This window comes from Buteo buteo, chromosome 9, assembly GCF_964188355.1.
Source record: "Buteo buteo chromosome 9, bButBut1.hap1.1, whole genome shotgun sequence".
NCBI lineage: Eukaryota > Metazoa > Chordata > Aves > Accipitriformes > Accipitridae > Buteo > Buteo buteo.
Window position 1 is genome coordinate 34,543,802 of NC_134179.1, and position 129,355 is coordinate 34,673,156.

General features: G+C 36.4%; 1 protein-coding gene across 1 annotated transcript; it reads right to left on the minus strand.

Moving 5' to 3' along the window:
- Positions 1-3,383: 3,383 nt before the first annotated feature.
- On the minus strand, positions 3,384-108,065 carry ADGB (androglobin). The gene is made up of 34 exons (XM_075036817.1): positions 107,922-108,065; positions 104,897-104,989; positions 102,559-102,630; positions 101,094-101,282; positions 94,647-94,786; positions 93,269-93,355; positions 91,385-91,587; positions 89,645-89,773; positions 83,607-83,701; positions 80,946-81,120; positions 80,075-80,165; positions 77,183-77,327; positions 67,619-67,664; positions 61,207-61,375; positions 59,227-59,290; positions 57,472-57,574; positions 56,310-56,451; positions 54,053-54,167; positions 52,404-52,571; positions 50,202-50,340; positions 43,287-43,421; positions 40,923-41,016; positions 38,159-38,293; positions 37,806-37,959; positions 31,672-31,859; positions 29,872-30,056; positions 22,740-22,936; positions 21,407-21,518; positions 14,230-14,417; positions 12,369-12,524; positions 9,862-9,970; positions 7,483-7,585; positions 5,939-6,107; positions 3,384-3,764 (listed from the first exon to the last, which is right to left on the minus strand). Exons 1-34 carry the CDS (start codon positions 108,063-108,065, stop codon positions 3,573-3,575), a joined length of 4,626 nt encoding a protein of 1,541 aa, XP_074892918.1. The 3' UTR covers positions 3,384-3,572.
- Positions 108,066-129,355: the final 21,290 nt, after the last annotated feature.

The window sequence follows — 129,355 nt, forward strand, 5'->3', positions numbered from 1 at the left end:
CCTTGTGCAAGTCCTCAGCGATGATTAGATACTAAGAGACTGATAGCATTTTAAACACAGAGATTGGAATTAGCTTTGTATTTGGTTCATGAGTTGGAGGTACTCAAGGTGTGGGGGAATCACACAAAGACAAGAAGAAAATCTTACCAGAATATTGGAGACTGGTTCTGTAAGCAGCACACAATCTTCTGCCAGAGACAGATCAGGATTTCTGAACTGTTGGAGTACCCCATCCTCTTCATCTATGCACAGAGATGGCTATTGCCATACTCTTCTTCAGGAGTAAGACTTGGCATTTCAGGGGAGAAGTATGCAACTCTCCAAGTCACAAGACAACTAAACTGCAACGTTGAGAGATCGACATAGTTATCCGTGCTGCTCTTCATATACAGAGTCGTTCCATGAACAAAAATTAAAGGCTGTGTAAGTGGCAAACTGTGCAAACTTTCTCAGGGCTGATTTTCTATATGAAATGTTAGAAGGCAACTGTTTAATCCCTGCTCCCACTCCCCCAATTCCAAACCCTCTGTTCTGTGACTTGAAGCCACCAGATACCGGGTAAAGTGTGCTTTGATGCAGCCATTCCTCTATTGCACCTCCAAAACTACTGTCATCTTAAAAGATCTAGGAGTCATGTCTTGATTCAGAAAAGCTTTCCCTACCCAGTCTGTTCTGTAAAGGGCTTGACCCCATGTTTCAGTCCTTTGCTGAAGTTCTTTACTGAATAAGAAAGCATATAATTTAAAGCTTGTCCTTACACCCCTACTGAATCTGGCCCTGAATGGCCAAGCTGAGTATAAGCAGGAATGATGACTATCCAAATTCCAGAGCTTTTATTACAGGAAACCTTAAGAAAATATGCTTGATGCAATATGGCATATTTCTGAAACACAATCTGTAAAAACAGAATTTGAGCAATTTCTTGCACTGAATACAGGCAGCAAATTCCTTTGATATCAAGGCTGCTTAAATTTAAAAAATTATGGTGCTTAAAAGCTGTCTTACTCCTAAAGGACAAAAGAATAAAAGTGCTTTATCCATGTGAACACAGAATTTGACTATTGGGCAACAATCCTATCAATTAAATGACAATGAATGGTTTTGTTTGCTTTTCTTACAGTTGAGTGCTAAACATGATGGCTCCTTAAATTACTGCAAATGACTGTTTTGAAATACAGTTACATTTTGGTTTAGTTTTTGTACATCTTTCCCCACTAACTTAGCCTGCAATATAGTGCACCATGTAAAAAGCTGTTGTGTTGATGTAAAACTGATGCATATGAAATTTCATCAGTCATCGGTTTCTGGGTCCAATGTAAGTTCATTCTTTGGCACAATCCAGACAAGGCCTTTTCTCTCTCAGGCTCCATTATGAGGTAAGTGGATATTTTGTTCTTCTGGAATATGCACATGGATTTAATAAAACTGCTACTCTGCTTCTCTTAAAACATTGCATACTCCAAAGTACGTGCAATTAAACAGTGTGACAGTAATTCACTCCCTCATCATACCTGCGCTGTTGAAATGATAAACGAGCCAATAGAGACATTCACAAACCACACAGCAGATTTTGACGATGTCACATTACTCTTTGAAATGAGGAAATTATGAAACTTAGCATTGCATATAACATCAGAATCAGATTTGATAATGTAGATCTGAGTACACTGTGTCTGAGTTTAAGTCAGTTTGTAGCTGATTACATGCGGGGACAGGTTGTGATCATGCAGGTTATTAGCTGAATTTTTGACATTTAGATGTCGATTATGCTGGCTTTTGGAATTGCATTGATTTTTACAACAGAATGTCATTATAGCGCTTGCAGTGACATCAAGAACAGAACGTCAGCTTGATCTTCCTCTACAGAAGCTCATTAGAGATTCACATAAGAAGACAACCAACACGTGCTATTGCCATGGAAACAAGATGGAATATTATGAAGCAGTATACTCCATATTCCAAAATCGAGAGGACAAAGTCAGAGCAATTATAGCACAAGACTGACAGGCTTTTCATTTGCAGCCTGTATGGGCCAAAGCAAAACTTAGCTCCTGCTCTTTGAAATAAAAATCGCCAGTGCAGTTTTAGGACTCTGGTTTCAATTCCACCTTTTCAAACAGGAAAACTCAAGCCAGATAGTTTAGTTTATGTTGTATGGGAGGAAGGAGGCCGAATGGAGGCAGAGGCATCACAGCAGGTGTGTAGGTGTGACGATGTATAAAGAACAGACATCACAGAACTGATAGAGGAGTGAGTCAAGTTCAAGCCAGGCAGCGAGGTGCTGACAAAACAGGTGAGCAAAAGGCCGAACATCTGGTATGTCATTAGGAGGCAGAAAAAAGGCTAGTTTCAAATGCAATGGCTAGCCAGTACCAGTGGCCAGAATGCAAAGGATAAAATTTCTTGTGGTTTGCATTAAATAGGTGAGTCTCATGGTTTCTTACGTTGCCTAGATAATGAAATGCTTTTGGACATCCTGGACATATTGTATGTATACAATATGTAGGCAGTCTAGCTTCCCAACCTTCTGCTTGTGACTACATACACAGAAAATTCTTTAAGCCATTTAAAACAGCCCTGTCTGGTCTAGAGAGAGTTTTCACCACTGTAAGAGTTTTGACCATCATCTGTGAGTACAGAATGCTAGCTAGTGAGTATGAATGCATGTATTTATTTGTGTTTGATCACAGTACCAAAAAATTCAGGAATTCTATGCTAATGGAGGCAAGAGCTTAGAGGAAATATTTTACCCTTGATGTAGAAAGCCTGTGATTGCCACTTCATTCACACACTGGTTCTACCTTTAAAAAACATTTTTAAATTCCAGCTGAAGGTCTAGGAACCAAGGGTCTATTGTAATCACTTTGAGCAAAGCCACCATGGGCAAAACATAGCTTAGGAAAGATAAACAAAGAGAGCAATAGGGTTTTAAGGAGTATTCAGCAAGCCTTGGAAGGTTGTGCCATGAGTTTGCCACTACAGAGAATTGCTGTGAGACTCAAAAACACTTAAGAGAATGATGAAAGGGAAAAATACTACAGTGCACAGAAAGCTTGTGAGTGCCTACTGAACCAGGTTTTAGGAAGCTTTCCAATGCCTGCATATGAAAAATGCGGTACGCCACTATTTAATTATTATAAACGCCACAAATTGTCATCCACATAAGGAGCTCATGTTCCTGCCAAGTTAAATGACTTCAAAACTGATTGGTTACACTCACTGTTTCAACTCTGATTCATTCTTGACTGGTTCTGCTTTGATCGGAAAAAAGAGGAAGAAAGACACTGTAATTTTGGGAGAAGAATCCAAATGGAATATGAATTTTTATTGCAAAATTTCATTCCAGTAAAACATACAAGCTTTAATAGTAGTGAGTACCTTTGTGAGAAGCAAAATACCACACACTTTGTTAAACTGAAGAATACTAGATCAATTTTTTCACTAGCACCAGGCAAAGAGATAAAATGGGATATAGTTGACAAAATTACTGGATAATAACAAACATTCTTTCTCATCTTTGTGTATAAACTTTCTTTCCCAAACCTCTAAATACCATTCAGTAGTGCTAGCAACTACTTTTTTTTCCCTAAACCTTTCTTGTGCTTTTTTTTCTGTGCATCTGGACTTTTTTTCTCTTTCTCTGCTTGCAGGACTGCTTCATGAGCTGCCAGCTCTTCTTGTTTTCTGTGCTCAGCCTCTAGCAGCTCAGTTCTGTATGCTTCCCGAATGCTGTGAATTCTGCCTCGTGTTTCATCTAAGGATGCCTAGCCAAAAACAAACAGCAATACCCCCCCAACACATGAATCTTGGTTTCATCTTGTGTCCCTCCTGTTATGTTTCACTTTGTGACTCTGTAAGTACAGGGAGAGCATCTCTCCTTTTCTTTTTGTGTGTATTTTATTGATTTGTCACAGTGACACAGCTATATGTCAATATTTTCACCATGAAAAAGAAGAGAAAGTTCATGAAAATCCTTTCTAAATTGCTGGCATAAGCAGCTAATTGTGTGAAAGGAGGACAGGGCAACAGACTAGTTATCCATCCAGGTCTAGTCCCTCTTCAGTTACTGGCTTGCTTTATTGTCTTAAACAAGTCCCTTAAAACCTCATTTTCAGAAATGCCGAAATGGCTTAGGAGTTCTAGTCTTTTAAGAGACTAAAGGAGCCTGAATCACATTGATCTTCCATGAGTCTTAAGCGCAAGTGGGACTTGGACACTTCTGAAAACTTTTTCCTTTACAGTTCTGTCCTGGTTTCAGCTGGGATAGAGTTAACTGTCTTCCTAGTAGCTGGTGCAGTGCTATGTTTTGAGTTCAGTATGTGAAGAATGTTGATAACACTGATGTTTGCAGTTGTTGCTCAGTAGTGTTTAGACTATAGTCAAGGATTTTTCAGCTTCTCATGCCCAGCCAGGGCACCTGACCCAAACTGGCCAACAGTGTATTCCATACCATGGGACGTCCCATCTAGTTTAGGAACTGGGAAGGGGGGGGCAGGGAATCGCCGCTCGGGGACTGGCTGGGTGTCGGTCGGCGGGTGGTGAGCAATTGCCCTGCGCATCATTTGTACATTTCAATCCTTTTATTACTACTGTTGTCATTTTATTAGTGTTATCATTATTAGTTTCTTCTTTTCTGTTCTATTAAACCGTTCTTATCTCAACCCACGAGTTTTACTTCTTTTCCCGATTTTCTCCCCCATCCCACTGGGTGGGGGGGGAGTGAGTAAGCGGCTGCATGGTGCTTAGTTGCTGGCTGGGGTTAAACCACGACAAGTTCTATCCTGGAAAATGGGGATACCTGGGTACCTTTGTATAGTTCTCCATGGTCTACAGATGACAGAACTGTAAAAGTGCTAATCAGCACAGTATGCATATTCACAAGTAATTCTCATTTTAAATTCATAGCGTGAAACATCTTTAATGGACATACTTTCTCGAAAGAGCCAAGGAACTACTCTTAAAAAAAATTTTCCCTTTTAATATATGATATGTTAGGCATCCAAAATCCTAGCAACATCTGAAAACCTGGACATACATTCTTTTTAGGATCAATCAGTCACTGGTAGAGAACTATGGCTCCCTGCAGACTTGTAGTTAAGTAATATAAATCAGGCTGTCTGGGAACTTGTTAAGGAGATGTTTTGAAGTGATTTCTGTAAATAGGTTGGTTTGATGTAAAATTATTTTTACTGTCTCTTATCCAGTTTTAAGAACTCTGAGTAGTCACCATCTGATTGCTAGTGGTTATTGTATCACCACTGTGTAACAAAACTTTTTGTTCCTGTTGACACTCAAGGGTCAAGCCAATTTTGTTAACATATTTATACCTATTTCATATGCAATGCATTGGCTGAGTTAATGCTAGCAATGGATCCTACACTAATGCTACCAAATTTATTATTTATAGACATGTTTTTTTAAGAATTAATAATTCCAGTTTTTTGTTTGCTGGTATTATGCATATTCCAGGAAAACCGCGTTCTCTAACTTTGCTGTAAGACACATTAGGAGCAACTTGCCCTCCTATGTAAATTATCTTGTTCTTTATTAGTTTCCAAAAAACCCTATACAATCCTATAACCAAAAAAAAATAGCCAAACCAGAGCTGCTTTATCTAATATGCATCTAGTCATGTGTGTCAAATGCTCAATTTATTCTCACTTATAAATACCCTTTTACAGTGATATTCTTAAAATAGTGTTTTTGCAAAGAGCTGTATCAAGAAGCTAAGAATATCATATAAAGGGTGTTCTGTAGTACTATTTTTTTTCTCTAGAACCTTTAGTTTTAACCTTTGCCCAAGTGAAATTTCAAGCTTGTTCACTGTTTCTAGTTATTGCTACTGAATACAAAAGTCTTGAGAATGGTTGATCAAGATATTCATACCAGTGGTGGATATCACAGTAATAGTTACTAGAAAGTAATCTTGAAAACCTACCTGCAGATTCTCATACATGTCAAGTATATTTTGCTTCAGTAAAGCTCTGGCATTTCGTTCTTTTTCTCTTTGTTCCAAAGCCAGCTTTCGAAGTTCCTTAAAATGGTTGATTTTTTCCGCTTTACTTATCTCTTGCTCTTTTCTTAGTGCAGACTCAGACATTGTTTTTCTGAAAGAAATACAGGGATATTTGTCTCATTTCAAATACGGTTTTGGGTGGTGTATATTTTGCTTAGCACCCATATGCATATATTTGGCTTATATACCGCAATGTCACTATTGTATGGTTAGATAGGGTTAAGGAGTCACTTTTTTTCTGCTTATATATAACAACGATGAGAAAGTACATTCATTCCTGAGGCCAGGTCTTCTTATACTTGAGTAACTACTTGTAAAATCATGCTCAACTTCAAGCATATGAAAAACTCTTACATGTGACACTTTTTAATTTGCAAGAAATATCATCTTTCCAGAAGTTATTGATATTATAATTCAGCACTGAGACAAATGTAGGGTTTGGGGTTTTTTTTGCCATTGGCATAATGTCAGCTAAGTGGATAATATATTTTTGTAATTTAACTTAAATGACTAGTGTAAAAATCAATGAGTTGATGACAAATGAAATGCTTACAAGACTTAAGCTTCTGGAAGATATTTTGCCATATTTTCTACTGTTCTAATGGTACTCACTTCAATATAACGCCAGTTTCCCTTTCAATTTAAAATTAAATTTTGGGATTTTTTGAGCATAAGGTCTTTTGAAAATCAATGAGCTGAATAAATGCCACTTTGCGTACAAATGGACTTAAGCATGAACTGGGTTCTACCTGCAGCAAAGCAAACATGCAGGTGCATGTATATTAGCTAGAGAGGTTCATATCAACACATGTAATAAAGAATATAGTTCTTTTGAATAAAGAATATAATTAATGTAATTATTTCAGCTATTATCTATTATTATTAACTGAACTGAATTTGGTAAATATATTATTTGAATCTAGCATCACATCCTGACAAACTTCATATTCTTTCAAGATGACCACTGAAATAAACATATTTGCTTGCACATCCATTTTCTTCAGATTTTTATGTCACATTCTCATTACATACAGTGCAGTGATTCAGCTCCTTTGACATGTATTATGCTAAGGAAAGGACATAAATTATAAATGGATATAGGAAAGCAGAGATTTTAAAACACATCCACGCCAGGAAAATCAAAGTTGAAAACTGTATCTTGATGCCATCTACACTTATGCATTCATTCCTGAGTGTTTTTTTGTACACAACATAAAGGACACAACATAAACATGGGCCAGAATTTTCACAGCAAATTTAAAAAGTGAGTGACGGAATTGTAGCTTAGTTCAATGACAAGTGAAGGATAAAGTCTAAATTCACATCTATTATACTGCATCCGGTTACAGAGAGGATACAAGTGCGTAAAAATATATTGCATTTACTAATTTCTATATATGAAAATCCTTAGCCAGTCTTTCATTTTGGAGTTTCACTGGGACTTAATTGTTCTTGCTGCAGTTTACCTCATGTAAGGACTAAGGTCTATAGGCTCCCATTTTTTTTGCTGCATTTGTAAGCTTGAGTCAATAGCTGCTTGTGATGCTTTCTTTCCTGTGGTAAGAGAATCTACAACAGAACAGGTTAAACTGGTTATTCAGTTATGCTAGGAGGCTCTATATAATTTCTTACATAGTCTTTTCTTCTTTGGGCTCAGCAAAATACATTAGTAAATGAGAATATGGGTTGGAGAGGATATAATATTTCTGCCTTTTTATTTCCAACACTCATGATAGAATCAAAAATGCTGCAAAACCCCCACATGTGCTAGAGTGAAATTAATATATGTATTTTAGCTAAATCCACAGTACTCAAGAAGGTCTGTAAATCTAAGCAAGAACATTCAATTTAAAGTGCCTAAAGAATGTTAAGAATAAATTCTAATCATCAAGGAATCACATTCTTTTATTTAAAAAAAATAAATCGATAAAAATCTGATTGTTCAGTCCTGGCTGTAGTTTAAAAAAATTATATTCCCTTTTGGGCAAAGATTTAGTTTGGGAAACACCAGTCTAAAGAAAAAAGGTCCCATGGCAACTTAAGATTGTCATTCTGAAGTGTTAGAATTTTTTTAACCACATGGATAGTAACCATGTTATGCTTTAATGTAGCCTTGTCACAATACAATCACATGTCTGATATTAAGCATGCTACTGTGCTGAGCTGTGTTGTGATTACTCCAATGCTTCCTTCTTTCAGTTCGTCTGGATGTGCTGAAAATGCCTGTGAAATTTGATGAGATTTGATGATGACTGCAGTAGTTTGTTTCCATAAAAACTGTAGGGGTCGGCGTTCGGAAGATCTCGCGTTGTCACGGAAAGTTAGAGGGTTAGTCGCAGCCTTGTGATGTACCTGTAACCCCACCTCCCCTTGTTAGTATAAAAGGAATTAACTGCGCAATAAAAGGCGGAAGTTGGCGCTCACACTGCGTGTGTTATCTGTCTCTTTCCCTGGTCCGGGCCGACCAGTGATCTAAGCGTGGCACCTTGATATGTAGCGAATGCTACAAAAAACTCTCTTATTACCCTACTTATAGTAATAATCAATTGAAATATTTAAAAAATATTACTGGCATTTTCTCACCAAAAATAGGAAAGAGGTTTCTGAGCATTAAAAAAATTTACTGTCTATACATAGACAAATATACCAGCCTTCTCTGTTGGTCTAGAAGGGTGACATGGACTTTGGAAGTACCTTAGCCACTGCCCACCAGAAAAGTATTCGCCAGAACATAAAAATTCTTATTAAGATATTGAACATTACAGAAATGTTCAAGCCTATTGCTGCATTCTATGGAACCAAACAACTTAAAGTCATTGTGTGTCATGTCTTTACTTCATGAGACTTTGTATTAGACTCCAAACGCCTAGTTTAGAACAAAGCTCTTGGTAGACAACCATTAATTTTGAAGTCCTTATCCAATAACTTGGAGAAAATAATATTCTTTCAAGTTGTAATGCAAAAAGTAACTAATGATGTGCTTGTCTAAGGCATAAATTGAGGACTACTTCTGCTTTAAGTTCTGAAACATTCCCAGGATGGTTACTTACCTGACCGGAAAAATACTAATCTTAACAAGTTATGTACTAGTTACAGGTTCTAGTTCCACGCACATGAGCCATGACCAGGTGTTGTCACAATCAGACTGGTTTGTGATGGCCTGATCTCAGCATTATTCTCAGAAGAAAGAAACAATAAACAGCCTTGTAGCCTTGCACCCAGTTAAAATTTTCATCAGAGCCTCGTAATTGCCAGGGAATACAAACGAAGAATCCATAGAAGTGGTAACCACTAAATAAAGTTAGACAACACTTATGGAAGCTGCCAGGAAGCTGATGCTACTCAGTATGCACTTTTTGACACCTCACTTCCAGAGCACTGTCCATGAACAGTTTCCATTAACATTAACGTAAAAAAAAGGCACATTAGAAGCCTCAGGGTCTTACTGACATGCTATTTCAGCTGCTAAACAATTTTTTAATCTTTCTACACTAATGACCTCTGGTACCAACTTGGAATTGAGGAAGTAGGTATTTTCCACTGAACTTCCAAAATTTCAGGTTAATTTAGGGTTAGAATTTTAGTAAAGGAGGACTGTTTAAAGTCTGCTTAAGGGTAACTTGGCAGCCTCCAAGAGGCTGTATCTGTGTCTGAAAATAGAGCAATGCAACAATTAAAACAAAAAGGGGATAGAGAAGATAGAGACTAAACATGCCATTGTGCCTTTGGACACCTTTATTGGGACTGTTCTATCCATTTTCTACCAGTATTTAATGCAGAAGTCTTTTCTAAGGAGCTGAACATGATAAACAGATGACATGCCTGACAGAAAGTTATACCCTTACCTCTTTCTCCTGAACTAGGTGTTAAACTGGCAGTCTCAGTCCCAGCTATGGGCTCCTCTGAATCTCTCACAGCATACTTATTAATAAACCGCATGCGTTCCTGAAAAGCCTAGAAATCAAAGTTTTAATCCAGATGAGAAAACTTCTACTGCATACTTTAAATCCCAAACAATTTTCAAAACTAGGTATCTGTAAGTGGTCAAGAAGACACTAAATCTTCAAATCCAGTGCATGTGAGATACAATCTTACTTCATATTACTGGTGAGTGTATTTCACTGGTTTGATCTATGAAAACGTCACCTCTAACAACAGGAGTACCATTAGTGAGTCACTGGGGAGAGAAGAAGATAAGCATAAAGGGACCACATTTCATGTCAGTCATATTCAAGCCATCTCTCCAATAGATTATTTTTTTTCTGAAATAATAACCTGTCAACATTAAACATCCAATTTTTCTAGTAATATTTTGGAACCTTAATTTGTTTAGTTTTAATGTATTGTGTAGAGGAGAAATAAATTAGCAGTAGTACTTAAAGTTCATCTTTAATTTATATCAAGTGTGTCTTGAGTATATGAATAAGAATCCCTAAGTAAACCTTTGCGAGATGGTAGTTCAGTAAAATGGAAAGTAGGCAGTACACTTTGAATGGTTTCACTCAGTACATGCCAGCTATATTTAGTTTATATCCCAAATGAGAAAATGATGCTGTCAGTAACAAACCTAAATCTAGGGTGCAGTAAGCAACTTTGCCTGGGGCTGGAATCAGAAAAGGTGCTAGGGTTCCCATTGAATCAGTCCCGAGACATGGGATACTTAAAGATCATCATGCAATGAAATAGTGGAAAATCACTGAACTCTGGGCAGTTTAAAATAATCTCTAGATTTAAAAAAAACAACAAACAAACCTGAAAAGCAAGATCTGTTCCCTTCTAGCTGAATGTATGGCCAGAATACATTCAGCTACTACACCTCATTAGGGAAATACTTCTTCCTCCTAGGAGCTCCTATAGCCTGCTGATTTAGACTTCCTCCTGTGAAATGGGAGTTATGGGTGCAAACCCTTTCAGACTCAACTACCTTTGATGCCAAAACCAGGCATCACCACTTCTGCCTGTCATTTTGGAAGGTGACTTGGCCTCACTGGACTTTCTCTTAAAGGCTCAGATTGCCAGAATGACTGGAGAAACCAAAAATCAGCCTGGAGTCAGGCACCCAATTCCCAGGGTCATAGGGCATGTGATGTTGGGGCAGGAAGAAGGGAGGAGGGAAGCTACTCATTCTGGGTAGCAGACCGCTGAGTTAGACCTTTTTCTAGTGTATTACATGTAGTTGCTGCAAATTTCTTAATGATGGCTGTTTTAGAAAAATGTCACAGACCTACGGGGCTTTTAAAATGGAACCCTTTAGCCGTAATTCAGTTGATTTTCTGATCAAAAAAAGGCAACGGTGATAGAACCAGCATTCTGAAAAGACTCTACACATCAAAGGGGATTCATTTCCAGCTAATCTTTAGGACACTGTACTTGCATTTTCAGTCTCAGCACAGCCAATCAAAGCTGCAGAGTAATGCATCTCTCCTTAGATCAGAATTTAATAAAGTAGTGTCAGAAAAATTTTTGAGCTTTGGATACATTGAACAGAACTGAGAAAATCTGAAAGTGTAACTGGGAAGACCTATGTCTGAGGTTCATTTCTGAAAAGTAATAGAAAAAAGGCAAAATGATTCTGAGCTGGGGTTTCTGGCCAAATACCCCTCAAAGGTCATTGGTGGTGGTGGTTGTGATAGGGGATGACTGTTAGTTAAGTTTTAAGACTGCATTTTGTTCTTTTATTTTCCTTTTTTTTTGGTAATGGTGCTTCCAATTCTGAATCAGCAGTTTAATTTTTTGCTTTGCTAGAAAGAACTTGTATTATTTTTCCATCTTAAGCATACGTCATGTCAAAAGAGCCCAGCTGCAGCTGATAGATATCTGAGTTAGTATTGCTCCTCCAAAACAGTGAATTCATACAAAGCAGCGTGTACAGGCTCATGGGTAACCTGCAACCCAGAATGAAGACGGGAATCCTGGCTGCAGGGGACAAATTCAGTGATGATATGGCCAGGCGCCAGTTCGTCAAGAAAAATCTTTTTGGCATGTTTATAACAGTGTATTTCTCACTAGAATCTGTTCATGCTAAACATTAAACTTGTCACAAGAAGCAGCTTTGAAATTGTGCAGACGTGGTGGGCTTTCTAAGGAGAAACTTGTCTCTGTTTTGTAAAGTCAAATCTAAAGTCTCGGTGATCTACAGCAGTCTAAAGGAGATGATCTGGATTCCTGCCCAGAATTCATGCACGTAATCATTTTTGATTCTTTAACCTGTGTAAAAGTTCCTGTCTCCCACAGAGTGGTGAAGAGGACAGCCATATGAACTCAGGTCTCCGTTGTGGCAACCGCTCTACCATCACAGCAGCTCCTGGAACTTGTGAAAAAATATTACTGCAAAGATTGCACTCTGATATACCTTGATAGCTCTTCCTGGCTCTGCAGACTCCCATGCTTGTTTCATGGCTTTGATCTCATCTGCTCGCTGGGTGTCTTTCTTCACCTCCAGAATGTCTGCCTCTCTCTGCTCACTAACTAGACGTAAAGTCCAGTACGGTTTGTTTGAAGCAGCTTGCTGAAAGTAAAAGTATCATAAACGTGATGTATTCACTGGTATACATCTAACACCACTATATAGGATAAAGTTATGTTTCTGTATCATGGTTTCAGTTTCCTGACTGATACACATTATACATTGATAGACTTTGACATGCATTACTACACAGCGGCTGCCAAAGGAAAGGAATATGACTTGGCAGTGTCTAGAAGCTTTTGGAGGTATTCTGTTTATATGCTTCTCTCCACTCCCATATAGCATGCTCCACACTCCCGGTTCTTTTCAACAGTCTGTCTGAACAAGAGTATTTTGTAGCTATTATTCCCTTCCCTTCCCTCTTTCACTTTCTCCTCTCCTCTCCTCTCCTCTCCTCTCCTCTCCTCTCCTCTCCTCTCCCTTTTTACTAGAAGTCTTACTATATTAAACTAGGCTTTTTGTGTAGAAATCCATCTTGCTCTGTCTTATGAGGCATCTGGTTCTTTCCAAACACTTCCCAAATTTTCTAAACTGCCTTAACGCATGGCTTCTCCAGAACTGTAGGGTACAAGTAGTGCCTCAAGTGCAGGAGACTATTCTGCTGTCTGACTGATGAATGAGATATTGAGCTGCATATATTTCTGGAAACTGTACAACTTGTAGAACTTTTAAGCCCAAGATTCAGAAGTAGAGATAGAAGTTCAGCTTTTATTTGAGACTGAAGGTGGGCATCTTCTTTACCTGCAAGCAGTTCTATCTTGAAACTTGCATCTGTTTTAGTGGCAGACTGAAGGACTCCCAAGAGCTATCATCCTAGCACCCCCAGTGTACCCCATCATTGGAGCTGAAGGCAGAAATCTGACACAGCCTGAAGCTGCATTGCATTTCTGTGGCCAACAATCTCAGCTGCAGCCACTTGGACTGCTCTGAAAGAAGGGTTAAGGCACTATTCCGGAACTCTATATAATAAGGTGTGGAAGTGAATCAGAAAAGTTTGCTGTGCAGCAGGTTTAGTCAAGAAAACAATTCAGTAGAGATTTCTTCACGAAAAACTCTATGGAGGTGCCTTGCCCTTGAACTACCTGCCATGAGGCAGCAAAATTCCCAGCAAAAGCAATACCATTAAAAGAGGAGCTGTCGGTTCCTTCCTTGATTTCCATTAATCTGTTTGCAATCCATAAAGTCAGTTACTCCTTTTAAGGCACACAGGTTGGCGGTAGCCTTTTGGTCTACCACAGAACACTCAGATTATCCCACCACAGATGAGAATAATTTCCAAGTAGGCAAGTAGGTACCAATTTTTCTGCCACTGTATGTCCACATGCTAATGACAATTGTGACATATGAGACAGGAACTATAGCGGAAAGACCTATTTCATCTCCCCGGGAACCTATGAAAACCACGACTATGAGGCCTAATGGGACATGAATGTGGCAAATTCACACAATTTAATAAACCTTCAGCAGAGACAGAAACTAGACCAACAAAAGGAACAATCAGTGGTTGCTTTATACATAAACAAAGAAATGAGCACATTTCATCTCTAAATGCAAGATGAATGTCTTTTACATGTGTAACTCGATCTCTCTCAGGAGTAAAACTAAAAAGGTGGCAAAGCAGGGCACAGAGAAATGCAAGGGATACACTAGAAGTGCTAGTAATACTGATCTGCAGACCTGAAAATATCTTTACACTCAGTACAATGACGGCATATTCAACAAAACCAGTTTTTGGCTTTGTTCTCACCTGAGATTCAGGTTGAGACACAAGAGATAGAAGTGATCCTCTTTCTTTACTGGACTTCTCTTTTTCTGTCTTCTCAGATGCTTTATCTTTTGTTTTTCTACTTGGTTTAGGAATACTTGCAGACTTTTGTCCTTCAGAATAATTGAGCACTGGGGGAAAACTGTGCTCCTCATGCTTTTCCCCATGTACTATTCAGATGTAGTTATGATGCATGATGAATTAGAGGATACCATTGCCATCCAGAAATGTATTTCCCCATGTAATATCCAGGGTTGAATAACAGCACAAAACAGCCATACAGAAAGACAAAGAAAAGTCAGTTAATTAGTTGACATTTTCAAGTACTACACTAACATTTATTGTTGGACCAAGAAAAGGATGTGGGGACAAAGCAACTTTTAAAAACAGACTTACAAGGTGGACATATTGTGACAGCCTTATCTGTCCTAAATACCACTTTACCCAGAGCTTAACTGTGAAGATGCCATGGTCCCTGCACAACAGTCCCTGCATTATTGTCTTGTGTATGGGTCAATCCAAAGACTGCAATGTACAGAATCACAGTCTGACTCTTACTTCTCTTACATACATATATATTCTCTTCTCATACAATCTCTGTCAGTGTTATGCACTAGGCAGGGGAGAAGCTCAAAGTAAGTAAAGTCAATGTTCTCACTGTTGCATATCCTTGTAAGCCTGAAAGTGTGAAGAGCAGAGGGGAAGGTACATGCCACCAAAAATGCAAGGGAGTTAAGGGAAAGAAATATATTTGAGATTTGATGCATATTTAAGAAATTCAAAACTGTCATTCTCAGAACTATCTGAGAACATTTTGGATTAATTATTTTGTCAGTGCATGCGTATGCTATATGTTTGAATTAAAGATACTGAGAACTGACTTTTGTAACACTTATTCTGCACTGTCTTGGTTGGTGGGAACTTTTTGCATGTCATAGTCTTGTTAAGATAAATAAATAAATAAAGCCTGTAATAGCATATAGCTTTAATAGCATAAGGAACCTGTCAGTTGAAACAACCTGGAATGGACGCACAACACTATGAGAAAGATTAAAGATCTGAGACTGAAATCTCCATTTCCCTCCCCCTTCATACTGCTTGAAACATTGAAACAAATGCTGAAAACCTAGATTTAGTCAATGCAATAAAACAGGGCATTTCTCTTAGAAAAAAGAGGAAAGGAGTGACTGTTTTACCATCTGACCATAACAACAAGGTACCTTTCACTTAATGCTATACTTTTCTGATTTCCTTCCACTGAGGCCAAATCACTGTGCTGCATGATTAATGAGGTTTGGGTCAGATCTGCAATGTCATGGCTGAGGTTATATTCATATATAAAATTGTAAATATTAAATATATAGAAACATATTTGTAATACACATATAAATACACATACAAATATATTTTATATATATGTATTACATCATACATTATACATGTGTTTATGTATAAATTGATTATTCTTACCTCCTCATGCTACTTAAATAAGGTACGATGGCACCAAAGTGCTAAGCTTAAATTGATTCAGTACTACCAAAGCATACATTAAAGAATGAAAGCAAAAATTAAAGTGGTGTCCACAAATACTGAAGATACTAAACAACTCCAGAGGAAATGCAAATATAAAATAAATAGTGATGACATTATTTGAAGTTATACTATCATTACATAAATGGCTTTCCATTTAATTTCACATTATCATAACATATTAGCACCACAAATCAGGCTGGTGTACATGCATTATTCAGTGAATTATTAATTTTTAAAGATAAATTATTTATTGTTTATAAAAACACTCAAGAGACATTCAACGTTACTAGCTAAATGATATCAGACAAAGACTTTTCTATGTCATGGGATACCACAAGTTTTGTTTGGCTTCTATAACTATTTTCTGACACTGAATTTTAACATTTTGATGCTCTGGACTTATGTTATACACTCAGAATTTAGTAGATAGATAACAAACAAGCATATGAAATGACAGGGCTACAATGAGGTATCCTGTTTTAACTCCAGATATGAATGCTTAGGGCAGGATTCAGTTGAGCTCTCTTCACTAACAGTATGCTGCACTGTCCAGGCCCCCCCAGCCCTCCTCCCTCCCCCAGCAGAGCAGGCAGTCTCCCGGCTTTTGGGATCACCCTCCAGATATTCCTGGAGGGGACACTGGCTGCAGTTTGGCACTATAGCATGCAGCCTACTCTGACTCTACGGGAGACAGGAGTAGTTCCTCAGGGCTTTTCTAAGGACGAAGCCAGGCAAACGCTTTGTATGGGATGTGATGAGAAGAAAGGCAGGGAGATGATACAGACAGTAAAAAGCCATTCCAGCTCATAGCTTATGCAACGATCATCACAAACTCTCTGTGGCAGTTACCTTGTATGTATGGCACCAAGAAAAGTTTGGCCATCACACCAATTGACAGTGACGACAAGCAGCTGATAGCAACTCTTAAAATTAGCTTCTCTACCACTTTTCCGTTATTTACTCAGAGATTCATTTAGTCTAGTGCCAGAAGGGACCACAGTGATCATCCAGTCTCATGTCTTGCCTACAAAGCTAAATAATTACACCAAATTCTTATCTGAAACTTAGAACTTCAGCTTGAGATACAACAGTCCTCTTTTTTAGGCAAGAGAGACAGCTACTCTTGATTTATTGAGATTCAAATTACAGAGAATGTATCTTAGTCATAAGGAGTCTTTTGAAATTTTCTTTGAGAAGATATCATGCTCCCACTGTCTGAAATAAGCCTTGAGCATTTAGTGGAATTACCCAGTAGTTGGCAGAAATGACTATTACTTGCCCCATGAGAAACTTTCAGATTTGGTTAGGAAATGACTGAGAAGCTCAGATGTTGCTTTTCCTGTCTCTGACTGGATCCTCAGACGGATTCTCGACAGATAGCAATGTCAAAAATCTTTCCAAAGTTGGGCTCATCCAGGCACTAAAGTTGCAGTAAAAATACACCAGGATAGAAGCAAACCACCAATATGGTTGCAGTAGTAGGGTGGGCTGAGAGCATGGCTTAGAGGTCTACAGGTCTTTAAACTCTACCACCATCATGCATCCTCAGTGACCTGTTTTTTTCACTGAACCAGTGATTAATCACTATGGACAGGCAAGGTGGGAAAGAGATAAAGAGGGAGAACTGGACATCCTGTAAAACATCTCATGAAATCCTGCCCTTGGCATGAGCCAGCAAGTTCTCCCGTGGGAACAGAAAACCTGGGGGAGAAACTTTCCCAGCTCTGGAGAAAAAAGGAATATTCCAAAGGATATTGCCTCTCCTGCCTTTTCAAAGCTACCTCTATTACCTGGCTTGGGCGCCCTATCTCCCCCTGCTCTCCCAGCTGGATACACAGCCTTCTCTCATCAACAGCTCATACTTTTCAGTTAACTTAAGGCAATATATAAAATACATGCTGCAGTAAGCATTCAGCACATGCTGATGATTCAACTCTGGGTTGTGACAGCTGCACAGTAAAACTTCTGATCTTACTATGAGAAAAGTAAAACCAAAGAACCTAAAAAGGCAATAGCTGGAAATCATATATACAAAACAAATCTTAAAATAATTTTTTGTGCACAGTCAAGCAACTTAAAATGGTATTAGCAGTTGCAAGATTGCCTGCTAATTTTTCCCCTTTTACACAAGAATTATGATCCAGACCTTACTTTTTTTACCAGTTTTCCACTGAAGTCTTGCCCCATTAACAGTTCCCAAAGGAAGGTAAAAAAGAAAAAAAAAGAGAGAAAAGAATGAAGACTGTATAAATAATAAATTATCTCGCACTTTCTAATTTCTGTGTACTTGGGTTTTCCTGGTTAATGCTTTTTTAATGTTTTGTTTGTGCAATGAACTCTTCAATAAAACATTTAAAGAGATTTCATATATAATAAATATGACTAAATATTAGTCATGAAATAACTTCTGCTAATACAGTTCTTTTTACAAGTACCGCCAAACTGCAGTGTTAAGGATTCTGAAGAAAGAAAAGAGTAATAAGCATCAACAAATACAAAATATAAAATTATCATAGCATCTGTATGCCAGAGAACATGTTTTCTTCAAAAATTTTCTTAATAAATATTTATAATATCGGTCAATATCGATAGTAGAATAGTATGGGTCTTCATTTAAAGGGAGACGCTTAAAAGACTCTAGTAAATGCTAATACGAAGCTGAAACGCTTTTACCATGATAAATTAACTTTAATACAAAACTAACTCCAGGTGGCACTGTTGTCTTACGTGAAAAAGTGATACCTGAAATGGTGAAAATTTGTTGCAGGAATTTTCCACCTGGCTCACTGCAGCTTTCTTAAAAATCACATGGTGAGAGGACGCCTTTTTGGTTACATGCCAACACTGTGATTATATGAATTGTGTGTTTGATAACTGGGGCTGGCAGCTCTAAATGGTAAAGCTCAGTTTTCATATTACTTTAAGGCTAGTTCACAATCAGAAAAAGATCCAAAGATTAAATGTTTTTTTCCAAAATACCTATAGTAAGCACTTCAGATAAATGTTGCTGTTAATAGGTGTACATAAAATAAATGCTAAGTAGTAAATACAGTATGTGTTGGTGCTGAAACTTTATGTTATATGTTGTTTTTAAACTCTGATGGTGGCCTGGGCAATCTGTTGATGTCCTTGTATGAAAAGAAACACCCAGTTAAAATGAACTGTGAAATGGATTTGGGTTTCTTTGAAAGGCAGCAATTAAGAGAGGACACAGAAATCACAACATTTAAAAAGAATCATAAGAGAAACGTGCTCGTTATCACTGACTGTGGCTTGAATATGGTTGATTCCAAATGAGCCAAAGCATCAGTTAACATGGAGAAGGGAACCTATGAACTGGAATACTGCTACCTTGAACTAAACATGAGAATATTCATGAGATTGACAAGCTTCAGTTATAACAACTGAAAAGTAGTGAAGAAACTTAGAGATTAAGTGACCTCCTTTGACCTGCAGCTTTACAGACCATGGTGATATCTGTATGAAAGGATATACACCAGTACCATAAGTGGTGTGGTAAGTGCAAGCTGTTACTACGTAGCTGGCTCAGAAAGATAAGACAATGTTATAGGATGTCTATTGTAAGAAGCAGCCTAGCACTAAGGGGTAAACAAGGAGAATAAATGGAGTCATCTAGGAAGAAGTGATGATTTTGTGAAGAGTGCAACAAACAAAAAGCAGGTGAAATCACCACTAAAAAGCTGTGTACACCAGTTCTGTAAGGCTACGTGGCACAGCTCCTCAAATATTACTAAAACTGACTAGGGACTATAGTAAATCAACAAGATACATCTTTGTAAAGTTCTGTAATGCTAGCTGAAATAGGACTGCAAAAATCTCAAATGTTGCACTCAAAAAGAGGAAATAAAATGATATATGTCAGCAATTACTACTGATGAATCTAACTTCAGCCCAGGGTAATTAAAATTAAAAAAAAAAAAAAAAAATCAGACATTCAAACAGAAATATGTAACCAGAGTAAGAAATACCACTAATAAATAAAGATCAAATCTTCCTAAGAAAATTTAAGGGTATTAGCAAGTGTATATATATGAGGAAGGATAACACAAATAATTTCTCCTTATCTTATATTTTAAAAATTGAGTTATAGTGTAGGGTTCGGCGTTCGGAAGATCTCGCGATGTCACGGAAAGTTAGAGGGTTAGTCGCAGCCTTGTGATGTACCTGTAATCCTGCCTCCCCTTGTTAGTATAAAAGGAATTAACTGCGCAATAAAAGGCGGAAGTTGGCGCTCACACTGTGTGTGTTATCTGTCTCTTTCCCTGGTCCGGGCCGACCAGTGATCTAAGCGTGGCACCTTGATATGTAGCGAACGCTACATTATAGAACTTTAATATTAATGATATGGGAAATTTACCGAATGGTGGAAAGTAATATTTTAGGTTCTGCAGGAATCTAAAGGTGAGAGCGCAGGGGAGTCAGCTGCGTGTGTGTGTGTGTGTGTGTGTGATGGTCTACACCAGCAGCTGGAGTAGGGCTGCAGCCTCAGGAGCTCATATGGGATCCAGGGGCCAGCTATGGAGCAGGGTAGGTGTTTAAGACACTGGAAGGATCCACCTTTTTATATATATATATATATATATATATATAGTCTCTCCAGTGAACTTCCACCCTGTCCAGCCAGAGAGGGAAGCAGGATGAGGCCATTGGTGCTGTCTGAGTTTGTGCAAGTGCTCTGAGTGTCTGTAATCTGTGTGGCTGGCAACGTATATATGCATATACATAGTGTGTATGTGTGTTCTGTGTGTGTGTGCCTGCTGGGACTACATCTTCAGCCTCACTAATGGTTGGACCGGGGGATGTGGAGTGGTAACAGCCTTGCCTCTCTTGGGCTGTTGGGTCCAGCATGATAAATTTTCTTCTAACATAATTAGGATCTAAATCATTCTGTGTCAGCCCCAGTGGTAAAAGGAGAAGCAAATATGAGACATTTATCTAATTTCTAGGATACTGACTAGTATTCTAACTGCTTTTAATACATGTTGGGGTTTTTTTCTGTCCCTTAACAAGAAATGCTAAGAGAATCTGGAAAAAAAGAAAAGGTTCTGTAATTCCTCTGTCCCCTTCCTGGCTTGAATATACAGCCTGTCCTTGGGACCTTTGCTAGTCTTGCCTCCTGCCTAAATTCTTCTCCTAGCACTACAGAAGTAATACATATCCCAAACCAGGCCTTTTTTTCGCTCTTGTCAGTGCATTTTCTTGAATTATCCGCAGGTATGTTTCTTTAGTTTCAGTAGAAACTTCTATGTTTGGATGCACTTTGTCAGGGCACTGTGCCTTTATATTACACTTCATAGGTCTCTGAGTTTAGGAGCAGTCACACTTCTACAACTATTCCAGGTCCCTACCTAAAGTTGAGCTCTAAGAAGCTCAGGTGGGTTTTGCAGAGTATTCACTGATTTATTTATAATTTGTGAACTGAAGGTATCATGTAATCAAACTTCATTTCTATGAAGCACAGAAAAAAGAGCTTTGTTTCTTAATTATTTCACTCAAGAAGTGAATAAAAGAAAAAATATCAAATGGTCTTGGCTTGTGGTAATATAACATTTTTTAAAATCAGTAACATGATGCATGCAACTAAATACATATTAGATTGACCTACCTTTGATTTCATTTTTCTCAATTTCTTTTAGTTCCTGAACAAACAGAGACTGACTGTCTGTAAGTGGCCAACTATTATACAACACCAATGCTTGTATGATATACTTGTAAGACTGTGAAAGAAAATGCAGTACATTAACATGCTGAAGACATAACAATTATAGTAAGCATTCAAAAGTCCTGTAGGTTAGTGAACTGCCAGCCATCGAACTCAGCAAATAAAACACATAACTTAAAAGCTTGCACATTACAGTATTCACAAGAAGCTTAAAAAATTAGTGTTAATTGGACAGATTTTATTTTAATTCCTGTGAAATTAAACAATTACTCATGCATCTATCAAGTGAAACTAAACTGGGCTACACAATAAGGAGCTACATTCCTTTAAGATTTCCATGTAACTTTCCTATGTACGCCATGTGCTAAAACAAAGACTTTTGTCTTTGATTTTAAGACCTACTACAGGGTTTTGAGCCCTAATACTAGCACTCAATGATGTCTTAATTTGAGGTAGAGGTGACAGGTTCCATGGGTTATTTTAAAACATTGGCTACACTGAACAGGAAATGGTTCTCTTTAAAAATTGCTTTCCAAATTCTAAAGCCAGTTCTGAGTCAAAGGAACAACCCTGGAATTTATTTCTCAATAGTTTTTTGTTTTTTTCCTTGGAATATTTTGTTGCAATTGAACTCAATTATCAGGAAAAATCACAGTAGGGAAACACTTGGAGATAGAGAAACAAGAACTCTTTGAGAAGATGAATGTTGTTTTTTTAAGATAGACAAATAATCCTAGGTGAAGTCAAGAAAAATCCCTGGTTTTGACATCCCTTGCTGAGAAACTCGGCTCAAGTAGCAGCTATTGTGTGTGTGTTACTAAAGCTTTCAGCTAACTGGCAATAGGTGTTTCTCTTAAAACTATTAAAGATGACCTTCTCTTACTTCATATTTCAAAGAAAACTCACACTGATGCATCAGAAGTTTAACTTCATTACTTCCAGTTTAACTTCATTACTGGTAGTTTTGGCCCTTCGCTGAAAGTTACTCTATACTTGAACTGGATTTGGCAAATGAACATTTAAAGATTGAATATATCACCTTGATTTGGAAACAAAAATGACCCCTTGTTATTTGGTTATTCATATTTGCACATTATCCTTTCTCCATAGCCTCATTCAGAAGTTACCAACAATCTTAATTTCGGATTCCTTGTTCTTGGCTCAGGATATCAGATCTCCACAGGTACCAAAAGAATTATCAATACCCTTTCATTGGTTTGTTTTTTTGTTTGTTTGTTTGTTTGTTTCCAAATCCCAGTGATTTGGAATCTCTTACTCGTTGTGGATTTCCATCATTATTTTGAAAGTTTTCCAAGAGGAAAGATTCTTTTAATACAGGTAGACCTTCTCGTACAAGTCTTGGCTTGATAGAAGTTTTGGTGTCCTTTGAAGATGAAATATGACCTTTTTTTTTTGATCCTCCAGTTTCTGATTCCTTCTTTGTACTACTTTGAATAATCTGGGTTTTGCTTGCTGCAAGATGATAAAAAATGTCAGTGTAAATTTCCAGAAATTCTATAAATTATTGATATGAGGTAAACAGATGCTCCCAGAAACTATAAGAAAGAAGAATTACCGTAGTCAATTTTCTAATGCTGTAATATGCTCACAAGGTTCCAAATACAATTGTGCTTATTCCAAATACTACCCTTATTTCATTCTGCATGCAAATCACAAATCTCTTCAAAGTAAATAATGAGAAACTTGAAAGACTGTACATATAACTGTTGTTACTATTTATAAAGCATATAATTCCCCCCGCCCCCAAAACGCGCACTTCTTTCCTGCACTAACCACCACAGCATCATGCTATGTATTACATACTACAGATAGCCCTATACTCTGTATGATGGGATCTCTGTATAGCTCACTTAGTTTAATGAAATGTGTATACCGGTGGAAGGAAGGGAGAGGTGCATTGGCCACAGTTCTGGCAATTCCTACCCTTACAGAAGTCTCTTATGTCAACCTGACACAAAGATCATAGCTGACTGAAGTTTAGAAAAAGCGAATCTTGAAAGGACCTATAGAACTATTTGTGGTCTATCATTTATAAAGGTATATCATTGTCTCCTAAGGAAGGTATTAATGTGAGAAAACTGTGAAACCAGGAATGTGCTAAAGAAGGGCTGTTACAGAAGTATTAATCCAGAAAACGTAAACTTGTGTTCATTTCTAATGCCACTGAAATCTATGACATTATATTGGCTGAATGTCTACAGAGAAAGGAAAGAGAAGTCTAAAAGGGAACATCTCACAGAAAATTGAATAAGGGCAAACCCCCCACATCTGGGGAAGCAGCTTCACCTGTGTTACACTAATAATAGCTGGACCATCAAATGGGAAAGAGATATATTTTGACTTTACTGAGGACAGAAGGCTTCACTCTTCCCAAGGCTTATTGTAGAAGCAAAGGATGATACTGTATCATTGCAACACTTCAAAAGAAAAATGCAGAGTTTCACCTGGTTGACAAAACATCCAGGAAAGTTTACAGGACTCGACAGGACTATTAGACCAGATTCAGCAAAATTTACTGGTGGTGTGTCAGTGTATAAATGCCAAATAAGAGGTTAAGTGTGCTACTAGAAACTCAAAGGGAGTCAGAAAATACTTTCTTATGGAAGTCAGATGCCACGGATCACTTGCTATCACATCATCCTCTGCAGTAAGGCAGTGCTTCCTTTTTCCTAAGAAAATCAGTAGAAGTTGGGAAATGAAAACAAGACCTTGCAGAGATGCTTTCTTCAAGATGTCTCAACCTCCTAATCACAAGCTATGAGTTGTTCTTCTGTGTGACATTCAGAATCTTTAGCACCTGAACTATCCCTGTTGCTGTCCCCATGGTAAGGCAGCCTGTAAGAGAAACTTGAAGGATAATATTTAGTTTGTTCTAACCCATTTTTTAGAGCAATGCAACTCCATGGCTGCTGTTTTGTAGAAGATATGCCTAAGCAAGCCTGTGTCTGTGGAATAGTTTCTCACTCAAATAGAGCCTGCTGAGCCTTCCAGATATCAGTTAGCTTCCCATGCTGTGAAGATGAGAGGAGACATAACTCATAGTGGTTAGATTATCAAGTCTTTCATCAGAGGGAACCAAAATCACGAGGCTTTTACTCAACAGAAGTGCATTTGGATGAAGAAGAAACATTATCCAGAGACCGGAATCTTGCATGTTCTTTTACATCTGTGTGAAAGCCTGCTGCAGAGAAACGATTTGGATTCCACATGGAAGAATGACTCTACATACAGACGTTTTCCAGTTGGGTAACTTGCCTTTAGGGTACCATTTGCAATATTTCCATGAAAGTTTCTAGTCAGGAAAGATCTTCAATGCCTGCCTGAGCACTGTTATCAAGGGACAGTGCAAATAATTTACAAAAAGGTAGCTTTAAAGCAGTGAGGCCAACTAAATATACTCCCTCTTGTAGGCAACAGAGAGGTGAGCTCCTCTCCAGGAGGTCTGGTGTCTGGGCTTTAGAGCTGTGCACTGCCCTCTGAAGGGGCCTACCTCTACATATCAAGGTAGGTGGGTTTCAAGGGAGGTTGTACTCCTTCGGCTATAATTAGCTTTCATGAATGCCTCACTATCCTCCTTTTCTCTCTCTCCTAAACCTGAAGAGCTTAAGTATTGAAAAACTTTATAATGGTTTGCCCAGAGGATGAGCCTGCCATGAAGATAACTCAGCTCAGAATGGTGGAATCCTCTATAAGACTCATTCTGCTTTCCTTGCTGGAAAGATGGCTTGGGAAAGTTCCCAAAAATGCATACACATCCAAAATAATATTTCTAGCAATTGTCACCAGGTGGTGCTGTGACACCAAATTACTTTCCTTACTACATATGTAAATATTCAGTCTTGGTTTTCCTAAGCAAAGTTCTGACTAGAAGGAAGTCCTACCTACCTTAGTTCCAGATTCAAATAAATTTCTGAATGAGATTTTGATACTTTGAGACTGGATTGTATCAGGCTGCTACTATGGAAAATAAAAGGATTATGAACATTCACTTGCCTATCTGTGCTTATAGGACTACTATGCTTGTATCAACAAAATGAGTTGTGCTTGCAATGTGTCAATATGTAACTCCTTTATTGGCAAGCGAATGTTCAAGGTCCAAGTCATCTGCTGCATCTCAAGAGAGGTTAATATATTCAAAATCAATTGGTTTAATGTAGGTTTTGAGCTATAAAAGACATTTATAAAACAGCTATGACTGGAGATGAATTAACAGGTTGTGGGTGGGAAACGGGGATAATGTTTTATTGGTGATGCTTGCACAATAATGTCACTTAAGAGTACTTCTCTCAATACAGCGATCAATTCTATGAGAGGCAGAACACGTGTGATACTGAATAGGTCTCAAATGTGAGGATTGTGTCTTGCTTAACTAACAAGTTCAGTGCTGATGGCATAGCAGTGGTTTCTGATTATTCCTATTCTGTGAAAACACACTTTTTTAGAGAACAACTAGATACTGATGGTATGAATCTTGTCGTAATGAGTACCAATTGTAAAAATCCCCACCTGAACTTGGCATCAGTATTTAAGGAGGTTCCTATATTGATTGTTATTGTACAGTCCATAATATCCTAACACTTTTGATAATAGCAAAGAAATATGCTTTTACAATGCCTAAAATTGCACCTACAGACACTCAGCAGGCTCGGTAATATGACACTGTCATATTGGTTATACTGAGTACATTTCATAATCTTTTCATTTAGTTTGGATGCTGTGAAAGATTTGGAACAGTAACACAAAATGTCTTCTTTGTGATATACAGGATGCATAAATAGGAAAAGATCTTAAGGCCACTTGGTCTAAAATTGTAAAAATAATAGTTAAAAAAAAAATAAATCGAACAGTGGCTGCTTCACAGTCATTCCTTCCAAATGACAGCTCTCTATACACACACATGCACACTTAAATGGCATCAGAATATTCATTTCACCTTCAAATACAGTCTAAAATCATAATGCTTTTTTATAGGCTCCACTGCTGAATACGAACGTGATATGACAACCTTCCTATTTTCAATCAGGTTAATATAACAGATATTTCACTGAATGATTCACGATGGATTAAAATAATTTTAAATTAGCAGAAATTATTTGTATCACAGCACATAAGAATAAGAGATAGAAGCCTAATGTGAGTGTCTGATTTCTGAGGATACTTTGTAAAGTGCTTCTCACCTATGCCGCCTGCTAGTCTGGAAAAGACAAAATCTGCTTCTTAGTTATTCTGCCCCAACCTCTCCCTTCCAGCACCTGTTGGAACCCATTTCTCTTCTCTTTTATCTGATTGTGCCTTTTAACTTATTTCAGTCTACAGACAATGATCTTTGCCAACAAGACAGTTTCCTGAAAGAAAGTTTCTCCTTCACTTTAGTGAGGGTAACTCAGCTATTTATTTCAAGTATTGTGATGCTGACCCTAATCTGAGCTATCTTATGGCTTTCCTGCTTCTATTTCCATGAGTCTACTAAAGAATCCATTCCCACATTCCAAAATCAGTAACCAAAAAATAACTGTCGATTATCTTGGTAACCGAGACAGAATCATGACAGGTTCTCCATGACTTCCTTTAAAACCACAACACTGTCATCTGATGAATTGTACTTTAAGAGCATGGTCTCCATGGTATTTAATTTTACATTTCTGGTAATAACAAGGTGCAGTTGAGGCAGAAACCAAGATGTTTCATAAACATGATTAAATTAGTTATTTTTCTCACACAGCATTAGAAATTTAGATAAAACATTTTTCTAAAGGATCATGTTAGGAAATTACACAGTTCAAAATAGCGGAGGTGAGCACATGAAATATGATGCTATTTTGGGCTTTAGCAAAGCAATAATCCAGTATTTGAACAATTTGTCTTTGCCTTAGGTTCTGAATATGCTCAAACAGGCAGAAACTGATTGATTTACAGAAGATTTATTATTTAAAAGTCTTCATAAAAGGACTGAAGACTTTAATATCTTACAACATTGATCTATAATGGTGTCCATGGAGAGTACAGTAGCTGACTTGTTTGCTTATGAACAACTGCTTTATTTAAGCAAACTTTTAATGCTTATGAAGAATATAATTTTCAACATGAAACCCATAGAGATAATGAAAAATTCAAAATAGTACATGATCTTACAAATAAAATGGAAATAGCTTGATTAAGAAGTGAAGTGTATAGAAAACAGGGAAATGAAGATTATGAAAGAAGGTAAGATGGCATAGCAGTAGCATCTAAAATCTATTACATATAAGAAGTGTAGCGGAAGCAGGTAGATAGTACTTCATTTTTGTTAAAAATTACCTGAGCACTACAGGGACAATTATTGAAAATCTGCCTAAGAATTATGTACCTCATTCAGCTGCATCTATTGTTTCTGAACAGTAAGATTAAGCACCACTTCAAAATCAAATGTCAATTAACTGGCCGAGCGTGCTTTCAGATGACAAAATTTTCATTCCAGTTTTGTTTTAGCTTCTACAGTAGCCCAGTCCCAATTTTATCAAACAATAAAAATGCCAGTAGCAAACAGCTACTGGAGTTCTTGAGTACTGAGTTTGGCAGAACTCTTAACTTCTGAAAGCCTACAAGTGAAGCATGAAAGAGGATGTCCAGATAACCTAACTCTGCCCTCTGGAGCATGCAGGGAGTTATCTCGCTACATCAGAGGGGGCTGATGGCAAAGCATTGCTACAATCTCAAGCTGAAGGCTCTCTCTATTAAGTCTGGTTGTAAATGAATACCTCCTTAGTTGGACAGCACATCCAAGGCAACTAGATTATTTGTGTATCATTAAGAAAAAAAACCAAACAAACAAAAACATAAGCCTTAACTACTAACTGACTTCATGGGATCACAGGATGCTGAGGGGTCCTGGCAGAGGCTGGAAGACACCACTGGAGATCATTTAGTTCAATCCCATTGCTAAAAGCAGGGTCAGGTAGGGCAGGTTGCTCATGGACACGTCCAGTTGGGTTTTGATTATCTCCAAGGATGAAAACTCCAAAACCTCTCTGGGCAACCTGTTCCACTGTTTTGACACTCTGAGTGTAAAAATGAAACAAAAAAGAAAATCCCAAACCAAACAACTCCTCCCCCCTCCAAATCACCTTTTTAATGCTTAAATTGTATTTTCTGTATTTCAGTTTGTGCCTGTTGCCTCTTGTCTTGTCACTCAGCACCACTGAAAAGAGTTTGGCTTAATTTTCCTTACCTCCTTGCCCCTTCTCCCAGTATTTATATGCTGCCAGTCTTGGGCATACAGTAGACTCAGAATGTTAGTTTGCTGGACTACAGAGAGTCAGTTTTAACTGATGCCAGCTGGATTATTGTTAGGTACAATCACTAGTTTCAAAGTACTTTGAGAAAATACATTAATTTTAGCATACTCATGAAAGGTGACCTTTGAACACACACTAGTTCTCACCTTTAACGAGAGGTGAGCTGACAAGACTGCAATGTAATGAATGGCAATAAAAACAAAACAAAAACTTTGAGCAAATGAACTTGATTCAACTGTTCAGCCAAAAATGAGTGAGGTGTTTGTTGTAACTTTCAAATGAATTTGTCTCAAAGGAAATTTTGTTTAAATTCAAGTATTCCCATAAGGTACAAATTTTCTCAGTATTTCAGTTGCTATCATAAAGAATTGACAATAGTATAGCAAGTATAATAAATATGCCAACTTTGCAAGTCTGGGGCAAGTAGCTCTTCCTTCAGTGTCTTCTATTTCCATGAATATCATTGTAAAGCTGTAGCAGAGGTAGAGTCAAAAATTGAGAGATTTTTCTTAAGGATAAATAATACATCATTTATTCAAGAGTCTTTGCCTTGTACTCTGGGGCTCATATGATGGATGAGAAGCCAATAAAACATGTGCTTCTGCTAAAAGGAGTGATGCTCAGGATGGTGCATTTAAACCCCAAGGCTCAGTGTAATCTGCGAATTATCTACCATGTCCCATGGTCTGGGCATCAGTTTCCTAACAGCCAAAATTTTTTGAACTTTAAGATCAAACAAATAAAGGCAAGATCTTGAAAAGAAAACATATTTCAGTTCTCAAGGACAAGGCAAGCATATGCATAAAAATTTTCAGAACTGAGAAGCTACTTCAATTACTTCAATACAAAACTCTTTACTCGGATATAAAACAAGACCAAAAGGCAGAGGAAGAAAATAAGGCACCTTATTTCAATCAATCCTTTCGGTACCCTTCCTCCTTGCTGAGGACCAAGGACTCCTGTTCATTGCTCAGAAATGTAGCTGATTTCACTCAATCACAAAGCGATTAGGGATTCATGGAAAAAGTAGGAAGAAATAATATTTTCTCTGATTATCTAATGTTACTGTAAGAATGTATATCCCTCATATCAAATACAGAATATAATACTTACAATGGGAACTCAAAAGTGTTTCATTACTCAAGAAATTAAAAGCAGGGATGACTGCATGGCCCTTTCCAGTGACACTCACAATTTCTTCCTCATTATCTAGGACTTGTAGTTTAATGAAGACATCTGATTTAGAGGTTTGTACCTGCACTGTAGCAATATGTGGCGCTGAGACTTTTACTGAATACCTAAAAAGGAAGACAAAAATGATAGCAACATAACCAAATATACCAGGTCATTCTTTTTTAGGAAAGTACCTAAACCTTGTGCTGACCTGGAAGCGAACACTTAAAATTGAGTTTGTAGTCAACTGTTTTCCTGCAATCTGGTAGGCTAAGCTTCCTGTAGTGAAGTTTAGTGCAGTGAATCCATGGTCAAAGTAAGTGCTGCTGCAAAAAAAGGGGTGGTCTTGCCATTTCTTTTTTTAACTGCCTTATCGAATGTCCAGATATACATTTTCCCTCCTGCTGTACTAGTATTTGTTGAAAAACATGGTTAGCCAGATTAAGGAACTGTTTCAATTAAAAACTAACTGAGCAAAAGAAAAAAAAAAGAAAGCTTTGCTTTCAAAAGGGTAGAGCTATCTCATTTGACAGCAGCTGCTAATCTGGTCAACTTAAAAGACTGTGGAATTAAAAGATTGTAGAATTAGAGTCTTAGGACAAAATTTAAATAATAGTTTTGTTGTGACTCATAACTCATTACTTGCTTTTTGTCCATAAATTCAAATTGTTAGACTAATCTCACCAAGCAAGCAAACAAACAACACGTAAAAACTCTATCACCCCGACTGCAGCACATTTGGAGACAAAAATATATAAATATTCTAAAATAAACTTTTTAAAAGATTGCCAACACCAGAGGGGAGAAAAAGAAAAAAACTCATCAAGAAAGAGAGAGTTTACAGAATTTGAGTGCATTTGTTATATTTCCATTACATGCTTTCTTCGTTTATATTGAAAGTGATTCCTCCTGTTGAATAGACCTCTATCCCAAGAATAATCCATTGATTTGAAATATTAATACAAATTGTCAGGAATCAAGGCAAAATGTTTTAGAATTAACCTTCAAAATACATACATGTAATCAGCTCTAGGCACGGGGCCTGTTTTAGTGCAGAGTGTAGTCGTTTGTGTAAAAACTTAAGTATAGTGATTTAGTCAGGGTCAGTTCTGAACTCAAATGCAGCTAGAATAAACTGATTTTAATAAACTTTAATCAATTAAGGAAGGATTAATAAAAATTAAATCATCATGGTTTTATTAAATAAGTTGTCCTAAAAGAATCAGTATGCTAAAATAAAATGCATATAAATTTTTCTGCCAACACTGCAAGATAGAAATTGGTCTGATATATCAGAAAAGAAAGTATTGTATTTCTGTATTATTTAAAGCTTTATCTGAATAGCTGAAAAAATACATCAAACTTTATGTCTCCTCCCCACCTGCAAAATCTTGATTTTAACATATATTTAATCCCCCAAAGGACTGTGGAATTTCAGTAACTGACATACGGATAAGATTTCAAGATCAAGCTTAGAGAAATGCAAAATACTGCTATTATGATTTTAAAGTTATAGTCTGTGTACTTCATACCTGTTCTTCATTAAGCAGTGGCAATATTCCAGAAAATAACACTTCCACAAATGAAATGTTAAATTTGGTATTGCACATTGATGTCCCATAAAATTCAGATATTTGCCTTAATACCCTCCCCTTCTACGAAAGAGTAAAGAACATACTTTTCTGTCAGGGATGGTCCACATAAAAAGCAGAATTTAATCATTCTTCTCTCAATATTTACCTGAACATTACATGCTTGTCATTGGGTATGTAATACTCTTTAATTTCTTTAGTAGAATAGACATTATTTACAGCCTCACGAGAGAGGCATGGGAGCGGAGTATGAGAACTGATGAGCCGGAGCCTCCATCTTCCAGCTGCCACAGGCAGGTCACCAGTACGTGCTTCAGCCATAAATGTGTACCCTTTCTGAAAGGAGAAAACAAGTCATTTTTACTTGGAACTAACACTACTCAAAATGCACTCTATGACTCCATGCAACACAGTTCTTGTCCATGTAACACTTATTAATATAATAAGAGATGCTTCATAAGTTAGACTGTAATAGAGCTGTAAGATTCTTGCTTTCAAGCTTGAAAGCAAGAATCTTACAGCTCTATTACAGTCTAACTTATGAAGCATCTCTTATTACAGGAATTTATATTGCAAAAAGTTACATAGCAAGTCAAATCCAGTCTCATCTAACTTCAAAGCTGGCAGGTATTTTTAGGGCCAGGTACAGTAAAACTCCTTAGGTCACTTTCTAACCAAATTAGTTGATGATTCTAAGTTGTTTAATAAAGTCTAATTTAACAAATATTAATGAGTTCTTACTTTTTTATTTAATCATGTACAGTACTCTAGTCTGAAAAGTCTTATAACATGATTGAAGTTCAGTAAAGCATATTTTTTCAATGTATTTTCTTGCTTTCTACATCATATGACTATGCAAATAGCTCCCAGATAAAACACATCTATACATCCCTGGGTTCTGTAATATTACTGTTCTTTTTCTTGTAAAACCATTAGCAATAGTATCAATCAAATTCTTTTCATTTGGTACAAAAGACTTTTTCCCACTTAGTATCTGACCAAAACTATATGTGGTGGTGGTGGTGATGATAGCAGCAGCAGTAGTAGTAGCAAGAGATATAATGAAGAAAATGACTGCATAGGGCAAGAACTTTCACTCCAAGCTCTGAGACAACCACATCAAACCCATACTCCACTATTGCTGGGAAACATCTGACCTGTATGCCAGAGGTAAGAAAGATGTGTATTGTAAAATGTTGATGTACTTGAAAACTGCGCAACAATTTTGAGATTATAGATACTTTTATCTCCAACGGTGACCACAGCTGAAGATAAGGAAACTAATATTTTGGCAATTCATGCACAAGACATTCAGCAAAAGCTAGCAGTCCTCACACATATGAAAGCAAAATTACATAAAATGTGAACATGAAAATTACTGCATTCACTGGTAAACCAGAGATTTTAAAATGCCCCTTCATGGGGCTGCATGGAAATTTAGATATCAGATTCCTTCTGTCTTCAAATCTGAGGTTAAATTAATATTGCCCCTGTTTTTAATAATGTCATTGCAAGTATAGCATTAAACGTCAGGATATTAATCTTATTTTTATGAAGATGTTGATTTAAGAAAAAATATTTCTAGTATTAGAAAAATCAAATTAAAAAATTAATAAAAAATGCTACACACAAGTAATAAGCCTGATGCAGGTTTATCTGCTTTTTATGAATCCTGAGAAGAGGAATATGGGAAACCAGAATATAATTTAAAAGGTTTCAAAATTTGATTTTATTTTGTATTTGAAAAAAAAAAAGGCAATATGAATGTATTACTTGAAAGGCAGGGTCAAGAAAAAGGGACATAATGAGTGCAATGGCCAGTTGCAATGTAATAGGGGAACTCAGGATTAAGTCCCTTCTTCAGATTCTCTAAGCTAGCCCTACAATCTTGCTCTTTCAAACATTAAAATTTCATGTTCCACTCAAGAAATAGTCCAGATGAAAATTCTTTGACAGATTTTCTCTTTTGGCAGTCTTCTGCTAAATTTCAGTTAAAAGAAACCAGTATTCACCAGTAAAAAAGCTTTGTTGAAAAATTCTTACAATAAATAGAGTTGTGATTTCAGGACTATCCAATAATGCAGGGTTGTGACTTCAGGACTACTGGATATTTAGAATGAAAGTAAAAGAAATGATTCATGGTTCCAATTTGTGCAATTGTAACTGTAAGGCACATTATACCCTTTAATCACTACAAGGTAATAGCAATGATTCAAAGCTATGGTTCAAGAGAACTCACTTATTTAAATATCTAGTTAAGCACATAGTTAAAGTTCCCCCAGCTCTTAACAAGTACACTTGGAAACTGAGAAGGATTTAGCCAGATACTCAAGTGCTTTCTGACAGCATGGTGTACATGAGATAAACACTTTCCGTTGTATACCTGTTTATAATAATAAGATTATACATTCTTAATGTTCGGTATAAATACGCAGAAAATTTAGATTTAAGATTAAAAAATTGTTAGAGTGAGCACTTTCTGAATATTATAAGCAAGTAGAAAGCAAAATAACTGCATTTTGCAGCTGGTAGGAACAACAAGTAATCATCAGTCACTACTGAGAAATAAGCAAATACATCCAGATAACCCCATCAGATTTATGTCTCTTTCTTAAAAACCTTTGAGAAGTTTCATTACCTACTTAGATATCTTGTTACAATTCACTGTCTCTAGAATCAGAAATGGTTGTTTTCCAATATACCACCTAAACTAACTTTTTTGTGAAGTAAGATGATTTCCTTATGTCCTTCTATGACTAGTCAAGACAAATGACTGATCAGTGTCCTTGTTCAAATAGACTTCTGTCTTCTAGATTAAATGTGTTAGAGATGATTTCTTAAACTCTTATCTTTGTTGGTCAGCTGAAGCTTGAGGTATGCTTATCTCTATCATTTTCTACAATCTGTTCAAAAGACTTGTGAATAATAAAGAGAGCAGAAATAAAAAAAAAAACAAACCCCCCCCCAAAACCCCAAACCCAACTGTATTGAGCAGTAGAAAACACTACCACAGAAGAAGAAAATTTAATGCAAAAAAAACAATATCCAAACAATGCAAAGCAAGTACTTAGTTTCTATCTAGATTGTAAAGTCTGCAGAAAGAAGACAGACATTATTGCTAGTGTGCAGATTTTACCCTGTCAATCATTTTGAAATGAACTTTAGTGTGTTCCAGGTGTGTTACTGCAGCAGAATAACAATATCTGTTGATAGGAACTCTTTTTAGTTCTGTTGTAAATTGCCGATTTATAGTTTTGAAGAGAACAACTAACCAGCAGGTTTATTTAAAAAAAAAAAAAAAAAAAAGGAAGGACTTTAATAATATTGACATTTAGGAATTCAGGCATACTGCATAATTTCTTGCTTGATATTGTTGACTTTTTTACAAAATACTGTCAAAAAGAAAGGTAACATTAAAATAATGCTACTGTATTCTCTGTTTCATAATAATGCATAATGTCTTGTCAAAACATCAATAGAGCTTTCAATAGCTTTTGCAGGTCCACTGAAACATTAATGAACCATTTACAAATAGGAAGAAAAGCTAAATTGTACAGTATAAGGTTATAGTCTTACTGAGAAACTCAGTAGCATTGATTAAGAAATGTAATAAGATCAAGTAGAAAAATACAACATACCTGCACAATTCTGTTTTAATACTCTTAAACCAAAATCACTCCTTACTGATATTAACCACATTTAATATTAAAAAATGTAAGTCCTGAGTTTAGAGAATAATAACAAAAATGTCTGCTTTAAGAGGGCACTTCAATAAGGAAGGACAGGAATAAAATAAAAAGGGCCATTTTCATTATTTAATGACAGAATCACTGAGGCTATTGTGCTGTACAATGGAAAAAAAACCCAGTATGGAATGTACCAGGTGGGGTAGTGCATAGCTAAACAAGCATTTCCAATTTTAAAACCACTGTACTGCACAAAGTGTTGGTAAAATCATACTTGGAATATTGTGTACAATTTTGGATATCTTTATTCAAGAAAGATATGTTAAATGGGAGGAGGTCTGAGAAAGAGTTAGTAAAATCAGGGAAATGGAAAACCTGCCTTACAAAGCAGAACTAGACAGTTGTATTCTGCTAAGCAAGACAAATGCTGAGATGAGATCTGAAATAAATCTGAAGTTGTGATTGTTCTTTACACAACCTGTCACTTTCCTGAAAAGCACTAAGTAGTGTTTACCATTGAGATTTCTTTTTGCATCCTGCCACTTGCCACTGTTGGATTCCAAACCAAATTCTCCTGTCTGGTGGAATCCACACCCCATCTCTGATCCCAAATTAGTTTTGAGAGCTTGAAGAATTTGTTTGCAACCCTTCTTTTTTAAGCATATTCCTCCAGCAGCAGTAGTCTTTATCTGTCACATTCAGCTAATATTCACTATAAACACTAGATAAGGCAAGTTCATTCTAGTGCAAAAAAAAGTCTGATGAAACTGGAGGTTACAAAAGAAAGACAAGAAAAATGCTCCTGCAGTGTTAGACTGCAACTGGCATCAATTCCTTGTTATTGACAGAGGAGACTGAGAAGGCTAAAATGTGAACCTGTCTTCACTAAAAGGTCAACTGTGAACACGCGGCTAGAATACTTAATATTAGGGGGAATATCAAAGAGGTAAGAGACAGACCAGAATAGGAAAAGAAGTAGTAAATGATCATATAGATAAATTAAGAATTTGGATTAGTTAGGTCTGATGAACTTCTGAACTGTCTGAAGGATAACAACAGATTAAAAAAATCAGGAAACTTTTAAATTATGTTTGATAACTGATGGAGGACAGGTAAATTACTGGAAGACTATAGAACTGCAATGTTTGGGGTTTTTTTTAGATGGACAAAGGTGTCTAGAAAATAGTTACTCAGCATAACTCCAATGGCTGAAAACCTCATGAAATAACTAATAAAATGAACTCCTTGCAACCCCCTCAACATAGCAAAAAGACTACAAAACCCAAGTCCTATCAAACCAATCAAGCCTCCTTCTATAGGAAAGCACACTATGGGGAAGGAGACACCTGACACCGTCTCTTTGATCATTCTTCTAAGCCTAGGGAAATGCGGTCGTAATGAAGAAACTAAGGTGGCTGTTGGACAATCACATCCAGAAAGCACATACTCATGGCTCCTTTTGGAAGAGCGGGATGCAATCAGTGAGATTTCAAAGAGCTAACCTGAACCTGATTCCATTCAATATTTTTATTAATAATGTGGGTGGTGGAATGGAGAACATATATATTTAATTAGCTGTTACCACAAACTCAGGATTGTAACTTTAGATGAAGAGAAAATAAGAATTCAAGATTATTTTAAACTAGGGAAATGGTCTGAAAAAATAGCATTAAAATCAGTAGTGAAATACACTGTATTTAGCCAAGAATAATAAACTGCAGGATTCAGTTCTTCAGAAAAGCACCTAGGGTTACAGAAGTACATGAGTCAACAATGGTGTTGCAAAATAGGGCAAGCATCACAGTTGGATATATAAGCAGAGTAAACCCCACAAGACGTGTAAACTAATCGTTCCTTACTCATCATTTGTATGGCCACAAGTTAACCCCTGGTGCAAAGTTTACTGTGCTCAGTGTTGTGCATGATAAACAAGAAAAAGACAGCAGCAATTGGAAAGACTCCAGAGGAGAGAGCAATCAAGAGTGTAGAACATGTCACTTGAAAGGGAAGACTGAGCAAACTGTCTTCTTTAGTCTAAAGGTAAAAAGGCAGAAGGAGGGGAAGCTGTGATAATTATTTAACAATACAGTTATTTTTTTAGACGCAATTTACACCAATGCTTCTGAGGTAACACACAGGCTTTGAGGGAGAGTATATCTAAAGCTGTCTTTGGCATTTACACTGCAATTATCACTAGCACCTGAAAATGCATGTTAATTTAATTACTGTAAGCATGACTTACAGAAGGCTATTCAAACCTCATTCTTAGTTTAGCCCCTGACTCTTGAAGGTTGTTTTCTCAGATGGACAGCATCAGCAGCAACCATGTTGCCATTGAGTAGCAGAGCACAGGGAAGTTGGATGATATTCCTCCGTTTAGCAATGGTAAAAAACATCAAAGAAAATTAAAGCTATTCCTGCACTGCAAAAGGTTTAGCACAGAAGCAGATCGGTGAAAGTCTCTGTTCAAACTTGCTAATAAATAAGGGCATGCTTCAAAGTAGAACATTATGACATAGCTAAAAATGTCCACAGAATTTGGGCAATTTTTAATATTTTAAAAATTACACTTTTCACAACAACTCTCTGCATTTACCTTATTTTTGGGATAAACACGAGGTGCCACTTTGAAAAAGACATATGGCATTTCCTCCAGTGTGTCATTATCAACAACATGAAGTCTACAGGACGGGATAGTGGTATACACCTTTGGCACTATAAGCATGTCTTCTGGAACATGAAATATTTCCCTAAAAAAAAAAAAGTAAAATTATATTAAAATTGTTTTCACAAATAAAATTATTTGTGTAACATGAAGTAGAAGTATACATTAAAATTTAAAGAAAGTAGACTTATGTAAAACTATGGTTTTAAAGCAGATTACTGAAAACCCACAGTGCATCAGTACCACTTCCCCACAAGCGTTACACAGGGCTGTAGGAAACTCACCTAAAAACCACAAACCACACATTTGGTGGCTGATCAGCATACGTTACAGTATAGTCAGTGAAAGACATCTTACACCATTCATCTTCATAACAAGGAAACTTTTCAATTGACTTACAGTTTCTTTTAAACATTTCTCTGGAAAGCAGAAAACAAATATTTAAATCTAATCAGGAGGGCACATATGTCTTGACTTCAACTTATGCTAATCATGAAGAACACTGCTTTGTGCATGAATGTAAAACAATGATATAAAATGCATTGCTAATGTTTCTCCAGTAGCTGTCCACTCTCAAAAAAATAAAAAATCAGGTAGGGATCAGCTCTTTCAGAACTAATGGCTGGTAATGGCCAATACTTACATACAAATATTTCTATCAGTTAGTCTATCCACGAGTACAACTGCTTCTAATGGCCCAAAATGTTATGGCTTCTACAAAACTTTACTACTACTTTTTTTTTTTTTAATAAATATCAGTTAGCATAACTTCCATTTCTTTATATTAAGCTGTCATCTTAAAGCTATGGCATCATTAGGAGATTAAAAAACCCTTTACATACTTTTAAAACTTTTTGGAAAAAAGAAGGAATAAAAGCAAAACCAAATAAATTTAAAATGGGATGAAAGACATTCCTTTCACACAGGAAGGAACCTAAGACTGTAAACTCAGAAGTTATTTGTAAGGCAAATAAGCTTGCAGGTGTTATGAAGTTCTGTGAAATTAAAACTAACCTCACTGGCACCTGACACTAGGAATTTTTGTTTATCATATGCAGTATCAAAAATTAATGTTCCTCTGGACAAAGCAATGTGAAGACCCGCATACAAAATTCACTGTTATGTGAACAGGTTGTCTGGTGAAGGGCAGAAGAAAGATAACTGGTCTCACTCCATGTTTTGGCTCCTTCCAGTGATTTCCTCTGGAGAGTATGAGTGAAAATACACCTACGCAGAGGTGAAGGAAAGGATATCCTTCTCCTCGCCACTCCCTCTGTCTTGCATTATTCTTCAACTACCCACTTTCTGCAGTAAGTAAACAATATATCTTTTTTGCTATCTTTTAATTGGTCTAATTCAAAGTTTGGTTTATATGGTTTATGTAAAATGGATAGTCTAAAGAAACGTCACAACATCCATTTTTGGTGACAGCTGTCTTCTTTTCTGTGTCAAATATGAATGTGTTCAAGTTGTTCAACTGCAAAAGTTTTATCCACAAAATTTGGACAATGCTACTCTGATGTTCTACTATTCCTATATATAGTAATTGGAATTACAGAAACAGTCTTCACATTCATGTTTTTAGCAATGATAATGGCTGACCTTGACATTTACTTAAGGTGAGTCACAGAGTCAATGCAAATATTGCCAGAAGTAATTTAAAGCACAACAGTTTGAAATCTTAGTCCATGAAGCTTTGCAAAGGTTTCTTCCACCACTGATATACAGCATACACAGAGACAGAAAACGCCCCTAAGAAACCTCAAATTTTTAATTAATTGAAAATTATAGTAGGGACAAACATAGATGAGCCTACATGGGATGTATAATGAGAAATAGGTGGTAACCCTAGAACAAACTGAGATGGTTTAGGGCATGGTGTTTCTGTTGTAAAATGGTACTGCTTCTGGCCACCGGTAAGTCTGGAGTTAGAGAATGGGAAAACTTTTACCCTAATACTGAACTTCCAAAATTCCTGCATGTTACTTTATTGGCTAAGGTGCTAGCTTGTTACATTAAATGCAAGTCTGTCAGCTGTTAAAAAAAAAAAAAATCAAACAAAATCACAGTAGCATGATTTTAACACTTAGATGTATCCCCTGGGACAATGCCTAAAAATCAGTCCCATAAGTTTTAAAAGTCTGAAGGAAGACTAAAACCGGCATCTGATCTTTGCTGATTTAGAGATGCTGCAAATGTAAAACTGAGGTCTAATATTTGGAATAAGGCTGTGGTTGCTAAGTCCTGATCCCATCAACATACAAAGGTTTCACAGGATTAGAAACACTAAAAAGTGAAACAAAATTATACCCCATATGAGTGTTGCTCAAATTGGTGGTTACAAGGAGTGAGGATTTATACACGTAGCCAGTAATTATTGCCAGCTCTCACTCCTCACTCCTGGCAGAACGGACCTACTGCTAGATCAGTTGTGCGAACACTTGCAGGGAGATTTTTGAAGGACTTAATGAAAATATGTGATCCCCAAACGCTGTCATGCTTGCAAATGACTTACTGAACACTGTTGAAGTTAGAGTAGCTATCTTTGCAAAAGCTGCAATTAAATATCAGTGAAAGCATCTACCTAGAAATAGATCTACTTTCCTTCAAGCAAGTGTTACAAACAAACCCTCTGATGATATAAACTATGGTACAATTAAATAGTATAGCTATCTCCTTTCTAATGTCAACCAGGATTCCTTAACAGATAGCATGAATCAAAATGCTTCTTTAAATCAGCTGGTTAACTGTTTAACTAAGGAATCAGTATCAGATTTATACTTAGGAGAAAGGCAATATTCTAGCTCAAGCTGTAGGAAAAAACCTGTAACACACATACCTAAAAATTAGATTTGCTGTAGTTTTACTCATGTAGGGTACATAGAATAAAGCATTGCATATCTTCACTAAAAACAACTCATCTCTTCCAACAGAGTTTTGTAATTTTAAAACTAGTAATACTCTTACCATATTTATTTTGTCAACCAGCAATTTATGGCAATTCTATGGTACCGCCTGCAATAAAAGTTTAATTTATTACATGATTACCTTAACAGCGCTACAGCACACTGTTCAAAATTTAATTCAATCATAGTCCACAATTTTTGCAAGGTTTCTTTGACATTAGCATTTTCTTTAGTACCTGGAAATAATAAAATAAGTTAGAAAATATAACTTCTAACTTTTGTATTGTTCTAAATATACTCTTGCCAAATACTTGTGAAAAATGCCACTCAGACAAGTAAATTGTCTTATGAATCACTAGTTTTTATTTGGAATTTTATAGAAGTTTCACTGGGCTGAAAACTAATTTTTCCTTTGACAGAGCAAATTCCATTCATCATCACCTTTGTACTTTTCAGCACTCCTACAACTGCAAAAATGACGTGATCAATATTTCCCCTGATTTACATTTTTTTCACTGTAACATATTGCAGTGATATGAGGTGATCTCTGTCCTCAGAGAATATGCTATTTAGCTCCCAGCAGCTTATATTTGCAGATACCATGAATGGGTAGGTATGTGCCTAGGCAACCTGTGTAGCTAAAAAGAAAAGAATTGGGCAGTTCCAGCAGGTAATTCATCCCACCCATGTTTGATACCCCTCAGATGACAGGATGTGCTGTCATTTCAGTGTCTACTCCTATCCACAGAATACAGATGAAGACTAGGCAACTGCTTTAGACCTGTTGTCTAACTTTTCAAGACTAAAGTTAGGTGAAATCCTTCTTTATTGCATAAGCAATTAGTGACAGAAATGGAGGGGGGGAACTTAAAAAAACTGGGGGGGAGTAATAACACTTTACTGTAATGACAAGTAAGAGAGAAAAAATTATAGATAATGGGAGGAAAGGAGGATAAGAATAGTATGATTAAAAAAAACAGTAAAGCACTGTAAACATAATATCAGAATTAAACATAACAGTATTGATAAATCAGAAGTTAAGAAAGACATAGACAGTGGAAGAAAAGAGTTGGGATACTCACATATTGTTCAAATGACAAAAATCTAAAATCTAAACTTCAAAAGAACAGCTTCTGGCATTTGAAGGCATTAATAATACTAGTGAAAGTTTACAGAAATTCCTAATTTACATGGCACTTCATAAACAAAAATAGAAGGGCACTGGACTACTTAGTAGGAAAGCTTAAGCAAGACTGGGCTACAGGTGATAGCTTGGGAGAAAGGCAGCACTAGATTTACTTATGAGGAGATGAAGGTACAATAGATAGCTTGACGAGATCATCTGCTGCAGGTAAATATATAGGTGAAAGAACCCCAGCAATGATGGTAATTCAAGAAGGAGCTTCCAGCAGAAAGAGGATGACTTATTAAAGGGAATGTATATCTCACAACAGAGCAGTTTTCTTTGTCATGATCCTCAGGCATTCATATAGTGTGAGGCTAGAAGGCACCACTGTGATCTAACTTTCGGTGTAACAGTCCTGTTAACATATTAATTGCTATTTCATCATATATAAATGACTAATCCTTTTTGAATTTGATGAGTGTCTGATTTTAAAGTTTTCAGTAGTACGACACAAATCTTGGTTTATTCCAATAAATACCTTACCCTTTGAAAAATCAGTGCTACTTTTTCTAGTTTGAATGTGTCTGGATTCAACTCACAATCTTTGAATCTCAGACTAAAGACCTTCTTGTTAACCCTTCAGATCTCAGACTGAAGACCTTGTTGCTATCAAATTCCTTTTGTCATATGGGTACTTAGAGATTATAGTGAAGTCATTCTTAATCTTCTCTTTCTTAAATGACAAACTAATGCAAGGGCCTGCAAGTACAAAGCCCTTCTTTAATCTTGATCCAACAACAATTTCACAGTTGTTACCTGTCTTCTTGGACTGTGGACACTGCTCTTGGACACAATACTCCAGCTGAGATAATAGAATTGCTGAATAAGAAATGTAACACAAATCTTCAACTGCTATGTAAGATTCCTCTATTTATATACATAAGAATGAGGGATAGTACCAGCACAGTATCTTTTGAGCACAGTATCAGCCTTTGACGCTGTGTTCTGCTGATTATCCATTATGATGCTTAGGGTCTCATATGCAATCCCATTACATATCCAGGAAAAAACAAACAAACAAACAAACCAACCTTTAGCCCACCTCTGAGCTAAATCTACATTAATGTAGATTCTGGTTTAATATCTATGAAAATCTAGGGTGTGTGTTTTTCCTCTCCTTTAGTACCATATGTCCTAATTCAGAGGTTAGGTTGAGCACTATTCTTAGTTTCATAAGAGATCAGAGATTCAACTATCATGTTCTGTCACATTTCAGTTCATTTTAACCAGATATTAATTAGTAACAAAATCTTTACACTATGTATTTGAATAAGGTGAAGTATGAAACATTTTTTTAAAAGGCGTTTTTAAAGGACACACCTGGTTTTCTGCTGTTCAGTACTTTCCTAACATAGGTCCCTCTCCAGATAGCTTGAAGTTTAAGAGCTGCTGCTGCTTCTTCAGAAGTGGAAGTCTGGTTCTGCCAACTACTAAGGGTATTCTTTTCACAAATCTCTGAAAGAAGGGGAGGAGAATGAGCAACACCAATAAAGCTGGAAGTCCTGTAGCTGCTTGCAATGAAGTTAAAAAGAAAAAAACAAATACAAAATGATGAGAGAGCTATGTTTCAGAAACAGAGTGGTATCTGCATAAAACTTCCATTTATGAAAAAAATATCACTCTTAAAATTTTGCTCTTATCACGATAAAATTAGACAAAATATACTGTGTAATTACGCAAAGTCAGAATGCAACTACTATGCTAATTCCAAATACCAAATCATTGAATTCTTACTTCTCATTACAGACAGCTATTGCAGTACATTTTTTAAAATCAAGTCTCCTAATGTAATTTCAAAATATCCTCCCAAACATGAACCAACAGGATTTGATACATTAAAGCCTGACTCTGAATACAGCTTAAAAGAGCTTCACAAGATTTTAAGTGCTTCCAACTCTCAATCTGATCATTTTATTAAGTAATAATTTTAACACCGTTGTTATTCAAAACATTGTATTCAACATTCACTAAGGAGCCATAGAATAAGGATAAGATCTATGATAAAGCAGGAGTTCATTTATCTGACCGTGACTTTGTGTTACCAAGGAGTTTTGGAGTGGAACAGAAATTAGTAGGTTCTGACAGGTTAGTAATGAGCTCTTTGAAGGCATCCTTGCCTAGAATTAGCATCCTGGGAGCCATCAGCACCCGGGTTTAGGGGGAGGGTGTGGGGAGCAGCACTACAAGGAGCCAGTGCCAGGGGGCCAGTTTGGAACTGCACAGATACAGAACAAGGACAGTGAGACAGTGTTAGAGGAAGGAAACAGAGCTCCAAAACAAAGTACCAACAAACAAAAAGGAGGAGAAACGAGAGAAATCTGCTTAAAAAACACAGACAACACTGCAGATGAACAAACTAGCTTAAGAAAAGATATTGCTGTCATCATCCAGGAGATCACACATTTCAATCTAATCTCTTTTATTGAATATTGTTAAATGTGGCTGTGTTCCCAACCATCATTCTTCATTATTGTCTCATTTCCAAATTCCAGAAAGCCTCTTTAATACTCAGTGACCCTGAAAGGTTACACACAAGCCCACTTCAACAGACAACAGATTAGAACTCAACAAAATGCATGGCACAACCACTTTTATAAAACAGAAGCATATAATCACAGAATAATATAGGCTGGAGGAGACCACTGAAAGTCATCTGGTCCAATCCCACATCCAAACCAGGATCAACTTAGAGCAGGTTGCTCATGCTCTTAAGAAAATGTCCAGTCCACTTTTTAACATCTCCAGGGATGGAGACTCTACAACCTCACTGGGCAATCTCTTCCAATTTTTTGCTAGCCTCATGGTGAAAAATGTTTTCCTAATATCCAACTGGAATTTGACATGTTCTAAGACGCATCCTGTCACTGTGCATCTCTGAAAAGGGTCTGTCTCTTATCTTCTTCCATTTATTCATCAAAGTAACACATATTTCAAAATGATTTTGTCCCATCTACAAGCTTGTCTATTTTATAATTAAGTAACCCAGTGGCACAATGCTTTTTGACCCCACTATCACTGTTTTCAAGGAAAGGAAACAGACTTCTATTTTCAGCAGGTGTTCTAGCTCAGAAGAATGGCCTCTGCTGCAGAGCCTACATTCCCCATATAAGGCAAAATAATATATTATAAAGTAAGTAAAAGTTGTATACTTTTTATATGAACATACAGTTACACAGACTGACCTAACAAGTAAGGAGACCTTAACACTGAACCTGAATATATAAAAGTGTGACTACATCTAATGTTACTCCTGGTTCATCTAAGCATCTCTTGTTCTTGTTGCTTCTTAATCAACAATCAAGTAATGGACAAGTTCCCCAAGAAAGTATCCAACTGGTGCAAGATGGTACCACCTGCATTTGGTTTTGGACAGGTAAGCAAGCAGTTTAGTAGTGTCAGGTTGTACATCACTGCCAATAGGCTCTCCTCTTAAGTCATATAAGAACCTTGTAATAGGTGCAGCAAAATGAATACTGTATAAAGAGATTACATAGTGTCATGGTGAGGCAGATTAGCTTGCTGAATGAACAATTTTTATCTTTTTTTTTTCCCTTGGCTTAGCTTCCTGCAAAATCAGCAAGCTGATCTGATTCCCAGCATCTGTGCAACTGCTCATGGTGGGAGTATGTGTTCTTGGATGGGAAGGGGAGAAGGACAGGACTTTAGTAATAGCATTTAGTGAAGCTGCACCTTAAGGTCTAAAAAGATCAGAACGTGATCTGCATTTAATCAATGGCTTATATTGTATTTCAGTATTTGCATTGCCAGCAACAACATTCATAATATCCAGAGAACTGTGAATTGCCTATAAGCAGATTCTTAGGTTCCAGAAGTGAGTAAAATTGACTTAGATACCATGATTCTAATTTTTTCTTATTGGGTTATGTTTCTGCCAACTCAGCAGGCTAAATCAGCCCAGCACAAGCTTTGATCAGTGCTGGAGCTGCAGGACGGTGTGGGGATAGTACTGCAACAGCCTACAGTTACACTGGTTTAAGCTGCTGTGGAACCTCAGCTTCAGCTTCGTATGGGAGGGAGAGTAAGTATTTATAGCTGTGGTCAGTATTTACAGCTTAATCTTAGTCTTCTACTGTAGAGGAGTTTATTCAAAGACAAAGGAACTGAAAGGGCTTGCATTTTCAAAAAGCTGAACATCAGTGCCATAAGCACTTACAAGCATTTATGGTTTTGTATCCTGCTATTGATTACAGAATTGTTCACCTGTACCTGTTCAGATCTAGCCCAATAGATGTTTCCCATCTGCATGGCCTTTATATGAGACCAGGCTGGTGAGTTCAAATTCCAGCTCACCTGTCACTGAACGAAGACCTCATTACCCCCATTACTCCCTCAGAACAGGGCTGTGAAATGTTGATAGGGGAATACACATAGAGTGTTGGCTTGGTGTTGCCCTATGAACAAACTGAATAAACGTTTGTTTATCCACTAGGGATGTCAAGTGGACTCTGTAACTAGAAATAAATACCTATGTCACTAGATATAATACATTTCATTTGTAAGGCTAAAGAATGTATGCATATACAGTCTCTTAGTTAAATGTTAAATTGTTTCTGAATATACAAATACAATAATTCAGATGCAGTGTCATACACAAAAATGAATTCTATTCATAGAAACTGCCAAAAGTTACCCCAGATCAGGCTGAAAACTGGAAATGCTGAATGTTTTGTGAAATTATATATTCCTAAAGATTTGGGGGTTTTGATCTAAATTTTTTAATATATCATAAGAACAAAAATATTTTTCTTTGTAACATACAAGTCAAAATAATGAAGTAAAAATTAAATATTCTGATATTTAAAGGTTTTTTTGACTTAATGCTTCTCAATATTTTGTCTTATAATCAGAGAAGTATGTTACTGTGAAATGCTTTAGATCAACCAGCATTAACTAGCGAATGCTTCAACTTTGACATTACAATTGAAAATTGATTTGTCAAAAATTTCTGACGTGCCTTACTTGTTAATTAGAAGATACCCTACTAATAACAAAACTGAAGTTCTCAAAGCAGCCTAGCAAGAGTCTGTTCACCATAAAACCAGCTGCAGTTTTCTCATAACAGTGTGGATGCTTCTACTGTAGGCAATGTAATATAATGCTTTTTTGGAAAAAGGTCTATTTTGCATATACTGGAAAGGCACTTTTACATATTCAACCAAATAATGGCAAACTTTCCCTCACCCCTTACTGGAACTCAAGCTCAAATCCAAAGTGCAAGAAGAAACAAACGTCCAGAATTCTCTCTCCAGTAACAGCACAAGTGTATGATCACTGCTCTTAACTTACATTTCTGGAGGAAAGAGAAGCTTGCTCTGGAAAAGAACAGGGCAGGAACAGGACTTCTCAAATATAGTTTACAAAGATAAGCTAAGCTTATAGCTAACAGCTTGACTTCTAGATAAGACAATATTTCAGACCAGAAGGTTTTAACAGAACTGCACACAAATGTCACTCTACTTCCTACTTCAAATTTGGAATTTATCCATGAGAAAGAATTTTTGAATTGTGCCTAAATGACTGTCAAGTGTCTGAAATGCTTGAAAATCAGTGCCACAGACCTCCAGTGAGTTCATGAACTGAGTTGGCTCACCATGGGCCAAATGAAACCAGGACAAGGTAAACAGAGCAAACGTGCAACAGAGAGCAGGCAAGCAGTATTGAGCTGTCAAGACCGCCTCGCCTCATCTTGTGTAACATCATCCTGATATGCTTCCTTTCCCAGGAAGCATCACATACCTCTGTAAATTCAGCATCTCATAACTGCCCAAAATTCTGCAGGGTCCCTTTATCTACTCTCTTCCCAGAAGACCATAGAAAAGCCATGCCATGGAGAAGCACTCAGCTTCAGAAACTTCCATATTTTTGTCATATGTTCACATGGCATGGTCTTCCACTTGTTTCTTGTGGCTCCTGTGCTAATTGCTCCATGGGGATGGATGGTATTTGGCAGATACATAAATGTCATTAGATCATTTTCAGGAAGGCTTCTCAGAAACCTTACCAGGCTTGACTGCTAACTGCAGTACATCATAATATCCTTGCCCTCAGTAAATCTTGAGATGAATTCAGCACACAGTGCAAAATGAATATGCTAATATAAAATGGAGGTGGCAGTTAAAAAAAAAGCTCAGATTTGAACTGATCTACTCTCAGACACAGGCAACAAAAAGATTTCATTCATCTGTTATTGTAGTTCACCCTGATGACTGTTAGGTTCTAAAGGGTTATAACTCAAGTCTTGACAAGATCTGAGCAACTAACCTGACAATGCAGCAGTGCTAATGTGGGCCAGGCAAATCAGGTGATGCCAGTCCTTCTAGGCCTTCCTACAGTGCATTTCTCACGTGTTTTTTCCTGCTATCTACCTATTTTTTTCTTGACACTTCACTTGACTTATGCTTTTTAGAATGCAGCTGTCTCCATTTCTTTAGAGTTCTGGGATGGAACCTGAGCAAAAGCATGTATTTATTCCACTGCAACCTTTATTAAGCAGGGCAAAATGTATATCCAAGGTCAATAAAGCCAAAGGGAAACAATTCACTTTCCAGTCCAATAGGAATCTTTTGTAATTTAAATCTGGAAAAGCAACTAAATCAAAAAGATATATTGGACACTGGAGGAAATCAAACTGAAACAGAACTTTCATCCTCCATAGATTTATTCCACTTTTTTGATTCACCCCCAAATCCTAAAAAATATTCTGCCACAGTGGATCTCATTATACAGTAATATATATGAGGTCTTTGCTACAACCTGTCAACTGTGCTGATTATTCAAATCTAATTAAAAAATGTCTTCTATTGCTGACAAATATTTAAATTTCTTTTTTGAATACAGAAATCAGTAGCATAGTCATCTTGAAAAATGTGACAGGTGTTGACTAATGTCAATATGCTGACCCTTATAACTTATACTCTTGCCATAGGATATAATTCTGTGAAAAATACAATGAGTTATTCAGTCATTCTGGCTGATCCTTTATCTTTGATGTCTCACAGAAGAATAACCTTCAGACAAGAGGAGATTTGGAGGAAAGTCCCCATAAAAGCGTGACAGACAAGTATATGTGCTTTCTTAAAGAACAAGGGTATTACATAATTTTGTCAGTAAATATATTTGTATAAATTTTAATGAAGTTTTTTATACTGATTTTCCAAAATAAACTGACTCCTGAAAGGAAGTTAATACCATTTTGACTGACCAAGGAGAAAGACTTTATACTCTAAGTTCATAATAGCAGAAGGAAAAACTAAGTCACCCTGAATGGCCTTCAAATGGTGATGATGTATCTTTCCGCAAATCTTTCAGATAAATTCTTTTTCTGTCATAATATGAAACCATATACATAAACCTTCCATTAATAAATTAAATATTAATATTAATAGATTAAAAAGTTACACAGACTGCAAAACAAGTCTCTTAAAATAGAAGAGAGCTATGTATTTGGTTGCTAGGCAAAATTAATTCTAACTGCTTATGCTCCCAGCCTGCACACAAAATGAGGCAAAGAACCTGTGGGAAGAGAATCATCCCTGCTTGTAATAAATCCATTTCCCTTCCAATGGCTCCTCCCACAGTACCTTCGGGTATACAGCATACCCTAATCACAGGCTGGAGAAGAGGTGGATGGTGCTGTAGCTAGTTCCCCACTACATGTGGGTGACTAGCCAGTTGACTAGCCAGCCGACACAGTAATTTGCCAAATAATGCGCTTAAAAAACAAGCAAGCAAACAAGCACCCAAAACACCATCCCCAACCAATCAACCAAAAAACTCTCAACCTATCACCAAGAAATAGTTGAACTTTCAATGAAGGTACTAACGTGAGTCTGCCTTCACTCTCATTTCACGAACAATATAGGTATTTAAGGTCTTTTCTGCTAGTAATTTGAACAGCCATGATCTGCAGTACATCAGGTAAAAAAAGTATCTGTAGATGCTTGTTAATGCTTGTCAATAGTGACAAATGCAAGTCAAGAAAGGCAAAGAGCAATTTTATAATTTAACAAAACATGAACAGACTTTCTGAAACAAAGAAAAGGATTATTTCTACTCTGAGATGAGTCTCAGACGTGCTGTCAACAGTAGAGGGCTTCTCATAAGAAATGAACCATGCTTACTTAGGCAAGAAAACAAGATTAGCGAAGAGTTGGCTTCTTTGAAAATAAGAATGGACAGATATATCTGAAGTGATTAGCAATACCAATACAGTACCTGAAGACACAGTGTCATCCTCAGAAACCTCAGTGTCTTTAAAATCCAAAGTGAAGGACCTGAAGGCAAATTTATAGCTGTAAGGAGCCTTCTTCCCTAATACATATTTGATCAAATACCAAAATGCACTATTGAAAACCTAAAATAAAAAAAGAGGAAAAGCATTCAAATAATTATTCATTTTTAAAAGCTGATTTATATTGCTTCTCATTATTGTTTCAAAACCTGTTTAGCTCTTTTCTTTTTTCATGTAAAAATGAAGTCTTCCTCTAACAAATATAGTATCTGAAAATTAGTCCCAGCTGTAGGACTACCATGCTTCAAGCCAACAATCAAGAGAAAACCTGTCTCATGCCTGGCTTATTAAATATAAGACTGCTTCTACAGCACAAATTTTTATCACCCCTAAATATCTTAGTAGTTTACGGGAAGTGAGTTTATGGTCTCATACCAGAGGACGGAAGAACACATTATAATCACCATCATGACAACCAGCATTCTAATTAAAGGTTTCAGAACAGAGACCAACAACCAAATGGACATGCTTACTAAATTAGGAGGTGGTACCACAAGGAAAAGTATGAGTATATTGATGGGCAAGAGGGGAAGATTTGGTGTCCTACTTACATGACTAAACTGATGACTCTATTTTTATTCTTGACATATTGATGCTCCTTAAAGAGCAGAAATCCAGTCTCTTTTTCCTTCTTCCAATGGATGGAAATTTTAGAGTGTGTTTTTCAGAGCATGCTTCATAATTTGAATTGAAGAACATAGTAATTACTTATTGGAAAAGACAAAATTTTTCTCTTTCATTGTTCTTATTTCCAGACTTTTCTGCTTTCTGGAAACATTTTATCCTAATTTATATATTTTAATATTAATTAACATTTCTTTTATCTTGAAAGATTTAAGACTGGTGAAGAAAGAATCTACTTTACTACATTCTTATGTTCAGAATAATTTTTTACTGTTTGTATTAAAGACAGATAATTTCCATATTTCATTCTTGAATTACTGTTGGCTCAGTGCCTCTCATTTATCTCATTTCTGGTTTTTCATTCCTTTACGACTATACATTGGTTATCTTAGAGTGGGAGAAAGGAAGAGATATGTTTGTTCATGCCTACTGAATTTGTCTTAAGGTCCGTGAGTTTTACACATATTTCATATGAGCATATATATTTAAAATCTGTATTTTCCATTCCAGAGAGGTCAAACTGATTTTTTTTCTGTTGGACTTGGCATAAAAATTAGCTCTTTCATGAGTGGTGCACCTGGAATCTTTCTTTCTTAATTCTGTTGTTTTGCTGAATTTGAGCCTGGTGTCAAGCCCATGTATAAAAGCACTGGCTTAGGTGTTCTATTTTTTAATATCAGTGATTATAACAATATTAATCCCTTTCTTCTATTCAGTCTTCTAAAATACACAATCTAAACTGCATGAGCTTTCTAGTACTTTGATGAAAGTAAGTGAATCTGGAATATATAAAGCACTGACTGTAGAAAAATAAAGTTATAGCAGTATTATCAACATTTACATATACATAAAAATCAGCATATCTTTTACACAGCTTTTTTTGTTGCAATCCTTTTATAATATTGAAAAGCTACAGTATAGAGATTTACAGAAAAGTGTAACATTTTCATCATGTATCTAAAAACCCTTTAATTTATCACACACAGAGCAGAAAAGTTGAATAAGAATGTTGCAGTTTCAAAAAAACAAAGAAAAACAACTCAGAAATACCGTGAGTGTAAAAAATTCATCACTGTCTTCAGTAATATAAGCTGTAATAATGTTTTCCTGCGCCATGAACATTAGGCACAGAAAGGAACTATTCTGGCTTCTCTGCATTTCAGGTAGTGTCTTTTAAATTCAAAATTATGCCATAAAATAAAAAAAAGCTGATGCCTTCTGCTCTAAAGTATGCTAAACTAAACTGACAAAATTAGAGACTCAAATTTAGGATGTGCTACTCTGTGCATATTAAAATTGGTTCATATTAAAAGAAGACAATTGTACACAGTTGCAAGTTATGTCATTTGGGCTTACACTTAATAACAAATCCCGCATTTGGAGCACTCAGGAGGTCCTTTGTAAAAACACAGCCATTGGTTTGAAGAGGATGACAACAATGTTAAGCTGTTAGGCAGCTTTTGTAGCCTTTAGATACATGTTTATTAAAATTGTTTGCTCACCTTGAAGTGTTCTTCAGCCATTCCAGTACCGTGGAGGCCAGGAGGACAGTGAGTTAGTTCCAACTGCTTCAAGGCTTTAGAAAGTTCAGTCTTACTGTTGAAATTATTTATCACATTTCCAACAGCTTTCAGGATAGCTGTAGCCTGTTCTATAAACCGGTAGCTCTCCTGGAGAGATAGAATAAAAACAATCATTGTCAGAAAGATTTCTTTAAGATTTTTTTTTGTTTTCTTTTTAGGCTGCAACAGCATACAAGCATTTTTTTCTGTGATGAAGTACAAAACTTTTCTTAAGTCAAGCAATTGTTATTAATCTCATAAACTGTAAAATCAATTTGGTCTCTGGTATTCAAAAGCACACCAAATTTTCACTGATTTTAGCTATTGAAAAAAAAATGTTACAACACTATAACAGGCACCATAACATATATCTGTTAAGGATTTTATTTTTCCTGTATCACTAGTCCTAGGACATTTAGCCAAATATAAGATGCACACAGAGACGTTCTACTGCAGTGATAATAAGACTCTTGTTAGCTGAAATGCTCAGCATCTCTTCTATTATAAAAGGACAGATGAGTATTTGCATCCTGCTGAAAACAACCTCCAAATACATGCTGCCTAAAGCATCATTAATCTTCATCATTAATCACAGGATTTCTGTGCAAGAATGTGGACATTTTCCTACAAATGACACTCTGCAGAGAAATTGCTGTCTTCAAAAATAAGTGCAGAGAAAACACCAGGATAAAATTCCACTTTATTTTCTTGATGAGGAATAGCTTTTCATCCACAACCTGAAGACAAGGGGATAGTACAGCCACAAGACATTTTTAATGGCCCAACTGGTATATTTAAACTTTGCTACAATAAATGTAATAGATTTGCACAAGCTGCTTTAATGACCTATTATGAGGACTCTGAATCTACACTGCTATGTAAATTTGCTATTACACTCACCTTTCAAATTATTTTTGCACAACTGCACTCCAGAAGCTATACTCCCTCCTCTCAGTGCCCATGACAAATATTTGGGCCTACTGATTGTCAAAGAAATCTTGAAAATATGGATGACAGTGATATCTGTCTGGATTGCAGGCAATGAAGAACAAAAGCTGTAGTAATTACTCCCCTGGGCCTCTTATCTCAGCTATGAAAAGTTGTTTGAATCAATTGTTCATTTTAGATATAAAAGCTGCTCTGGGACCCAGTGAATAATATGTGATCTCATGGGACAAAACAAACCTTAGTGGTGTGACAGTTTATTTTACTATGTGAGTATTTTTTTAATATTAATTAATATCTGTACATGTATTTTATCACATGACTCAAAAAGAGCGCTTATGTGCTACCTCTGACATGCATTTCACAAAACTATTTTTAACATTCCGTTTTATGCTGCTGTTCTATGTAAACTACAATACTACCCAATGCTTACTTACATATTTATATAAGACAATTGTAGCAATATCCAAGTGCCTGCTGTGCTGTAAAACACATTTCTTTTACACACTTATCCATTTCATATTGAAATTAATATTATACCATTAAATATAATAGCTCTAAATCAAGACCTAACAGTACTTCACTTTAAATAATAGTCAGAAACACTGTTATCACAATGTTTTACTGGTTCTGGTTATGCATACCTTTTCAAGATCTGGCATCACAGTATCCTCTTCTCCAAAGACACATGGCACCATGCTACACAGATGAATGTGGTGCCCTATGGGAGCACTTACTGTGAAGAGCAATATATGTCGTCTACATTCAAGAAAGAAAAAAAAATCCAAAAAGCATCTCTTTTTAAAAAAAAATAAATCACAGCAATTCTTAACTTTTTCTTTTCATACTTCTGGTAAAAGTGAAATCCTTTCCTAGATGTCCTAGCTCTTCAAATCCTGCATTTCTAACTCCTTGCTTCTCAAGAACTGCCAAACATAGGCAGTAGGTAAAATCAGAGAAGTCAATATTATTTTATTTTTATTTTAATTGTTTAGGTTTTATTTTGATTTTCTTTAGCAAAATAGGTAGTTTCACTATTTCAGATGGATACAAACCCAAAGTTTTTTAGTCAGGATTATAGTTAGCTACCCTTAAAAACTTATCTGCTCTAGAAAGCTTAGAGAAGTCAAGTGTTTTGGTCATGCCTTACTTAGATCATAATGTCCATGTTTGCATTGTCAAAACCAGGAAAAATTAATACATAATCATGTCAGGGTAGATGAACACTACAGAGTGACCATTATGGGGAGCAACTGTGGGCCAGACCACTCAACCATAACCTCCTAAGGTGGCAAACAACAGAAATTCAGCATGTCTTATTGGGATACACTCAACTTATTCTTGTTTGCCTGATCATACCCTATAATGGATTCTGATCATAAAAGAAACTATTCGTAACTATAGTTATACAACACAGGGGATTCATGCTCTTCTCTCCAGTCAACAATGTCCTGCAGTCCCACTGAAATACTTGAGGAGCTTGCTGATACCAAATGGTGAAGCTGACATGGTCTTATATCAGTGTCAGAATAGCATTTAGCTGGAGAAGTTCATCCAGGTCACAGCTTCAAAGTGTTAACCAGAGATCCAGCAGTGAGAGTAAGAAAGGAGAGTTACCCCCCACATACACTTGCCCTTTTTTAATTGCATCTTCTTGCAAGTGAAATCTGAAGTGCCCCCTGGCCACCAACAGACAGAGGGAATAAAGTGCCTTCCTGGCTTAGCAAGTCATTTCTCATTTGGAATGAAATGGGGATGCAGTCAATAAGCCCATTTGTCTCCCACACCTGCTGTAAATTAAATCTTCCTGAAAGCCTGCTGGCTCTGCCTGGAGTAAAGAGAATCAAAGGTGAGAAGCTTATCAATTTGAGCTGCCTGTATCTCTGGTAGCTTTGAAATTTGCAGGTGCAAAAAGACAGACATTTTTGGCTTCCCTACAGGCCAGAGATATGCAGCTTTTGGAAACTACACTAAGAAAATACATGTGGTGGCAGAACTAACCTATAGATACAATAATAACTTTTCCATTTTTAGTCTGAATCAAAACAAATAGAAAGCACTATTAAAGTGCTTTGATTTAATATCAGTGTGCTAGTATTGTGGTATTTTCTTTCTACACCTATTTATTTGAAATCTCATTTGATTTTTTAAAAATACATTTTGTCTCATCTCTGAGATTAACTGCCTAGTCTCTATTTTTGGAAAAGCAGGTGGCCTCAATGAATTAGCAACTTTATGCTTATGGCAAGGTATGAAGATGTCATCTTACTTGTATAACTGGAAGCATTTTCAGAAACTAACAAATATCAAAGGCTGTTGCCTTTATCTATTTCTTTATTTAAACAATCAGTCAATGCTCTACACTGAATATCTAGAGTTACATGCAAAGACAAATAAATCATACTAGCACTATGTGAGTGTGAAGTAAGATACACAAGGCTTCATGTATAACCTCAGAATTTCTCCTGTCATGTTTCATAAATCCTGTTTCAAGAAAAGCTATGAAACCTCCTATAGTATAATCATGCTTTTACAGTTCCACTAAAAATCCTAATTCTTTAGTTTTTATTGGTACTGCAAGGAACATCTCAAAATCATTCTAGTTAGAAACACTTTTAAGTAAGAATTTGTATTCTAGTTTATTTTTCAGCAAGTCAGTGTGATTTTTCTTGGTAAATGCTCTTAAATAAGAGTAAAGAATTCAAAATCTTTATAAAGGTTTTGGTAATTATTTTAAATTCATAGCAATTTTGCAGTCTTACCAAATCCTAGCTATTAACCAGCTTGATATTCCAAAAAGTTATGTTTTAGGAAATAAACTCTTAGTTATTGTGTAAAGGAAAAGATCATCTCAAACCTTAAGACTAAAGTATTAGGACAGAAGTGAAGACTCATACATACCCAACAGGAAGATTCAACACAGTAGCTTTGGTTGCGGATGTATGCATCTTTAACAGAAGTTCTCCAGGAGTCACACATTTCCAAGAGAAATGTTCAACCATCAGCACACCCTTTGAAATACTAGAACATTCTTGTTTAGTACCTAGATTAAGAAAGAAAAAAAAAAACCCAAACAAAACCCACACACAATTGGGGGGGGGTGTGGAATAACAGTAGAAGTCAAATACATTTATGCAGAATCTGTAGCTACTTCACAATCATTGAAGTCTTCATTTAGACTTTGATAATTCATAGAAAAGAGCCAGTCATTTAAAATGCATAGGTGGTACAGATCATGGTTTATTTGTACTATTTACTAGAAAATAATGGTTAAAAGAATGTGTTAGGAGGATGTGTAAATCAGATATCTTCGAAGTCACTTAAGGTGCTCTAAAACTCCATAAAAATCCATTCTGTCCACATGCAATGGAAGCAAACAGCCATACAAAGCTTATATTTATATTGTAGTTTTTTAACAGGATGGTCAGTTTGGGTTTTTTTTAAGCTTTCGTTTGGTTCTACCTACTCTACTCTAGATGCACTAAAATTATGTGCATACCCAATGTTTAAAAGTCTGATTAATTTAAGCCAACTGTCATAACATGCATTAGCTTTTCTGAATGCCATTCAATGATTTTCATAAAATACAAGTGATTTTTATTTAAATCATCCAAGCTGTTGGATCTCAAAATAAGCCAGCTGTAAATATACTTAAGAGCTTACTGTGCACCAGCATAAAAATCACTTAAAAAATAAACTTTGGTCATATTGCTGATTTTATTGCATTTTGATCAGCTATGGCATAAAGTAGCTTGCAAGAATGGAATTTGTAGAAAAAGAAACCCTAAGAACCACAAGGAAATCCATACCAGCAATATATTGATGAAAAGCTTGCAGCAAATCATAATAAAGAGTAAAGGGAGGGATCCTTTCCAGAAAATATTAATCATCAATATGAAATAGCAAGTATTGCTTGAATTTTAGTGTATTTCCTAGAATCAGTTTGACTAATGCTAAACTCTCAAACTGTGCCAAAATACACCACAGACAAACACAACAGCACAGACATATTCAAGAATGGGAAAACACAACATGAAGATGCACTTTTCTGTGTTGGCCTTACCTCCAGTATCATCCCAGCGTACTAATGCAGAAAAGCTAACCAGGATTTCAATGGGCATCAGACTGTCCACAAGTAAATAATAGAAGACTCGGTCATCAGTAGACTGCATAGAAAAATGGACATTTGTTGGACATTATACATAGTATGACTAAAATTTAGGATATTGGGACCCTAGATGTGGTATGGGAAGTAAGTAATTAACTGTGACTACTTCTTCCAAATTTCAGACCTCTCATTTAAACCCAGAGCCTCATGCTACATGTATAAACCATAATTTTCAGTTAAGAGATAAAAAGAAACACAAAAGTTTCTTGAATGAGAATATACCTACTTTTATACGATATTCTTCATATATACCTCAGTTTAGTAGTTCTACTTGCCAAATAACATTCAATGGAAGAGCAAAAATTTTTTTTTGTGCTGCAACTTTCTGATTCTAATTAATTACAGTAAGCTTGAAAGAAATAAGCACTCTTTTAATTTGTAACACAACTGATTCTGCCTCATTCTGTTTTTCTTCTACAAAAATATATGGAGGCAGCATTTTTCACTCTCAACTTCAACACTAATTGCTATGCCAATATTAGAAACTATAGAATGATTCTACTGTTCCTAGAAATTCTTCAAAATCTCAATGTGAATGAGCTTCTTTATTTCAGAGCTGTTTTAACACATATCTTCCTATATTCTCCAGAGTCATATCAATACATTTTTGTTGTATTTGATCCTGAAATACCACTACTATTATCTTCATGGCATAAAATAAAAGTGTTCTTTTATAAGTCTGATACAGAATTTACCTAATAGTGTAAACACTTCATCTGTATTGGTATGAAAAAATAGAATGGTTTTACAGCAAAGGGTTAGTTTTTCAGCACAATAGCACACAGGCTTACATACTGTTGATGCTAATTATGGCTTGTGAAAGTATATCCTGCAGTGATAGGGAAAATTTCTTGTGATGTGATTACAAATACAGAGAGGTGTGAAATTCCAGGTATACTACAATTATGAAGCATAATCCATGTAGTTAACCTTCTCAGTACAGGTTTTCTACAAAGTTCACGCCTGGAGTTTACATTTCAGTACTCTACAATTACAGTTCAGTTACAGTATAAAACTAGAGCTGGAACAGGATATTCAAGCATGTTGAATAACCTTCTGATAATGTGAACTAATGGCAGGTTTAAAGAAATACTGTAATTTCAGTGTCACTAAGGGGTATTTCTAATCCCTGCAACAAAATCTTGTAAATTGATAAAGGACTTAGCACGTAAAGAGAAAATGGAGGGCTATGCTACACAGACTCCTGATCTGGGTTTAGGTGACTGGTGAAGATGAAGGAGAATTGAAGGGCAGATTCTGCAACTGAATCATCATTAAATGGAATTTAGTCTCTAATTTGTTATAAGGTAGATTTAAATCAAGATAAAGACAGGATGGAGATCTGATTCACTGTAATATATGTTCTCACTACAAACTTTCAGAATTTACATACTCAAATTTTTTTATTATTGTGCAATAGTATTCCATAACATTTTTTTCTTGTCTTAAACACACTGAAATACTTCTGGATATTTGCTAGCAAACATTATCTTTGTATTGACTATAGTAATCTTAATGAATTATTATTTTTTCAGTACTAGCAGTTCTATGTTATCTACCGATATAATTTAGGATATATTTATTATCTAATTATGTAAGACTTTGACAAAGATAAAAAAAAGCACATAAAAACTCAATACAGTCATATACCTTAAAATCCGCCTTCTGATAGTTATAAGCATATGTATGTGGCTTGTGGAAAACATACAGGTTCCTAGGGAGAAAATAAAATAAAAATACATGTAGGAAAATAATCTTAGTATAAATGATATATTTCAGGTAAATGTCTATTTCATAGCATAAGATGCTATTTTTACTTTCATAAATCAGACTCCCAGCTATTTCTCAAAAATGGTTCAACATTTTTAGTTTCATAAAAGGTGAATACAATTAACCTCCAGAGAAAGCAGCTGACATTAATTTCTATCTTAGCTGCACTTCTACAGTTTTCCATTGGAGGTCAGGCCACTAATTTGTCCAATTTGAATCTATAAATGGTAATAAGCTAATATTACTCTAAAACTTCCATGCCTACCTGAAAATTACTGTAATAAAGTTATCTGTAAAGTACCACTGTAAGGAAGAACTATTTTGTATAGCTTATTAATGTGCTTTTTCAATTCTGTGGTGTTTGCACACCTTCAGAAAGCTACTTAGCGCCTGACAACAATTTTTTCTGACCTTGATTTAACCAAGGGCAACATAAATGACTTCAGCTTTAATTGAGGATGGAATCAGATGTGAAGTCCAATGTTTCATATAAAATAAATATTTTGATTACCAGAAACTACACAGCGATCCTGATCCATTGCTGACATATCAATTCCTACAATGACTAAAATTTTCCTCATTTCTCAAAGTTGATATGCACTCTGAACATTCATCTTATTTTTACTGCATCCAAGATGTAGGCATGTCAGTCAAGGAAATGCTTTCAACAGAACTGACTGGTAAACTGAAAATCTTAAGTGCCTAATTTCTTCTAAGTGATAAATTCTTCAAAGGTCAATCAGGATGCTTTGTTAACAGCTACTTTATCAGTTCACTGTAAAAATAAGTAAATTCTCACCTGTTTAGGGACAGGAATAAGAAACTGACAAATGCACTATACCTTAATTAATATTACAGTGGTCTACAAAAGGTCAACAGTACTTTAACGGCTGGCTAACAAGTTAAAAAGTTCATATTTTACATTCTCTCTGTATAACACTGTAAGCAAGACTTTGAAAGGAAAGGAAATTACTTCGCTTGTGATGCTTTTTTCTGAAGGCCTTATCTTCCTGGACCTGGGGCTCCCTAAAAGTAGTCAGGCACACCTTAATGAGGTCTAAAGTGATCTATGACCTTTTATTCCTAAAGTTCCTGTAGTGCTGCTGGCATGAAAGTTATACATTCCCCCTCAGAGAGGGAGCAGAGTTTAATATCTGCTCAAGAAAACACTCATTTATGAAAATAAAAGCTTCACAAAGAAATCTCAGTTACAAATTCAAATGAAAAAAACCTGGGAGAATTTTCTCAGATAAAATTACTCCCCTCAGCAATGTCAGATTCTCTAAAGGATCTGTGTTGTAACAGGCTACATAAAACTGAAAGACAGAAACTAAAGATACTATGCTACAATTACACTAGCTTTTTTATGTTTGCAGAAGTACAAAAGCCTTGGAATTATATTGAAAAGGGAGCAAAAGAAAGCATCCAGTTGACCAAGCTGAGCTATCCTGATGTCAACAGAAGATTTCAACAACTTTTTTTGCCTTAGAATTGTGTTGTTCAGATGCAGACTGTGTCTGCCTAGTGGCTGATGTGTCGGGTGTGTGAGCACACTCCATGACCTACCATCTTCCACCCACATTACAGGCTGACAGATGCTTTATGAAGCTGGTGGTTGTGTTCTCCACTGGACTCTGGAAGACATACGCAAGACACAGCGTGGGGCTGCACCTACAGACTTACTGTCAACAGGGACAATAAGTCTGGTCTGAAGAGTAGCCTTGGGACTAGCCTGAATGGCAGGATGGTTATACAAAGATCTGTTGAGAAGATACAGTTTTTTATATAGTCACGTTTCACATTTTACCATTGTTATACTGTATATTTTATGGAATAAAACCCAAAACCTCTGTTCCTTACTGGAAACAAACACAGAAGTCTTCAAAGTTAATCCAGGTTTCCGTGGAAACAGAAGTCCTTTCTGACTCCATTTCTTCCTTTGATTTATCCCCTGTCTGGCTGTTCGTACCAGTATCAGCTGTTTCTGACATTCGTTTTGCATCAAAACTGATATTTTCATTTAATTCTTCTGCAAAGATAAGAAGACACACAGAGCCAGTACAGTGACAATATGCACATTAAAGTAATATCATTCTTCTATTGAAAAAATATCCTAAAATTACCAGGATATTTTCCATACATCTCAGAGTTTAAAAATAAAAACTAACCCACTAGCCTAAAAAGCTCAAAAGGTGACTGAAACAACTCAGTATAGATATTTGTTGTTTACATCTGCAACTGCTTAAGTATTCTGCCTCAATATGCTATCACATATTGAACTGTGCCCTAGAATCTTTAGTTTAAGCATGTTAGGTAAACATACATATGAATTCTGCAAACCTGAAGTCATCTATATAAAGAAAGATACAACCCCTTGTCCAAAGCTCCTATTCAGTGAAAAGCTGATGGGGCAGTATCATAAAATTTTCATAACACACAGAAAATAAAAAATACACAGAATTGTGGAGGACACAAAGACCTATCCTTGCCTCTGGTATTTAGATAGTACCCCCTGTGACGCTACTCACAAAAATCAGTCTAACGACTTGTAAACAGAAATATATCTAGAGAAATATAACTACATCATTACATGAATTTTCTTGTAGGAAAATCAGAACTACTGTCAGATTCATACTAAAATATAAACACAGAAACATCATATAGACACATTTTACAATCATTTAATAACTTTATGTTGTGTTGTAATGTCACTTGCTCTGCCTCTACTCTGAGATTCATACGTATAGTTATTGAAGATGTTTAATCTGGCCCAAAAAGAAGTTTTGAGAATAGCTCAGAACAGCTGAGAATAGAACAGAACAGCTCAAACATGAACAGCTAGCAATTCAGAGTGTTTGCTGAGGAAAAAAATGAGGTAATATCCAAACAGGTAAGGTATAACAAATGAGAAAGCTAATTAGAAAAATACATAATTTATATTTAAATGTGCTTTGTAATATTTCACGATCGGCAAGACACATAGTGATGCGCTGGATAACTAATGTGTTTATAATATGTAGGTGGCTTTAAATTAGTTTGCAACTATTTTTCAAGAATTCCTTACACCACGGAAAAACTACCTGTAAGATATAAAATCTAGGCTTTTTCTTAGATTTAAGTTAACATGAGGTTTAGGTCTCCAGTGAAATAACCGCAGTGCTTGGCTTACAAACATGCCTATCACAGAAAGGATTATGAAGGTGTCAGTAGAGCACAACTATGCCCAATGGCATCTTCCTGTGGCTCAATGTTGCTCCTCTTGGTTGATTCTCAACATGAGTACTAGACTACTATCAATAGACCTTCTTCAGGATCAATAGGGTCAGTAGATCTCTGCAGCCTTCAACTAGAAGATATGCTCCACCATATTTAAAAGTAAAGACATAAACCTTTCTGTTGATTATGTACACAGAGTGGGGTCAGAGGGAAGATAGCTCTTCCAGTGCAGCTAATGGAAGGCAAAAATGGTGTCAACAAAATGGCTGAAGTTTCCCCGCTCCTCTTCGAACAAGTAATGAAAATCTTGTGAGAATGTAATCAAAAAGCATATTTTATTCTTTTTGATCTCTGCAGTCCAAAGACAATGCTGTTCAGAGCTTCCTGATACAATTGTAAGAAAAAAGTAAATCAAACTGCTGTCATTTACCTTGTATGCAAGAAGTGCCATTTCCAGCTATGAGAAACTGCAAACGCTGGGTGATATAATGAAGATATAATTTATGGAATAAAATGATAAATGCATTTGAAACAAATCTTAAGAGACGCTCAGTATAAAATAGTATTTTAAAACTGACATATGGAAGATAATTGCAGCAAATAATTCTCCATAATTAACATATAATTAATTCCTTGAACAAATGCAAATATTAATCAAATACACAGGGATATAATATGAGCTTATCATAAAGTTAAACACTGCAGAGAGCTTCAGAAAAGGGAATGGCATATCTGAATTCAAGAATTTCATGCTGTTTAGAACTCAGGCAACAAAGATTAATGTTACAATCAAACACAAGAGAAAAAAAAGTAACTTGATGAATAAGGGAAACCATTCCAGTACAGAAGCAATAACATACATTCATTGTAACAAAAAGTAGAAGACAAATAAAAACAGATCAATAACTAAGAGCACAGCAGCGTACAAACTAGGACAATTAATCCAAAAATGGAAAAAAGAAAGAGTAGCAAATGAACAGAGATTAGCAGTGTTTATCACAAAAATCCCTATTTATGTGGTAAGAAAATACTGTACTGCACGAAACCCCCAAAATTATTAGAAAGAGTAATGTTCTTAAGAAAGCGAGAAGACACATTTTATGACAGTTTAGCATCAAATGCTGTCATTGCTTTTGGTAAGTGCTCATCATTTTTCAAGCACTGGCTTTTTACTGAGACGCTTAATAGAAAACAAGATCCTCATCAAACTGACTACAGTTTTGGGTGCTAACATTCATTCACTATCTGGATGCTTTATATCTGGCTCTTTGTAGTCATGAGCTAGCTCTTTAGGAGAACACAATAATAAGCAAATTAAAATGTTTGCTACCCAAGTAAACGAAAGAGCACAAGAAAATACTACCTTGTAAAAAAAAATGTTCAAAATGGTTCAAAATTGAAGTGAGTCCCGTGCCTCAGTTTTCAGTAAGAAGGGACAGACAGGCTGACTTATGGGCATAGAGGTACAAAACCAGAAATTTCCCATTTACCGCAGAAATTGCAAGAACATAACACACCAAATATGAAGGGTGTAGCTAATTTCCATAACAGAGCACAGAGATAATGGCACAGGAAATCTCCAATCCACAAAACGGTACTTAAAATATCTTTCAAAATGGTATTTAAGATATCTTTAAATGTAGGTTTTCTACTATGAGTTTGAAGATTAGCAAATGTTTTAAAGAAAATACGAAAAGTGATCAACTACAGATTATTTAGTTGAATGCCAGTAAACCGAATTTCAAATGCTGGCAAATGGGTAGATGGATTGAAAGGCAAAATAACTTAATCCAGGTAGAACATGTCAGACTACTTTGGGGGGGGGAGGGATTAGGAAGGAGATTTTTTGATGAAAAATATCACATAAAGAAACAGAAGTGTCATACATGCTCTGCCTTAAACCGAATTGCATTTTCATGATGAAAAAAGTGCTACATAATGCTGCAAAACTGAAGGCAACCAATCTATCAACTTCAAGTTCACTTTAACAGAATGTCAAATTCTACCTACTTTTATGGAAAATATAAAGATTGTCCACATGATCAAAGAAATTTTCCACCTTACTGTATACTACTTCAAATATATTCCATATACACCATACAGTAATGTCATACTTAATTCCAGCATGCTTATTTGAAATTTCACTTTCTGGTTTTGTCATTTTCAGCCTGTATTTTAGTTTCATTATGTCTCTGGACAAATAGTGGAACAGCAAGATTTCTGTGAGGTAATGGATAATCATGGGAATAATGTGGTACTACAAACAACTTCCATTAGATCCAGTATCTGTACCAAAAGCGAGTGGAAATCATAGAAAAGCACTTCATCTAGAGAATATAACTGCTTTATTGTAACAATAACACAGACAGAGTGTAAATGTACAAATTTTCATTTTACAATAAAGCACAATTAAGTGTAATTATATGTTTTGGGACAAATTTCTTGTTCTGGTAGATTTGCAGAGCTATGATTTCCTACTCTGAGGACATTCTAGAGAAACACAGTGATGCACTATACTTTTACAAAAACATTTCTTTGCATTTGGTAAACCTCAATAGCACAAAATGTAAATGGACTTTAGCAGCCTAAGTAGTTTAATGAGAACATTTTAAACTTTTTTTTTTTTAAACAAACATAAAAGGACAGAGATTCCTAAACTAAAATGTTGAAATATTGAAAAGCAGTTATTTATCCAGGAAAGGATTTGTTTGTATGTGTGAGTTTACCTGTAAAATATCCCTTTTCTCAATAGGAATGTGTTTCAAATCTGCTTCAAGTGAACAGAAAGAACCTTCCTGACATTAGACTATTTATTTATTTAACTAACAACCTGTAACCAAACTCTGAAGAGATGAAGTTATTGAATTCTCATTGACAGACTTTGCAAAATTTGAGCAATTTTTAGCCATGTTAAAAAGTGCATTAAAACCCCCATACTCATAAATAAAACATTTTTTAAAAGATTTCTCTGTTTCTCTCAGTTTTGGTTCATGATTCATGCTCTCAGATATTCTGTGGAGTTGAAAGACTCATAATGAATCGTTTTGAAGTAATACAAAGTAACCCTCATAACCTACAGTGCATGGCACACTGCAAAGCATTAAACCAAGATAGATTACTAAGCCTCCTTTCCCAATGATTTATTTTTTTTTAAAACCAATTTTTTGAATATGGGTTTAATTCATAATTAATTAAGACATTAAAATGAATCCTGTAATTATTAGTAATATTTTCTATGTAAATTTGGAATAAATGGATTTTGCATAGAGAAATTATAACATATAGGTTGAGATGGCCTGGAGACCGTGAAGAGAACCTGAGTACAAAGGATTTTGCTACAGTAGTAATGTGAATTATTGGTAATATAGGCCAGAGTATGGAAACATGTCCACTTTGTCCTTTTCTTTGGTTGTGCTCTGGGAGCTTTTCTTCAATGGGAATTTCTTGAGTAGACTTTTGAGTAAGCAGAAAAAATGGCAATCTGGCTATTGAGATACAGTAACTTCAGAATCAATTAACAGTGACAGTTACAAAAATACTCCAATATCCCAATATATTCATGGCAGGCTTAAAGAGTCACCTACTGCAAATTACTGTATTTCCATTAGGTTTTGGCACTGAGCTGTGAGAGAATAACTGAAGGATATATTTCCAGCCCATTTAACTTGTAGCATTTTGATACAGTGAGATTCTTCTGGTTTGGTTCTTTCTTTACTGGGATGATATTAGTAAAAGTAAGAATTCATAAGAAAAGACATTCAAGCACTATAGTACTTGAAATCATGATCAGTTCTTAAAAGTATAACCTCAAAATTATACCCTTTGCCTCTACTGAGCATATGTTTACCAAATTTGTTTAAAAACTGTTTATTAGTACAGATTTTGGAGAAGTACAATTTACATTTGCTTCAAGATATTTAAAAATCATAAATGTATTCTCACTCTTCATTATACTTTTAGTATGACCCAGGTCTGGTTGGGCTCCCCCCTCCCCTTCTCTTTTATAAACTTATCTTGTATTACCCTCTTTGGGGGTTACTAGAGATGGTTGATAGGTTGCACATTTTTCCAGAATGAAGATAAAGTTAAAAACTATGAAAATATCTAAACATCTTGGGTAAAATTACTGGGTTTAATTACTGTAGAAGTTAGGAAGTTGTGCACATGCTCTAACTGAGAGGATATTTATTGTATTTTTCAATTATTGGAAGAGGGGATCATAGATATTTTACAGAGAACAAAATAAAAATGAAAAAAAGTTTTAAAAAATGGTACTCTATGCCTTTTCCCCCCGTGAGAATCAACCTTCAGAAATGCTTAAAAAGCAAAGGTGCATTGCACAGGCTTCTACATGGACTGAAGAGTTGAAAACCAAAACCAAGACAAGTGTCACATGTATGAATCACAGTGTAAATAAAGCATGAATCCTATTCACGTTTCACATGTTCTTCTGCTCTGAGAGTCACTTTCACAACTATGGCAAAAGGAAAGGTGTTTCCTAGCAGTCAGTTTTATGAGAGATTCATTGTACACCAAGAAAATCTGGTCACTTCTTTTAATAAGAAGGCTCTTACTAAGTTCACCTGACCAAACTCTTAGAATGTTCACTTAAACAAAGAAGTACTCATTTTGAAAAAATGACTCAGTTTGAATACTCTTCAAAACTAATCTCAAACACATTAAAAAAGTAACATTTATTAAAATGGATGCTGTCCTCTTTTCTTGCCTTTTATTTCAGAAAAAAAAAAAAAGTATAATTCACAGTGATTACAAAAAGAGCTCTGTGTACAAAATCCAGTGCAATTTACTGGAGAGTAACTTGTGAGAAGTGTTATTTTTTCAATATATTCTTGTAAATTAGGGATTTTCTAATACCAGTCTGAAGATTCTACTCTATGTAATTATACATGCTATTATCAGTTCTTCAAAATCTTTTTCCATAAAACCAACACCCATAAATAAGAAAGACTGCTGATATTTGTATATGAGGATTAACACTGAGGCCAAACAACATGGGAATGGCAGAAGTCTGAATATAAAATTTAAACACACTTACCTTTACTGGGTCTCTCTGCATTCTGCTGCCAAAATAGGGTGGTCTCCTATATAGTGAAAAAAAAACCCAAAAACCAACAGTGGTGATTATAATCCTGCATTATTTTATTAAAGAACATTCTTAGTTTGGGGGCAGTCCTTCCTGAGATGGAGAAACAAACTAGTAAGTTATCATTGTGGTATAGATTTTTTTAAAGAATTGTAGAAATAAAATTCACCACAATACCTACATATACATCACCAATAGACAGACTGATGTTTTTCTAAAGAAGTACATGTGATCTGGAGTCTGAGAAAAAAGCTGTTCCATATGCCTACTCCTCTGCTGTTAAAAAAATGTTCTTTGGTATTACTGTTCTTTGACAATAAAATAAGTTCTATTCTGAGAACTAATTAGTCCTATTCTAGAACCAATTCTTTTCTTTTCTCTTCTGTTTCCATTCTAGGAAAGTATATGGAAGGCTTCTTTTCCAAAAAGCATTTCTTGCTGTGCAACTGTAGACAACTGTCATTGGCAAGAGCAAGCCTGATTGCTAGATTGCTACAGCATCTTTTGTTTTCTATCAGCTGCATAAATAAAAAGTAGCCTGCTCTTTTTTATATGTTTTTGGCAAAAAACTTTGTCCTGCTCAATCCCATTTCCAAGCTAAAGCTGCTTAACTAATATGAATGCAATCATAGAATCATAGAATCATAGAATCATTTAGGTTGGAAAAGACCTTCAAGATCATCGAGTCCAGCCATTAACCATGCCCACTAAACCATGTCCTGAAGTACCCTGTCCAGTCGCTTTTTTAATACCTCCAGGGATGGTGACTCAACCACTTCCCTGGGCAGCCCATTCCAATGTTTGACAACCCTCTCAGTAAAAAATTTTTTCCTAGTATCTAACCTAAATCTCCCTTGCCTCAACTTGAGGCCATTTCCTCTTGTCCTATCTCCAGCCACCTGACAGAAGAGACCAACACCCACCTTACTACAACCTCCTTTCAGGTAGTTGTAGAGAGCGATAAGGTCTCCCCTCAGCCTCCTCTTCTCCAGACTAAACAACCCCAGCTCCCTCAGTCGGTCCTCATAAGACTTGTGCTCCAGGCCCCTCACCAGCTCAGTTGCCCTTCTCTGGACACGCTCCAGCACCTCAATGTCTTTCCTGTAGTGAGGGGCCCAAAACTGAACACAGCACTCGAGGTGCGGCCTCACCAGTGCCCAGTACAGGGGAACAATCACCTCCCTGCTCCTGCTGGCCACACTATTTCTGATACAGGCCAGGATGCCGTTGGTCTTCTTGGCCACCTGGGCACACTGCTGGCTCATATTCAGCCGTCTGTCAACCAGCACCCCCAGGTCTTTCTCTGCTGGGCAGCTTTCCAGCCACTCTTCCCCAAGCCTGTAGCGCTGCGTGGGGTTACCATGACCAAAGTGCAGCACCCAGCACTTGGCCTTCTTGAACTTCATACGATTGGCCTCAGCCCATTGATCCAGCCTGTCCAGATCCCTCTGTAGAGCCTCCCTACCCTCAAGCAGACCAACCCTCCCTCCCAACTTGGTGTCGTCTGCAAACTTGCTGAGGGTGCACTCAATCCCCTCATCCAAATCATCGATAAAGATACTAAACAGAACAGGGCCCAACACCGAGCCCTGGGGAACACCACTTGTGACCCGCCGCCAACTGGATTTAACCCCTTTCACCACAACCCTCTGGGCTCGTCCATCCAGCCAGTTTTTCACCCAGTGAAGAGTGCACTTATCCAGGCCACGAGACGCCAGTTTCTCAAGGAGTATGCCATGAGAGACAGTGTCAAAGGCCTTGCTGAAGTCAAGGTATCGACTTACATTTAAAGTCGAAATCAAGTCAGCCAGCCTTTCAGAAAAGTCCACTCATTACATTTGAAAAGACAGGGTCCTTTTCTTTGAGAGATTAAAATCTTGGAAGTTGTTAAAAATGCATGCCTCATCATCCTTCTTTCTGACTGCCCTCTTACCTGCAACATGACATACTGTGCACGAGACTCACTTTCACTTTTTCGGGTTTTGTGGTTTGTTTTTTTTTTTTATGAGGAAGGAAGAGCGGGAGAGAGATTCCAGTTTCCAGCTTACTTCCTATTTGAACGTGGCACTATTAATGGGTTAACTGGACTAGCTTTGCCTTTGCAAAGATAAATATTAAAGCCTAAAAAGGCTATTGCAAACAAATTTGCAAGCTTCTTTTCATCCCAAGTCTCCCTTTAACAATGTTTGTCATCCTTCCCTCCACCTAAACTCCCCATATATACCCAACTTTACCTGTGTCAAAGGTGCTAATGCTGAAACTGACAGCATTGAGCTGGCCAACATCTGGACACACAGAGTGATTTTCTGTTCTGTGTTTCAGAGGAGTTGTGGGAGCTATACTGACTTGGAGCTGCTTTTATGCTCTCTCAATACAATCTAGAAATATTTTTTGAGGGGAAGACTGACAAAATTTAGAGTCTGAGTAAGTTAGACTGGATGGCAGGTCACAACAGCATCTAAAGTTTGCACAAGGTCATTGTGCTAGAACTCCAGGTCTGCCTCAACCCTCCTGTTACAGACTACCCTGCATACACAGTATGAAGTGACCTGTGAATGCTTCCTTAAAGGAAAGCCTTATGGCTTTCTACTTTAATTCCTAGCTGCAGTAGAAGTCTTACTGCAGCATTTTACAGCACCTCCACAGGCCCAGAATAGGCTCAGGAGTCTCACCCCTGTCAAAATTCTAGGTTTTTGATCTTCTCTGAACTAACTAAAGGAAAGAGTTGAGAGAATAAACTACAGATTTAAGAGTCTCTGTCCCAAAATAGGAAGTACCTAATAGTTTAATACTTATAATTTAACTGTAGTATTGTTTATTGAGAGAATTTGAAAGTCCCATTTTTGCACAGCATAAATCCTAACTTGTATTCCAAATCTGTTGTGGGTTTTTTAAAGAATGTTCATGAGTCAAAGCTGGGGATAGATGTAAGATAAGGAGCAATTAACAGAAAAATACAGACATTGTTGAAATTGTTAACAGTTGGTTGAACAATTTTGTAGTTGAAATATATTATGTCTTAGATGTCCCTTTTTAGATTAATTTCTTGCTCTTCTAGAGCAAGTGAGCTGAAAAGGACACAATAGGATTTTGCAATTGTCCATGTACTTCAGCTCCTGTTCCAGACTTCTATCCATACAACTGTGCAAAACAAAAGGCAAGCTGTGATCACTTGTCAAGTGACATTGACAGTCATGCCTCAACATTTGGGTCTGAAAAATCTCTAATATGGACTATGTCTCCCCTTTAAACTCAGAAGTACTCATGCATAGGGCTGTCATACTTCTGCATGGCAGTGTACAACTTGCAAGATTCCAATATTGCCAAATTTTTTGTAGGAGCCACAGGATTTACCAAACAGGTATCTGTCAACTGTACAATTTATCAAGTTTCTTCTCAGAAATCCAAGGCATCTCCAAAGTATAAAAAGTATCATACTGTACAAGCCTTGGAGACTGTAATGTTTGTACCACGAGTCTAGCACTTTCTGCCAGATTTACTGTTCATGGACGGTACACATGATCCATGCTTCTAGTACGGACATGTGGCAGCTTACTATAAAGCTACTTTGTTGGTATTACCAGCTGGCAGCAGGAAGGCCTGGAAAGATACAGAAAATTCTCAAAAACTGCTTCAACAGAATTTCCAGGAAAGGAGAATGTACCCTGGAAAATCTGGATGCTTAGTAGTGTTACTTTAGTTGGTTTGAGCTCTGAAAGCAACCTAACCACAGCTGTGTAGAGACTCCTGTAGGCTCATTTACCTAGTTTTTGAAGTGCAAACATAACGTAGTCAAAAGCTGTCTGCTTCTTTAATGGTACAGGATGGGTCCGTCTATCTAAACCTCACTGATTTGTAGACAACTGGGAGCGTCAAGGAAGTTCTCATTCTGTTACACTATTGCCTCAGCTACAGCGACTAAGACATTGGCATAGAAAGAGAAACTAAAGGCATTTTTCCTCCTTAATGAACACACATTGTCTTAAAGGTCAGCTCTGCTGCCACAGTATCTGATAAAGAAAGAAATAAAAAAAAAAGACTTGGATCCAGCTGTGAAACGTGAAAGGGTGCACACAGTTAGATACAGGGAGAATTTAGTTACTTGCTGTCCTTCCTGCAATCAATGGAAATCTGAATGCAAAATGTGAGGAAAATTCACTGGTTAACTTAAAAATTTAATTTATCATCTATTATGTTTTACAATCATCAACCCATAATTGTAGAAATAATGGTAATTCATAGATTTATGGCTATCTTGTTACTTTCAAGGATTCATTTGTATTTTTCAGCCTTCTAACATTAGCTATGTCATTATTTTATTCAAATCCACCAAATAATATGTTTTAAAATCTATCTGATATTTTTATAAAACCAGTATCCTTTTCTATTGTAGAAATGATGCATGGCAAAACTTTTCACACCAGTTTTTCTGTAAAAAACCACCAGTCTTCTTCCAAAAATAAGCTCTCTGGATAAAATTGCAGGTGAAGGAGTAAAGCTTCAAATACATAATTTTTAAGATTAAAAATTCATTTTAAATCTACTTCCAAAATGACAAAGATCCAACCCTGTATTAAATTTCTAGGTTTGATGTTGACCTGAGAGTTATATCATCAAAGGGTTTGCATCTGTAGTCACTTGGACACAATCTTTTTTGCCTATTCCTGAGTTACTGTTTTCACTAAATGGAATATCAGTTCTTGTTTTAGCTGTGATGTGGGAGAATGTCACAGAGGTGGCTTTTGAAAAAAGGCAGTGGTACAAAAGAGCAAACAGCTGCAAAGTTGTGCACAGACTGACATACAGGAATAGCTTAAAAATCCTGGATTACCAACTCAGCTTCTCTTTTATTCAGTCTCTAATGTTGGAGCTGTCCCAATCTGTATAAGCAAGTAGATATTTGTGGGCCCATCGGAAAGATTCTCTATACCACAAATGTCTAAATTTGTGTCCCTCTTCTTAAGTCCCTCTTCTAATTCATGTGCCTCATATTTCATGTATATTTTTTCCTGAAAAAATAAGCAGGGAATTTTCATTTTGTGCAGATTTAAGTAATTTTCAAAACTATAATATTTGTAAAGAAAACAGAATTTTATATTTTCTACCTAGACCTCCTGTTGACTCAATACCAATTCACTGTGTTTATGAAATATATCATAAAAAGGATTAGAATGAGGAGAAGAAAAAGCTTGTTATGACACAGCAATCCCATAAAGGGAACATGAAAAAAGCACACAACAGAGCATGCAAATAAAATAGACTGGTATCAGTTGTAAAGCAGAAGGTAAGACTGAGCTTGCGTCTATAAAATAATGGCATTGAATTAAGAAAAATGAAGTAAACATGAACATTAAAGAACAAGTGTATTGTGTTTATGTCACTGGAAGAGAGTGGTGATTTTAACCCTTCTGCTCTAGAAAGTAGAATTGGCCAGGGAGCTTGATGCTGAAGAAATCACAAAGATAAGTCAGAGTGTTCTGCTTAAGATTTCTGAATATAGGAATCAGGTCAGCCTATTAAAGTATCTAGTAGCCGTCACAAATTATGATGGTAAACATATTTGGATCAGGTTTTTCATGCTTTGTTACTGTTCAACATTTCCTCAAACAGAACGCAAAGAGCTTTCTTCTCAATGGAGTTGTAGAGAACTTGTATTAAAGAATTCATTATGATGAAGAATATTCGAATAGGCTTTCGAATAGCAGAGCTACAAGGAAACACTATTCTAGGATAATCTTTTTTCTCAAAAGAGTTTACCAAAATAACTGTTCCAGAAAACTGCAAGATGCTGTGCAATCTACAATGATGACCTTTTTGGTTTTTTTCCTGACCACAAAAGTGGATAAGGAATAAAAATGAAAGGAAAAATCAAATTCTGAAAACCTTCTAGCTCAGGAAGCCTTTATTCCACAAATAATTTTTTCCAACCAAAGGGAACGAGCCAGAAATCTACTTTCACATGCATTTCAATGCATCTTACACATATAAACTACTTACCTTCCTATTTAAGAAGAATAAAAGCGAGCTGCTTCATTAAAGAACTGGTCCCTATTTTATGGAGTTTTTAAACAAAAAATTCACAAAATGTGTTTTCTTAATAACAGTGTGATTCAAAACCAATTTAACTACCAAGACCTGATATTTTTAAAGATTTTTTTCCTAATGCAAATTCACAAAGCTTTCAGAACTGTACAATCAGAGGGAATGGGAAATTCAAGTAAAAAAAAGTTTGGAAAAAATCAATAATAAAGCATTTCTGTTCTTTGGCATGAGTACTTTGGGGACACGAGGGATCATGCCATGTCTTTCAACTTGATATTCTTCAAAGAAGGTACATCCAGCTCCTAACATTTTATCTTTCATTTATCACTAGTCTCTGGGTTTTGTGACAACAGATCTTAGGAACAGTGAATCAGATATTCAGTGATGTAACTTCATACAGTTTACATTGGAGTGAATTGAAATATGCTAATTTAAACTTGCTGAGGATCTGGCACAGCAGCTGACTGAATTTCAGTCAGCTTAAAGCATAAAACTGCTGCATCCCAAAGATTTGCCAAATCTATATCAAAGGTTATTAAAGCAGATGTCTTCTGAATAGCAATCGCACAGTTTAAAATGGAGACAAAATTATTCACACTCAGTATACTGCAATAAAAAATTCTACAAATTAGCAGTTACCTAGTGAGTTAGGGATATCAAAGTTTCTCTTTCAGTGTTTCCTTTTTTAATCACTAATTGACTAAAAAAACACATATAGCTGTATATTGTTATTTTAAGTTTTAAAGCTCTGGAAATAAAGCTCTCACATAATGAATCTCCCAGAGATATACAGGTAATTTTGTTGATTAAAAGATTTAATATGTGAAATAAAAAAGATTGTTCTGCAAGTTAAAAACATTATTTTCTTCTGCAATCTGTACAAATGCAGTCCTACTTACATACTGCAGCTTTTAATAGGGATAGCATTTTTCAGCCGAGATTTAAAGTGAGGCAAAAGTAAAGTTCAAGTATAAGTCAATTAGCTGCTCATAACTTCTTACATTTCATGTCTGAATCAGATTGCCCTCAGATTAAGTCACATTCATGTCTTCTTCCAACCATACCAGTTTTATCAATGTCTGTCTCTCTCTTGTATTTTCTTACTTGCCCTTGCCTCTCCCTGACTGCATGTCCTACTGTGACAGACCAGCTTTCTACAGTCACATGGCTCTTTCTTACACTCTTGGACTATGGGAGAAAATCAAAGTGATTTTCCAAACTACTTTTATGCTTCCAGCACATAAACGTCTATTAATTTGTAACTAACTAAATCTATATTTGTACAGCTAGAGAGACTAAAGTCATGCAACCACTATTTATTATATATTGTAAGATGCTACCTACAGCTCCTTTTTACCCTGCTGCTTTTGTAATGGTTTTCATAAGTTACAATTCTTAAAAAGGCTTTTAAAGGTGAAGTACTAATGAAGTACTAATTAAAGTATTGTTTATAAAATGTATACAAAAATACAGAATAGCTAAATATATGTTCTACTGCAAAGAATTCTCCTTCATTACAGAATTGCCTTATTTTAAAATCATAAATACCCAGTAACTATCTCCACACATGTACACTTTCTATACACACAATAGATATAGAACAGTTTAAAACAACCGAGTTTCAAATCTGAAATATAAAAATGGTGTAAGAGTATACTCTGAAGAGGAAATATATAAACAGGCACTCCAAAAATTACATAGAAAATTATTTCCCTTTTACTTCAAAATTTACCAAACTAGATTTTGTTTTCTTTGTTCCTGAAGATACCTCATGAATACTATCCTTAGCAGTGTCTCTTTGGTCTTCAAACACATTTTATAACCCCACAGGCAGTCACTATACCTCAACCAAATACCACAAATGTTACCCCCAAGTATATTTATCAGTTTGTCCCAGAAAAGGACAGTAGAAATTTTAATATAATTAGGTCACCTTTACTACAGGATTGTGCAGAGGTGGACTTTGTTGCTGGTTTTCCTTTATGCAGCACTATGGATGAATACATTTTTATAGGTTCTTTTAAATTATTTTCTATATTGTAATCATTGAATGTAACAGATATGGAAGAAGCACACATTCTTTACTTGGGATATAAAATAAATGTAGAGGGGAGAACTGTAGTAAACACTTACAAGTTGAAAATGCATCTTCCCCAAAATATAATTGGTTTATTGAGTTGGATCCAGACTTTGAGTATAACTTCATTGAAAGCATCTGTATGTTGCCTAGACTGCTTTTCCCCTCCATTTTCTTAAAGTCAAAAAGAGAAATGCTATCAATCAGAAGCTCTTATGAGCAGTGTTTACTGCAATAAGTACGAAATTGAAGAGATACTGGTGCTGCCACATTGGGTTCTCTTTAGATTGTTGAGCAAATAAAATAACTTCAGTGGAGCTCTGTTTGTTTGTTTGAATTTTTAAGTCTCTATTTCTCTATGTTGTGAATTATTTCCCTATACAAATTATCTTGCATGAAATAGTGTAGTGTCCAGAAACTCTTTGAAAATATACTTTTTCCTCTGTTCAAACACACAAGATCTAAATATTCGAAGAAGCATTTTGTTAACGGTTTATCTAAAAGCAGACTTTGGTAGCACATGCACATACCAATTTAAAAACAAAAACTGAAACAAGAAAAAAAAAAAGCAAAACCCCATAGTAGTTACAACTGGCCAAAGTCATCCTAGTAATATGTTTTACTGAACTTGGGTAAGATTCATCTTACCTATCTTGGAAAATTACAGTGGAGACTTCTACCTAGTAACTAGCATTTCCCTGGCTAGCTTGGGCAACCTGTAGTCAGCGTCCTGCATCTAGTGAACCTGTGTGGAGGAATGTCACTCTCACAGAGTCGCTTGGGAAGCCTGAGGGTCTAATACATGGCTGAGGATTCCCTTAGAAGGCAAAACTTCTGAAATTTAAGAGCAGGCAAACTCAGCATTGAAGCCTTAACTCTTTCTAGATCTAGCCTGAAGTCTTTCAATTAAGAACGAAATAAGAATGCCATTTTAAGGCATGTGTTTATAAAGTTTACATTTTTCAAGCAGCTGCGTGCCTAGGTACATCCTTCACTGTAGCTGAAATACACTAATTGTAACATTAATGCATGAAGTAACATTTATTTATAAAGACCCCTGACTATCTTCTTAAGATTCTCCCATCAAATCGATTATAAAGAGAAAACCCAAAATATTTTATAGTGTTAGCAATAGGACTTTTAGAATCTGAGGAATAAATCATAAAAAAATAAGGTTAAACCAAAAAGTATTAGGAAAGATTTCCCACGCAGTACACATCAATATAACTATAAAGTGGAAAGGGTAGGGAAGCTACTTAAATAGTGGGGAAAAAAAAGCTTACTGAAAAGTCTTTAAAAAACTATATTTAAGGATTGAGTATTTTCTATTTTGTCTTTCACTGTCCTTTGGAATACAAAACTAGGTCAAGCTAAAAAAAAATTAGGAAAATTATTACCTGAGAATAATCTTCTGCATTTGAGTGTCTCCCACTTCGATTCATATCCACATTACTGTCACTTACATTTTCATCATTTTCAGTAACAGAAGCGAGACAGGATACGGAATGAAATCCTTTTTTGATAGTAGACTGTGGAATGTGGCTAAATAATAAAAGAAAACTCAAACACTTTAATCCATACATTTACTTTCAAATGACATTCTTCATAACTAACATTCTTAACAGAATTTTGTCAAAATAATTTGTGCCTCCTTTATTTTGACAGCTTAATAGGGCAGCACAAAATCTATATATGCATATATTCCTTACCACTACTGGCCTGGCACTGCATACATATCTATGCTCAAAAGACCCGAACTGTTGCCGTCCTAACTAACCGTCAAAAAACAAAACCCAAGTCAGCTGAGGAAAACCAGATGATAATGACAGAAGTGAATAAATTTCTATGGCCCCCAGACAAGAAAAAATATTTATAATGTGCATTACTTAAATGGAGGTAGGGCAAAAAAAAATGTTTCGTGTCAAATAGTTTTTGTCTTTTCCCTCAAAATGGGTCTCCATAGATACCAGACAGCTAAAACACACGATAACCAAGGAAACCTGTGCAAGACCTATTCTGGTTGTAGTAAAAGAGAGCTCTGCTGCTGACTTCAGTGGAGGCAGAAGAAAAAACTGATGGACATATAAACAACTCTTTGGTTGTTACCTGAACTAGGAGAACAAGATCAAAACAATGTTGCACATGTGCCAATTAGACATAAATCTGTAATTGTGTTATTGCAGTGATAAAGAACAGAGAAATATGCAAGCATGTGTTATCTAGCCTGCTTCTTAAGGACCGAGATAATGAAATATCAAGATCTTTAGCAGTAACACGGTCACAATCTTGCCTTTGAGTGTTTCAAAATATTTTATAAGAATAAAAGCAAGAGATTAAAAACAGTTTCAGTCCCAATTGTGTATCTAAGTCCCTTATCTTATTTAGGCAGCTATATTACTTTAATGAAATGCTAATACTTGCTATATATTTTTGGTTACTACCTGTAAATTAAATCACAAGAGATTAAATTAGCTGATTGTCATGGAAACTTAGCACATTAAATAAACTGTCCTTGACAAAATGGGGTAAGTTGACCATGAAGCAATCTATTAAATATGAAAAAAACAATATAAACTATGCAAATACTGCAACTTCTAAGTATTATTCTCTCATTCTTTTAATAACCTATTAATAGATATTGCTTAAAGCATTTTTATGTATTTCTACTCCTACTATTTGAAAACAAACAATAAGTAATTTAATGTATTTTTAAGCAATAAAATGCAACTGTATCAGCAAAACAATGATATTCCCAGAATCTTCCAAGATTACTTCTTCCATGGACAAATGCTGGTGTTCAGAAAAAAAAAGAAACCAAAAAACAAACCAAACATCTAACTGGATTATTATCAAACGATCCAATCATTATGATCAAAATGCAGAACCTGCCAAATATGTAATTTATTCCGTTTATTTAGAGATGTACCTAACAAAAGGTGTACACACCTTAAAAAAAATACACACACCTCCAACAATTTACAAATTGTTGTTGGACTCAGTCTCAAGAAAAGATATATCCTCCAAATAACATAAACCTTTTGGTGCTCACTTGGTATGTGATACATTCCACGCTTCCTCTGTCAGGAGTTCGGTCAGAATAAAAGAGAGGAGATTAATAATTCTAGCAGTTGTCTACTGAATGTTCACATGATAAGCTGAAGCTTGACAGAAATGTGTTATGCAGTGGGTCATAGGAAAAAAACCCAAGGCCCTGATACACTTAATGGTAATCCTTCTTTTCTTGTCAGTGAGCAAGTATTATGCTGAATATTGAATATTGACTAGAAGTCATGTATACATCAATTTCTGAAAATTCTCCTCTAAGATACCCTGTATAAAGACCCTGGTTTTCAAGGGTTTATAGGACTTCCAAACAGTCTTTAACACAAGGTGTTTATACAAAGTTGTGTTTTGAGCATGAGCTTCTTCACCTGCACGCTTGGGCTCCTTGTTGTAACAACTATAATGAACAGAGAACAGCCTGTTTTATTCATAAACAGTAACATTAATTGTTCCATGCCAAACACGTGATGCCCATGAAAGTACTGACCGGTCAGTCAATGACTTTTCCTTGTTACGCACAAGAATTGAAAAAGACCAGCAGTTTGAGGAAAAATTTGAAAGACATCAAAGAATACTCCTGTTTCTGGTGGAAGTGATCTATTAAATATTCTTCATCTTTGGGCCCACTGAGTAGAGAAACTGGCAAAGTAGTTTTGCCTGTCAGAGCTCCCTGCCGTTCAACAAGTAGGGACCCAGCCCTCAGCTGTGTGCCTGTCCACCTCCTCCTGGCAGGTTTTCCCACCAGCGTGTAGATTAGCAGATTGTAGGGAGCAGCATATAAAGTTTAGAGCACCCCAGCTTGCATCTCCAACAGGTGTGTGCCGGTAAAAGAACCTGCACTCCCAAAAGAGGTGTGCTTGTAACCCTCAATGCCAGGAGGGTGCATGTAATTGCATGTGTATGCCTCTGTGTGCGTGATGAGAAATTCTTGGGCTCAGTTAACAGAAAGGTACTCAGAAGTTTGTAGGTGTTCACTAACATTTTATAAGCATCTAGTATAGTGGTTTGTCTGTGGTATTGCTGATATTGATCCTAAACATACAGTTCACTGCCAATTAATTATGTGACATCAATAAATCAATAGAGTGCTCTGATCCTGGTGTGCTTTAAATTACATGAATGGAGCAGTTTTTCCCTGTGACACAAGTAAACATAAGCCACTGCAGTTTCACAGTGAAATGGACTAACAATACAATGCTAATGCTGAAACTACATTGAATACTTACATGTCTGTGGGTATTGTGATAAGATTCAATTTGTAATTCAAAAATAGGCTAGCAATCTCAACATGTTCTTCAGGTTTCTTTACCACTGGCTCTGGAAAAAAAGCAACTTCTTTAATACATATTCACAATAAATATTTAATACTATAATTTTCACAAATAATCTCCATAGGGAATTCATCACCCCTAAACAATTCTCCAAGTATCATCGCATACACTGGAATGGAAGAAAACAACCAGGAGTGGTTTTAGGTGACATATCACGAAAAAAATAAGAGCTTAACACTCTGATCCTCAGCCTGCAAGGTACTAAAAGTGTGCTTAACCTATATGTAAAGTTATCCAAGGTAGTTCAGAACAACAGCGCATTCTGCCTTTGCTAATTTCCTCTGTTTCTTATCCCAGTATATTTTGCTAGCATGCCTGTAATGCCTTCATATTCAATCTGTCTCGTATCATGCATTTAACTCCATTATGCAGTATAGACAAACCCTAGAACAAGTTTACCTCTAAAACTGTGAGTTGTTGCAGCAGGACTAGTCACATACTCTAAAAGTTTAAATGGTGTTCAGAAGCTTTCGTCGCTCTGCATCAGAGAGCTTCTGCATTGCATTGATAACACTCCCTCTCCATTTTCTCCAGTAGAGTACAGTGCTTTTTTAGAGATAAATTATGACACTTCTCAAAGCATTTAAGAAATAATAGAGCTAAGGGGAAGTAATACAAAATTGGCAAAAAAAAAAAAAAGAGAAAAAGTAATCCCTAGGGAAGTTCCCTTGAAATCAAGATAACAGATGATAAGTGTGGCCCTGAAAATGTTTATAATAATTAAAATACAATTACAAATTTATTTTTGAGGTTTGAGTAGACAAACCTTGGGGTTCAGATGTCACAACAGTTTCTTTTTTCTGACGGAAAAGCTTCCAGTGAGGAACTGGTGGTGGTTGTGGCGGTGCTACCAGAGGACAGGACCTGGTTCTAGTGATCAGGACAGGATGGCTATACATGTGGGAAAGCCCATATTGCCTCAGCTTCTCTGAAGAATCAGCCTATGAAACATGGAAAAATAATCTGACTGGGGTCAGATCTCCTTTCTCATCACATCTCTCTCACAAAAAAGAACAGCATGCACACAAAAGCATCTGACAGCTTGGATAACAAATGAAACAAAAATAGTTCAACTGACAAGACTATCCAAGAACATTCTAATTAGAATTTGATATTCAGCAGAAAACGTATAATTGAATACTTAGAAGTGTTTACATATATTTTTTCTTTTCATAATAGATTCATCACTTCTTTCAACTTATTTATGCAACCATATTCTTTTAGGTGCTACAGAAAACATATAAGTGAAGCAGAATGGAGATGTAAGAAAACAACAGTAACAACTTTTTTTTTAAATAAACATTTTTAAAAATACTTCTTCTGAGGGAAAAAGTCCTTACTTCATGCTGAATTTATAAAGTGGCAGCATTCTAAGAGCAACTTGTGAAATCTCCATAACGTAATATCCCTCTGAACCAATACATCATTAAAGTTAAGCTTTTTATCTGCTGGCTAATTTAGAAAACACATTAAAGGCACTGTAGTTGACCCATATACCAAAGCCCTTAGCAATAGACTTAAGAGCAATTTTAGATGTGGACATTGAGTGGTGCTCTTCCCATTAAAATAATAATGGTCCAGTACTTAACATTTTTCACTACTGAAAGTTCTGTTACAAAATTTCAACATACTTTTTATTTTAAAAATACACCTTCTTTTACTTGCTAAGTAAATCACCCATCACTTATTTCTTTAACACGCTCATCAGCAAGTCTCTGATTACTCCTGCTTATTGTCAAATGTTCCTGAGGTTCTGTAATTATAAACTTTGCAGAGAAGAATGTAGTTTTGGTTGTCAGTTATTTGAAGGGAGAGGATCAAGTTAAAAACAGTAAGGTACACAAGGAATATATCAACCTCATTTGATCTCTGAATTTATAAAGATATATTACAGGAGTGCTGACTGGGTACACACATATTCAAGCAACTTAAAAATGCAAGTTAAAACATCCAAGATTAGAATAAAGATTTTGAAGACGACCAGTCAGGTGCCATAAAGGAGAACTTGTCAGCTGCTGAGTAGGAGACACACTTGAATGACTCAATTATTGATTTTTTTTCATTTTATTTGAGTGAACTTAAGACAATTAAATTCAAACCACATCAACCCAAGGACATACACACTAGAAAGCAAAGCTAAAAGGGATACTGCAAAAATTCTGGAGGGAAATTCTGGCACAACTGCAGTCAATGACAAAATTTCCTCCAAATTTAGGGAGCAACTCCTATCCCAATGAATCCACTCTTCCAAACTTGAATTATTTCTATCAGTGTAGTACATCTCAGCCCTCAAAGAAAGCTTGAAAATGGGCTTTTTTAACCCACAAGAAACCCACTACACTTCTATAATTAATTTCTGTCAACTTCCATTTTTCTATCAGTCTTTACTAAAATACTGGTTTAGACATATAGATTCATCTGCCTCATCCTATTTGGTCTGCCATGCCTCTTTTTCAGTAATCTCTATACCCTAACAGACTGAAGGCAAGTTTGAGACTCAAGGCATTAGGTGGCAGGAAAGATATAACCCTATGTCACCATTTCCAGTTTGCTTTTTGATGACTAGTATTACTTATTACTAGCAAAGCGACAATATTGTCTGAGACCTTAAATTAAAATAAAGTCACAGAGAACAAGCTAGTCTTCAAAACAGCATAAAATACACAGCACAATTTTAAAAAAGAAAATAGTGCAAGAATTAAGAGCAGTAAAGCATAACACCTGCAAACCATTTCTGGAAATGTCTTTATTCTGTGAAGCCTATCAGTTTCCTGAGAAGGCAGCTTAAATTTTAATGTTCTAATCATGATAAATATGATTTAAATGTACAAAAAATTAAATCTAATTAATAATCAACTCAAGAAAGCCTGCTCTGGCATTATAAATAGCTTTCTGTAGAGTGTGAGTGACTAAGCGGAAATTTAAGCATTGTTTTTACCCCAGCTGCATGAAGTGCTTCACTCTCTCCAGCTGCTTTCATCAGTTACAACACTAATGATAGAAATGGATATAAACATGCTATTTCTTATAGAACAACATATCAGAAAACGTATATCAGAGAATTCATTAATTGTAGTCTGAAAAAACAGTAAAATTCATGTTTTTCAAGTAGCCCATCAACAATTAGTCTTTCCATTCAGAAGTATCTCATCATGATGCATTTTCTAGTCCACATCTAGTCTCTCCCAGGAGACTTCAGCTCCTGGGATCCAGAGGAAAGTGGAGTAAAACTGAAAAAATGAGCAGGCTGTGACAGGAAAATGCATGTTCAGAATACAGAAGTACCAAAATATAAATTTCACTGATAGTCATTACCTGGTGACTGTTTCACTATTCTAATGTTTGTTACAAGATAGTTGCTACAAAATGAAACTCCCTGATAATAAAATATGTAATGCTTTCCTGTCCTGAGAGCATAGAATCTTACCATCTGCCCTAATGAAAAAATATCCTCTTCAAACAAGTGTAGCGGTATACAGCCAGCATACACGGCCATTTCTGGCTGGGTTGGCACAGAAGATTCTACAGAGAAAACATCAACATGCTTTAGAACAGGGTAAACAGTAAATAAATGTTGTTATACCTCACCCTAAATTATTCCGCTTTCTCTGCCTTATTTTTATTATTCTTTACTTTCTTTGACTCTGTTACTTCATTCAAAACAAGAGTTCATTGTAAAGTACTGAGAAGAGAATCCATGAACTGAAAAAACACATTGTTTTAATCCTTACCTATTTAGACCATCAACAACTTTTGCATATTTTACACAAATGAATAACAGAAACTACAACTTAGAAATGCAACAGATCAGAGGTAGCTCTCACCATTGTTTTGTTTTTCTTCAAATTTTAAAAATACTAGATACTAGCATGAAGAACACAATACGCATCATCTGGGTAGATGAAGTAAAAACACTGATAGGTCAGTACTAGCTAAAGGCTTCTCACCAGTGAAAGCCAAATTTGATCTTGCCAGAAAAAGGATCAAAAGCCAGAGCTCTGGCCACTCCTCCCAATGGATATGAAAATTGAAATAAGTAGTTTGAGAAACAGAGTGCTTGTAAACCAGGGTTACTGCTCTTACTTCTGTCCAGAAGATGGAAAAATGGGGGTAATGATGGCTGCTTCAGAAAGTGTGAGGGGGTGACCCCATAGCTGTTATCCTACATGCCTTACGGAAGTTTGTTTTCCTGCAATTCTGCCATAGGCAAGGCATAAAAGCAAGGGCACATTCATTTTGTTACCCCTAGAAATCTGTTGCACTAGGCAACCACACAATCGTCTCATACCTGTATCTGTGAAAGAAGCCATTGTTAATTCCTGAATGATGAAGAGAAACCAAGGCCGTCTGGCTGACAGCCAGTTTTTCACTCAGGCTGAAGGGAAATTAAAAGTCTAAAAAAATATAATACTAGAAGCATAGGTCTGTGGTTTGACCTAAAAGTCAGCTCAAAAAGAAGGATATCTATTTATCTCTATTTTTCCTTAGTCATCTAAGAAAGCATGTGAAGACAGGATTTCAGTACACAGGTTGTGACAACTGTTTTTCATCAGAAGGTTTTGCCCTTCAGCTCCACCTCAAATACAGGATAACTGCTTCCTATCTTTAGTAAGTATTCAACTGAAAGTTGCTCTAAGAATAAACCAATTGGAATAAACCAATGCTGTCTGAATACAAAGAAAAAAAGGAAAGAAAAAGGAAAGGGAAAAGAAAGGAAAAGGAAAGATAGGCAAGTGGCTGAAAAATACAATTTGTCAGACTTAAAGTCCATTTATTTAGAAGGTAAGCAATGTTTTTTTCTTAAAGCAGTAAGATTTCTCTGCATCTTAAATATTCTTTCAGAAATTCAATTACTCAAATACAAGCTGATGGTAAGTCAGTTACTTTCCAGTGGATTCTTAATATTTCTCACTGCATGCTTATTATTCCTGTGTTAACCACAGCTCTTGTGTTAGCTGTGTGTTTCAACTTATTCAAAAGTAAGGCTATAATCTAGGTTTGATCTCAGTCCCAACTGACATATCTGATCTGTTACAAATACAGCAGTAGTAGCTACGATGTCCTACACATTATGGAACAGTATGTGCCACATGGCACACCAAACTCATTGTTTGTGAGAAGTATTTCTCAAATAAAAGTATTTAATCAAATACCAGGTGGAATGTAAAGCTGTCATACTCAGTCCAGGTGGGTTGTGAAATAAAATGTCTGCAGGGCAGACAATAAAGAGCAATAAACAAATTATGAGAGCATGCAGATGATTGACCAGGCATACCATATTCACTTTAATAATACTATTACAGTACTAGAAAGATTTTGTACATTATGCCAGTACCTTTTAAAAATAATATATAATTTGATCCTTTATCACTGTACAAAAAATGAGGAGGATGTATGCAAACTATTTGCCACCAAGTGTATTGTTGATTAGTGTGAATTCAGCATCTGGGTAAACCTGATAGCCTTGATAAAATTGTATTATTAGATGAAAAATGTTGTAACATATGGTAAAACAAACCAGTTTGATCCAGCAGAGCCTATTATTTATAACCATCAGTGTGGATTTAAGAATTCTGCCACGCTTTGTTAAAAATTTCTGAATCCTTGTAGCTGCTTATGTTTCACATTTGTGGCTTTGCAACTTCATTTATAGAGAGTGAGTACTACACAACTTGAACAAATGTTAAGTCCCTGGGAGAAGGGAAAGTATCGTTTGAATTGATCCATGTAATATATATATTTCCAGCCACTTAAAAGGAGCGGCCAGGAATGAAAATTGTTGCTTTTAATAGTTCTTAACTTTTTTTTTTAAAAAAAATCATAGGTTTTGAAGACTCACAAAGAATTTTCCCCCTGTATCTTAATGTTTCTTTTAAATATTTATTTGTCAAACAAGAGCTGATGCTGAGTTTTAACTTTCCAAAACACTTCAGTTGGCTTTCAATATCCTTCTTATCAGGTGTGCAGCTCCTATGTTAACCTCTGCTGTTGTGTTAGGCATGGATTAGCTTTGCCTATTGGAGGGTATATTTTTAGTCTTCAGAAAAACAACCTACGTGCTTTTCAGAATTGACATAAATATTGTAGAACGATAATATGCATTTGAAAATACAGAACAAAATATTAAGCTCTGGTCTGTACTTAAAAGTCAAAACTCTTTTGAATAGGCAAAAGGAAAATGAAAAAACTTCACAGTTACGTGTTATGTAGCTCATTGACTCTGATGGTTAACATTACAGATCTACTTGTATGGTTTCAGAAATTTTTAAACATAGTAATAGTCTCTCAACACTGCTGTGACATAGAAAATATTATCTTTAATTACAAAACTGGTATCAAGGCACAATGAGACTTAACAAAAATAAAAGTCTGGTATGTACAACAAACTCCCAAATTCCTGGCTAGTGCCCCCTCCAGTGGAATAATATTCCCTTTCCAGCAGTTGAGAAATTATTAGGAAAATCATTAGTCTAGAAACATAAATGGAAAATGCAGCCATAGCTCTTTATAGGAACAAGGGGCCTAAGTAGCTCATATCATATCATCATAAAAACTCTTTATGGAATGAATGGAGTCCCTAGGTAAGAAAGGAGAAATGGTTAGTAGAAGAAAAGGCTGCTGAGTGGAAAAGTGCAGATTGTGTGCTAACACGGGCCAGTAGGAACACACGAATTGTCTACAAAAGCCTCCTGAGGACTGGCTGGCTGATAAGCCACAGGAGCAGAGAGCTGGTTGCTCTCAGGAAGAGCCCTGACTGATCAGGTGAAGGGCTCGTTATTCTGCTGGATCCACAGAATAGGATGAATAGAGAAACAGGTTCAATGCTGCAAGGATCCTGAAACTCATATTGTATTTGGGGGATGCAGCAGGCATTGGTCTGAGTGCGCAAGTGATTCAGAAGTGTATTTGTACATTTGTATTGGGTCTGGCTGGGATGGAGCTAACTTCTTTCAGAGGAGCCTGTTTGGTGCTGTGTTTTAGGTATGTGACCAAAACAGTGTTGATAACGTGCCGATGTGTCAGCTATTGCTGAGCAGAGCTCACATAGCATTAAATCCTTCTGTTTCTCACTATGCTGCCCCAGTGAGTATGCTGGGGGTGGGCAAGAGGCTCAGTCCTTCTCATTCTCTCCCCCATCCCACTGGTGGGGATTGAGCGACTGACTGCGCAGGGGATTAGCTGCCAGACAGTGTCAACCTACCACAACATTATAATCCACACAAAATCAAAAAGCCTGTAAGAGAAGTTTCCAAATACATAGAAGTAACCGGTATGTCAATGTGTAACAAACTAAACAAAGTAATGAATATACAATGTAATGAATACTAAAGGTTTTGCCGTTTTAGAAATAAAATAGAAATGCTTCAAGACTAGTTAAATATCTCTTTAGAAATAATTCATATTTATCAGAGAAAGAAGAACAATACCCTTAAAGTCCTCACACTCAATAGGCAGAGTGAAAATTTACAGTAGGGAAATAAGCACTTTTGTGGTGCTGGAAATTAAATACTTTTCAAGCCACTTACATTAAAAAAAAAGAAGAAAAAAGAAAAAAAAAAAAGCTATTGCATTAAGTAAAGCCACTGTTACAAAGCTCCTAAGAACAATTCAGAAACTTCTTACAACTACTGCCTCTGAAGTCTGACTTTGCACCTGGCCTTAGTTTCAGATGTTACTTCATGCACAACAATGGTTCTACTGTCCTGGGCCACTCTCTGCAGACCATAGGTCTCATAAAGCCTGCAAGCTTTTTCTCTTGTGGCTACAATCTCACAACAAAATGCATTTTAATTCAGTATTATTTCAAATTGCAGTTCTCTCTTTTTTTTTTTCCCTTGCAGTCTAATACTCTTAAATTTGCTCCATATCTTACAGCCCCTGACTTTACAATCTTCACATTTACTTCTATTCAAATTCTTATCAAGTTTATTAGTGAGATATCTACCTCTTACTCTTTTTCAAAACTCTTTTCTGGTTCAGACTTAGGATAAAATAGTTCTCTAACCATCATATTTGAGCCCTGAGCTAATACTCTTTCTAAATAACCTCTTCACACGCCACTAACTGTCTTTCAGAAAACAGCATAAACTGTGCCTTAAATGGCAGAACAAAGATCAAAATGTCATGTTGATTTTCATATGGAAACACTGCCTGATGATTTCTAATACTCTTTCACTCATTTTGCACAATTTCTAGAATTCATCACTTGGATTCTTCTGCTTCACCTTTGCTTTCTTTTCCCCACAACATGCTTGAGTACTGGTCACGTTCCTTATATTCACGTGAAATGCCTCATTTCCTATTCCACAACTATTGCCACTGAAGCAAACTATGTTCCTGCAACACATTTTAAAATTTACTGCTGTTTAACTCCTTTAGTAGTAAACAAGGTAGGAATTCAAATTACTATATTTGCTGATGACAAACAGCAGTATTGGTTTGATATAAATTAAAATTATTTAAACCACCAATTTTAATCAGGATTTAAATCAAGAAGCAGGATTTACATAGTTCCGAAGAATCCGATTTACATCATTCTTGTTATACATTTTTACTCTGTAGTTATTTCCCCAAAGAAAGATGCTCTATTCTTACCTAATGATTTGCAGCTAGATAGTATTCCACCTAATAAATACGTTTCCTTCTGCTAGCCATATGGAAATGTTACATGTATGCAAATATAAGCAACAACAAAAGCAAATCAGCTTAATGTATATTTATGAAGATTTTCTATATTTTATGCTAGTAAGCATGACATTTCTTATTGACTGATTAGTTGACCTATTAGTATTTACTTGTGGTTTGTTTAAACTGTATTTTGTTTTGCTTTGGTTTGTTTCTTTTTCTTAACTATTAAATTTAAATGCACAAAGCAAGAATTTACTTAATATTTATGCTAACATGGAGGTATCAATACAAAAAATAAATTAATCAAGATATATTTCCAGGACAAAGGAAATGAATTTATTAAACAATTAAATAATGGAGTGAATTCTAGTGAATATTTCTGCCCACCCTGCCCCTCTCCCTACCCTTCAATTAAGAAGCATTCCTGCTCTTTCCAATTGCAATTTACTGAATAAAGTAGATATTGAACAAATAAGTTATTAGAGAGGAAGCTTTTTTTAAAAAAAAATTATTTTTAATACAGAAAGACAGTTTACACTAGAACAAATCTTGGTCCTACATGACTGGCCAACAACTTCTAAATATTCTGCATAGATTTACTTTACCTTTTGATATCAAACACAAATTATTGCACTACTATCCTTAATATAAGTTATAGGATTCTAATAGGCTGGAATTACTTCAGTCTGTAATACAGCCTGTAAAGAACTGCAATTTTTTAAAAATTAGTATATTTAACCTCCCGCCCAATTAAGTTCAAAAACAAATAAAAGCAAACCCCTTTGCTTTACATATATCTCCTCTTCGTATTTTTAGCTTCAAAAGAATAGGACTTACTTTCAGTTAAGGCCTGAAGAGAACGTTGGGCATCTGCCAACATCTGTGAAGACTGATGTCCTAACTTGTTTTTTTCTTTCTCTCCTTCTCTGCTTTTCTTCTTTCCATTTTCTCTCTGCTCTGCTTTTTCTATTAAGCAAAATAAAGATTAAATATTTTTCTTTTTCAGATACAAAATTTCAGTCATAAAGTCTTATACTGTGTAAATGCTTTAATAACATTTTAGATAAATTTAAAAAAAAAAATCAACCACAAACCATTCTAAGTCAGAAGAGTTGAGATACAATAAAGAGCTATTGTCATTCAGTTTGAAAAAAATTAAAAATAATTCTGAAGATGTAAATGCAGATTTACTGAGAAGGGGCCAGGAAGGCTTCAGTCCCACCTTCCAGTTAGTCCACAACTCTCATGTCTCTATTATAGTGTTTGGAATTCCTGAATTCCTGGCACTGTGTCAAATAATTTCTTCATATCCTTGCTCCTGTGCATCAGTAATTTCAAAAAAAATCTAACATAGATGAGGCATAGGTTCTCAATGGACATGGAAGAATAAAGTCTCCCACAGTCAGAACCTTCTTTCAAGCCTTACAACTTAGACTGTAGGAAAATACATTTCTAATGAAAAAAAATCCCAAACATTAATAAAGCATCTGAACAGAGCTTGTAGCCTCAGAGTTGGAGATTACAGAGCTGCATCGTAACATAATGCTTCCCTGATTTTTAGCTGTTTCAGTTACTAATAGAAATTCTAAGTCTTAGGCAGGATTAAATATACAAAGTTTTCTGGGAATAAATTACAACACACTGTTGGAGGAATGACAGTGCTGTTCTCAGTGGCTGCATCCCTGTGCATGTCCATTCCAAACTCTGAAACATCTACTATGCTGGTGGGTGGGTCACAAAATGATAGCAAGAATTCCTAAGAAGAGAGAATACCCCCTCAGCCAGGTCTTTTCTAACATTTTTATAACACTTTTGACATTAGGACATAGTATTTGAGATTCAAAGTGGGGAAGGCACAGGTTTTTCTGAAAATCTAGGAAGAAATAGAAATTTTAGTATGTGATTTATACCTTCCAAAGACATTAGAAGTGTTGTGAAATTGCATCCACGCCTTCAAGTTAGAAACAGCAACTAAGAAAACTCAGTCTCAAATATAAACACTGAAGAACAAATATATTTCTAAACCTAACTTTTTTCATTTAAATGCAAATAGGATTAGCAGCTCTTGAAGAAAATTAATACCTGTACCTAGTAGCATAAACAGAAAAGTTGCTATCAATAAAAACGCAGGTAATCATTAGAATATACTTGTCAGAACCCCTTGCAGGTAATCACAGTTTGTAACACCCATTATGAAATGTATAATTTATTGATGGTCAGAGCAGTGTTGCCTTTGAGGAAACTGTAACCTCTCTGTTATCCCTTTGCAAGGAACCAGTCTTTAGAGAAATGGCTGTGACACAGAGCTGAACAAGTCTCTGCCATAAAATGAAGCTTTTTTTTCATAAAATAAGAGACTAGTACTGCTTCTAATAAGATCTACAGTTAAAAAAAAAACAAAAACAAAACAAACAAAAAACAAACTGTCTTGAATTTACACCATTGCAACATGTTCAGTGTAACAACAACAAACCCACAGCATGTGGCTTAATAAAGACATACAAATTTGAAGCCAGGGGTTATGCTAACTTTATTTATGCTTGGCTGACAAAGATAACACTACCTAAAATTACAGACCTTTGCCAATTTTATCAGCTTTCTCAGGTTTATCAGACTGCTTATTCAGAGATGAAACTTCATTTTTTAACTCTGAGACTTTGGCCTCTTTAGGTTTTGTATCTGACTGAGGAATATCAAGTTCTGAAGTCTTCTGATTTGGCAACTGGAATTCTGGCACAATCTCTTTCAAAAAGCCCCAGACTTTGTCAAAGTATCCAGGCCTTTAAAAAAACAAAACAAAACAAAACACACATAAAAGTCAACGATAATGATATTTGCAATAAGAAAAGAAAGTGTGATTTTCATTTGGACAACACTATACTACAACTGACAGTCCAGCTCTCAGAAAAGTTACTGGGTTGTTTCAGTAAATAAAACACACTTGCCTGATTTTGTGTATCAGCCAATTTGTTAAGAGATAAGATTATGGACAGATGCAAAAAGAAAGAGATAGTGGCTAGAGAAGCATGTAAATAAAGCATCCTTGCTAAAGCTTTTTAGTAGATAAAATTTGCAGCAGGACAATCTGCAGACCACTTTGCAACTACACCATATAATAACTTGATTCTGGGTCTCTACATTAAAAACCTTCTCAAAGGTACCAAAGGCTCCAATCTAGGTTTTCCTAACTGTTTCAGCACACATATTTCCATGCCTCTTCCACTGATTCCACCAGCTACAACAGTTTTCTGATATGACATGATAGTTGCAGCCATACTAGTTCTCCACAGAAAATCAGTGATTCCAGAAATAATCTAAAACTGAATGAATTGTTCAGGGCCATGAATAAGCTTCATGCAAGCTAACTGCACGCAACCTTTTTTTTAAAAAAAACCAACCAAACAAACATTAATTGTACAATGAGCTAAAGCCATCTTATACTACTATTGCAAAGACTATGGTATTCACATTTTCTTATTCCAGAATAAAATATATTTCCAGTAAGTGCCAGAGCTGTGAATACTGTTTTTTGTTGTTGCAGTTGTAAACCTAACTACATAAAGAAACAAAATTTAGGTTACTTAGGAATCTAAGTCCATGGGCTACATATGCACTACTGTAAGACACAAATATATCAAAAACCTAAATTGCAAGCAGAGCTTGGGACATAAAAAATGCTGAAATAATGGCTAAAATAGCCTTTGACTGAACTTATTTAATACTGAAATACTGTTATAAATAAACAATTATACCTAAATAAATTATATATAAACCAAAACTATTTATTATCTCTGTATTCATTAGAATGTATACATGAAAAGGCAAAACAGTATAAGGTAAAAAAGAAAGTCTAAATATTTAGTGCCTGTATCCCAGTCATTTATTCAGTAAAAAGAATGTCAAGCTGGAAAATTAGGATGTCTATTCTTTAAAACCACAAAATGGACTTAAAATGCACAGGAAACAAGAAAAATGTTATTATAGGTTGGAAATACTATTTTGGGTTGGAAATAAAAGTATATCAACTATTCCAATTTAAAAGGTGAAAACACCATACTAGCTGAAGTCGATTACTTCCAAATTCATGATGTATACTTTGTATAGCACATTCAGATACAAAGTATGTGGCAGACCTTTTGAATCTGTATATTAGATGAAACAGATTTCTCTAACCCTGTTTTCACCACAGTGTTTCATATTAGTTAAAAATAAATTAATTTTCTAAAGAAAAGGCATCAGCTTAACATGATAAAAAGCTTTACAAGCAATTATATGACCTACAAAGAAAAACACAATAAAATTGCATTCCCTGGAGGCACATTTCTCAAGTGCCAGAACTAAAAATTGTACACTTCCCAAAATTGATGCTGAAGGACTTTTAGGGCTCAGCTTTATTTTTCATAATGCCTTATAAGTTGTTTAATATTTAATTCTGTATGTAAATTGTTTAACAGAACTTACTGGAGAGGAATAACTTCTGGTATCCATCCAGTCAGTGTATGCAGAACTGTAAATTCGTCCAGCTCTCTTTTTCCAGTTTCATGTATACTATAAGACAAAAGTAAACATTATACAGAAATGTAATATAACCAACACACAGTAAACTCTGTAGTCTACATTGCTTTCTGTAGGAGTAAGACCATATGCAAACAGAATAACTTGCTGAAAAACAAGTCATCACATGCAATTGTAGGAGTTTTCCAAAGCACTGCTGAATACTAGCCTACAAAGTCAAATTTGCTTTTATGCCTTTGCACCAGGCCTATTCTTTTAGTGTTCCCTCCGATACACCGGCATAGTTTCAAAATTGTTAGCAAGCATACTGTGTATACTTGCATACAGTAAAGCCTCTTTTTGCAGGGTTGGAGAAGTGGGGTTTAAATCCGTCACGCTAGAAAGCGGATACGAATCTAGAACTTCCATTTCCTGAGCAGCTGCTCTAACTCCCAGGTTATTATGCGCAACTTGGCTGTATTTCCAGTGTACCACACTCCACTCTTTCAAATCGATACAGTCTCCTACTCTCTGGAGAGATTTCCATCCATAGATCCTGAGAGGACCAAGGCTAAAGACGCCAGCAGTTGGCCATGACTAACCCTCGTGCTTTGGAGAAACGCAGTATTTCAAACACGTTCCCGCAAACAGAGTTTCCTAACAGGCACCTGCAAGCAACACCCTAAACTGTGTAGAAGTACTTTAGATTGCTCTTCCAACAAACATAACTTGATATGACCAGAGTAGGGAAGCTTGACTACCCAGATCGGTGTTTGGAATTCTTTTCTGAAGTTTAGTCATTTAAACACCTGGTGTTCATTGCGTATCTCAAAGGAACCTGGGGCCATAATTGTCAATCACTGCACCATGGGCCACATTCTACTTTCCAGGTCAGTTTTAGGGAAGTGGATCACCCCACAGCGCACAGCAGCAGAACTGTAGCAAAAGCATCAAAAGTAGCTTACAATACTCTATTTTCAGTACTGGTTAAGCCAATATTAAGGCCGTCAATTAAAACTTCATTAAAACTTCTTGGACATTTCCATTGGGCAGAAAAACACATGTGAAGCTTTTTAGGAATAATGTCAAACAGGGACCATACTCCAGTTTCTTTGCAAAGTTTTCTGTGCATAAATTTACAAACACATCTAAAAAGGAAACACCGCACCTTCTGTAGCTACAGGGGATTTTGCTTTACTGATTTACGGTGTCAGCTTTCAGAAAATTATATGTTCGTCACTACAAAATTCTTAGCAAAATATATTTCCCAAGTATACTAAACCAACTTTCTGAAAATTCTGTGTGACTTCACAAAACAAACTGAAAGTGAGATGACTAAACATACCTAGTATTTGCCAGTTTAATGATAGCTTTGGACAGCAACATTGGCCAAAGTTCAATTTGACAGGTTGTAGCTGGTAGTAACAAATTATCCTCTTCATTGAAAGGCATAGTGTCATCCACAGTGATCTTTCTCCAGCACCCCTGTGACAGAGGGAAGGAGAGGAAAGAAGAATGAAAACACTGAGTTTGTGGGCTGGAAACAGAACATGTGTGTAAGGGAACTTTTAAGCCTTTCCCAAGAACCCAATTCTACTGTAATTTGATTTACATTACAGATGGTTTTAAAAGAAGTTCTCATATTATATCTGAGAAGTATGGAAACAGTATTCATAGCATTTTATTACTGCTCTGACTTATTTCAGAGATTAATCTAATTGCAGCTATTTCCAAATAAATTTCCTCTCATATGTTTACTCCATCATGTGCATGCGTTCATTGCTGTTTATTCAGCAGCCATGACAGATGCCTGGGAAACAGTAATATTTAAAAAAGGCTTAACTAAAATATCAGTTTTGCAAATGCCTCCCTAAGGTCTTAGTCTGGAAAATGCTTGTGATATAAGCAGTCCCCCTTGCTTCCCAAGAAATACCTGGGAATGTTGGCTCCAGTGGTTAGTGTCCTGGAAAGCATTAAGACTGTATCTTATAAAACACTATAGGAAACACCACCAAATGACTGAATGTAACAAATATCCATATTTCCAGAAGAAACAAACAGGTAAGACAAGATACTGATGTCTTCAATACCAGATATTTCATTAGTAAATTGAGCTAGTATCCCACATAATAATCTTGCCTACCCTTCTCCAAAAAAGTTTCTCTCCTAGTCATTAAGACATAATGAGAGGCAAAGGAATTAGTGGAGCAATAGCAAGTACTTCTGTTAGCTCACCCACAAAATGACAAAGAATGACCAAATCACTAAAATGTTCACCATATGTTATCAGAGAGGGCAAAATTACTGTGCTCTGCTTGTAACTAAACTGTGGCTTCAAGCTGAAATGCCCGTCAATTAACTCTATATGACTTCTATAGGTTTCAGAAGAAAACAAATTTAGGCCATATGGCAAAGATACCCCAAAAGCATAAAAGAGGCTAATATTTTTTAAGATAAAAACTATTTCCTGACAGCCAAAACTAAATTTTTAAAATTTCCCAAGTTTGAAAAGGACCTAGTAAGTGAACTAATCACATATTCATCTCCTTTTTCAGTAATTGCTGAAGTTTAATAGAGAGCAGTACAAGTGGAAAAGTAAAGGAAAAGATTGAGGAGTTATTTGGTTTTCTGTAGCTCTGGACATTTTTTAATTCACAGTAGTAATTCTGTGTATATAATTCTTAAAAGGCAATAGCATTTTTTTTGCATATATAGCACCATCTAAAAAAATTTTCTCCTCCTCACCAACTGCTCACCTTTTATACTTAATAAATAACAGAATCCATACCGCAATTATTTTGCATCAGTGATAACCTTTTTACAACATTTCACTACTAACTCTAAAAACAATTATGCTGGTTTAAGGAGATAAGACACCAAGAGAAAGAAAGAAAAATACATGGGGCAGAAGGTTTATGGACAGCAAAAGAAATCTGTAGGTGAGATGAAATAAAGAAACAAATTCAATAAACCTCAGAAATGCAAAGTGGAAGTAGGATGTTGGGTAAAACTGAAAGAGTATTGTTCCAGTTATGTGAAAAATTATTATCCATAGGTTTGATCTGGTGGACGGCAATCCCCTCAGAACTCAATATAGCATTTTACTGAAACCAGTTCATTATCTTCCACTGTGCTTTCTCTCTCTTTTCATTTAATTTTCCACTTTCTCCTGTGAAATCTGTTTCTCCTCTATCTCTACTGATACTTGTCTTTTCTCATTTGCACATTTTCTTTAATATTCCACCATTTGACCCTCTTTTTCCTCCCTGTTTTTTCTTCCTGAGAAACACAGCTGTATTTCCAGAGGAAAAGAAATGAAATAAACCCAAAGGCCCAAAAGAAAACCAAACCAAAACTGACAAAGAAACTAAAACACCCTGGTAACTCCTATAGATGCTTTAAAATGAGGTCTTTTATCACATGAATACACAACCTCTGCAGCATTAAATCCACACAGAGAATAATGTCCTCTGCTGAGGAACCTGGGCAACATCATTTCTGCCTTCTCAAATGCAGGCAACTCTTATTGTCTCTATGACTATAAGTTATTCTGTACATGGAGGCAGTAGTAAGGGATAGGAAAAGCACAAGCATGTAAATCAGCTAAGTGCTCCCCCTTACAGGAAAGTTAAGAGATTCTTCCAGTTTTAACTGTTTTTCCTATTTCTTCCTCAGTGATGGCTAGCTGACATGTATCAATAGCAACTGCATGAAACTTCCTTTTAAAATATTATAATTGATCTACACTGTATTAGAACTGTATGTTTTTCTTAATACAAATACATGGTGCAGGATTATTTAGAAATGAAATTAATACGCTCAGGGTTTTATTCCCTCTCAAGAGACATGTATCAAACAGCAACGTGCGTAAGTGCAGCCATTCAATGCTCTCCCTCGCTTTGTTTGCATTTATGTTGATTCCAAAAGATGGACAGACTCATAAACAATTTAACAGAGTGATGAAAAAGTAAAAGAAATCCCTCCTTACTTTTATTCAGAGTAAGTTTTTATACTACAACCACTAGTGTAATGGTTTCCAGCATAGAAATAGAATATGAGCAATTTTCCAAGGGTCATGGAAGTGTTTGAGTAACTATTTTTTTATTTGTAACTGTAGAGATTTCTGAAAGAACTCTGCACTGAGGTGTTTCTGAGTGACATGCTGCATGCAACTGCGAGGCTCTCTCCGCAACTCCAACATGAAACTTGGCCAGCTTATCCATCTGAGGCATTGACCTGCTGCTGGCCCTCTCCAGGAGCATCATCTGCTGCAGATGTGATGCAAGTTCCTTTATTCTGAAGTTCTAAAAACATTGTGAGATGGGAAGTTTGTGCCTTCTCCTTTTGTAGAGCAACACTAATTATCTCAAATAATGGTAAACTGGAGACTTGCCATGAAGACATTAGGAAAAATTTTATATATATATATATATATATGTATATTCTCTTCCTCTCCTCTGGTATACTTTTCTGTCTCCTATTGTTATGCATTTAAGAGTGTTGTCCTTGAGTATTCTGACCTGCACTCTTACATAACATCTTCCAAATCCTTCCATTAACCACATCAGCACTTTTCACAAACACAGCCCTCATAAAACTTTTCTCCCCAAATTTAAGAGTTTCATTCTTTTACTTATTATTGCTCTTTCTTTTGACTGCCTCCTATTGGCTGAGAACATTTTCTCAAGAGATCTCTATTTTTTATTTTTTTTTACTGTGGGTTAAAAGCAAAAAAAGCCTCCAGGTTGTTCTTTCCCTATTCTCCTCTTCTCTTCTTGCGTTTCCTTCAGTCTTTGGTGGTTCCTTTTTACTGTATGAGGTTTTTTCCCATGCATATATATTAATAACATATTCTCCCAGAAAGCAAAATGAGCAATTTTTTTTTTTAAATTACTTCATCACACTTCAAGGATATAAAGAAATGTTGAATATACCATTTCCCTCAAATATTCTTTTAATATTTAATTGCCTTTTCTTCTAATTAGTTATGCCATATTTTGGATGGAATTAATCTAAAGTAAAATTCTAGCTATTGGACCTTTTTGTATTTCACTGAAAAGTTCTCCACTAGGATTATCTTCTTTTCCATTTGTAACTAACTATATGCAATGCCTTTGTAACCTTTATCAAGCTGGAAGACACGCAAGTTAAACACATGAAAGCCTAAAATCTAAATGATACTGAAACTTTGGAAAAGAATCCAGGTGTCTCCCATTGGTTTTTGGTCCCATGACATACATTTTTGCAGAGCAGTCTTACCTGTAGTCATGGAACTTTCCTTGCAGAAACTGGGAGTTTTAGTCCTTAACAACTGAGAAGGAAAGAATATTCTGTTCTTCTACCCCTTCCTAAGTGCTCTAACCACCACATTTTATGCAAAAGGAGAGGTGGCAGCCATGTGACAAAAGATATGAACTTTCTGTAACTTTTCATGCACTCTCACAGAATAATCTAGTGCTTGATATCTGCATAGACAGGTATACCTAATACAAAGCCTAAGTCAGCTGCTTAACCTCCAGGAAAACTCAGAAACTCTGAATGTTTGTTTGACTAATTCTGATAGCTCCTCACTCAGTATGTGAGACAACTTAATCACCCTTGGAAAAAAACCACACCTATCCCCACTGACAATAACAGACCACTTCACCACCTAAATTCATCTATGTAAATTCTGCTGCTGGAGACAGTTGGTGTGGTGATGCCTAAAGCAGGTATCTCAAGCAGGCACTCTGAATACATCCATAGCTTACCTATGAAAATGTTTAATTTGAGTAGCTGAACCTTTTAAACCTACTCTGTTAGAGACAATCATGTTTGGTCAATTCACAGTGTGCCAAGGAAGATATATTTCTTTCAGCCTTCCAATGCACAGATGGCATATTCATTGAATAACTTCTTGTTGGTGTTTTCTTTCTTAACCTTGCTGTTTATGTTTTTATTATCAGTAACTTGTGATAGCCTGTTTTTAAATATTGTGCATCAGTACTATTAGCAACTTAAATTTCATTAGTACCTTTGGCCTGCTTAATCAGCTGTCTGCATTGTCTTGGCTGTTCACTTGTATTCATGTGCATTAATTTTTGCTTTTTTAAAAAAAACAACTTTTACACATTCTTTTTTAGGTTTTGTTTCCTTTTTTAAGTACAAGTTTTTCTCTTTCCATGAATTCTATCTTTTTAGAAGTCCAATGGGATGCCTTTAAGTTTTCATTAACACTTCCAACTTTATGTTTCCAACTGACTGTGTCAAAAATATTTTCAAGTTTGGGTGACTGGAAGTTTAACAGGGTCAATTACACATCTTAGTGTTTTGTGACATATTCTGTTTCCAAAAGACAAACGTAACCAGAACAACCCTAACAACATAGACAACTTCTAACCTTCAGGTCAGTGATTATGTCTTTATTTATTAGTATGAGGTTCAATATTAAATTAAGCATTCCCTGTTGACTGTAAAATGCGTTAAGAAGCTATTGTCTGTTATCCTTAGAAACTCCATGGGATGTTTTGGTTTTACCAGTACCTCTTCAGTGAATGGTCCTCACACTGGAAGTCTTTAATCACCTTTAAATACAATTGGATACAAATAGCTCTGTAAAGCCAGCCAACTGAGTTAATAAAAAACATTCTTAATCCTAATACACCAGAGGTGTGGGCGACTTGTCTGCCTCTACTAACATTTGCATCAAACCTCCATATTCTATCATTCACTACACAGGAACGGAAATATTTTGAATATTATTTCAAAATAATTAATGCACACACCAAAGAAATCAGCAGATTAAATTAAGACTGAAACAAAAGTGGGGTAAAAGTTACCCAGTGAGAATTTAAATCATACAGTTTGTAGTGCAGTGCAAACCTCACAAACAGTCTTCATATTTTTCTCTCTACCAAAAATGAAATGAAACATACCTTATTATATAGTAAAAGACAAACAATGCTGAGAATTCAAGTGGTAAAAGGAATTTCAATTCAGGTAGCACACACAGATGATGCTTAGTATTGTCATAACATCTTCAGACACAGAGTAGAAAAAGCCCCCAAAATATCAACAAGAAGTATTTTCATAAAACAAAAAGGTATAAGAAAGAAATAAAAGAAAGAAAATTTCTTTAAATGTGCTAAATCAAAAACAGTTTACATAGGACTATAAGAGGACAGGTGGTTTAGAAATCAAACCCTGTAAATATAGGATGTAACGTATCACGTGCAGCTGAAAGAAACTACAAATGGTGAAAATTAATCACTTCTTAAATCAAAATTATTTTAACCTCTCATTACATGATACAGAATAAACCCACTATTTTCTGTCAAATATATTGAAATTGTGCTTTGGGCTAAGGAATAACATTGAAAACTGCTGTTTGACACAAAAAAAAAGTCACAAGTATCAGAAAAGTTATTTCAATAGTTTGAGCATATGCAACATTAGCAACTGTCACTATTGGATCCTCTTTCTATAATGTAATAAACAAATGAACTCAAATGTAGTATCTTGCTGCAGTGCCCAGAGGAAAAAAAAAATCTCCTAACAATGAGCAAAATTCTACATAAGCTACAAAGAAAGAATATTGCCTTTTCAAGCAATAATTCCATTTTATCAAGTTCTAAGTTGTACAAATATCACAAGAACTGTAAAAGGCATTTTTTTTAACATGCATCAGCAATTTGTCAATGCTTCTACTCCTACAAATCCAGATCTTTTAAATAATAGTAAATACTTACCTAAGCATTAAAATTTGCCATGCTAGCTGCATAATATTTATATACTGTTGGAGGGAAGTACTCACCATCCAATAAAGTTTCACTATGTATTTTCCATAGCTATTGTACAGTGGTATGTGTCCCTTGGTAGCTTTACATAAGGCATAAATGTGTTCCCATGGCTTCCAAAAAAGTGTGGATGTTCCATTAGTTAAGGCCTTTTCATTATATATCCTCCAAAGTGCATAAATTTCACTTACAATCCACCTCATCAGCTGAAAACAGAGATAAACAGAAAAAAAAATTTTTTTCGACTTACATCTTTTAGAAAAATTAAATCAAGGTATATTATAATGATCAAAGAATAAAAAAGATCCTGTTTTAAATGAATAAGTGACATAAAAGTATAGCTATGGTTTCATGCAAAAATTAATTTCACTGACACAACTTTTCTTAAAATAATCATAATATCTATCTACAATAACACAAAACTTAGTTTCATGAAGTAAAGGCACAATCTAAATTATGCTGTTCATCATTTACCAAAGAAAATGAGGACATATGATTTCAAAATAAACTATGTTAGAGGACTTGTGAACTGTCACTTGTTTAATTACTTATTACTAGATATAGCTGCTAAAAATCAGTATTGGCTTTAATACTTGTTATTTGTACTCAGTAAAAAACAATCCTAAATCATTAAAAGTACTTAATAATTTTTAAAATAGAAGCTTTAACTAATCATGCTTTAGTGCATGTGTTTTTCTAACATGCAGATTTCTGATATGTGCTATAGTTTCACAAGTATTACCAGACTGTTACAGTGTTTTATATAAACAAGAATGAGAATAAGCTTTCACTACAAGAAACTGCCCTAAAATTAATTAGTGGTTCTGTGGAGAGCAAAATTTACATCATCTGTTTTCTGGTGGCTTCCTCCCATACAGTTTCTCTGGTGCTGAATTTTGAATTTGCATTGAAGCATTGAATGAAATAGAAATTATGAATATTGTATTTAGTAAGGCACTCAGATGCCTTGCTTCTATCTGCTTTATATTTTCCCCTGATCTGTCGAAATCCAGTAAATATTTATTCAACTCTGGAGAGAAGGAAAAGACTGGCTGGGTGACAGACATTTGCACATACATGCAGGCACACTAAGAACATGACTTCAGAAAAGCTTGAACAAAAAATAAAAATTCTTTCTAGTACAGCTTTTATTTGGTCTTATCTTTAGATAATATTACCCAGTAATAATCTTTGTAGTTCATAGAATACGTTGGTTTTTTTAAAAAAAAGAAAAGATGTTTGGAAAATCTCTTACCATCATTGATTTAATTATTCAAATTCTAAAAAAGGTAAATACTAGTTATACAAATCTAGATGATTGCTTGCCATTTTATTCCTATAATTCTTTTTTCACTTAAAAAAATTTGTCACAACTTATTTCTTCATGGTAGAAATTTGGAGAGAAATCCAGAAAGTTAAAAAGAGTTAAAAAGAATGAAAGAAAATATTTTTAAAACAGGACATTAATGTATTTATACCTACCTCACTACAAAATATATGCTCATTTGCTGAAACAAGGTCAAATGAGGTTTCATTTTTGACAACCACAGGAATCTAAAGGAAAGTAAATTAGTTAAGTCCATAGCTGAATTATCTGGAAAAAATTAAATGAGCACTAATGTTTAACAGTAGTGACATAAAAATGTTAGACATTTGGCAAACATTCATTAGACGTTTGCAAACCAAAGGCCATCAGTTTGCAAATCTTGTAGCTGCTTTGGTATTTCTTAATAAAAATGTCTTAAAATGTAGATGTTCAGAATTTTAAAAAAACATTATTTTTGCCAGAAGATTTAAAGAGTATTAAATGAAATAATTACATAAGTAAATTGAGATTCCCTCAATTTATTCATAATATTTCAGTTCTGCATTTAAATCATAATCATAACACTGTCTCATACTTTGAGATTTCCTTGGCTCCCCACCAAGAGTCAAAGGGATTTCTTTCTTCATGGCCAGTTAGATAGTGATATTGTCAGTATGAACACTGCCTTTATCAAACCTTTGACTGTCTTACATAGTTTTGATGACTATTACTTGTTTATACAATCTGTTTTCTTTTTGTAAGCAGTTTAGAAGTAACATACTAGGATTGTAGTTTATTGAACTAAATATATCTGTGCCTCTCATCACATATTGGTGACCGCTGCTTGATTCTTTGCTTACCACACTAAATAGGCTTGTTTATGCTTTCTTTTATAGTTACTAATAGATTAGGTAGCAACATATATACTCTTAATAGCCTTTCATCACTTGACATTTACATTAATTTTTAACAACTTATAAAATTTCTAGTAATCATAGCTTCTTGATTCAAAATACATCAAAGCATCAAAGTGTTAATCAGGTCTTAAAGAAAGCAAATGCTTTCTTCATAGTGCTGTAAAGGTAGATTTTAAAAGCTATTTTAATACAGATACATGTTTCCATGGCTTTCTGGGCTGACAGTTCTCTTGCCCTCATCTTTCAGATACCTCTACTCAGTTTATGCATTTTGGCAGCGTTTCTCATCCAATCTTTTGGTCTTGTCAATTCCTCCCCTGACCTCCCCCTCTCCTTTCTCCATTAAAAAATTAAACTTGGACCTGTTTAGTGTCTAGTTAATAAAAAATGGAACTGACAAGCTGACAAAAGGAAAACTGACAAGCCTGAAAAAGTTGGAAGGCTGGTCAAAGTGTTTTAAAATTTCAGCATTTCATCTGAAGTAAAAGCGCTTTAAAACTTAGATTAGAAACAGCACTTGAGAACACTAACCTTCAAAATGGTAGGCTGTGTATTTTCTTTGCAATTAATTTTAAAAATAAACTGAATAAGACACTTGCATAATTTTAAAATGTTATGGTTACCTTCCAGACAAGTACTGTCAAAGACATGGACACATTCTGTATGCAGACTGGAGAAGTACAATAGTTGAAGTGAGAAAAAGTACTATATTTCTGGTAAAGCTAATTCACAGTTTCAGATGTATTTACTTCAGATACTTGCTCAAGGGAAGCCTTAGTTGGAACAAACAGAACTTGTTTTGCCATAACACTGATTTTTAAGTGAGAAAACAAGCACACAAAGTAAAACAGAAAAGCATCTCTCTGTCCAGCTGTCTTCTAAATGAATGTGGAGTTAAAAAGCAGAGCAGGCTTGGGAGGATACACTACCATGATGTTTTGCACCAGGAGGTGCTGGTCCATGGTGATGCCAGTAAGAAAGGCACTCAGACTCCGTAGAGTATCATTTAAAATGCTATTATTAGAGCTAACTGTAAAGAAAGGGATTAGTAGAGATAACCTTATGTCCTTTCAAGCACTGGAAAACCCAAGTTGTGCAGCATCAAACAGGCTTCTGATCCACGCACAGCATTCTGTGCAGACCCCACCCGTAGAAAGGGTTATGTCATTTTGGTGTTATTGAGCTATGATAGGATTTGAGCTATTACAGGATTTTCTTACAAGAAAACAACTCTCTTCATCACTTCTACTGTAAAACAGAAAGGATGTTCACAGAAGGACTTGTTGCTGGTTAGATAAAGGCGAGGCGATGCAGGTGGTGTAATTACCAGTGACAAGTGGGAGCTGCCTGAGCTTATCCAGCAACCAGGGATTACGTACAGAACCACGCAGGCCTCAAGGCCAAGCTCTGCACGCAGCACAGGTTAACTGTTACATGGATCACTGACTCCTCAGTGTACAATGGTCCCTGGACAGGATGACTATGCATGGTCAAGTGGGTTTTATCTGTTGAACTAATTTCCTCTACTAATTTTCCTCTACTTGCGACATAGCTAGGTGAGCAGCATTTTTGCATTATGACCTTGCTTTTTTCTTACCTTATTTGTTAAAAACTCTTGTGGACGTTTCCATGAATGCACTTTTAAGGATGCTGGCAACTCTATTTTCCCTTCAGGATCCTCAAAGACATGCTACATAAAATATGCATGAACAAAAATGGAACATTTTTTATTAATTACAGTATTGTATCTTCCACAAGATTTAAAATAATATATTGTTCATATGGTAATTCACTTAAGGGGAAAAATAGCATAAAAAGGAACTAATCGTATCTATAACTGAACTTAAAGAGTGCAAAGCTCAAAATAAACATTCAGCACAAAAGCTGCTTATATTGTTCTGAGAAGTCTCTATGGTCTGCACTGTCTAAATAGGTCTATGTGAAATGTTTTTTTTCTTTTCCACCTTTCAGAAAAACCTCCCAAAAAGCTGTTTAAGCTCTTAAGTCAGGCACTCTTCTACTAAGTTGTTTCTAAGTACTTTTTCTAATTCATTTCTAAAGCTTTTAAAATTGAAGACTGGAAGTAAATATCTAAAGCAATATTTAGACACAAATAAAGCAGATTCCATGCATTTAAAACTGCTATAGAAACCAAAGAGAACTATAATTACACAACATCATGAATTAGCCCATTAAAAAGAGAGCCTCATATAATTTTCAGACTTTCATTTCCAAAGTGATACTTATCCTCCGTGTGAACAGAAGGCATCAGGATATATGATGTTTACTTAATAGCATAACATAGGATGAGGAGACGTCTCTAATACTGCTTGTGCTGACTGAGAAACTAGTTGGTTACATGCCTTTTATTTGTGCCTGGAATTTTAAATAGCTTTTAGGCATATTATACATTTCTGTGTGTTTCACAGTCCACAGTGTATTCTGTTTATCTTCTCTAGACGAAACAAGATAAAGAGTTTCTGGGAAAGAAAAACTACAATCCTTTGAGTACTTATGATTAAATGAAGGCAAAAGAAAACACATTACAAAAGTATAAAAACCAAACCCAAACACAATTGTGTAAGTTCCTTCAACATATCAATCTGCAACAAACTATTTCAAAAACCTGAAGGAAAAAAAGATAAATGGGCGCGGGGCCGGGGGAGAACCTTTTAGGAATACTTGTTTTTCTGAAAGCTTAAAGGAAGCCTTGTAGCCTGGACCATACAGAACTGTATTAACAGAGTTTATATTCTGCTTTCAAATACATCCAACCCTGACTACATGGCCTAACAGGAAAGTTTAGCACTTAAACACTAGATAAACCAGCAAAAGGAGGCAGGTGAGAATGACACAACACTATGCAAAGAAGCAGTAAAAAACCAGACACAAACCTTTCTTTAGTTTACAAGTGCAAAAATACTTTGAAGAAGGATATTGTAGTTCAGCTAAACTTGGCTGACAAAATCAGGTTTAACTTATCTTTTATTTAAGGTGGCTATAAAAGACAACTGCCAGGTCTCAGGAGTTGATATTCTAAGGACAGGAGCCTCAACCACAAGTTCTACAGGCAAGACAGGCAAGAAACGGGCACAAGACAGACAAGGTCAAATGCACAATCTCAGCAGCACACTGCACTGTCCTAAGAGAGGCTATTGTGTAGGGGTGTTTGGTAAAAGAGCTTTAGTATTACAAGGAAAGACACCACTTCCAACTGATTCCTTTTCCCGCACAAGGAAGTAGGATTGTTTATATTCATGTTCTAAGTGTACTCAAAGGTACTGGATGCCATCACTAACTCTGTTTCTAACTGAAATACCCTATATGATGTTGAATTCTGGCTAGCTGTTTGGATCAAAAGAGGCCACATTAGAAAATTCTTTAGATCTGTAAATTCATCTGCTGTGACCAACATATTTAACAACTCCTTTAAACATGTAAAAAGAGCAATGTTTCATATAGCTTGTGGCTGAAGAACTGAATGGCCTAGTAAACACCTCAGAATGTCTCTTATGCTAAAAAAAGAAGAAAGATTTACAGTTACAATTATTTTTAAATTTTATCTATTATAATAATGTCTGGCAGACCTAACAGATTAGTGCTAGATAAATGTTTAGAGTACAGCCCAAAGACACCAAATGTGGTAATGGAACAGAAGAAAGACACAAAGGAAAATTATTTACCTGTCAAGTTAATGGCAGCACTCAGTATAGAACCTATACCTTCTCTCAGAGGAGTTCTTTGGCCCCATAGGGGTACAATATATTTAAGCTTGGGATAAGGAAAAAAAAAATCTACACATATGCAACATGTACATAGCACAGAAGAAAACATACAGAAAAAACATATGAACAATGCAAAATCTGCATATAAAATAGTTTATTAAGCACAATATTAAATGGATTTTAAATATCACTTCAAAATGCTAAGTTTAAAAAACTCTTTAAGAAATAATTTTACTACTACTCTACATAAAATGCATGTACATTCTGTATTTATAAACAGTTTGAAGGAGTAAAAATCCAGATGAGACTTAAAAGTCATTCCAAAGTTGGAAAGACTGAGGAATTTTTCCGCATCTGGTATGTGCTTACTTTCTGCAAAATAATGTTATCTCCTCAAACCATTCTCTGCACACTACAACTGCAGATAGTGTTTCACATGTCCAGAAACTGAGGTATGCAAAAGAAAAGACTTCAACATCCGCTTTTCCTATAAAAAAGATGGGTGCATTTAACCTTTTGAGGCCCCAGAAACTGCAGTGCCCAGAGAAGGGATTGCTCTGACATACTACAACAGTTCAGCTGTTCCCACATCCCTGGTTTTAGTTATGTTATGAAATAGATTTTCGGGTTGCATTTTTTTTTAAACCATTAATGTGCACACATTAATGCACACACATATGTTAACAGTTCATTTAAGAAGCAAAAAATAAACAATGCACAATACTTTTAGTTTATTATTTTAGTTTAGGAGGGAACTATTTAAACTTATTGAAAAGATATGATTGAAAATTAATATATTTCTCAGTAACAAATTATTTTCAAGTTGTGACAAATATTCTATTAAATACAGGTATAAAAAATGAAGTGGAAATAATATATATGTGTCACACAACTTACTGAAATGGGACTTTTTCCAGTTTTTTCTTTCTCTTTTCCAACTTTTCCAGTATCCCATTTTTCTGCATTGATATCTGCTTCATTCCATTCTGGCCAAATAGGAAATCTCCACTTCTCGTTGGAAGCACCTACGTGGGAAGACATAGTTGCCCTGGGAAACAAACAGATGCATGAATAAAAATGAACAGGCAAGGGTAGTAGGAAGATTTTTATCTCATAAAATATTCTTTTTTTAATGTACTGTAATGAAAATTTTAGTGCTAGTAACTACAATAACTTCCTGGCACTAAGATAAGCAAGCCTATAGAAGTGCTAGGTGGCGTTACTAGGTATAAACCAACAAAATATTTAAATGCATTTATATGAGGAATCCTGCTGAAGTAAATGGGACAGCTGAAGCACAAAAGGAGAATCCGAGAGCAGTTTCATCCTTCTTCCTTTTCCCCTTTCCCCTTTCCTTCATCTCCTTTGCCAGTCCTAGCATTCACAACTCAATTCAACTCGTCTTTTTTTTTTTTTTTTCCTGACTTATTTACTTTAACCAACCAAAAGGAGCTTGCCATGGATAAAAGACATATTGGGGAAAGGGCCTCCCACTTCTAGGCACCTGTGAGCTGCTAGACCAGCCAGTTCTGTCTCCAGTTAACTTCATTCTCAGGGGCCTCTTTTGCTACCAGCACTTTCATTACCCTCTTCTTGGGATTCACAACTCTGGTAAAAAGTTTCCTGAGACTGCAGGGATTTTCACAAGATTAATACACAATGTGTTCATAGCTACCAACCAGAACTAGTAGTACCTGTGCACGTCATTTTTCCAGTGCCTACGAAGGGCTAAAAAACTGAATTAGCTAGAATGAGAACACAGCAGCTACTTCCTCCTTTAACTACCAAACCTGGAAGCAGGCAAAGTATGTCACATCTTAATTATATTCTCCCAAACACACTGGCAATAAACTGTAGATGTTGTCTACTCAAAAGAACAAAGGGAAGAAGCTGCAGGGACCTGAGAAGCAACCAGGCATCAAAACCTGAGCAAAAGGGTTTAAATTAATCTTTTTGCAGAAAAAACATATGAACTTCAACTAGTTGGAAAGAAGGGCTAAGGCCAGAATTTCCTCTTTGAAACTCAGCACTGTCCTACAGCAGAAATACAGTATTAGACAGAGAATTTTTTACTACTGGAGCCTTAACAATATACTTATATGATACTTCTATTAGATTATGTACATCAGCTATAAAAAGCTAATGATACTGTAATTTTCTCTTTTCTTTCCTTAAACCACACACTTTTTTTAATTTATTTTTTTTTTTAAATGAGAAACATCAGAATTCCTACAAATATGTCCAGGAGATTGGGAAGATAACAGTGTTTTGGGCTACAGCTAGCGAGCTATTTTTACAAACTGGTGCCAAGAAATATATTTTTTAAAAATGAAAGCTTAATTTCTTTAGCAACTGCCATCTTTAGGAGATTTGAAAGGGAAAGCTTCCATTTTTTTAATATTTAAGAACAGGTTTTTTTAACTCCTGGCCATATCATTTCACATGGATATTTCTACTGATATAAAAAACATCAGTGATATCATATAAAACCATACTCACATTTTAGATTTCAGAATTATAGCTTTCTCTTAAGATATTGGTGATTCCACAGAAAAAAATGAGCCCTGATTATGATTTACAGCATCACTCAGATTACACAAAGCATTTGACATTTCAGATAAGATGGTCACAGTGTCATAATTCACAAATGCTCTTTTTCAGTTGTTGTACGCAATATTAATTCATTGTTCCTCTATAGGTGCAACATTAATTATGACTACATTCTAAAGACAAACACAGGCTACATAACTGAGTAGTTTGGCTAGGGGAAAACAGCATGTACCGAGTGACACCTGAAAACATTATTAAGCCCTGTCTCCCAGAAGGTGGAAGCAGGGGCAAGTCACTTGGGGGAACAGAGACATTGCTCAAATGTAGAGCAATGAAATTACAAAAACAAAGCTCAGCTGGAGTCGAAATAATCAAAGGACACTAAGGGCAAGGAAAAAAGTTTCTACAAGTACACTGGCAGCAAAAGGAAGACTAAGTACGAGAAGTGCATGTCCACTGCTTAATGGGGCAGGGAACCTAATGACAAAGGACATAGGAAAGGCCAAGATACTCAGTGCCTTTTTGTGTCCTGGATTTTGTTGGCAAAATTGGCTCTCAGGCCTCCATGAGTTTACTAACAGAGTCTGTGGTAGTGAAGCATTATCTACAGTAGATGAAGGCAGTTAGGAGACACTTAAGCTAACTGGACAAAGACAGCTCCATGGGACTAGTTGGGATGTGAGCAAAGGTACTGAGGGAGCTGACTGGAGTCACTCCAAGGCTCCTGTCAATCATATTCAAAAGACCGTGGCAATCGGGCAAAGTTTCTCACGACTGGAAAAAGGCAAACATCACACTCATCTTAAGAAACAGTAAGAAGGAGGATCTGGGGAACTACAGTGCTTGGAGACACTTTAAACTCAAATGGACAAAGACCTAAGCAACCCGATCTAGGGAGGCCCTGCTTTGAGTAGGGAATTAGACTAGATGGCTTCCAGAGGCACCTTTCAATCAACATTTTTCTGTGATTCCATAATACTTTGTTGTTAGCAATAAGGACAAAGACACAGGTAAAAATAAAGATTTCTCACTGTCTAGACAATAACTACATTCATCCACACTACCAGTAACTTTTATTTGAAGACAGCTTGTAAAAATTCAATACCACCTGTGCCTTTTGCTTTCCAAATTAAAAAATATAGCTTCTACCATTCTAACTGGAAGGAAGATGTATTCTGTGGAGTGATACCTTGCTTTGCTTTTCCATTTTTCTCATCTCAGTAATCTGTAAATGGCCTCCTCTCTCTATTATGTTTGATCTTTCATTAATGTAATCATTTTTTCTCCAGCATTTTCTTGAAGACTCAAATGATGCTTTGTTCTATATTCAATAATACTTAACAAGCAATTGAAAACCCTGTAGTGTTTATCAGTTTCTTTGGATTACTAGGAATGTCTCTATCAGTTCTAGTTGTTTCAAAGAATGTGCTGTATCTGCATTAGCTGCATGCATTAAGAACAATGAAAACCAGAATGCTAGCTGTACCAACAGCTTCAACACTTCTGATATTTTGAAACTTTGCCCCTTTCAACATTGATTTAAATACAACTCCTGGCAGCTTCTTACATATACTTATAAGCAAAAGATGTCAAGTTAAAACTCTTACTTTTTCTACTTTTTTCCTATTTCCGATGAAATATGAATGATGTATGTAGCAATTTTAAATATTCAAGGACTACTTCTAATTTTTTGTATCTTTTTTCCTCCCCCTAAGTCTGCATTTGCTCTTTTAAATATTTATAGAGAAGCATGGAAGTTTCACTCAATAATAATGATAATAACAATAACAATAATAATAATAATAATAATAATGATAAGGATGTTCTGAAGCCATTCCTAAAGAAAATTAAATAATAATTGCAATAATTGCTGTAAGATTTCTGAATGCTTTGGGACAATAATGGAATAATAAAGAAGCATATTTTTAAAAAACAACGAGATATGGAAAGACTTGCCTAGCTGACGATCACACTAAGTCAGAGAATCACTTTCCAATACACTTTGACATAATAGCATACCCTCAATGCTAACAATGTGGAAGACATGGAAGCAGTGTTGTCTGTGACCGAGATGTCTAAACTAAGTTGGGGAAGCCCAGCGCTCCTGCCTCTCAAAAAGGATGATTCAATAAGATTTTGGAAAAATTCATAAAGAACTGCCATTTAATTGGACCCCAAATATAAATAAGTGAAAAAAAGACAGCTGAATTTATTAAAATACTGTGTTTGAGTAAGGTTATTAAGAAGTTCCTTTATTGCAAGAATTGAATAACATAATTTACTGAGAATTCTTTGAAACAAACTAACTGACATAAGGACAATGCAAACCATTACTGGTATTTTATGCTCAAGCTGGATGCTTCATTGTGCAACAGTATTTTAAATACCAACTTACTGGCAGACTTGTTTTTAATCCTGTGCTAAACCCTAAAGGAGAAAAAGGAAGAAGAAATTGCCAAATGAGGGAAACTCTATGAAGTTGGCACTAATTCACCTCTGACCCTCTAAGCAGCTTCTCCAAGAATACTAGTATAATTGATATAGTGCCAACAGGGGAAATAGGGAATGACAGGATAGACAAACACAACAGGAAAAAAAAATGCACACAGATTGCAACCTAAGTTTTTCAGAGACTTCAGATTTAATAGAGAGACAGGAAACAGGCCCACAAGGTACTGGAAGTGTGGTCTCTCAGGTTAAACAGTCATTTAGTCTTTAGGCATATACACTTCAGCTGCTCACTCACTCTGTAAGCAAGACCTTGTCAACATGGTCAATGGAATCTAGGGGGCAAATATTTTCTTCTTAAAGTAGATAAATCTACCTGTAAACTATATGTGACCATTCCTCACAGAGGGAACCCAGCAACATTGAAGGGAGTCTTCTCCAAAGAATTACACAAGTTTTGGTATTTAGTTTCAGAACAGCATGGCTACTCCACCTTCCTTTCCCAGTACTCACATCATTCTGGGTCACCAGACAGTCATAATTTTGTGACAGTATGCAGGTTTTTTAGAATTCAGGAAGACATCATTCTTCCTATTTCATTCTTTCCTCCACATAAAGATTAAATACCCTCTTTCCTAACCCTCCCTCGCAAAAGTTAGATGCACCTTTAATCTTGCTTAGCATTTTGATGCTGTCACTTGCCTTAACAATAAAACAAAACCAAACCCCTGAAAAGGAAGGAAAAATAATTAGTTTTCCACTTTTGCTTAGATGAGCAGATCTGAGGCTGGAAATGAGACATCTTCTCACAGTAATTTTAATTGGGAGTATTTTAAACAGATAAAATTGTTTAATAGTTCAATAATAATGCCAGCACTGCTTCCACAATGACTCTGGGGCTTTATGTAGAAATCCGGTTGCAGCCTTGACAGATAAAAGTGCTTCAGCTTTTTCTGTCTCCATGTCTGTACTTTGGAAGTTAGGAAAAAAAAACCCAGGGATTCCATCACATCAATGACTTCTTCAGGGTTTCTGGTTATTTATTTGCATATGGATATATCCAGTCTTATTTATTCTTTCTGCAATCCTTGTCATTCCTTATGACACAGGTTGCAAAGATGATATTTTTTGCAGCTAAATCCTTTTTCTGTTTCCATTAAGGTTTCATTTGTTTACATCTATTGAATCTATTTAAGTTTCAAAGTTTAAGATCTGCTTTATATTATCACCCTAAGAAATCAATACGGAGGTTTTCATGGACTTAGGTTAGCACAGAGTATTGGGATCCCTGCCTGAGGACTGAGATGCAAAATTGAAAGCTAAGTTTTGATTGATTTAATGAATTGCTACTCAGCAGCTGAGCTACAGTTACTGTCTATGCATCTGTTCTTAGCTAACTTCAACTGTGGAGTAAAACACGTGTTTGCTTAAAGCACATTTTGGAGAATCAGAAGACTGAGCATTGGCATCTGTAACAGCAACTGTTTAAACAAACCTGCCATTTTATTTGCAGTACGATACATTTAGGTGGTATGGTATGATTTGGTATTTATATGCTAGCCTTTCTGTAGATGCAATGGTTGAGAGTTTGGTCTTCATTTGATTCACTCCATTAAGAATTTGTTTATCTCCACAGCAGGGCATTTGTTGCTAAATAACTGCCAACAGGCCATCACTTCATCCCATCTTAGTGCTCCCTGTAGGTGTTTTAAATGGTCATGAACGTTACCCTTAGCATGTTTTAAAGATTAAAAGATAATCTGTGAATTTGATCATAACAATATCCCAACAGAAGACAAAATCTATTTGATGCTCATCATTTTCACCTTATTCCCTGGAGACTGTTGCCAATCTCTTATCTTTCCTTAAATACTATCTATTCTTTCCATAAAATGTTTGCAACCATTACACGGCAAAGCTTAGTTTCATTCAAACTGCAGAAAATACACTATTAACATATATCCGATGTCACACTGACTACAGTTCTTGGGATGGCCAATAACTAACGGAAATGATTCAGTAGCAGGACATGATATTTAGGTAACTACTATCCGGCATGTCAGTGAACAAGGTTCGGAGTTGAAACTTTTATCCTTCTTTCCTCCTTCAACTCCTCTGAATTCTCTGAACTCCTCTATATCTACAGAAGTAAGAGCAATCTGAAGGAAGAGATGGAAGTGAGGAATATCACATCTCATGTTCCCCATTGGATACCAATGTTGTGTTACAGGGAGATGAGAATTTTGGGCTCTTTCCACTTACCAGGAAGCAGTAAAGAGAAACAATTCTCTTTCAATTCTCTTCTCAATTCTCAATGTCCCTTCCCTTGGATTGTTCAAGCAATCAGAAGAAACAATTTCTGGACCAGGTAAGGGCTTTTGTGTTAGGAAAAAGAGGGCAGAGAACAAACAGACGGCTCAAATTCTCCTCCAAGTGCACCCTGTGGGGAAACTACTTATTTTTTTTCCTTAAGCTCTTCAGAACTCAAAGACAAAAGGCCCCTTTGAAGACCTTATTTATGGCAGAAAGTTCTCTCAACCTCTAATCACTGATTTTTTTTTTTTTTTTAAAGTAGCATCTAAATATCTTAGAAACCCACAGCAGAAACCATGGCAACACTCAAGTTCATAAGAATCTGGAAAGGATATGAGAACATTTGACCAAGTATCAATAACTCTGTGGCAAAATGATTTGCTCTTTTTCTTCATACCTGGTGCCATTCTTCAGAAAAGGAATGAACAGAATGAGTCATGATCATATGGTCTAATAAGCAGCTAAGGCAATACAGTCTTCTCTTTATTATTAGTATAGTCAGCAGCAACTACCAAATAAAACCACAATATGTATGTGTTGTAACTTACCATTATTTTTATCTTGGATGCTGGAACCGAAACTTAAAGGATTCTCTGCAGAGAAAAATACAGTAGTCTAAACGCTCAGAGCTCTAAGGTTTGGGGAGAAACTCAGGCCATGGATGCAGTTCAGGTACGATGAGCAGAACAAATAATTCTAAAGCATCTAAGTTGCAGTGATAGTTGCTTGCAAAGCCTAGGACAACAGGTTTTGTTGTCATTTCACTTTTGTGTACTGGGGTAGGATTTCTTCCTCAAAAAGCACAGAGTGTTTTCTGTGTGAAGCAAGATCAAACTGTGGAAAATTAAAGTGATGATAGAAAGAAAAGATGAATACCAACTGATTATTCTATATAGGCATATTATTTTTAAAGGAGTCTAATTTGGATCACTACTTTCAAGTGTCATCATTTCTAAGCATAGCTGACATCCTTGTAGGTGTCAGATGAACTACTAATAGTTACTTCAGTAACTTGCCAAAAATGAGCCTGTTTCAAATGCATGCACATTTGCTATGAGAGAATGGTCAGCTAGCCTCACATTTAGCCTTGCCAGCTAGAAGTCCACATTTTCTTATTTTTATCTGCCTGCATATTAATGGGAAGTGAGATGTTCCTTCCTGGTTTGCTTTCCAGGTTATAGAAAGGGATAAAAAAAGGCTACATGCCAAATCCCTTGCCCAAATTGTACACAGTGGTGTTTCCTGGACATTATTTCAAAGAAAAATTGATGGAAAGCAGTGGCCAAGGGATTGTTGTCAGCTGGCCCAAATCCTTTATGGTTACCTGGTTTCAAAAGGTGGAGGTGACAGGCCAAGCGAACAGAGTACAGGCTACCATAGGCACCAAGGGGTCCCACCTGCATCTTGCAGTCTTTCAACAAGTCACAGATTGGAGTGCAGGTAACATCTACATCCAATTTGTAGACCAAACTTCTGTTTGCTCAATGTACTGTCCTTCCAAATAGCAGCAAATGACTACTGGATATATAGTTCTCAGTTAATGATAACACTTTAAGATCAGGAGCTGTCTGTCATTATGATAGATCAATTAAGATCTCTGTTCAAGTACAAGGAAAGCAAACAAAACACTAGGACACATTAGAAGCAGGATGTCCAATAGAAGAAATTAGTATGACACCACTCAGTATAATCAATTTTATGTCCTTTACATGAAATACTATATTTGCTTCAGTTGCCCTACCATTGTAAAAATAACTTTGGAAATTCAGTGACAGGCAACAGTTTAGAGCATGGCGGCATAAGAAAGCATAAACATACAAAATACTGAGTATTTTGAGACAAAAGTGTATTCTTTATCTGTTCTCACAACACAAGCAAAATAATGCATCTAACGTAAAACACAGCAAATTTAAAACCAATAAAAGGAAACACCTGACTGCTCAGCACATAATTAGCCAGCAGAACTCTTTTACATCAGATGTGACTCAGGTGAGAATAACGATCTATATAGCTTGTGGAACAGCCTATCTCAAGCAGCACATACCTCTGTCAAACTTAGGACAAAAAAAAGAAGAAAAGGAATATGCCACTTGGGGGATCTTAGTTCCATTCCACCAAGCTCTGTGTGAAAAACCACTACCAGCACAGGCACAGAGCATCCACTTGTTCTGGTTGTCCTCCAGGGCAGAAAGCTGAGGATCTCCTTCCAAATCCTTCTTTACTGTACCTGATTCAAAGAGGGAATCTGAAGTCATGTTTCCCCATATAATTGTACAGCACCTTAGAAATTATGGAACCAGTAACTTTTCTCAGTTTGTTTCTCTCAGTGTTTCCTGCTAAAAAGATTGAGCTGGCCTTAGATTCAGCTATAAGAATGTTGGGGAGATTGTAGCACCTATTTCCACACTACAGTTTGGCACTCAAGTATCTTTGAGAACATGGCTTGTGTTTTGATCCTTTCTTTGGCATTTCTTCCTTGTTGGCTTCTGTAAAATCCTTTTGTGCCTTCTGTATGGCACCTGGGTAACTAACTAAGAACTAAAAATCTTTGCATGGCAGAGCACCTCAGTACTTCTGTGGATTTAGGTCAACCTATTTACAAAGCACTTCGCATGTGTTGATAAGAAAACCAGGAAATCCCATTTCTTCAGCAGTGGTTACAGAGAGCTCACAGAAGAAGGTAAAGACCATTCTGCTTAAGCAGGTGAATAATCCATTGCAAACAGAGTCTCTAACATGATATTTTAAGGATGCTCTCCAGTTTCAAAGCACAATTATTATTATTTTTCTTTTGGCAGTGCTTTTTTCTGCTATATAGTTCTGCTGAAAGCTGCTTTTCTCTATTACACTGTTCCTGGTAATAGAAGTCTAGACTTTATTGGCACAGTCTGATTGCACAGTCTCCAACCAATGGCTCGTAGAGAGTGTTTGCCTGCAAGATCCTCTGACATTGCTTTGAGTTCCACAGGAAGAAAAACATAAAACTAAGACCAGTAGGGAGCACAGCATTTAACATGATATTGCCACTGGTATATTACTTAATGTTTTCATGCCCATGAGTCTATGAAGTTTGAAATCTACAGATCAGGATAGGCTGAGCTCTCAGAGGTTCATTATTTTAATTAGAATTAACTAGGAAAGCTAATTTGAATACATAATTTCCTAATTAAAATGTAATCTAGTTAATCAAAAATTCAACTTACTGGTTGGCTTATATGCTATTTTAATATGTTTATCATATTTACTTGGGGAAGAACCCATTGTCTCACCACAAAGCATGAAACTAAAAAAGTTAAAGGCAGAAGAAAAGGAAAAATAAAAAGTACTAACAAATTGACTATATAGATTAAAATTGTACTGCATTTATACACTGAAGCATTTCAATGAATGAAGTATTTCAATGAATGAAGCATAGGTGCTGAAAGCAAGATCTTCATCTTTCTGGCCAGAAAATGCTAACACTAAAAATTCTAGGTGTGCTTAACTTTATTTCTGAGACTAACAAAATTCCTGGACTTGGAAATATGAGTTATGTACAAAACAAATAGACAATAAAAGACAATACATGAAAGGCAGATATTTTAGGCTCAGGAAGGACAATGTAAACTCTCTAGGAATGTCTCTAGTTTTTGCTATAATTTAGGTATTGGTACAACAGTACAGTAAAAGAGTTTGCAGATGCACATTGATGCAATAAATAACTTCTGAAGAACAATCATGAACCAAAGAATTTCACCCAAATTGAACTTAATTTCGTAACACATTTATCCACCAGCATTACTATGTCTGGGGAAAGTATGCACGTGCATGATGGTACCATTTGCTCAGCGTTTCAGATGGTGACATTTTAAGCTACACAGACACTTCTCCCTTCAATTCTGCAGCTGGATGTCCTGGAATCCCGGGCCAATACAGATTTGTGTTGCTTCTGAATTATTTGAGAGAACAGGAAATGCCTTGTTGTATTGGTAATGCAAACAGCCAACAAACCCTTCCAAAAGGCTCTGGACATCCATTCAAAACAAAAGAATTCTGTTCATCTTTGGAGTTATTGCAATTAATAGCCTGCTAAATGAGACCATGATCTCAAAATGCCTGTTCCTCAGGATTATCAGGACAGTAGCTGCAAACTGGAAATGAACAACTGCTGCAGCTTGAGATACACCACAGCTCAGTCCCAGACTCTTGTGAAGCTTTAACTCGCTTTGGTGATGCATATGGTTAGGAAGGATTTGAACTGAGATATTTGAGATAGAAGAGCCTCCTGAGTTATCCAAAATCAGCTCTGTAGTAAGGCTATAATATCTTGTAATACATTACCAGTTACAATTGCAAAGAACATTACAAATGCAGTGAAGGCTTAAAATTCTTCACATAAATCTTTTTCCCTTGGAAAGTCCAGTAACTAGCTGTACTGGTTTGGGCTAGGATTGAGTTAAATTTCTTCACAGTAGGTAGTATGGGGCTGGTTTGGATTTGTGCTGGAAACAGTGTTGGTAATACAGCGATATTTTAGTTATTGCTAAGCAGCGCTTATACAGAGTCAAGGCCTTTTCTGCTTCTCACACCACCCCACCAGCAAGTAGGCTGGGGGTGCACAAGAAGTTGAGAGGGGACACAGCTGGGACAGCTGACCCCAACTGACCCAAGGGATAGTCCAGACCATACGACGTCACGCTCAGCAATAAAAGCTGGGGAAAGAAGAAGGAAGGGAGGATGTTCAGAGTGATGGCATTTGTCTTCCCAAGTAACCATTACGCGTGATGGAGCCCTGCTTTCCTGGAGATGGCTGAACACCTGCCTGCCCATGGGAAGTGGGGAATGAATTCCTTGGTTTGCTTTGCTTGCACACGCAGCTTTTGCTTTACCTATTAAACTGTCTTTATCTCAACCCACGAGCTTTTGCACTTGTACCCGGATTCTCTCCCCCATCCTGCTGGAGAGAAGTGAGCCAGTAGCTGTGTAAGGCTGAGCTGCCTACGAGGGTTAAACCATGACACCAGCATGCTTTGAACTCAAACGCTATGTTTCTCATAACCATAACCTGAAAACTAACTGTATTTTTAAAGACAGCCCAGTTTCAAATAAATGGGGCAGAGTTAACTATAAAATGGATAAGCCTAATCAAAAATTGCAAAAATCAGGACTAGCATCCTCAATGCCTTTTGCCCAAAATTTTAACTCTGTTTCAAGCCTCTAGCAGAACTTAGTCAGAACCACCAAGCCATACTCATCTCTGACTGAAGCTCATGCAAGGTCAAAAACATGCATAAGCATCTACATATGAAACTAACTAGCTTTTACAATAATATAGCAACCCCATCTCTCAATAACACGTGTGTTGCTACCCACAAATGTAAGAATGGGAGTACTGAGTCAGAGCAAGGGTGAGCTACAGCCCAACATCTTGTCTCAAATATTATGTGCAATGGAAAGCCTACAGAAGAACATAAAGGCATATATAGTATATTTCTCTAATACTTTGATAGTCTCCAATCATTTTTAGCTCAAGCACTTCCTGAGCTAGATGTGGTTGCTATGTATTTATATAATCTTCAATTGATTTCTTTTCCACAGACTGGTTCCATGACCCCATGTAAATTTTTAGTGCCCTTTAAAACTTGCACTAACCAACACAAGCGCTTCAGCACAACACTAAAAGCAGCTTCAAGTTCAACCACCATGCCATTATTCACAAGACATTAGTTCTTGCCATTCCCAAACTTAAGTCAATCTAGCAAGCCCTACCCAAAACATCAAAAAATTAATCTGTTCAGTCTATATTCTCTAAACCACTGCTGTAGCCTAAACCTTAAGAATACTTAACCTGAGAAACACATGCTGGCAGTGGATAAAACCTCAATCATAAGCCCTGGGTGAATCCTTACCCTAGGCATATGGGAATTCAAGTATGAATTAGTAACGCTGCTATTTTTTCTGTTCTTATTGTACCAGCCTTTAATCTTAATAACAAACATCAGGTAATCCTAGGCTTTGGTGCATCAACCCACTGTACAACAGCAGTGCAGCAACCTGCTACTCATTGCAATCCATCAGGCACACAGCTAAACTTAAATAATTTCTTCCAGCTAGTCCAGGCTTCAGCATGTCTCTGCAGGTCCTTAAGGATCCATCAGCAGTAAATATTGCTCTTAGTTACTGCTCTCCCCAAAAAGAACTCCAGCACCACTCTGACCTTCCCCTAGACATCTGTGACCTCTGCCTGTGCCACAATTATCCCTAAATCAATTGCCTCTCTTGGCACTGACCATAACTTCTTGCTTTTGTCCCTAATAACCCAAACCCTACTTCAGATAGATGCTGATGACTCAAGTGTAATTCAGAAGATTGTGCTCAATGGCATAGAGCTTCATCAAATTCATTTTAAAAGCATTTTAATTCATTATCCATTCTTACTAGCTAGAATCTCTTTCAGTGCCGACAAAGACATCAATTCCTATTCACTATAGCCGTTGAAACCTGGGAAAGATCAGATTCTCAGTAGCCTCTAATGATGCAATTAAGAAAAGCTATAAGGACAGCAGTTCTTCTGCGCTCTTCAGCCTGTCATCTCTAGCAACTGCCTAGCTCCTGAAGGGAATTGCTACCTAATTAGAAAGCAGTAATGAAGAGAGACCCAGTGGAGCATCCTGCAGAGACCCATGTGAAGTCTGGCTTAGCAAATCCAAAAGAATTTTCCTCCCTTCTCCATATGCTCCTGAGGTCCCACTCCAGCATTGCAATATATCCACCAATAATCCCTGTTCATTTTCCACAGTGCAGATGTACTCGGCTGACTGTTGTAAGCATTTACAGGGGAAAAAGAAGCCTGATCTCACTAGAAATCAAGCAAAGTAATTTTAAGTTGATCATAATATACTGCCAGATGTTTGCACACATTACTCTCAGAGGGCTTCTGCATTAACGTTATCCACAAGAATTGAAATCATAACACTGTAATTCTTTGTGGTAAGCACTGACAGGTCTCAGGATTTTTTTTTAAATTATTTCTAAAAACTATTAGCCTTTTTTCTTTCCTATACTACTGATATTTCTATTCAGTATTTCGATCATTAGAGACATATTAAAACAAGTAGCATTTACTATCAGAGAGACAATATTAGACAAAAGACAAAATATTGTTGACATTTTTATCCCTGCAACTTTGTCCAAAGTTGTGTTCAAAAATAAAACAGAGATCCTCTGGGAAAACCTACCTTGCAATTACCACAGAATACTAAACTTAGAAGGCAATGCTTTCTCAGGCAGCCTGCAAACATCCATTCCTCTTTCAGATACAGGGATAGTAACATTACTTAAGTTCTCATAGATTTACACAAAATTTGTACACTACAAGTTGTCTCTGTCTCACAAATGCACTGAACAAGCTGGGTAACAGAATGAACATAAACAGATGTCAAGGAAGTATCTGATAAGTAATTGTCATATCTCCAATGAACACAGCTCTGATCTTACAGTGTGTGTGTGTAAGATTTACTTCTAATCTCCACAACCCACTAAAAAAAGACTTGGTAAACTGCCTTTGATAAAACATTTACGATCATTACTAACACTTGCCTACTATTAGGAGAAAATCATTACCTGAGGAAACATAGAACAATCTGTTCAACACAGGGATTACCAACCAAAATGAGGACTAAGTCACAGGGTTACACTGTATAGTTGTTTTATCACTGTCTTTGGCAGTTTTTCTCAACAGTTATAAATATTAAAAGCATCAGCATTAATCATTTTTTCTCAGACTCCTGCGGAATCAGCTCAGTACTCTTCTGATTTTTCTTGACAACAATGATACAAATCTAGCCTTAAGTCAGAAAATTGAACATTCTCTGCATTTGGGGCTAGAATTGTACTTTCTAGTACCTGAATAACATTTGCATCTTCTTCTCATGGACCTGCAAGCACAGAATATCTTAACTGTAATACAGATATTCCTTACTATACAGCATCTTTCCATTTCCAGATAAAGAAATAACATGTCAATCTATCTGCTGTCAACTGTATTGCCGTCATTCTAACATCACAAATCCTATGGTAAAGGGGAAAGCACTCTAGAAGCAATGTTGAAAATTGGAAAATGAAACACAGCCTTCATTTTGCATAAATCACCATCTGCAGTTCTATGTATTGGCCATAAGCCTGATCCAAATAAAAAGCTCCCTGGAGACTTTAGCAGACTGTCGTTCAAAACTTGAAACTGCCCAGTTGCTTGTTCTCTCCATAGAAATTCTGTAGCTTATAGCAGTAGTCTCCAAAGTGGGGTGTGCGCACAAGCTAAAAAATATTAGAACTTCAGTAGTGCATGTATATAATTTATAAAGAAATAAGTGTATATTGGGGGAGGTGCTCAAAAATTTTTTACTGATAGGGTTGCAGGAACAAAAAAGTTTGGAGACCACTTGCGTATAGCATGAGTTAAGAAAAGAAGTATGTTTCAATGTTTCTGTCCTTTCAGCAGGGCTAAGAATGCTAAAATGTCTTTTTGGTATTGGGTTTGGGGTATAGATTCCAAGCTATCTGGGAAACAAGAGCAAGGAAGAAGAAAGGCTCTTCAAGGTGTCAAAAGCGTTCTCAAGGGTAAACCTTTAGCCCCACTGTGTTCAGTTTCCAGCTATCAACAATTTTCATTGATTTCAGCAAAAACAGATTTTTTCACCCAGATCTTTGACTAGAGAGTACTAAGATGTGTGTGGGTTTTCCGCAGGATGAAGATCTTACTGAGACTAAACACTGTAGTAGAATAGAGCCTTTAATCAACTCAGAAAGCATTTACAAATTAGAGAGCAAAATAATATGATTGAAAGTGTAGCAAGTGCTGAATTCAAATTTGTAAATATTTTATTTATAGCACCATTCTCTACTGTTTCAAGAGAAAATGAGGCCACTTTTTCTGTAAATTTTTGGATTCAAGACAAGAATTTATTTACAGAAAGTTTAGAATAAGCTGTCACCAGTTTTCCTTTATTTAAATTCATTATCTACAGCTCAACAGATGCTAAAGTAAAATCTTTCCTGACAGCTTAAACAAGAAGGTTTATCAGGTCAGTTGCTGAACTTGGCAAGACATGCATTGACCTAAACCAACATTTTTTCATCAATCCATCCAAAAGGCCTTAGTAATATTTCAGAATGATAAAAAGTGAGCACAGATAGGTTAGTCAGTAAATTAGTTGCTGTATCAGAGTTGCTGAAATTTTTTGTGTCACAGATCTCCTGGTTTCCCTTTTACATTACCAGCATTTCTGGTAATATATATATAATATAAATATTAATTGTTACAAACACAAACAGTGATAGTTCTGTATATTAAAAGCTGTTCCATCAAATAAGAGAGTTGTTTGGTTTTTTTTTTAAAAGGTCACTTCATCCCTTCATATGCCTAAATATCTTTCAGGACAATAAGGCGTCATATGGAAATTTATACAGCACGTACACCGAAACATCTAGACCTTTACTGCTAAGACTTACTCCTGTTTACAAGGGCACTCTGCATCACAATGGTAGAGCAGGTCAACCCAAAAGACATGCTACAGTTTAAACAGAAGTTACATGCTTAATGAAAAAAATTAATACAAGCTATATATTCTGTGTTTTGAAAGTTCTGCATTACAATCAGGCTATTGTGACAGTTTCTTCCATAGTTTAGTAACATAAGTCACTAAGCCACCGTTAGGACATCTTCAAGCTACTACACTTTATGTGATATAAAGTGATAAAATAGCCTTAGTGAAGAGAGTAACCATTCCTGTGCTCTGATTCTTAGCTAACGTTGAATTAACATTGGCATATGCTAGACATTAGTTGCATTGCAATTAGTTGATAATTGCAGAGTGAGAGATAAATCATGTCTCCTGGCCTTTAGGTCCAACATGAGATTGCACATAGAACACGAGTGTATCTCCTAGGTTGCATTTCAGAGGTGTTTCAGTAAAACTTATTATTCAAATAGTTTGTAACTAAATAGTCTCATCTCAACTTGATACAGGGAAAACAATTTTCTAATCTGATTTATCCATCCTGGTTTCATTTAATAAAGCCTAAAGTAACAATGTACTAAAGAAAGAGACAGATACTGTTCTAGATAGTCTGATACAAATTACTTATTTGAGAAGAATGATTCTTTTACAAGTTATTATGTATGATATAGGGCCGAATTAACAATTTTACTATATAAAAAGTACATATTTTTAGACCCTCCATAAAAAGATGTATCTTAATTTAATGGAACAGCTAGAAAAGTTTCACACTGTAAGAATGCCTATTGGGGGACAAAACCTGAAATACTAGACAAAATCTTCTGGATGACAGCCCACTCAGTTTCACATACACTGAAAAGTAAGAAAATACTTCATTTCCTCTAACAGTGCTAAAAAATAAAAGCGTCCCTTACAGCTTAGATATCATCAGAAAAATTTTCATAAACTGCTTGAAGTAGTAAATACAAGGGGCTGCATGGCTATGGCCCAAACAACAACAAAAAAAAACGTTACTAAGCAAAGGGATGCAGTGAGGAGAAGGTAGGAATTAGAGATACCGGCTGCCTGCAACAGCAGAAAAGTTATCAAAATGGGAATCAAGGTGTGAAATACAAAACAGAAGTATGAAAATATGAAATAAGAAGCTACTTTGTAGCAAAGGGCTGGGTAACTGGATATGAAATAAGAACAAAGGGGCATTTGAAGATTGATTTCAAGAGAGAAATAAGTGATACAACTGAATCCTTTATTTATGGAAGGAAAAAGAAGAAAAGGGCATGAGCACATCCATCAGATACCTTTTTCATCTGAATCCTGCCAGTGCCACGTGTGCAGGCTTACATACTTTAAGATGAGAAAGCTGCCCAAAACATAGAAATAGAACTTGCAGGTCAAAATAGCAACAGTGAAAGGAAGTAAATGTTTTCTATATATTTATTTGTCTTTGCAGGAAGAAATATACATCTTCACAGAAATACACAAATTCACACTAAATACCTAGCAAATAGTGAATCATTTTTAAATATCTCAAGAGATGCTACTTACGCAGAAATATTTAAGAAATTAATAGGAAGAATGATCTTTGTCCTCAGATTCATCCTAACATAAAGCAAACATTCAAGGCATGGGGAATTGTGCTTCCCCTCCGTAAATGAAACTGATGGGCTATAAGCTTCATTAACCCTTTTGCCCTGAAAACTTCAGCTAGCTTAGTTCCTCTACCTGATGAAAACGAGGGTGTGTACTCCCAAAATTATCCCCTCTGATTCACAGCTTCGAGGTTCTTTTAAACCCAAATAACCCTTTTGGCGAACGCTTACTCCTCTCCACTCCTGACCGTAAGCCAAATGCTTCATTCCGTGCGCCCTGGCCCCACACGCTGCCCCTCGCGTACAGAAACTGCTGTGTCACAACGCCAGGCGCCCACCCGCCTACCCCGGGTTCCTCGTCCCTGCGGCTCTCCTCGAGGTCTGAGGCACCCCGTCTGCTAGACCGGCCACGGTACAAGACACCCACAACGTCATTTTGGCCGGATGACGCTACTGGACAGATGCACAAGAAATACCGTCGGGGGAAGAAAGCACAACTTCCGCACGGAGCTGGGCCTCCAGTTTAACCAACCAAACCAAACCAAACGATAACAAACCAAACCCCGCCTCGTCTGTTGAATGGAACCGCTTTTAACGAAGCGCCCATGCGAGCGAGTCAACTTTCTCGGCCCAAGTTACGCGCAGGCCCGCGGGCGAGCACCGACGTCCAGCCCGTGCCCGCAGCCACAAGGCCGCCACACCGACGGGCGGCCGGCCGAAGGCTGCACCCTGCCGCCGCGGGCCTTAACGGCCGCCCGGCCCCGAGGAAGGGCGGGCTGGCGGCCGGCAAGCCCCGGGGGCAGTTTCCAGAAGGCCGCGGGGGCGGCCGCAGCAGAAGCAGCAGCAGCAGCCCCGGCCGGGCACCGCCGTGTGCCCGCCCGCCCGCCTCGCACCCCGCGTCCGGCGGGGGGCGGACAACCCTTCTCCCGCGCCCTCCCGCCTTCCCTCCCGGGGCTCTTACTCTCTGGCGGAGGCGCCCAGCAGCCCGGAGCTGTTACGGCTGCCCAGCTCCTTCTTCTTGCTCCCCTTGGAGGCCATGGCCGCGGGTCCCGCCGCGTCCAGCGCGTTGCCGGGCGACCCGGCCCGCCGCAGGTAGCGGCTCCAGCGCCGCCCCGCGGCCCAGCAGCCCTGCGGCCAGCGCCCCCCCGGCATGATCCCCGTCTTCCCGGCACCCACCCCGGGCCCGGGCCCCGGCCCCGGCAGGAGGGACCGGCAGGCGGCCCCCGCAGCGGAGGAGGACCCGCCGCCGCCGGGCAGCGGCTGAGGGCTGGCGGCTGAGGGCTGCCGTCCCGCGCCCGAGGGCACCGGACCGGGGGTCGGGGGGGGGGGGGGGGCAAAGGGAAGGACACGCTCCTCGCCGCCGTCGTCAGGCTGAAGGAACCAGAAATCCGGTATAAAGGCGCCTTTGCAGTAAAAGGCTCGGCTGTGAGGGTGCTGAAATACTGCGCCGGGAGCCTATGAGGGAGGGAGCCCCGAGGATCTTTCTGAAGGCAGTAACTTGAAAAAAAAAAAGCTAAAGACATTTAAAAATGCGGTTTAGTTATAAATATTCTAACTGCGTGACCACGTTTTTGTTGAACGAGGAAAGAGCAAGAGTAAAAAGTACTGATTTGAAACGGTAGCAATTTTTTGCCCCTTTTTATACCAGTACGTCTCAACCACATGAGGTGGAAGCTAAAAAAAAAAAAAAGTTAGTCCTGGAGCCTGGAGAGAGTTTAGAGCTGGAATGTGCAAGTATTTATTTTCTTTTTCTGTTTCAAAATGATGCAACTAATTAATTCCTGAGATGAAGCCTATGATTACCAAAGTGAATGGAGTTCCACCAAGGTCAGGTAAAACTAACATTAATCAGCTCCTTTTGAGTTCAGTTGACTTCAACTAAACTAAGCAGACTTTTTCAGAGACATTCCAGAGATTACATTATTGCCAACAACTCCTAACTTTTAACCTATTTGCTGTTTCCCAATCTGTAGCGCATAATGAAAAATCTGTGATAATACAGAATACACTTCTTTGCTTATTCAAGCTAAGTCTTTTTGAAATACAAAAATCAATGAAAATTTATTTGTCAAATTGCAGAGGGCATCAGTGGATCAAAAGATACAAAGAAAATATGCAGATGTTGCTACATCTAGAGGCTTATTTTAGACAAACGTCAGATCTTGATCTATATCAAGATGACAGAAGGCCAGATACATACTTCTAAATTTCAAAGTGGAAAATTCTTCCACATCTTTGCATTTCCTTCAGCATTATGTCCAACAGCATCCATTTTAAATAAGGTACCTTGGGACACTTCTGGCTTGAGAACCAAGTAAACATTCCAGGTTTATTTCTTTCTTTCTTTTCAAACTGAGCAGCTGGTCTCTCTTCAGACAATTATGCTATCAAATATTGATCAGAGCATGCAGATGAATAATAGCAGAGGCAGAGGTGAATTCAAGCAGCTGGCTACTGCTTCAGTGCCAGTGCAGGGCTGTTAACCTCCACACCTTGCTGGATGCTGATGCAATCTTGCAGACTGAGGCTGGAACTTACAGGACTGAGTTTGTGACCCAGAACACAGATAAAACCACCTCTGATAATCTGCAATGTCCATCTATTTCTCTGAGTCCCTCTTCTTTTCCTACATTCACTGGGCTAAGAGACTACTATGGAAAAGTATCTATGAAACATAGGTGTAAGAGGCACTTGTGAAAGTTTTCCTAGTAGGAAAACTTCCTTCCTGATCCCATGGCAGATGACCAGTGAGGTTTGCAGCATCCCAGCAAATATAATTCTTGTAATACAATTATGTGAAAGACAACAGAAAAGTAACTGAAATTCAAGTGCGCCTCTCTGTAAACACTTTTGGGTGGTGAAGGAGGAAAGACAGAAACCAGAAGAGAATGTACATAAACTACAGACCCCTTCATTCTTTGCTCTGTTAAATAATAGCTGCTACATATGAAGTTCAAAATGCACCTTTTTGCCATAAAATTCTACAATAAGTTTGTTTGCAAAGAGTGGTGGCATTAAAAGCACATATCTAGGTGCTTTGTGAAGAAAAAAAAGGGTCTTGAGTTTTGCATCCATCAAGTTACATCTTTTTATTTATCCAAGAACTTAATTTAGAAATCCATAACCTAACAGCAATGACAAGGGAAGCTTGTTTGGAAAGAGAAGTTAATCTGAATTTTAAAAAAGCTAGTTTTGTAACTGCAAAGAATCTGTAAGGTCAAATCAGCTGCTTCACTGACCCAGTGTCTCAAGCCATGAAGTATCTCTCACAGACACTCCCTGAAGGAAAAAGTTGCTAGGGTAGAGGCAGCCTTACAGTTGGAAAATGTGAAAACAAGACAACAAAACAAGAACAGTGAATGTTAGGAACGCATTTACATACAGCTAAACAAATACTAGGATAACAGGTACCAGTTAGCAATGGATGGGTGGCATTCTGGTCAACATTTTTCTAAGACACTGTTCAAAACACTGGCTTTTTTTTTTTTTTTCTTCCCTTAAACCATCACATCATCAACTGCTACAGCACACACAAGTCACAGGAAAACAGCCTTTTAGTCCTAAATAGTTTGCGCTTTTTCTTAGCTACAAACACTAGCTGGAGAGAGCAGGAAAAGAATAACTACGAACAGGAAAACTACCAAAGCCCATCTCAGGGGTCATAGAGCTCAGACTTAACTCTCCTTTGATTTTACAGAAGGCACAAGGATTCCAGAAGAAGACAGGAGAAAGTTTTTGCCTTAACAGAAGGCCGGGGGGGGGGGGGGGGGGGGGGGGGCGGGCAAATCTTAATGTGTAGAAATACCTGATGGGGAGACTAAAGACACCGAGATTCTTCTCAGAGGTGCCCAGTGACAAGATTAGAGGCAATGTGAACATTTAAATACAGGAAATTCCTGTTAAAGATTTTTTTTTTTTTTTTTTTTTTAATTAC

Excerpts from the sequence above, each read along its gene's own strand:
- ADGB (XM_075036817.1), bottom strand. The coding sequence starts at position 108,065 with ATGTCTTCCCACGTAGGTGCTTCCAACGAGAAGTGGAGATTTCCTATT. Across the intron at positions 56,452-57,471 it reads ACGCTGGGATGATACTGGAG|GTACTAAACAAGAATGTTCT; the intron begins GTAAGGCCAACA and ends TTCTTAATCTAG. Across the intron at positions 6,108-7,482 it reads GACCTTAGTCCTTACATGAG|AAAAACAATGTCTGAGTCTG; the intron begins GTAAACTGCAGC and ends TATTTCTTTCAG.